At 43.0% G+C, this 117,506-nt stretch overlaps 5 protein-coding genes and 1 long non-coding RNA gene across 15 annotated transcripts in view; all 6 read right to left on the bottom strand.

Moving 5' to 3' along the window:
• Positions 1–13,563: 13,563 nt before the first annotated feature.
• Positions 13,564–29,555, bottom strand: LOC118365703 (jupiter microtubule associated homolog 1-like). 9 transcript variants are annotated; one of them, XM_052490372.1, is made up of 6 exons: positions 29,343–29,554; positions 25,578–25,720; positions 19,785–19,885; positions 19,549–19,593; positions 19,214–19,256; positions 13,564–13,708 (listed from the first exon to the last, which is right to left on the bottom strand). In XM_052490372.1, exons 1-6 carry the CDS (start codon positions 29,396–29,398, stop codon positions 13,662–13,664), a joined length of 435 nt encoding a protein of 144 aa, XP_052346332.1. In that variant the 5' UTR covers positions 29,399–29,554; the 3' UTR covers positions 13,564–13,661. The 9 variants fall into 9 exon arrangements, with proteins under 9 accessions (XP_052346332.1, XP_052346328.1, XP_052346326.1 ...); XM_052490368.1 differs by having other exon boundaries at positions 19,566–19,593; positions 29,343–29,553; XM_052490371.1 differs by lacking the exon at positions 13,564–13,708 and adding an exon at positions 17,789–19,171.
• A 2,278-nt stretch (positions 29,556–31,833) lies between these two features.
• Positions 31,834–34,365, bottom strand: LOC118364830 (small ubiquitin-related modifier 2). Its single transcript, XM_035746571.2, has 4 exons — positions 34,205–34,365; positions 33,464–33,595; positions 33,032–33,103; positions 31,834–32,534 (listed from the first exon to the last, which is right to left on the bottom strand). Exons 1-4 carry the CDS (start codon positions 34,223–34,225, stop codon positions 32,469–32,471), a joined length of 291 nt encoding a protein of 96 aa, XP_035602464.1. The 5' UTR covers positions 34,226–34,365; the 3' UTR covers positions 31,834–32,468.
• A 209-nt stretch (positions 34,366–34,574) lies between these two features.
• LOC118364829 (ADP-ribosylation factor-binding protein GGA3-like) lies at positions 34,575–45,932 on the bottom strand. Of its 2 annotated transcripts, none has more exons than XM_052490363.1 (17): positions 45,854–45,932; positions 44,231–44,315; positions 43,905–43,980; positions 43,712–43,810; positions 43,481–43,604; positions 43,274–43,377; positions 42,812–42,892; positions 42,486–42,623; positions 42,176–42,257; positions 41,947–42,066; positions 41,469–41,705; positions 41,182–41,243; positions 40,769–41,031; positions 39,184–39,473; positions 38,873–39,042; positions 36,525–36,635; positions 34,575–36,179 (listed from the first exon to the last, which is right to left on the bottom strand). In XM_052490363.1, exons 1-17 carry the CDS (start codon positions 45,855–45,857, stop codon positions 36,069–36,071), a joined length of 2,157 nt encoding a protein of 718 aa, XP_052346323.1. In that variant the 5' UTR covers positions 45,858–45,932; the 3' UTR covers positions 34,575–36,068. The 2 variants fall into 2 exon arrangements, with proteins under 2 accessions (XP_052346323.1, XP_035602462.1); XM_035746569.2 differs by lacking the exon at positions 45,854–45,932 and adding an exon at positions 44,968–45,716.
• A 10,025-nt stretch (positions 45,933–55,957) lies between these two features.
• On the bottom strand, positions 55,958–88,731 carry LOC118365702 (growth factor receptor-bound protein 2-like). The gene is made up of 5 exons (XM_052490362.1): positions 88,275–88,731; positions 66,298–66,395; positions 62,275–62,397; positions 61,058–61,226; positions 55,958–59,437 (listed from the first exon to the last, which is right to left on the bottom strand). The coding sequence occupies exons 1-5, from the start codon at positions 88,350–88,352 to the stop codon at positions 59,252–59,254; spliced, it is 654 nt and encodes a 217-aa protein (XP_052346322.1). The 5' UTR covers positions 88,353–88,731; the 3' UTR covers positions 55,958–59,251.
• A 19,754-nt stretch (positions 88,732–108,485) lies between these two features.
• LOC127914433 (uncharacterized) lies at positions 108,486–110,135 on the bottom strand. Its single transcript, XR_008088367.1, has 2 exons — positions 110,042–110,135; positions 108,486–109,978 (listed from the first exon to the last, which is right to left on the bottom strand). It is a non-coding gene; the product is annotated as an uncharacterized LOC127914433 (long non-coding RNA).
• A 2,263-nt stretch (positions 110,136–112,398) lies between these two features.
• Positions 112,399–117,506, bottom strand: part of LOC118389431 (ubiquitin carboxyl-terminal hydrolase 43-like) — a 139,684-nt gene continuing 134,576 nt past the window's right edge. Inside the window, exon 16 of the mRNA XM_052490361.1 lies at positions 112,399–114,797. Coding sequence (XP_052346321.1) covers positions 113,581–114,797 — 1,217 coding nt within the window. The 3' untranslated portion in view covers positions 112,399–113,580. The remainder of the gene's footprint in view (positions 114,798–117,506) is intronic.

Raw genomic sequence — 117,506 nt, 5'->3', positions numbered from 1 at the left:
TGTTACAATTTGTTATAGATGTAGATCATCAGTTGGCTCGCTTTTCTGATCATCACTTGATTTCCCTGAATTTACAAGCTACTAAAAAATCAAAAGGTTCTCGAGGATATTGGAAATGAAACAACACACTATTTAAAGATACTGATCTCATTGAGAACATCAAATCATTAGTTAAATGTATTTTTGCAAGAAAATACATGGGTCATGGAAGTAGATGGGAATTTTTCAAATATAAAGTCAGAGTGGTAGCCATTAAACGCTCCAAAGAGCTGATGCGATTAAAGACCCTTAGAGAAAAGGAGACGATGAGCAATCTTGACAGTTTTCTAAAGAACGATAATCTGTTTGAAGAAGAGGAGTCTGTGTTCAGGTCTTTACAACTAGAATTAGAACAGATTTACACGGATCTGGTAAAGGGCGCCTTTGTAAGGTCAAGAGCAAAATGGATTGAAGAGGGGGAAAGAAACACTAGTTACTTTTTATCACTTGAAAAGAGAAACTACAAAAGAAAATATATAACTGCACTCCAAATTAACGAGGTTTTATGCAAAGATCCCACAGACAATATCATCATTAGTCAATTCATTTTATGAAAACCTTGACAGTGTCACGTTCTGTCCATCGTTCGTATGTGTTTTCCTTGATTTAGTGTTGGTCAGGACGTGAGCTGGGTGGGCATTCTATGTTGTGTGTTTGGTTTGTCTATTTCTATGTTTGGCCTGATATGGTTCTCAATCAGAGGCAGGTGTTAGTCATTGTCTCTGATTGGGAACCATATTTAGGTAGCCTGTTTTGTGTTGGGTTTTGTGCGTGATTGTTTCTGTCTCTGTGTTTGCACCAGATAGGACTGTTTAGATTTTTCACTTTTCTTGTTTTGTATAGTCTGTTCATGTATAGTCGTCTTTATTAAAAACATGAATAACCACCATGCTGCATTTTGGTCCGCCTCTCTTTCACCAGAAGAAAACCCTTACAGACAGCTCTCAATTTCAGGAAGATGGTTGTGAAAGCTACATTTGCCACATTCAGAATTATGTCCCTGTAATTGAGGATGATTTCCACTCAGTTTGCGATTCACCTGTGTCAATTGAAGAAATTAGAGAGGCTCTGAATTCAATGAAAAAAAGGGAAATCACCTAGCCCTGATGGCCTGACAGATGAAATCACCTAGCCCTGATGGCCTGACAGATGAAATCACCTAGCCCTGATGGCCTGACAGATGAAATCACCTAGCCCTGATGGCCTGACAGATGAAATCACCTAGCCCTGATGGCCTGACAGATGAAATCACCTAGCCCTGATGGCCTGACAGATGAAATCACCTAGCCCTGATGGCCTGACAGATGAAATCACCTAGCCCTGATGGCCTGACAGATGAAATCACCTAGCCCTGATGGCCTGACAGATGAAATCACCTAGCCCTGATGGCCTGTCAGTTGAATTCGATAGACAGTTTTGGGAGTTACTAGAAGACCCGATTTTCAATATGTTTCAAGATTGCATTGAAAATGGGGAAATGGTCTCCACTATGAAACAGGGCCTTATTTCATTGATTCCGAAGCCTGATAAAGACCCTTCACTCATTGACAATTGGAGACCAATTACTTTATTAAATGTTGATTACAAATTGATTGCTCTGGTTTATGCCAAAATATTAAAGAAAGGAATAGATACCATTATAAATGAGACTCAAACAGGATTTATGAAGGGCTGTCACATAAGCTCTAACATTCGTTTAGTCTTGGACCTTATAGATTATTCAGATGCAATTGACTCAGATGTGGTTGTCCTATTTTTGGACTTCTGTAAAGCCTTTGACACAATTGAACATTAATTTCTGTTTAGGTATCTTAAACTTTTTGGATTTGGTGAACATTTTATTAAAGTAATTTGCATATTTTACAAAGATATAAATAGTTATGTGTTTCTAAACCTTAATACTTCCAAAATATTCAGTATCAACAGAAGTGTACGACAGGGATTCCCAATTCTGCCATTTTTATTCATTTTGATTGTGGAACTTCTATCTATTCTATTTAGATATTCTGAATAATGCACATGTGTATGGCTTAACCACTTTTAACAAAGAAATCAAAATCTGTCAACTGGCTGATGATACTACTCTTTTCTTAAGAGACAAAGACCAGGTCGCCCCATGCCCTTATTGCTAGAACTGCATTTTTGATTGCATCAGGATTAGGCAGCGTAGCCTAGCGGTTAGAGCGTTGGACTAGTAACCGGAAGGTTGTGAGTTCAAACCCCCGAGCTGACAAAGTACAAATCTGTCTTTCTGCCCCTGAACAGGCAGTTAACCCACTGTTCCCAGGCCGTCATTGAAAATAAGAATGTGTTCTTAACTGACTTGCCTGGTTAAATAAAGGTTAAATAAAATAAAAATAGGATTAATGCTGAATGTTTCTAAATGTGAAATCTTATGTTTATTTGACTCTGATGATAAAGAAATAGAAAATAGTCCCCTAAAGGACTGTGTTAAATATTGAGGAATACATCTGTCAAAAAACCACTTAGTCAGACAACATTTGAATTTCTCTCCTAAAATTAAGAGAACTAAAAATAGATTTAATAATTGGCTACAAAGAGATCTTTCTATACTTGGGAGAGTACTTCTGTCCAGGGCAGAGGGACTGTCGTTTTGTGTACCCCTCATTATCTTTATGTGTAAATCCAGCTACTTGTAAAGAGATCAATAAGACCTTTCTTGACTTCATCTGGAAAATAAGTCTCACAAACTAAAAAAATATGTCCTTTCTAACAAAAGAGCTGAAGGCGGTCTAGAAGTGTTGGATTTTGTTGACATAAATAACCCTTTCAAGATAAACTGGTTGAGAAAATGTTTGATCAATACTGATTCAATATGGTATTTCATTCCAAATAATCTGTTTAATAAATTGGGAGGTCTTCAATTTTTACTGAAATGTAATTATATTCCTGAAAGATTACCTGCTAAATTGGCTAGGTTTCACCAACAAGCTTTAATGGCCTGGAAAATATGTTTCCTGCACAATTTTCCCCCACATAAAGCTCTTTTTGTGGAATAATTCAGACATAACTGTAAGGAATAAGTCATTGTTCTACCCCAGCTGGCATGAGAGGAATATTGACTTTGTGTTTGATATTTTGCTCTGCCCAAAGTTTTGAATAACCCCCATTCATCTGCGAGGCACATATTGGAGCTTTTGCCAATGACACCAGATGGAGTGAGGGACAACTTAAACCTCATGCCCTTTACCCAGCAGGCCTGTGACTACAGCACTACAGATGCCAGGGGCTTGGATCACGTACATAAAGTGGTTCTGTCAAAGAACTCTTACAAATCTTAAAGAGAGTGTATGAAAACAATGGACTCAGGGAGGGAGGAAGAGGAGGACAGGATGAATGGGGGTTATTCAAAACTTTGATGCACAGCCTGACAGAAATTGGAAAGGAATGTTACAACCAAATGTCATGGCTTTCACTTGGCCACAGCCAGGGCATTTTGCAGTTAATATGTACAGTAATATTATTGAACTGAATCTAAATGTATTTAGGTAATTGAGTGACTACACAGCCAACTGCCCTATTCCCATCAGAAATAATGATATAGCAGTGAATGGTCAAAAGTGACTTTCATGTTAATTTTATTTTCCTTTGTGCTAATATTAATTGAGACTTTTACAGCGATAAACCTGCATGAATTTGGATGAACAAGTAACGTGGTGATGTAGCCCAACTTGACCCTTCAACATCTACAGAGCAGCACTTGAAAATGCGAATTCACTAAAGCCATGTGTGCAATTTCATTCAAATGATATTTGAACAAAATTGACCTGTGGGTGTAAATACCTACCTTTACATTGATTGAACCACAGGTTTTAATGTACAAGGCAGACAGTAAAATAGGCATCAGACCTGTAAGCGAGACCATGACAGAAGTTTGAACTAGAACTCTGGATACTTTGCTTAACGTACCAAATTGTTGGCTCCAACATCGAGAATTAAAAGATTATAGGCAAAAAGAGAACTAGGCAGAGCTGTCTTAAGGTCACTTGTCATTCTATCAGATTTAGACCACACACAAACAGGCATACTTTAACCTGTTGCTGAAAAAGTTTCCCTTTGAAAGAGCACCCAGCACTCATAACTGCCATTAAAGTTATAACTTTGACATGTAAAAAGTACAGATACTATTATTATTTTTAAAAAATCAGATTCTCCATTTCATGACATTAGTATGCCCATTCTCCAGTGTTGTAGTCTCGGTCTCGAGACCACACTGAGTGTCTCGGTCTTGTCTCAAGGTGTCAGATACATTTGTACTCTGTCTTGTCTCGGACAGTGAGGACTCCTACCAACTGACTGAGTAAAAAAAACGAAATGAGCAGTTTCACATGAATACCTGCAGTCTTTATATCTATTCTAGACATGTTTGCACAGTGGTGAACCTATTGGACCCAGGCCTTCAATGTGTGGCAGGTCCGTACTGCTAAAAGGACAGTAATTGTAATACCAATGCACCAGTCGAGGCTGCTGAGGGGAGGACCATTCATAATAATGGCTGGAACGGAGAGCATGGGAATGACATCAAACCGTGTGTTTGATACCATTCCACTGATTCCGCTCCAGCCATTACCCTGAGCCTGTCCTCCCCCAATTAAGGTGCCACCAACCTCCTGTGCAGTGCACTCATGTAGGAGAGTGCACTTTTTGTAAAAACACAAAGGGCCAGTGGTGTAGTGGAGGCAACAGTCTATGCAGGTATACACACTTTTTCCCCCCCAATGGGCATTGCCTATACTCACTTCTTTACAGTGATGTGCATGAAAGTAGTGTAGTGGAGGTATACGACTTGTCAAGTATGTAGTACAATAGAGAAATAATGCACAAAACAGCCTACACAATCCCAAAGCATGTGAGATATATTCACATGCGCGCCGCATACACAGCCTAGTTTCAGCTGAATATCATCTGCAGGCAGTAAGAGTGTTCAGCTCTCAACTGGTTTTGTCATGGAGCAGCTCATAGAAGAATGACATCGGTAGCGGGTAGGGTAGGTAGGAAAGACTGGTTCAACTTATGATTATCTACCGGTAAGTAGACTAAGGCAACAATGGGTATGCAAACGAGGTATTGAACAAGGTTGGTCCAAATTCTTGGTTAGTAGGCTATATGTGAATTGCAATTCGGTTATCATGTGCTGTTTGCATAAGGGGTGTAGGCATGAGTGGGCTTGGGTGGACACAGGCCAACCCACTGGGGTGCCAGGCTCTGCCCAATCAGTTTGAGCAAAAATGAAAAAATGAAAGATTATTATTACAAAAATACTACTCAGACCTCCAAAATGGTCTCCTGATGTGGTTTAAGCATTGTTGTCGTTTATCTATTCTTAAAAAAGTGATTTTGAGAGTGAAAATGGGAAATAATATATAGAAAAACTCATCAAAAAACATTGGAAAACATAGGATTTGTCACACATGGTGCTTTTCCTTTGCTGGGTGGGCCTTTTTTGGAATTATGTTTTCTTTTTTTTTGTTCCTGCTCAATCTGATTGGGCAGAGCCTGGCTCCCAGTTGGCCTGTGTCCAAGCCCACTCATGCCTACACCCCTGATTGGCAGAATTAGAGTATACCCACGTCTCCAGGTACCACTACACCACTGCACATGGCTGATGGACAGCAGCATGATATCAAAGGATAAGCAGTTCTTTCACTTGAACATAATAAGCCAGTAGTTCCCAATCCGAAGACAACAAGAACACAACTATTAGTCTAAGCATTTCCCAATCGAAATTTCCCAAATCTAAACTATTACTTCCCATTGCAAAACACATTTCACATTAACCACAACAGTGACCAAAAATTTGCCTGATTTAAACATCTGGAAAATACACATTTTCAACGTCTGGAAAATCTGTATTTTCAACAACAGGAATATACAGTGGGCAAAAAAGTATTTCGTCAGCCACCAATTGTGCAAGTTCTCCCACTTAAAAAGATGAGAGAGGCCTGTAGTTATCATAGGTACACTTCAACTATGACAGACAAAATTAGAAGAAAATAAATCCAGAAAATCACATTGTAGGATTTTTAATGAATTTATTTGCAAATTATTGTGGAAAATAAGTATTTGGTCAATAACAAACGTTTCTCAATACTTTGTTGTATACCCTTTGTTGGCAATGACAGAGGTCAAACATTTTCTGTCAGTCTTCACAAGGTTTTCACACACTGTTGCTGGTATTTTGGCCCATTCCTCCATGCAGATCTCCTCTAGAGCAGTGATGTTTTGGGGCTGTTGCTGGGCAACACGGACTTTCAACTCCCTCCAAAGATTTTCTATGGGGTTGAGATCTGGAGACTGGCTAAGCCACTCCAGGACCTTGACATGCTTCTTACAAAGCCACTCCTTTGTTGCCCGGGCGGTGTGTTTGGGATCATTGTCATGCTGAAAGTCCCAGCCACGTTTCATCTTCAATGCCCTTGTTGATGGAAGGAGATTTTCACTCATGATACATGGCCCCATTCATTCTTTCCTTTACACGGATCAGTCATCCTGGTCCCTTTGCAGAAAAACAGCCCCAAAGCATGATGTTTCCACCCCCATGCTTCACAGTAGGTATGGTGTTCTTTGGATGCAACTCAGCATTCTTTGTCCTCCAAACATGACGATTTCAGTTTTTACCAAAAAGTTATATTTTGGTTTCATCTGACCATATGACATTCTCCCAGTCTTCTTCTGGATCATCCAAATGCTCTCTAGCAAACTTCAGACGGGCCTGGACATGTACTGGCTTAAGCAGGGGGGCACGTCTGGCACTGCAGGATTTGAGTCCCTGGCGGCGTAGTGTGTTACTGATGGTAGGCTTTGTTACTTTGGTCCCAGCTCTCTGCAGGTCATTCACTAGGTCCCCCCGTGTGGTTCTGATATTTTTGCTCACAGTTCTTGTGATCATTTTGACCGCACGGGGTGAGATCTTGCGTGGAGCCCTAGATCGAGGGAGATTATCAGTGGTCTTGTATGTCTTCCATTTCCTAATAATTGCTCCCACAGTTGATTTCTTCAAACCAAGCTTCTTACCTATTGCAGATTCAGTCTTCCCAGCCTGATGCAGGTCTAAAATTTTGTTTCTGGTGTCCTTTGACAGCTCTTTGGTCTTGGCCATAGTGGAGTTTGGAGTGTGACTGTTTGAGGTTGTGGACAGGTGTTTTTTATACTGATAAGTTCAAACAGGTGCCATTAATACAGGTAACAAGTGGAGGACAGAGGAGCCTCTTAAAGAAGAAGTTACAGGTCTGTGAGAGCCAGAAATCTTGCTTGTGTGACCAAATACTTATTTTCCACCATAATTTGCAAATAAATTCATTAAAAATCCTACAATGTGATTTGATTTTTCTTTCTCATTTTGTCTGTCATAGTTGAAGTGTACCATATGCTGAAAATTACAGGCCTCTCATCTTTAAGTTGGAGAACTTGCACAATTGGTGGCTGACTAAATACTTTTTTGCCCCACTGTAAGTATGTTCAACTTTAATTCAGACCCAAAAATAAACCTGATTTAAACACCTGTTGGCCTTCTGGAAGGCAGAAGTATCCATACGTTTTTTTTGTAAAACCGGTCCCACCCATTTCAAATCCAAATCTGTTTGGTTGATTCACTCAATTGTTTCACCCCAAAATCTTTCTCTATCTAGGTTCTGATGGCCTAGCTAGCTATATTTATCTCCCCAGAGACCACCAAAGAAAAATCCTGATTGGATATTTTTTTAATCTTCAGTGTTAACCCTTTCCTTTCCAACAAAACTGAAGATATTAAATCAGAACAAAGTTGAAAAGAATAATATAACTAGAATTATTATTATTTTATAAATCCTTAGCTCTTGTTTGATTGTTCCCTACTGTGTTTGGGTTAGTAACAAGTTGTAGAGTGGCTCTATTTGCCCTTAGCAAGCAGAGGAAGAGGAGGACGGGATGGAGTCTGGAGAAAGAGAGAGGTAGGGAAGGAAGGAGAGGGAACTCAACCCAGTTGGATTTATTGTATCATATGTCATCGTATTACATTTACATTTAAGTCATTTAGCAGACGCTCTTATCCAGAGCGACTTACAAATTGGTGCATACACCTTATGACATCCAGTGGAACAGCCACTTGCATCTAAATCTTTATTACTTATCATACGCGATCAATATCAACGGAAACAAAGAGGAGACAAGTGGGACGAAATTCCTGGACTCAAATGAACTGTTTGTGAATAGGATGGCAGAGTTCGGAGAAAGAGAGCGATAGGAAAGGAAGGAGACCTCAACCCAGGATGAGGCTGGACATGCCCTCTGGGGAGTTCCTGTGGCCTGATAGCATCCCTGCGGCATCCCTGCGGCAGCTGGAGCATATCGTCCCTCTGATCTGGAGCAGGAATGGCCTCTGAACCTACATCATTATCTAAACATGGGAAAGGAGACAGGATATCATACCAGAGACTCTTAAGCATTTAAGCATGTGGTAATAGCATAGACAGAAACAAGCCTATATGCACTAAATATTCAACATTTCAACATAGCTGCGGGAAGTAAGGGTGGTGCTGCAGCACTCCATGATAAATAAATACATATTTTTTGTAGAAAATGACTGTACTAGGCCTTCATTACTCCTGTATGACAGGAGAAAAATACTAATCAGCAAGAGCACAAGAAAAACATATTAAACTGTCCTCACCAGCATTCCCCATGTCAAGAGGAGATTTTTGAATTTAAAATTTAATTTAACCTTTATTTAACTAGCCAATCTCAGTTAAAGAACAAATTCTTATTTACAATGACGGGCCTACCCCGGCCAAAGCCGGACGACACCAGGCTAATTGTGCGCAGCCCTATGGGACTCCCAATCACTGCCTGATGTGATACAGAGATGAATGGAAAAATGGTAAGTGATTAGAAAACATAACAGAAAGGAGTAGGGAAACTACATGAACACAAAGTGAAAGAGAAAATCCTCAACAAGGAACGCCCATTGTTTAACTTTGAGGAAATGGCAACATGGGAAATTCTAGATTGATATCGCACCCACACACGAACACAGTGTTAAGACGTTATCTCTCCCCGGCGTTGGAGTTTCGTGGCTGTTGGAGGAGGACTGGGCAGCTCCTCAGTGGGGCAAAGGGCTCTCCACCAGTTTGATTAGCATTTATTGCCAGCGAATTGTCTGACTAATCAGCCAAGTAATAGAGAGCTACATTCTAATCTACAGACGTCTATTGTCAAAAGTGATAACGTTTTAGATGCTTGATAGCGTTATAAGCGGCCGAACACCTCATCTAATGAAGTAGAATGAAACTAAAACTGCTTAGCTTGGCCATTTCATGGATTGACCCTCACAAGGGGTTGCGAGTTATGATGTAGAAATGAAAGTTTGGAGGAAGTGTGAGAGTTCAATTGGAAAAACTCCCATTCAACATCCTGCCTGCGGGGCAAGCCAAAAAAAACAAACACTCAAGTCTCCCCACATGATCTTTCAGACAGCATGCGGAACTCCCCTACTCAACAGCTGCTAATCAGATAAGTCAGTTGGATTTATTGCATCATACATCCTCGTACAATTTACAAAGCATGAGATCAATATCACTATCAATGTAAACAAAGGAGACAAGCAGCGTCAATAGGTTTCTGACAAAGATGTCTATTAGAGCAGTCAGTGTAATGTAATGAACTGACTTAATGACCCCACCACAATGAGATCCTCTTGAAAGCTCTGTTTTTGAGGACTCAAAGCACCGACTAGGTTAGTCCAGGGGCTTTGACTGCTTTCATTCCACATTTGGCAAACAGAGACAATGTTAAGGCACAAGCAAAAACCTTGACACCGTGACATATAGGCCAGAGACAATAAGTGGCAGAATAAACTCAAACACACCTTTGTTTCGTCACAAAACCGAGAGAGCAAGACCTGTCCGGTAAAGTCCAGTTAGGAGGGCCGAGTGTCTGCGGGTTTTCGCTCCTTCCTTGTACTTGATTGATGAATTAAGGTCACTAATTAGTAAAGAACTCCCTTCACCTTGTTGTCTAGATCTTAACTGAAAGGAAAAACCCAAAACCTGCAGACACCAGGCCCTCCATGGAATGAGTTTGACACAACTGATTTACAGCATCAGACTACTGAACAACCATTGGTTTAGAACCACAGAGAGTTACTGCAAGTTGAAATGAAAAGAAGGACTGGCTCCACTATTCCAGTACCATTTCAACTTAAACTTTTCTATATAATGTGTGTAAGTGAGTGAGTGAGTGAGAATGCGTGCAAGTAGGAAAAACATGCCTACTCACCCGATTTGTAGAGCAGGGGTCTCAAACGGATTCCATGGAGGGCCTAGTGTCCACAGGTCATGTTTTTGTACTTTTAATTAACACTTAGACAACCAGGTGAGGGGAGTTCTTTCCTATTTAGCTAGGACAATGAGAAGACAAACAATGTATACGAAATGCTTCAGTCTGGTTTTAGACCCCATCATAGCACTGAGACGGCACTTGTGAAGGTGGTAAATTACATTTTAATGGCATCGGACCGAGGCTCTCTATCTGTCCTCGTGCTCCTAGACCTTAGTGCTGCTTTTGATACCGTCGATCACCACATTCTTTTGGAGAGATTGGAAACCCAAATTGGTCTACACGGACAAGTTCTGGCCTGGTTTAGATCTTATCTGTCGGAAAGATATCAGTTTGTCTCTGTGAATGGTTTGTCCTCTGACAAATCAACTGTACATTTCGGTGTTCCTCAAGGTTCCGTTTTAGGACCACTTGTTTTCACTATATATTTTACCTCTTGGGGATGTTATTCGAAAACATAATGTTAACTTTCACTGCTATTCGGATGACACACAGCTGTACATTTCAATGAAACATGGTGAAGCCCCAAAATTGCCCTTGCAAGAAGCATGTGTTTCAGACATAAGGAAGTGGATGGCTGTAAACTTTCTACTTTTAAACTTGGACAAAACAGAGATGCTTGTTCTAGGTCCCAAGAAACAAAGAGATCTTCTGTTGAATCTGACAATTAATCTTAATGGTTGTACAGTCGTCTCAAATAAAACTGTGAAGGACCTCGGCGTAACTCTGGATCCTGATCTCTCTTTTGACGAACATATCAAGACCATTTCAAGGACAGCTTTTTTCCATCTACGTAACATTGCAAAAATCAGAAACTTTCTGTCCAAAAATGATGCAGAAAAATTCATCCATGCTTTTGTCACTTCTAGGTTAGACTACTGCAATGCTCTACTTTCCGGCTACCCGGATAAAGCACGAAATAAACTTCAGTTAGTGCTAAATACGGCTGCTAGAATCCTGACTAGAACCAAAAGATTTGATCATATTACTCCAGTGCTAGCCTCTCTACACTGGCTTCCTGTCAAAGCAAAGGCTGATTTCAAGGTTTTACTGCTAACCTACAAAGCATTACATGGGCTTGCTAGGTAGGAACCTATCTCTCTGATTTGGTCCTGCCGTACATACCTACACTTACGCTACGGTCGCAAGACGTAGGCCTCCTAATTGTCCCTAGAATATCTAAGCAAACAGCTGGAGGCAGGGCTTTCTCTTATAGAGCTCCATTTTTATGGAACGGTCTGCCTACCCATGTCAGAGACGCAAACTCGGTCTGAACCTTTAAGTTTTTACTGAAGACTCATCTCTTCAGTGGGTCATATGATTGAGTGTAGTCTGGCCCAGGAGTGGGAAGGTGAACGGAAAGGCTCTGGCGCAGCGAACTGCCCTTGCTGTCTCTGCCTGGCCTCTTTCCACTGGGATTCTCTGCCTCTAACCCTATTACAGGGGCTGAGTCACTGGCTTACTGGGGCTCTCTCATGCCGTCCCTGGAGGGGGTGCGTCACCTGAGTGGGTTGATTCACTGATGTGGTCGTCCTGTCTGAGTAGGCGCCGCCCCTTGGGTTGTGCCATGGCGGAGATCTTTGTGGGCTATACTCAGCCTTGTCTCAGGATGGTAAGTTGGTGGTTGAAGATATCCCTCTAGTGGTGTGGGGGCTGTGCTTTGGCAAAGTGGGTGGGGTTATATCCTTTCTGTTTGGCCCTGTCCGGGGGTGTCCTCGGATGGGGCCACAGTGTCTCCTGACCCCTCCTGTCTCAGCCTCCAGGATTTATGCTGCAGTAGTTTATGTGTCGGGGGGCTAGGGTCAGTTTGTTATATCTGGAGTACTTCTCCTGTCCTATTCGGTGTCCTGTGTGAATCTAAGTGTGCGTTCTCTAATTCTCTCCTTCTCTCTCTCTTTCTCTCTCTCGGAGGACCTGAGCCCTAGGACCATGCCCCAGGACTACCTGACATGATGACTCCTTGCTGTCCCCAGTCCACCTGGCCGTGCTGCTGCTCCAGTGTCAACTGTTCTGCCTTATTATTATTATTCAACCATGCTGGTCATTTATGAACATTTGAACAACTTGACCATGTTCTGTTATAATCTCCACCTGGCACAGCCAGAAGAGGACTGGCCACCCCACATAGCCTGGTTCCTCTCTAGGTTTCTTCCTAGGTTTTGGCCTTTCTAGGGAGTTTTTCCTAGCCACCGTGCTTCTACGCCTGCATTGCTTGCTGTTTGGGGTTTTAGGCTGGGTTTCTGTACAGCACTTTGAGATATCAGCTGATGTACGAAGGGCTATATAAATACATTTGATTTGATGCAAAAATGTGTTTGTTTTCTGCAAATGACGTTCTGCTTTTGATGTGTTGGGAGTGGTGTGAAGCCAAATCGAAACTGGCTTCCCTTGACACTTTTTTAGGTGCGCCAGGACAATTCACAGCTGAGCTCACTCAGTTTAGCGCAACACTGATTGGCTACTATTATTATAATTATTTGTTTAATCAAGGGAGGCCATATGCTCGTTGGCTTCCCTTGCATTCAATGCAACAATGTCAATCTTTTTGACCGGACAGCATCAGATAGATGGCCTACACATACTAAGGAAGAGGGGCAATGTTTTACCTGCAAATCATGTCCAATCAATTTAATTTACCACAGGCTTCTCAATCAAGTTGTAGAAACATCAAAGATGCTCAATGGAAACAGGATGCACCGGCTGACAGTGACACAGGGGAAGAATGGCGGCCTGACAAAGGAGGATACACTGGGGACAATGCAGAGATCCTCATCAATATTCCAGCATGGCTCAGACTCAGTCCTGCTGGAATTCAATGTCGGAAGGAACTGTGTCAATAACAGAAGTGCACACAGCCACTGCATTGTTGGTTAAGGGTTTGAAAGTAGGCATTTCACGGTAAGGTCTACACCGGTTGTATAAGGCGCATGTGAAAAATTTACTTTTGACATGACTGTCAGGTAAAGACTTACTCAAAAGGACTGACCGTTACTCCTTATTAGACCATAGAATATAATTCCTCATTCCTTTAGGTGCCATTTGGCAAACTCCAAGCAGGCAGTCACGTGCCTTTTACTGAGGAGTGGCATCCAACAAAGAAAACGTACCAAAAAAAACAATAAACTCGGGGAGGGAGAAGAGGACGGGACGCAATTCCTGGACTCAGATGAACAGGTGGAGATTCTTCTTTAAAAAAAAAGAGAAAAGGACGGCGGAGTTCTGAGAAAGAGAAGGACCTCAACCCAGGATGAGGCTGGACTTGCCCCCTGGGGGGTTCCTGCGGCCTGACGTCATCCCTGCGGCGGGCTGGGGAGCCCCTGCGGCGGGCTGGGGAGCCCCTGCGGCGGGCTGGGGAGCCTCATCCCTCTGCTCTGGGGTGGGAACGACTTCAACAGCGTTATCTAAACATGGGAAAGCAGCCAGGTGAACATGCTTGAGACTCAAGCATTTAAAACGTAATACTGCTGCTTGAAGCTTTTAAACATCTGGTAATAGCAAAGTCAAGTCAATATACACAAACACTATAAATGGTAAACATTAAACACTACAAATCATGTTGCCCCCCCCAAATCTCTTAGCTATAATTGAACTAGCATTATTGTGGGTAAAATTAACCTAAGACGTTTACAAAACATGAATATGTAGTCTTAAATCTGGACAACTTGTTAATTAACAGTGGAAGTTAGCAAGCAATACATTAAAATGGTCCTCACCAGCATTTCCCATGTCATTGTCTCCATTCTAAGAGGAGATGAAGGGGAAAAGGGTACATTATTAGAACAGAAATGAGTAGGCCAACTACATGAAAGCAAAGTGAAAGTCCTCAACAAGGAATGCCTATTGTTTAACTTTGAGGAAACGTCAACATGGGAAATTCTAGATTGTGTGTGTGTGTGTGTGTGTGTGTGTGTGTGTGTGTGTGTGTGTGTGTGTGTGTGTGTGTGTGTGTGTGTGTGTGTGTGTGTGTGTGTGTGTGTGATCAGCGTTGAGCCATCTCACCCCGGCGTTGGAGTCTTCATGGTTGTTGGAGGACGACTGGGCAGCACATCTCCTCAGTGGGGCCGAGGGTTCTCCACACAGCACTCCAGTGGGCTTCCCACCTGTAGATACACAGAAATGACACTTAACATGGTTTGACTCATTCCCTGGCTAAATCACCAAGCGATCGAGGGCTTACATTGAAATTTACAGACATCTCATGCCAGTGATAACATTTTAAATGCTTGATAAGAGTTCTAAGTAGCCAAACACCTCATCAAATCCAAATAATGAAACAAAACGGCTTAGCTCTGCCATTTCATGAATTGAGCCTACTGATCATGGTATATATAAACCAGTCAGTATCTGGTGTGACCACCATTTGCCTCAAGGCAACATGACGTCCCATAGCATTGATCAGGCTGTTGATTGTGGCTTGTCAATTGTTGTCCCGACCAAACACGGTGACCGCTTTTATTATAATATCTGTGAAGCGAACATGAATCACATTATCATACATGAACATGATCTGCCCTCTTGTGGAGGAAGTTGCAACTTGCATCCCACATACAGAGTAACTCCAGAGTCGATGAAGTTCAATTTAAGACTTAATACCATTTGTGAAGTCTGCGCACACCTGCTGATATCCCCTTCCAGAAATGAGCCTGTTGGCAAAAAGTAGTATATTGAGGGCTGGCTCTTAAAGTGGAACTGACAGTGTCAACCAATTTGCAAATGTGAAACAGACAACCATAATATCAGTAATATAAGAATTCCCAGTTTATGCTGCAAAAATAAACTTGGATTTAAAAATAGGTTGTTTTACACCCCCCCTCCCCCCAAAAATAAAAAAAAATAATAATCCATAATGCAAAGTAAGGCATCGTTGACAGAATAGATGGATTCAGTTGAATGCATGGGTAATAATTCACCAATACATTTCTTGGTAGTCCAACATTACCATCAGGTTGTAAATAGCAGCTGGCCTGATACCTTGCTTGTTTCAGTGACTCAATATTTTGGACAAAAAGTATCCAATACTGGGAATGTTAATACAAGGCAAACTAGCAAGGGCAATGATCAAGTCAGTCATAACCATCAAATGTATTTATAAAGCCCTTTTTACATCAGTCGATGACAAAGTGCTATACAGAAACCCAGCCGAAAACCCCAAACAGCAAGCAATGCAGATGTAGAAGCACAGTGGCTAAGAAAAACTCAAGGCAAGAACCGAGGATGAAACCAGGCTGAGGGGTGTCCAGTCCTCTTCTGGCTGTACAGGGTGGAGATTATAACTCTTCAAATGTTCATAGATGCCCAGCAGGGTCAAATAATAAGTCACAGTGGTTGTGGAGGGTGCAACAGGTGGCTAACATGCTGACCAGACAGCACACGTTTAGTCCGTGAGTGTTGCAAAATAAAAATGTTATTCAAACATTTCAAATAAAAAACGGCTCACGTGAATTCAGACTTTATAGCCAGGCGATACAATAGAACTTGGTTCCATTTTAGCCATTTGACACACTGCATGTCCCACCTCTTCAAGCTACTCATTGGTCATTACGAGCCTTTACCCACGTGGGTTATTGAAAGATGGGAGGTCCACACTCCAGTCCGTGACGGTAATGCACCTTAAAGTTAAACCACCATCAGAATTCTATAAAGAGCCACAAAATATATATAAAAGCATTTCAGGTAAAAACCCATGTTTATCTCCAAGGACCAATTAGCTAGCAAGTCCAGGGATGCAAACTGGTGAGGGCCCAAAAATAACTTTTTTTTTTGCACTGATTTTTTAAAATGTTATCCCTGCTAGGGGGAAATAGAGGTGTTAACTAATTTAAAAAAAATATGATCTACATGATCAGTCTAAAATTAAAGTTGTTAATGTTGTGACGGCCCTGAATTTTTCTGAACCGTCTCAGTGCTTCCCCTTCCAATAAGGCGCTTTCCCTTCAATTCCCAATTAAATAGCCAGCATCATCTGCTCAAAAGTGGGGTTGTGATGGAGACGTGAATGAGGATGTGTTCAACCCTCAGTTCCGAAGCTTCTCTATTCCGTTTGTTTTGTTGCTGTCAAAAGTATGATTTGTAGCCTAATAGAGTTTACCCAGGATCGGATCCACTCTTTGCGTCGGTAGACTACACCTCTCCGTTCTTCGTGGCCTTTCTCAGCTGGAGATCTGTTGGCGGATTGGATTGTCTGACTGACCGACTGACTACAACCTTTTTTGTATACGGTATTTCATTTGTTTTCATGTGAGGTATACTGTGGTGATTTATGTAGTTAGTTGTAGTTGGACTTAGAGTTGATACGCTTTAAAGTTGTGGTAAAATAGTTGTAATATTGATTGTATGATTAATACTGGGTTTACGCTACACTTGAGTGAACGGACAAACATTGCGTGACTAAGGTCACGGGAGTTCCCTGAACTCCTTTACCGGGCTGGACTCTTAAGGCCAGAGGTACAGGATATTTCTAGAAGTTCTTTCCAATGTTAAGGGTTTATGAAAAGTTTATTTCCATCCTGACTTTTACACAAGTCCTTTTGTATTGGTGTAGACTTGACGGACCAGATGGGACTCATTCCCTCCCAAACCAAAAGGAGAAACCAATGTTTTCTCTGGTAGGCACAACCTACCTGGCACCCCTGTAAATAATAACCTCAAGTCAAAACCGTTACAATGTGAACCTAACCAGCGACTCCTGTGGCGGGCCGGGCGCGCAAACCAAGGTTGCCAGGTGTTTCCTCCGACCCATTGGCGCGGCTGGCTTCTGGCTTGGATGCGCACTGTGTTAAGAAGCAGTGCGGCTAGGTTGGGTTATATCCGAGGACGCATGACTTTCAACCTTCGTCTCTGCCGAGCCCGTACGGGAGTTGTAGCGATGAGACAAGATAGTAGCTACAACAACAATTTGACACCATGAATTTGGGGAGAAAGGGGTAAAAAAAATAGTTGTAGAAACATCAAGGATGCTCAATGGTAACAGGATGCACCAGAACTAAATTTCAAGTCTCCTAGTAAAGTGTCTGAATACTTACGTAAATAAAGTATGTCAAGATTAATACATTTAAAGAAATGTATTAAACCCGTTTTTAACTTGTCATAGAGTGCTGAGGATTTGTATTTATCCATTTTAGAAAAAGGCTGTAACAAACCATTTTGGAAAATGTCAAAGGGTCTGAATACTTTCCAAAGGCACTGTACAAACGCCGAGGTACCTTATTGCCATTACTGTATAAACTGGTTAAATGTAATTAGAGCAGTAAATAAAAAAAGCATGTTTTGTTATATCCATGGAATAGGGTCTGATATACCATGGCTGTCAGCCAATCAGCATTCAGGGCTCAAACCACCCAGTACATAAATGTATTTAGGTCATTGAAAAACTACAACCAACTGCACCATTGCCATCAGAAATAAAGACACAGCCATGTATGGTCAAAAACGACTTTTAATTTGTGCCAATACTCATTGCGACTTTTACAGTGATAAACAAACCTGCATGAATTTGGATGAACAAGTAACGGTCATGTAGCCCAGCTGACCATTCAACATCTTCAGAAAAACACTTCAACATGAATTCACTAAAGCCATGTGTGCAATTTCATTCAAATTACGTTTGAGCAAAATTGAACCGTGTGTGGGTAAATACAGACATTGAACCACAGGTTTTCCTGTGCAAGGCAGACAGTAAAATAGGCATCAGACCTGTAAGAGACAGTGACAGAAGTTTGAACAAGAACTCTGGACAATAATCTTAACGTACCAAATTGTGTCCAACATCGAGAATTTAAAAAATAATAAATATGCAAAACGAGAACTAGGCAGAGCTGTCATAAGGTCACTTGTCATTCTATCAGATGGAGTACCACACACAAACAGGCATACTTTAACCTGTTGAAAGTTTCCCCCCTTTAAAAAAAGATCATAAAAACCACTCAAACCTGGCACTGAAGTTAAAACTGACATGTAAGGACCACAAACACAATACAAAAATTCTCTTATTTTTCCATTTCATGACATAAGCCCATTTTCTGGACATATTCACTGAATTTAGTCTTCAGAAATAACACCAGGGTTTGATTTGACAGCTTGGATCCCGTGTGGATTTTAGTTTCCATAGAAATGTTTAGGTCCCGAACTTCATGCAACACTAGATCATGTACCCCTCCAATTAATTAATAATGACTCAATTTAGTCCAGCATAACCTTAAAATAAAAACATTCACAGTATAACTTACCTCCCCCTCCCTTTTTTTATTTATTATTATTCTTTTTTTTAACAAAGGCTTCACCAAAATGTTTTGGATGAGTCGGACTTGGAACAAACCAGGCGTGCATGCAGTTTGCCATTCAATAAACACGGTGCAAAAGCAACAACTTCATATGTATCCATTTGTGTTTTTCGAAACCTTATTGATTGCGCATCAGAACTTTTGCCAATGACACCAGATTGAGTGAGGGACAACTTAAACCTCATGCCCTTTACCCAGCAGGCCTGTGACTACAGCACTACAGATGCCAGGGGCTTGGATCAGGTACATAAAGTGCTTCTGTCAACAAAAAACGTACCGAAAAAAAAAAAACGTATCAAAACAATAGACTCGGGGAGGGAGAAGAGGACGGGACGCAATTCCTGGACTCAGATGAACAGGTGGAGATTCTTCTTTTAAAAAAAGAGAAAAGGACGGCGGAGTTCTGAGAAAGAGAAGGACCTCAACCCAGGATGAGGCTGGACTTGCCCCCTGGGGGGTTCCTGCGGCCTGACGTCATCCCTGCGGCGGGCTGGGGAGCCCCTGCGGCGGGCTGGGGAGCCCCTGCGGCGGGCTGGGGAGCCTCTGCGGCGGGTTGGGGAGCCTCATCCCTCTGCTCTGGGGTGGGAACGACTTCAACAGCGTTATCTAAACATGGGAAAGCAGCCAGGTGAACATGCTTGAGACTCAAGCATTTAAAACGTAATACTGCTGCTTGAAGCTTTTAAACATCTGGTAATAGCAAAGTCAAGTCAATATACACAAACACTATAAATGGTAAACATTAAACACTACAAATCATGTTGCCCCCCCAAATCTCTTAGCTATAATTTAACTAGCATTATTGTGAGTAAAATTAACCTAAGAAGTTTACAAAACATTAATATGTAGTCTTAAATCTGGACAACTTGTTTATTAAGTGGAAGTTAGCAAGCAATACATTAAAATGGTCCTCACCAGCATTTCCCATGTCATTGTCTCCATTCTAAGAGGAGATGAAGGGGAAAAAGGGTACATTATTAGAACAGAAATGAGTAGGCCAACTACATGAAAGCAAAGTGAAAGTCCTCAACAAGGAATGCCTATTGTTTAACTTTGAGGAAACGTCAACATGGGAAATTCTAGATTGTGTGTGTGTGTGTGTGTGTGTGTGTGATCAGCGTTGAGCCATCTCACCCCGGCGTTGGAGTCTTCGTGGTTGTTGGAGGACGACTGGGCAGCACATCTCCTCAGTGGGGCCGAGGGTTCTCCACACAGCACTCCAGTGGGCTTCCCACCTGTAGATACACAGAAATGACACTTAACATGGTTTGACTCATTCCCTGGCTAAATCACCAAGCAATCGAGGGCTTACATTGAAATTTACAGACATCTCATGCCAGTGATAACATTTGAAATGCTTGATAAGAGTTCTAAGTAGCCAAACACCTCATCAAAACCAAATAATGAAACAAACGGCTTAGCTCTGCCATTTCATGAATTGAGCCTACTGATCATGGTATATATAAACCAGTCAGTATCTGGTGTGACCACCATTTGCCTCAAGGCAACATGACGTCCCATAGCATTGATCAGGCTGTTGATTGTGGCTTGTCAATTGTTGTCCCGACCAAACAAGGTGACAGCTTTTCTTATAATATCTGTGAAGCGAACATGAATCACATTATCATAAATGAACATGATCTGCCCTCTTGTGGAAGAAGTTGCAACTTGCATCCCACATACAGAGTAACTCCAGGGTCGATGAAGTTCAATTTAAGACTTAATACCATTTGTGAAGTCTGCGCACACCTGCTGATATCCCCTTCCAGAAATGAGCCTGTTGGCAAAAAGTAGTATATTGAGGGCTGGCTCTTAAAGTGGAACTGACAGTGTCAACCAATTTGCAAATGTGAAACAGACAATCATAATATCAGTAATATAAAAATTCCCAGTTTATGCTGCAAAACTAAACTTGGTTTTAAAAATAGGTTATTTTACACCCCCCACCAACAACAAAAGAATCATGCAAAGTAAGGCATCGTTGACAGAATAGATGGATTCAGTTGAATGCATGGGTAATAATTCACCAATACATTTCTTGGTAGTCCAACAACATTACCATCAGGTTGTAAATAGCAGCTGGCCTGATACCTTGCTTGTTTCAGTGACTCAATATTTTGGACAAAAAGTGTCCAATACTGGGAATGTTAATACAAGGCAAACTAGCAAGGGCAATGATCAAGTCAGTCATAACCATCAAATGTATTTATAAAGCCCTTTTTACATCAGTCGATGACAAAGTGCTGTACAGAAACCCAGCCGAAAACCCCAAACAGCAAGCAATGCAGATGTAGAAGCACAGTGGCTAAGAAAAACTCAAGGCAAGAACCGAGGATGAAACCAGGCTGAGGGGTGTCCAGTCCTCTTCTGGCTGTACAGGGTGGAGATTATAACTCTTCAAATGTTCATAGATGCCCAGCAGGGTCAAATAATAAGTCACAGTGGTTGTAGAGGGTGCAACAGGTGGCTAACATGCTGACCAGACAGCACACGTTTAGTCCGTGAGTGTTGCAAAATAAAAATGTAAATGTTATTCAAACATTTCAAATAAAAAACGGCTCACGTGAATTCAGACTTTATAGCCAGGCGATACAATAGAACTTGGTTCCATTTTAGCCATTTGACACACTGCATGTCCCACCTCTTCAAGCTACTCATTGGTCATTACGAGCCTTTACCCACGTGGGTTATTGAAAGATGGGAGGTCCACACTCCAGTCCGTGACGGTAATGCACCTTAAAGTTAAACCACCATCAGAATTCTATAAAGAGCCACAAAATATATATAAAAGCATTTCAGGTAAAAACCCATGTTTACCTCCCAGGACCAATTAGCTAGCAAGTCCAGGGATGCAAACTGGTGAGGGCCCAAAAATAATACTTTTTTTTTTGCACTGATTTTTTTAAATGTTATCCCTGCTAGGGGGAAATAGGTGTTAACTAATTTAAAAAAGAATGATCTACATGATCAGTCTAAAATTAAAGTTGTTAATGTGAACCTAACTCACAGCTAAAAAAACAAAGAAAGCAATCCAAATGTTATTTGTTGGCTAGACTTTACTTCAAATGACACTCAAGTTTTGAGAGAAAACCCCATCTTAAGTTGAAATAGAATGAAACAGGCTTTCTATTTTTGCTCTATTATAGTGGGAACTATAGTAGACATTGATCAAGTACACAAGGCTACATGTGTGCAAAAGTAACATTCACTGAGTGTATTATGTTTTTACATTTTTTAAGTGTAATAATCACTCAAGTCTTACTGTCAAGTTCAACAAAAGCATTATTTTAGGGCTACACATTACATTGTACACCTTCTGCCTTAGGCCATCTGTTCTATACTGTACCAGCAGAGCAGGATATCGATTATGGCAACAAAGGGTCTCTTTCAGGCAGAGTACACCTGGCATACCCCTTTTTATTTCCTGTATTGAATGATGGAAGGAACACCATACTTTCCTACCTCTATACAGTGGTGACATCCATCTTAAAGCCAGGCACAGCTCCACTTGTTTAACAAGCAATGCCTCATTTTCACCAAATTCTCTCAATCTGAAAATTAACCACATACTGTAGAGGGAAAACAATGAACAATTCAGATTGCCAGGGTCCGGTAAGCAACTAACACGTTATAACTTGAGGAATGGCAAGGAGTCGTATAACAGTTAATACTATAGTGAATGGTTAGGTTACTAACGTTCATCTGATGTTGTAGCCGTCTGACCTTACTAGCCAGATCATTTTTCACACCATAAACTCAATTTCATCAGTTAAGTTGGCAAATGTTGCCCAACATTTCTCTGGCTGGCTAACAGAGAATTAAATCCAGCTGGCAAGATACTTTATGCTAACAATACTTGTACCATACTTTCACCCCCACCTCAAGCTTTCCAAATGCCAGTGGTTTTAAGTACGCGTCACCACCTTCTCACCTACCTCTTCGTTGTTCAGGGGACGTGCTGCTGTAAATTAACTGGTCAACTGCCTTTCCAGAGCGCGTGCTGATGATGTAACTAGCAAATTGGTTGTTCCTCTTCAATCGCGTGCTGCATTCCGTTATGTGAACGATTGGATTAATACTGGCTGTATCCAAAGCTCAGCCAAACATGCATCACTTGTTCACAGCCAGTAGTCATCCAAAGCCCCCTGCCTAAACTTCTCATATCTACACAAATCACCCATTTTGGATTCAAACTGCAAAAGGTGCCAAGTTTGCGTCCCTGAGCAACAGCTAGCCATCTTAATGCTACAGCAGACAATGACATTCCAGACAATTCTGTGCTGCCAAATTTGTGGCAACAGTTTGGGGAAATCCCTTTACTGTTTCAGCATGACAATGCCCCCTTGCACAAAGCAAGGTCCATACAGAACGAGATCGACGTGGAAGAACTTGACTGGCTTGAACAGAGCCCTGACCTCAACCCTATCGAACACTTTTGGAATAAATTGGAACGCCGACTGTGAGATAGTCCTAATCGGCCAACTTCAGTGATCGACCTCTAATGCTTGTGGCTGAATGGAAGCAAGTCCCCGAAGCAATGTTCCAAACATCTAGTGGAAAGCCTTCCCAGCAGAAAAAAAGGGGGCAACAAAGAACTTCTGAAACTTGTCAGTCTATTCTTGTTCGGAGAAATGAAGGCTATTCCATGCAAGAAATTGTCAAGAACCTGAAGATCTCGTACAACGCTGTGTATTACTCCCTTCACAGAACAGCCCAAACTGGCCCTAACCAGAATAGTGGGAGGACCCGGTGCACAACTGAGCAAGAGGACAAGTACATTAGTGTCTAGTTTGAGAAACAGACGCATAGAAGTCCTCAACTGGCAGCTTCATTAAATAGTACCCGCATAACACCGTCTCAACATCAACAGTGAAGAGGTGACTCCAGGATGCTGGCCTTCTAGGCAGAGTTGCAAAGAAAAAGCCATCTCAGACTGGCCAATAAAAGAAAAGATGGGCAAAAGAACAGACACTGGACAGAGGAACTCTGCTAATTTCTCACATGGAATAGTTGCTGATAATGGGCCTCTGTATACCCATGTAGATATTCCATCAAAAAAATACAAATAAAGCCATTTCCAGCTACAATAGTTTTACATCTACACTATTTCTGATCAATTGCATGTTATTTTAATGGACAATTTTTTTTTTTACATTTCTAAGTAACCCCAAACTTTCGAATGGTAGTGTATGCGTTATGGCTTTTCAACCTCTGCCATATTGTGATTGAGTTCTATTAGATGGCCCAGTGTTTTCTTTAATGGAAGCTTCTCTAAAATGTCAAACAAGTAAAGTGCGGTGTACTGCAGGGCAGCTCTTTAGGCCCGCTTTTCGATTTTTTTCCAATGACCTGTTTTTTTTTTAACCTTTATTTAACCAGGCAAGTCAGTTAAGAACATATTCTTATTTTCAATGACGGCCTGGGAACAGTGGGTTAACTGTCTGTTCAGGGGCAGAACGACAGATTTGTACCTTGTCAGCTCGGGGGTTTGAACTCGCAACCTTCCGGTTACTAGTCCAACGCTCTAACCACTAGGTTACGCTGCCGCTGGGTATAAAACAAAGGATGCGTGTCCATGTATGCTGATGATTCAACCATATACGTGTCAGAAACCACAGCGAATGAAATACTGAAACCCCTTAAGAGATGTAACAGTTTTGGAATGGGCGGCCAGTAATAAACTGGTCCAGAACATAAAAACTAAGAGCACTGTATTTGGTACAAATCATTCCCTAAGTTCTAGACCTCAGCTGAATCTGGTAATGAATGGTGTGGCTGTTGAACAAGTTGAGGAGACTAAATTACTTGGTGTTACCTTTCATTGTAAACTGTCATGGTCAAAACATAGATTCAAATGGTTGTAAAGATGGGGAGAGGTTGGTCCATAATAATGGAGATGCTCTGCTTTTTTGAAAGCGGACTCCAAAAAGCAAGTCCTGCAGGCTCGTTTTGTCTTATCGTGATTATTGTCCAGTCGAGTGATGCAAGGAAAGACCTAGTTAGGCGGCACGTCTTGCTCTTCATTGTAGTCAAAGGGCTAATTCTTATAAGAAACATTGTTAAATCCCAAATTGTTTGCAGTCAATTTACACATAGCTCTGACACACTTACCCCATCAGACATTCCACCAGGGGTATTTTCACAGTCCCCAAAACCAGAACAAATGCAAGAAAGTGTACAGTATTATATATAGCTATTAGTGCATGAACTCCGTTCCATCTCATATCACGCAAATGAACAGCAAACCTGGTTTTACATAACAAATAAAGCAACACCTCAAGACACATCGCCTCGTCCCTATTTTACCTATATAGTTTGTGTGAAGGTATTGATATGTAGGCTGTGTGCCTTTATTTTTTTATTAATAAAGTTCGGTCCATGAGCTGTTCTTGTCTATTAATGTTCTGTATGTCATGTTTCATGTGGGCCCAACAGCTAATGTGGATCCTAATAAAAAAAATTAAAAGTATTTTTAAATGTATAGGCAACCATTCGCTCTCCTCTGACAACGGCCCGACTCACATGACGTGCACACATATGGTTGCATAGTGCTAACATTTTGAAGTGTGCCTCTAGTATTATTTGAAGTTAAAATTAGTAATAATTGTCGCAATGGCAACAATTGAGTAGCGGCACTATTACGGAAACACTGTAGTCATCTCAGTTGCATTTTTTAAGACCTTTGAAAACTGAATAAGACATTAAACTGTGAAATTAATTTAAGATTTAAAGACTAAGGACACGCACAGAGAAGTATTGATAAATTACATAGGCTACATACAGCTATAGGCTACATACAGCTATAGGCGACATACAGCTATAGGCGACATACAGCTATAGGTATTATACAGCTATAGGTATTATACAGCTATAGGTATTATACAGCTATAGGTATTATACAAGAGGCTGTGGAGGGTGATGGGTTACCAGGTGGGTTGTTCCTCCGATGAGCGTGTGGGTCATCTGGTTCAGCAAAGATGTTGGAGGCCATCTTGTTTTTGCGATTGGGGGGCTTTTCCTCATCATTGCCAAAAGAGATGTTGGAGGCTCCTCCAGGTGGGCGCAGGACCCTAAGCGACAAAGCAATTAGAAAAGTATTAACTAAAATAAATTAGCCTAACTTGTATCTTTCTTACTGGTATAGCCTTAAACTAGGATTTGTACCCTCTAAGAGTTCCTGCTCAAGAACCAATAAAAAAATATTTTAAAAAGTGCACACACCTGTCTGAAATTTTGCACAGGACAAAGGGAATCATCACCAGGCTATTTGGGGATGAAGTCAGTGTCTGGTGCGCAACACTACATTAAGACCAATTCCTTTCAAAGCCTTTCTGATAACTGTCATTATGGTGGCCTGGGCAGAGGGCAGTCAGGTCTGGAGTGAACCAAGGGCTATATCTGTTCTTAGTTCTGCATTATTTTGAACGGAGCGTGCTTATCTAAAATGGTGAGGAAGTTACTTTTAAAGAATGACCAGGCATCCTCAACTGACGGGATGAGGTCAATGTCCTTCCAGGATACCCGGGCCAGGTCAATTAGAAAGGCCTGCTCACAGAAGTGTTTTAGGGAGCGTTTGACAGTGATGAGGGGTGGTCGCTTCACTACGGCGCCGTAGCGGATACAGGCAATGAGGCAGTGATCTCTGAGATCCTGGTTGAAGACAGCGGAGGTGTATTTGGAGGGCCAGTTGGTCAGGATGACGTCTATGAGGGTGCCCTTGTTTACAGATTTAGGATTGTACCTGGTGGGTTCCTTGATGATTTGTGTGAGATTGAGGGCATATAGCTTAGATTGTAGGACTGCCGGGGTGTTAAGCATATCCCAGTTTAGGTCACCTAACAGAACAAACTCTGAAGCTTGATGGGGGGGCGATCAATTCACAAATGGTGTCCAGGGCACAGCTGGGAGCTGAGGGGGGTCGGTAGCAGGCGGCAACAGTGAGAGACTTATTTCTGGAGAGAGTAATTTTCAAAATTAGTAGTTCGAACTGTTTGGGTATGGACCTGGAAAGTATGACATTACTTTGCAGGCTAACTCCTCCCCCTTTGGCGGTTCTATCTTGAAGGAATTTTTTTTATAGTTGAGTATGGAAATCTCAGAATTTTTGGTGGCCTTCCTGAGCCAGGATTCAGACACAGCAAGGACATCAGGGTTAGCAGAGTGTGCTAAAGCAGTGAGTAAAACAAACTTAGGGAGGAGGCTTCTGATGTTGACATGTATGAAACCAAGGCTTTTTCGATCACAGAAGTCAACAAATGAGGGTGCCTGGGGACATGCAGGGCCTGGGTTTACCTCCACATCACCCGCGGAACAGAGGAGGAGTAGTATGAGGGATTAGTTATCTAGTGTGTCCTGTGTTGCATATAATCGATGCAGTGCGTATTTGCAAAAAAAGGACTGTCCTTGTTCCAATGTGTACCTAACCATAAACATCAATGCCTTTCTTAAAATCAATACACAGAAGTATATATTTTTATACCTGCATATTTAGCTAAAAGAAATCCAGGTTAGCAGGCAATATTAACCAGGTGAAATTGCACGCAGAGTCAGTGTATATACAACAGTTTGGGCCACCTAATTTGCCAGAATTTTACGTAATTATGACATAACCTTGAAGGTTGAGCAATGTAACAGGAATATTTAGACTTATGGATGCCACCCGTTAGAAAAAAAACAGAATGGTTCCGTATTTCACTGAAAGAATAAACAGCTTGTTTTCGAGATGATAGTTTCCGGATTTGACCATATTAATGACCGAAGGCTCGTATTTGTGTGTTATGTTATAACTAAGTCTATGATCTGATAGAGCAGTCTGACTGAGCGGTGGTAGTCACCAGCAGGCTCGTACGCATTCATTTGAACAGCACTTGTGCGTTTTTCCAGCAGCTCTTTGTTGCGCTTCAAGCATTGCGCTGTTTGACTTCAAGCCTATCAAGTCCCTAGAGTAGGCTGGTGTAACCGATGTGAAATGGCTAGCTAGTTAGCAGGGTGCACGCTAACAGTGTTTCAAACGTCACTCGCTCTGAGACTTGAGAGTGGTTGTTCCCCTTGCTCTGCATGGGTAACGCTGCTTCGAGGGTGGCTGTTGTCGATCTGTTCCTGGTTCGAGCCCAGGTAGGAGCGAGGAAAGGGACAGAAGCTATACTGTTACACTAAAGTACCTATAAGAACATCCAATAGTCAAAGGTTAATGAAATACAAATGGTAGAGAGAGAAATAGTCCTATAATTCCTACAACCTAAAACTATTTACCTGGGAATATTGAAGACTCATGTTAAAAGGAACCACCAGCTCTCATATGTTCTGAGCAAGGAACTTAAACGTTAGCTTTCTTACATGGCACATATTGCACTTTTACTTTCTTCTCCAACACTTTGTTTTTGCATTATTTAAACCAAATTGAACATGTTTGATTATTTATTTGAGGCTAAATTGATTTTATTGATGAATTATATTATGTTAAAATAAGTGTTCATTCAGTATTGTTGTAATTGTCATTATTACAAATAAATAAAATAAATCGTCATCTGCTTTTTTTGGTCATCCAATAATCGGTATCGGTGTTGAAAAATCAGTCGGTTGACCTCTAATGCAGACACACTAAATGCTTTAAATTCATGTTAGAGACGGGCTCCTGCTGGCTCCACTCTCTTCCTGCAGTGAGTGAACCCACCTTTACGCTGAGGTCTTAGAAGAGGATGAAAAACGGGTGTGACATAAACCCATGGAGACCAAACTTGAGGATTTTTAAAGCATGAAATATTCTTTGAAATGGCAGCTTCTCTGCATTCAGAGATGATAGAAAGCAATACCTTCTGCTAAGATTATCAATTAAAACTATATATTTTTTATTTACATGCCTTGCGTTTGCATAAATGTAAACCAGGTGCAAGCCCACTTGATCGATTTTCACCATAAAATACATTTTAGGTTCCCCCAGCCCACACTACAACCAGTGGGTCATAAAATATCCAGATGTCATTGTATGTGGGGCTGCTGCTTCGGCCTGATATTAACCTTAATCAAGCCACAAACCAGATGTAAAATAATTGGTGTCTGAATAGCATAGTTGGTTTTGCAAGTCAGTAACTAGCCAAATATATGTTTAGTGATTAATTTGAGCAAATCTAGTTATGGATGAGGGCTGCATGGTCGTGGTTGGCAACGTGGATACTAGTAACGTTAGTCGGCTAGAAAAAGCATCTTCCACATGGGGCCCCACCCAACCATAAAATGAACTAATTGATTTGTTAGCCAACGACAAGTTTCATGTTAGCAGTCTGTCTCTAGTGTCATACACCCTGCATTGGATAAAAGAACAAGCAAATATTGATTCCTTTGAAGGCAATCAGTTAGAACCATTAGCTTGATTTTACACACCTACGAGCACGTCGTTAGCTAACGACATTCATTAGCTAAATGCTAGCAAGCTAACGTTAGCCTGGTCCAGATACAAAAGAGGCAAATATCAACGGTGGTTGTGGCCACAGTTGCATTTATCGTAAAATACATCCTCTCACAAATCAAGTACAATGTCATTAATACGAATATGTTAAGAAAAGTGTATTGTTTGACAGTTAGCTATTGTTCACCAGATAGTTAAAGGTTAGCTAACTTAGCTGTCTAGATGAGGGGTGCATCATTTGACATTTGGCTGAAAATGCAAGGCTCTTGACATGTCATGATGCTTACCTGGAGCTGCTTTTTGCTCCGGCTTCCATGCCTGAATATATAGTTGTCGTCGTCATTTTGTGAGAGACTGGTAAGAATTGATAAGCTATCGCAAATAACACGACGATTTTGGCGTTTTTAGACCAATATTTCACCACCTCAGACTCGTTTTACTCCACCCGGTACAAGCAAAATGATCAATCGGCCTTTAAAACGAAAACGTGAAGAGGGCGTTTCCATGGTTGAACTACCACCCACAAAATGACGATTCGTTCTTTTGATTGGTTCCTGACTCATTAATCATGCATTTGATTGGAGAATTGGTGTACGACCTGCGCGCCCAAGGAAAAGCGCACTGTCCTCAGCAACCAAAAAATGATCCATATGTTGTCTGAATCTAGAGATGTTATAACCCTCCTTTCTGTACAATCAAACAATTTGAGATAAATCCTTTCCTGACAAATACTTCTGTTTTTCCACCCCATACAGAACCAATCCGTTGATACAATAGAGAACAATCATGAAAAATCAGACTATATGAATCAGACAGAAGTTCACCTGGACTGCATTTACACAGGCAGCCCAATTCTGATCTTTAATTCCACTAATTGCACTTTTGACCAATCATATCAGATCTTATTCATCAAACATCCCCCTTTTCTTTTTATGTCTGATGGTCCAGCACCATCCTCAAGACAATTGCTTTAATTTTTTGGAAAAGGCTTCAAATCCAAGTTAACTGACATTATTAACCAAAACACAGGGCCCTAATTACCTTTTACAGTTTGTGTGAGATTGGCACACAGGCATATCAATAAAATGGCACTTTTCCTAACAAAATGTATTGAGACATCAGATGCCCATCATCAAGAGTACATGGCAGGATAAATTCAATAAGCCTAGTGTACATACATCTTTGAATGTCAGGATTGCTGTAAATGATGGCATCATCAATCTCCTCTCTACCATCTGAACATGCAGAGGTCTACAGTGCCTTCGGAAAGTTATTCAGACCCCTTGACTTTTTCCACATTTTGTTACGTTACAGCCTTATTCTAAAATGTATTAAATAAAACAATTTCCTCACAATACCCCATAATGACAAACAAAATCAGGTAAAGACATTTTTGCACATTTATTAAAAATAAAAAACAGAAAATCCTTATTTACATAAGTATTCAGACCCTTAAGTATGAGACTCGAAATTGAGCTCAGGTGCATCCTGTTTCCATTGATCCTCCTTGAGCTGTTTCTACAACTTGATTGGAGTCCACCTGTGGTAAATTCAATGTATTGTTTGAGTTGGGAAAGCACACACCTGTCGATATATGGTCCCACAGTTGACAGTGTATGTCAGACCAAAAGCCAAGCCATGAGGTCAAAGGAATTGTCTGTAGTGCTCCGAGACAGAATTTCATCGAGGCACAGATCTGGGGAAGGGTACCAAAATATTTCTGCAGCATTGGATGTCCACAAGAACACTGTGGCTTTCATCATTATTAAATGGAAAGATTGGAACCACCAAGACTCTTCCTAGAGCTGGTTGCCCGGCCAAACTGAGCAATAGGTGAAGGGCCTTGGTCAGGGAGGTGACCAAGAACCTAATGGTCACTCTGACAGAGCTCTAGAGTACCTCTGTGGAGATGGGAGAACATTCCAGAACAACCTTCTCTGCAGCACTCCACCAATCAGGCCTTTATGGTAGAGTGGCCAGACGGAAGCCACTCCTCAGTAAAAGGCACATGACAGCCCGCTTGGAGTTTGCCAAAAGGCACCTGAAGACTCTTGACCATGAGAAAAATGACTATCTGGTCAGATGAAACAAAGATTGAACTCTTTAGCCTAAATGCATGCGTCATGCCTGGAGGAAACCTGGCACTATCCCTACAGGGAAGCATGGTGGTGGCAGCATCATGCTGTGGTGATGGTTTTTCAGAGGCAGGGACTGGGAGACTAGTCAGGATTGAGGCAAAGATGAACGGAGCAAAGTGCAGAGAGAGAACCTGCTCAGGACCGCAGACTGGGGCAAAGGTTCACCTTCCAACAGGAAAACCCTAAGTACAGAGCCAAGACAACGCAGAAGTGGCTTCAGGAAAAGTCTCTGAATGTCCTTGAGTGGCTCAGCCAAAGCCCGGACTTGAACATCTCTGGAGACGTGAAAATAGCTGTGCAGCAACGCTCCCCATCCTACCTGACAGAGCTTAGGAGGATCTACAGCTAATGGGAGAAACTCCCCAAATAGCATCATACCCAAGAAGACTCGAGGCTGTAATTGCTGCCGAAGGTTCTTCAACAAAGTACAGAGTAAAGGGTCTGAATACTTATGTAAATAATCTGTAAAAAAAAAAAATTGTTTTGCAAAAACATTAAACTTTTTTTCTTTGTCATTATGGGTTATTGTGTGTAGATTTTATACCTTTTTAGAAATAAGGCTGTAACCAAACAATGTGGAAAAAGTTTAGGGGTCTGAACTTTCCGAAGGCACTGTATATATCTATGACCGAGACAAATATAAAAAAAGATGACATTTATTTCAACAATAACAGATGAGTCAATGTAAATGCTTATTGGAGAACATCAATACAAGTTGCATCACAAACAACTTCTACAACATAAGTATATAAAAAAAAAGAAGAATCCATCTCTGAAAACAAAACAGAAAACTCTGACCAGCAATCGTCAAAACAGATGATATAGATGTAAAGAACTTACACACACCTTCCAAAAGACATTGTCCAGAATTGTAGGATTTGATTGCTGGATTAGTTCAGCACATGAAACAGGATCTGACAATAGGTATCCTCACTCAGTTGTTTATGTACAGAATAAATGCAAGGATGATATAATATACAACAGTATGTTATGTGCATTTTGTGAATATCAGAGTGAATGGTATTGACACTTGTAGAACTAGGTATGCTGAATCCCAAATTGACAAAACTTCTACTCCCGTAGAACTGAAAGGAATTGAAGTATCCAACATGGCGATAAACACAGAAAGTCAGATATTACCATATTGGTCCAATCTTTTCAGATCTGCATGAAGTGCCAGGGATAGGAGTTAGAGGTCAATTTGAAATTCAGAAGCGGAGTTTCAGAAAATACATTATTAGGGGAGGTAGGGGTGTTGGTGGGGAACATTGGACCCTAGTGAAGAAAACCTCCCGTTTGCTGCTGGAACACATCGATTGTGTCTTCATCTTCCATTTCCAACTGAAAAAACAAAAGTCATAGTCAAGATCAGTTATAGCAATTTATAAGCATTTTTCTACCAGAGTAAACCAGCTTCAATGGTCAGGATAAAACATGTTTAAATATTTTTGGGTGGTATTTTGAAGTTTTATTGACAGGTTCAGATCAGAATGTTAAAGATCGACTGTATGTTTTGTTTATTCCATGTGTAACTCTGTGTTGTTGTATGTGTCGAATTGCTATGCTTTATCTTGGCCAGGTCGCAGTTGCAAATGAGAACTTGTTCTCAACTAGCCTACCTGGTTAAATAAAGGTGAAATAAATATAAAGATGAGAGGATTACAGGAGAGGATTACAGGAGAGAAAGTAAGTGGAGGAACAGGGATTGAACCTCTGCCTCCAGGGAACTATGTTGTCCTTGAGGCAGCCCCCGGCAAAGGATAAAAACGTTTGCCAATGAACAGTCAACTCAACCATATGATATGAGGAACAATAACAAACCTTATCCACCAACTTACTTGTGCTGGTGTGTCTGTCTCGTTGATTGGTTGCCCATCGAACCGGAACCGTATTTGCCTAATCGTCAGGCCCTGTGGAAAGGCATCACAAGACACTTAAATATTAACTTAAAATAATATATAATGCACAATATTTCAATCAAGGGAACTTGTGCATTGTAATAAAGCGCTCAGTCTGGGCGCATGTCATGTTGCATGCTTAGTGAGTACAACTTCCCCCGATTAGGCTCATACCTTGCATGAACAGAGGTCCCCTCTGCCTTGTAGCACACGTGACCGCCCACCTGAAGTGTCTTACCAGTCACTACCACGCGAAAAGCTAGCTATTCGCTAGCGCAAGTGGGAACACTTCAGGCTGAGGAGTAAGTTTCACACATCCCCATGTGCTACACATGCATGTTTGTCAGTCAATGGATGTTGATGTTGCCTTACCTGTCTTTCGCAATATGCCTTCATGAGTTTGCTGAGGGGTGTGTGCCTTTTGATCTTGAACTGCACCACTGAGCCGTCTTGTCCTGCCACCTTCAAGTTGATGTGGTCATTGTTCTCAGTCTTTACTCCTTCCTAAAAACAAATAAAACAGATTCCATGATTAGAGAAGGGAGTGGATATTTGGAACATTCTCTAGTAACTAAACTATCATTCACATCAAAACTAACTTTCAAATCACGGATGATATTGGATAGAGACATTATTGCGAAGTGCAATGGTCTGCAAGGAATACTCCAATTCCTAACAATGCAATGTTTACAACAAGCTAATTGATCATGTTAGCATGCTAACTACTGTATGTAGCTAGCTAGCTGCCATACTGTTATTCGGGCACGGGCCCTCGATGTTAGCTAGCTAGTCATCTAGGTTGCATCATGACAAGAAAACACATGAACAATATGAATATTACATTTCAATTAGAAAATTAAACTGCTTATGTTGACTGACACAGTGACTAAATCCCATAAGGCACATTACTACTGACATTATTCGCTAGCTATCTACACGCTAGCAGTTAGCCTAGCTGTCCAGACCGATTCTGAAATATTTTCTAGTAAATCAACCGGTTTAGTAAATTAGCTGCCCTAAACCTCAAACTTTTTCAGAATATCAGACAGACCAACATAACGAGAATACAACTTCACTGTAAATATTGCGAATAAAATACGTATCATTGCTCACCTTGGGTTTTTCGTCTGCCATGGCTGCTACACTTCAGCGACTGTGCGCCTTCTCCACGACGCTTCGGCAGGAGCGCCACTTCCATCCGCGCCAGTTTGGAGGAGCAGTCTGTGCTGCGCTTTTTCCATGACGATACATTTCTGAGCACTCAGTGTGTGTCCAGTGTTACATTTCTGTGCATCTACAGTGTGTGCGCCCAGTGTTGCTTGTTGGTGTGAAACTAAACTTAAAAATACAAAGTAAAATGACATTTTCTAAGAGTGTTGATTAGTTAAAGGTGTTTCATCGCAGGTAATCAGACTGTATGGGCGCAAGTAGGTTAGGGCAGCCATGGCAGGCATATGAACATACCACATACATAATGTGGCAATTCTTTAAAATTAAGACTTTAATTTTTCATGCGATGAAACAGCTGTTTGAAAATACATTTACAGTACATACTTCTGTTCAATCTTAAAGAACCACACATTAATGCACATTAATTAATTTGCCAGTCTCTGAAATGGACGATAAATACAGCAACAATTTATATTGAAGTTTGGAAGAGTCCTCCCATTGTAACATTGGTACTGATAACAGAAAATGGCTTCAGAACGCAGACAGACTGAATACAGACATAGATAGTCAGACACTCTTGTTACATACTAGTACATTGCAAGGGACACACATAAACCCTATTTTGAGTGACTGATTCATGTCATATTGTACCACTGCAGGCAAAGCACCTTCACCCATGGGCTGTTTGAATGGGGATACAAGGTCTACAACGTCGCAGATAGAAATGTAATGTCTGACAAACTTCCCTATTCAAACTCCTTCGTTCTACTCAATACAGGTCTATCTGAAAGTGCTGTGGTATTTCACCCTCCTGGATAAGCCCCAGGTTTCTACAAACTAATATTAAATTGCTACCAAGCCATTCAAAGTCAAGTATGCAGGGAAGAGTTCAGTATGCAAGGAAGAATTCAGCAGTAAACTGATCTCAAAACAATAGACAGAGCTTGCTTCGCTAACATCTCTGGAAACCAATAATTTCATGACAAGCACCTAAAAATAAATAAATACTTAAGGATTCACAGTCACACACCTTGGCAGGCCACCACCTCCCATAACTGAAACATGTCAAAATAGCACTAATAGAAATATATAGGTAGAAATAGAAAAATCCCACCTGACCAGATAAATAGCGCTCTGCTCCCAAAAATACAAATAATTCAATTGAATATATTCACAAAGTTCTTCTCAACAACAGTATGCAAGTGTTCAGCATTTAGCTATCTGTACTGTCATTTATCTGCACCATCATTTTCTACTGAGGTATTGTATTGGAATAAAGTGAAAGGGGGCAGGTGGAAAAGAGATACACGTATGCTACTAGTCTAGGGCTTCTTTCCCATTAACTGTGACAAATCGGGAGCTTGTCCCTGTCCAATTACTGGTAGTTCATTGTAACAGTCTTGTGTAACTGCCCAATATATATCATGTGATAACTTCCACTCTTATCACATGCTAGGCTGGCTCTTATTGACCGTTCAAAGTTACATTTCCAAGTGTATATGACTGCTCTAAAACCAAACATTGTAAGTCTGTACGGCATTTCTAAAGTGCAGCAATTCTGTAACAATTCCATTCAGAGAAGATTGGGCTTGAAGTCAAATTTTGTTTTAAAATGACACCTAACAGAAGAACAATGTAACAAATGGCACAATGATAATAGCGCTTAATAACTTACTAGTATATGAAACATTCACAAATACATTGATTCTCCCCCAAATAGTCTTTGTAGTGTCAACTGACTCAAGCTCAAGCTGTCCCCACCATGTGTTACTGTATTGTCCTTGGCACCATTTTGCGGTTAGGGGGGCTATAGAGCCCCCCATATCTCCGCTGGGGGGAACTGGTCCACCTCCCCAGTCTCTGTGCACTGCTGCTCTCCCAGTGTGAACGTCAGCTTGTATCTCATCCGGACCTTCTCCTGCGAGAGAGACACACACACACACACACACAGAGTTAGCATGACAGCTTAGCCTGCAGGTTAGCATTGTAGCATCCTTTCTATTTCAAACTAGAGCACACAAATGATCCAGGCGATATGAGACATGGGTAGGTTATGTCAGGAATCATAAAGACCAAGTAACAAGTAAAGGATGGATTAATGGATCCTGAATCTTAGCAGGGATCACACAGACAAAATGTATGCACTCACTGTACCATAACATCTACTAAGTGGAATATATTATTACATTATAATAACCACATTTTCAACTCATGCAAATATCAGATGAATAACTCTCATTGACTACACTAGGAGGACTCTCACCATCAGTGGGTTGGCCAGAAGCATGACTTGAGTGATGGCGGCGGGGGGAAAGATGGGGTTAAAGGGCGCCAGGTCAGTTCCCGAGGGCGGTTGTAGTCTCACCTTCATCGACTGGCAAGGGGGAAGGAATAAACAGGGAGGTGGTGTTGGGGGGGGTTATCAGTGGCAGTTTGAAGACAGGCTTTGATTTATATATATATTTATTTATTTACTCACAAATATTATAGTTTGAGAAAACTTCACTGCCTGTCTAAAGCAGTACCTCACTGAACATCTGACTTGTCAGGAGAGCGAGGATTCAAGTATGCTAAAATAATGATGCTCATGAGTTCTTTTCCCCAACTACAGCAGGGTTCTCCAACTGGCAGCGTTGGTTTTAATTGGCCCCCCAGGCTCTGAGCAAACTTTTTTCTCTCCATTGTTGGACATAAAATAATGTCAAAACACCAGGAAATCAGCTCCAAGTGATTTTAATGTTGGGGATCTGTTGCTAAGTATTCCCACACATACAGTGCCTTGCGAAAGTATTCGGCCCCCTTGAACTTTGCGACCTTTTGCCACATTTCAGGCTTCAAACATAAAGATATAAAACTGTATTTTTTTGTGAAGAATCAACAACAAGTGGGACACACTCATGAAGTGGAACGACATTTATTGCATATTTCAAACTTTTTGAACAAATCAAAAACTGAAAAATTGGGCGTGCAAAATTATTCAGCCCCCTTAAGTTAATACTTTGTAGCGCCACCTTTTGCTACGATTACAGCTGTAAGTCGCTTGGGGTATGTCTATCAGTTTTGCACATCGAGAGACTGACATTTTTTCCCATTCCTCCTTGCAAAACAGCTCGAGCTCAGTGAGGTTGGATGGAGAGCATTTGTGAACAGCAGTTTTCAGTTCTTTCCACAGATTCTCGATTGGATTCAGGTCTGGACTTTGACTTGGCCATTCTAGCACCTGGATATGTTTATTTTTGAACCATTCCATTGTAGATTTTGCATCATTGTCTTGTTGGAAGACAAATCTCCGTCCCAGTCTCAGGTCTTTTGCAGACTCCATCAGGTTTTCTTCCAGAATGGTCCTGTATTTGGCTCCATCCATCTTCCCATCAATTTTAACCATCTTCCCTGTCCCTGCTGAAGAAAAGCAGGCCCAAACCATGATGCTGCCACCACCATGTTTGACAGTGGGGATGGTGTGTTCAGGGTGATGAGCTGTGTTGCTTTTACGCCAAACATAACGTTTTGCATTGTTGCCAAAAAGTTCAATTTTGGTTTCATCTGACCAGAGCACCTTCTTCCACATGTTTGGTGTGTCTCCCAGGTGGCTTGTGGCAAACTTTAAACAATACTTTTTATGGATATCTTTAAGAAATGGCTTTCTTCTTGCCACTCTTCCATAAAGGCCAGATTTGTGCAATATACGACTGATTGTTGTCCTATGGACAGAGTCTCCCACCTCAGCTGTAGATCTCTGCAGTTCATCCAGAGTGATCATGGGCCTCTTGGCTGCATCTCTGATCAGTCTTCTCCTTGTATGAGCTGAAAGTTTAGAGGGACGGCCAGGTCTTGGTAGATTTGCAGTGGTCTGATACTCCTTCCATTTCAATATTAGCGCTTGCACAGTGCTCTTTGGGATGTTTAAAGCTTGGGAAATCTTTTTGTATCCAAATCCGGCTTTAAACTTCTTCACAACAGTATCTCGGACCTGCCTGGTGTGTTCCTTGTTCTTCATGATGCTCTCTGCGCTTTTAACGGACCTCTGAGACTATCACAGTGCAGGTGCATTTATACGGAGACTTGATTACACACAGGTGGATTGTATTTATCATCATTAGTCATTTAGGTCAACATTGGATCATTCAGAGATCCTCACTGAACTTCTGGAGAGTTTGCTGCACTGAAAGTAAAGGGGCTGAATAATTTTGCATGCCCAATCTTTCAGTTTTTGATTTGTTAAAAAAGTTTGAAATATCCAATAAATGTTGTTCCACTTCATGATTGTGTCCCACTTGTTGTTGATTCTTCACAAAAAAATACAGTTTTATATCTTTATGTTTGAAGCATGAAATGTGGCAAAAGGTCGCAAAGTTCAAGGGAGCCGAATACTTTCGCACGGCACTGTATGTGGTCATATAAAAATGTAAGCAAGGTTTTAAATTCTGATAACTTCTTGCAGTCTACAATTGATCTGTAATTATGTTCTGGCTCCAACCATCCACTCAAGAAAAATAATTAGCCCACGGCTGAATCTAGTTGATTATCCCTGTACTACAGTGTAAGTACAGACCACAGTGTAATTGAATAGGTTGTAACAGTGCGAGTGTCCACTGTCCAAGCCAGCCTTACTTTGGGTACAGCAGCCTGTAGAACTATGTTCCTGACGGGAAGAGGTGCCGTGTTCAGCATGGACACCACCATCACCAGAACGTCCGGCCGGCCCGGCGGACAGTCGGTGGCAAAGTGCAGGAGAACGCGGACCCCGTCTTTATCATAGGCCGTCACAGGACACAGCTTGCCTTAAACATCACAGAATGACAGAGAGAGGAAGAAAATACTCAGTATCTGCACTTCCAGCCACTGTACTGAGCCATCTATGTTGACCAAACTACAATACCCAGAAACCCCTGAAGGCAGGCTAAGGTCTTCCTGGGACTCACTTGGCTTGATGACTTCCAGGGGCACGTGGACATTACTTAGGGAGATCTCAGGGAACTTGGCTGGGCTGGCCTGCCCCAGCGGGAGAATCAGGATGGGGGACAGGGAGCGGAGAAGGGGGCTGTCATCAGCCTGGGTCTTAGGGGACAAGGTAGGGGCTGCAGCAGCAGGTAGGATACCCAGAGGAAGAGGGCTGGATCTGGAGGCGGGGATCCCAATTCTCGGGGAGGCATTGGCACCCATAGCCTCACCCATACCAAACAGGTCGCCGGTGTTGATCACACCAGACATGCTATAGTAGATGATGACAGATGGATGTACATTAAAACTGTACTCTCTACCGCCCATCCCTACTGCATACACTCAAAATAATAGATCAAGCAATAACACCAATTGGTTATAATACACGGCTCAAAAAAATAAAGGGAACACTTAAAGACAATGTAACTCCAAGTCAATCACACTTTTGTGAAATCAAACTGTCCACTTAGGAAGTAACACTGATTGACAATACATTTCACATGCTGTTGTGCAAATGGAATAGACAACAGGTGGAAATTATAGGCAATTAGCAAGACACCCCTAATAAAGGAGTGGTTCTGCTGGTGGTGACCACAGACCACTTCTCAGTCCCTATGCTTCCTGGCTGATGTTTTGGTCACTTTTGAATGCTGGCGGTGCTTTCACTCTAGTGGTAGCATGAGACGGAGTCTACAAACCACACAAGTGGCTCAGGTAGTGCAGCACATCCAGGATGGAACATCAATGCGAGCTGTGGCAAGAAGGTTTGCTGTGTCTGTCAGCGTAGTGTCCAGAGCATGGAGGCGCTACCAGGAGACAGGCCAGTACATCAGGAGACGTGGAGGAGGCCATAGGAGGGCAACAACCCAGCAGCAGGACCGCTACCTCCGCCTTTGTGCAAGGAGGAGCAGGAGGAGCACTTCCAGAGCCCTGCAAAATGACCTCCAGCAGGCCACAAATGTGCATGTGACGCCGTGGAGAACGTTCTGCTTCCTGCAACATCCTCCAGCATGACAGATTTGGCTGTGGGTCAGTCATGGTGTGGGGTGGCATTTCTTTGGGGGGGCCACACAGCCCTCCATGTGCTCGCCAGAGATCACCCGCCACTTCATCAGGAGCATGCCCAGGCGTTGTAGGGAGGTCATACAGGCACGTGGAGGCCACACACACTACTGAGCCTCATTTTGACTTGTTTTAATTAAGGACATTACATCAAAGTTGGATCAGCCTATAGTGTGGTTTTCCACTTCAATTTTGAGTGTGACTCCAAATCCAGACCTCCATGGGTTGATAAATTTGATTTCCATTGATAATTTTGTGTGGTTTTGTTGTCAGCACATTCAACTATGTAAAGAAAAAAGTATTTAATAAGAATATTTCATTCATTCAGATCTAGGATGTGTTATTTTAGTGTTCCCTTTATTTTTTTGAGCAGTGTAGTTGGTGGCATTTAAATGTTACTTCAGTATCCACTTTCAAGCCTCACAATTACATGGTGTGCTACATGCTATCTAGCATCTAGCCTTCACAGGAACATAAAGTATGATTGGTAGTGGAGATAAGCACCTCTTGGGGCTGCCCAGATCCAACATGGCCAGGTCCTGCAGACTGTGGTTCAGGGAGGCGGAGACTGCCTGGGCAGCAGCACTTGGGTAGGGTAAGGAGGCCGCCACTGAGGATTGTGGGTAACTGACAGGGGCAACTGTCTTAGAAACAGGCTCTGTTGTAGAAGTTCCTAACTGGTCCAAACTGGCGGCTGTCGTAGAAGCTGCAGAGAATACAGGAGCTGGGAGGGCGCTGCCAAACAGGTCCAAAACTGGGTTGGGAGCCTGGAAGAGAAAGGGTTTAACATCACATTAAACATTGTGTGTCATGCTAATATTGTTGAGATCAATATTTCAAGGAAGGATAAATATTTCTACCAGATAAATGCTTCTGAAAGTATTGACTGGTTAGGACACTTGAAAATGGCCATTTACCTGCAAAAATGTCATCCACAGATTATTCAAGTCATCTTTTGCATGAACTGGGTCATTAAGTCCTGAAACAAACAAACAGTCCATATATCAGTCAATTTATTCTCCTGTTCTATCAAGAAAACCCACATTTCCCAGAAGAAGGAGAGACTTTGGCAATATATGTGGGGATTAGGTGAGTCTACTATGTGAATTCAATGTCAAAAACATGAATCACAAAGACACACAGAAGACTAATGCTTTCTTAACAGATCCAAGACATAAAGGTGCTGATACAGGATGTGCTGTACCTAGAGAGAGGAGCTCTTCGTCCAGTAGAGACAGTGCAGCAGAGGGTTTGCTGGGGCTGGAGTCCTCCATGACAGGGCAGGCCTGAAGATCCTGGAGGGGTGCAGACCCGTACAGTAGGTCGGCTGGGATGAGGTCTGGGTGCTGGGCTATAGGAGGATGCTCAGGTTGGGAGGGGCTCTGGAGGTCCAGACCAGCCAAGTCTATCAGGATCTCAGACTGGTTGCTGTCTTTGGTACCTGGCCAGGGAAGGAAAGAGATTGATTGAATTTCACTTATTTGTTGCTGCTACCATGATTTGTGAAGTTCACAAGATGAGGGTTAAACAGTCCAAGATGGTAAATACAATACGACACCAATGTGTTCTCAGATGAAGGGGTGCTTATACTTTTGTAAAGAATCCCCAGACCTGGGCCTCAGAAAGGAAAAGGTGGACAATCCCTGGTAGAAAATAAGATCTGTGAACCCTCATGTTCTTACATTGTGTAGTAGTTGATGGTCCAAGTGTCTCCACCTCTCCATTGACAGTCTGTCCCTCCACAATCCTCTTATAGGAGTTGATGACGCGGGACAGGTCATCGCTGGCCTGCAATATGTCACCTGGGGGTCACGAGAGATCAAAGGTCACAATGAAGTCTCATCCAACCAATCAATATGACCAATGGGAGGGATTTGACTATTTCGGCCAATAAGATGGCAGGTTGGTTACCTAAGCTGCTATCATTGTCCTCCGTCTCTGTGGCCAGCTTGAACACAGTCCCCCTCAACTTGTCACAGTCACCGTAAAGCTCCTGAAATGAAAAAGCAACACCAATAATAATATTATGTGATGACATCACATTTCATATATGCTTCCAAAGTGTACTAACAACAAAAGACAGATTTTTCAGGCAAACTTTCATTGTCTTGGAAGCGATTTAATTTTATTTTCCACAAAGTTAATCTATAAAAAGTGTCCATCAATTTTTTGGAGGGGGAAGAGTCTACAATAGTGATAGGGAAGTAAGATGTGGACCAACTTTGATAAGCTCCTTGTCGCCATCTGTTGATTGGTCCCTGCTGAAGTGGCTGAGCATCTCGTTGAGCAGTTTAACACTGTTGTTGACCTCCTCCAGAGTGCCGCTGCGCTTCGATGCTCTCTGCAGCCTCACCTCATCCTGAAACACAGCACACACCTGCCTTAAACCCACTGGGAGACAGTGACTGACAGAGGGCCGGATTCAATCACTTGTCGTCATTATGGTCGTCGTCAACGTCATTATGATGCTTGTGTAGCAACTCTGTTTACACAACTACTGCCTCGATCACTGGATGCATGTCTGTATGATGATGCATGTAGGCTAACCTCTTTGACCATGTTTTTGATGAGGCGGTTGGCCTCCTGTAGATCCTCAGGCTTTTTGCTCTTCAGAAGCTCAGCCAGACGCTACAGAGAGAGAGGATAATAATAAGTCAGAGTCTCTAGTACTCTAGTCTGTTTCCCACAGTAGGGTCCAGTCACAGCAGCCAAGATCCCAGGGCTTGAAAAAACATATTTTGATCATAGACCAACGTGAAGCTCTGAAAAGCAAACACGCCAGGACCAATGAGAAAGAGGATGAGACAGTCAGGAGGGTATTCATAGTGTAATTGTTATTGTCATGACATAGCCATAATCTATCTAGCCTATGCTATTTGCATTCCAAAGACAGAATTCAAACATATATTTTTGAAAGATAACACAATTAAAACGTTCTTCACAAAGTAAAATCATAGCGTCCGTATACAAAGATCTTCCATCAAACATCATAAGAAGGAAACAGCTCACCTTGCTCTTCTCCTCGTTCTCAAACACAGGATTCTTGGGCCAGGAGGGGGGCGACAGCATCAGTGTCTTATCCAGAGGAACCTCGGGGTCAACTGTGACAATACCTGAAAAAATGCAACAGTTAAAAGTGCCATGGCGACTTTACAGTATAGGCTAAATACCAATGAAAACCTGAAATAGGGTAATTTTGAAATGTTGAAATACTACCTTGTTTCTTCAGCATTTGATAAGCTTCACTGATCTTAGCCTCATCGGGTAGAGAGAGCGTCCAGCTGAAGAGCATATCTACCACTCTCTTCTTCACCACCTCCGACACTCTGTCACCGAGATACTGGAACAGGAACAGGGTTCAGCTGGATGGATTCCATTTTAACAAAGCAACAAATGACATACAGAACTATGGGATTAAGGACCAATACAAAACAGTTATCTACTTACTTTAGGTGACACCACTTTGATGAGTTCATTTAGAAACCTAAATTTCCCAACTTCGTTGTGAAACCTTTTCCCGCAGTTCTTCATGCAAGCCTCTAAAACCTGCAGATTTAAGTAGTCCATGTTAGAGCTCCAATAATTATATGCCTAGTGATAAATTACAAATACTCAATGTAAGAGTGGGATGTTTACGCACCATCAAAGCCTGTATCGCCTCCCATTCTTGTGGGGACTGGATTTTATGGGCTAACAATCTCACAGCAATCTGTGGGCTGAAATTAAAATCATATAATATCAGAACAAATCTCAAACGATTCAAAGATTCAAAAGTTCCAAATTAGACTAATTTGAGATGTTGCAGTTGACAACAATAAAAAGTTAAAACCATTACATCTTCAGAAAAACCTAAGGATTACAATGAGATTACTACCGTAACACTGCCGAAATGAGTTCAGCTTCTGAAATATGATCCAGGGGAACTGCAGTAACGTTACTTGAAGAGCACAGAAAAAGCATCCATACCCTTCCAATTCCTTATTGATTTGGTCACAGAATCCTATCATATACTCCCAGTCTTCCTGCCTGTTGGATGGGTTGGTGGCCTTGTCTGCAAGGGGGAATGATCACATGAATATATATCCCTGACTGCGTTTTCATAGGCTCCTTTATAAAATAAACTGCTCATGGCTGACACCTGAATGTGATAAAAGCCAAACATGTCATGCATTACTGCACATTCGTCTTGACGCAAGCACTGCAAGATCTAGTCGAATGCCGGCAGCCCTAGCAGGAAATTAGGTAGGTAGGTAGGTAGGTAGCTAGGTAGGCAGGCAGTTAGCTAGTCAGTTAGCTAGTCACAGAGTCGTGTAGCCAGCTGGAGGTTCATTTGTAAACAACTACAGTAGTTACAGTAGTTGCTAAGCTATCTAGCTAGCAAACGAACTCCTAAAATCTTGACAACTAGCAAAAAATAGAAGCTTAGTTAGCTAGCTACCTAACAAGAGTCAATAAAGGGTCGTGAACATGAACTGTTGTTGCCAAAATAGCTAGCTAACGTTAGCTCATTGCAAGAAACCTCTCATGCCCCAAACATTGACTCAAAAACACGATAAATAAATGAAAATAGGCATTTTTGACATTTGTATAAAATGTGCATTCTAGCTGGCACTGGTGATGTGGTTGTGAATGGCCAAATTGTTGAACATTAAAACGATTCATAAAGAATTACATATAATTTAATTTCCAAGCATGTAACTCACTGAGCCACGACTCCAGCGAATCCCCTTCCGCATCCGCCATATTCACTGCAGATACACCAATGGGCGTATTCGATTATGCTGAACCACGGGGCACCGGTCGTGAACGGGAAAACGCGGCGAGGGAGGAGCGCAATCTCAAATCGAACAGTAATCTGCTGCGATCGATCATGTTGTCTACATCACGATGCATACATCTCTTTTCCCTACAATATGTTTGAATTTTCAAAGAGTTTTCATTGGTAAGGCAGATAAAACGTTTTTATCGAAAGCAATGACTTTTGCATGTGAAAACAAAATCCTGCTCATTACTCCACGTGCTTAATAATGTCACTTTTGTTTGGGACCCATTTAGCTGGCGTTTTGAAAGGAGCACCTGGCTCAAACCCAGGAGGCAGCCAATGTTATGATCATTTGTCGGTACAGATGGTTTGTTTAGCCTACATAGCAGGTTCGGATAATTATCGTAGCGTGTTAGGAAAATGTACATCGCAGTTTCGGCGAATTAATGCAGCAGGTTAATAGAACTAAAGTAGCGGATTAGGATAATGAATGTACAGTTTAGGAGAACTAACGAAGCAGGTTATGTGAATTAACCTAGTAGATTAGGAGAATAAAATGGTATTTGTCACATGCGCTGAATACAAACAGCTTCTACCCCCAAGCCATAAGACTCATGAACATCTAGTCAAATGGCTACCCAGACTATTTGCATTGCCCCCCCTGTTGTCATCTATGCATAGTCACTAATAACTCTACCTACATGTACATACTATCTCAACTAACTGGTGCCCCTGCACATTGACTCTGTACCAGCAACCCCCTGTATATATTGTTATTTTTCACTGCTGCTCTTTAATTACTTGTTACTTTTATCTCTTATTCTTACCCATATTTTTTGGGAAATGCACTGTTGGTTAGGAGCTCGTAAGTAAGCAATTCACTGCAAGGTCTACCTACACCTGTTGTATTCGGCGCATGTGACCAATGAAATTTGATTTGAAGACCTTACCGTGAAATGCTTACTTTTGAGCCCGTAGCCCTTAACCAACAATGCAGTTTTAAAAAACAAGTAGGAAAATGCAACTTGTCAGGATGCTCTCGATGGTGCAGCTGTAGAACCTTTATACACTGCTCAAAAAAATAAAGGGGACACTAAAATAACACATCCTAGATCTGAATGAATTAAATATTCTTATTAAATACTTTTTTCTTTACATAGTTGAATGTGCTGACAACAAAATCACACAAATTATCAATGGAAATCAAATTTATCAACCCATGGAGGTCTGGATTTGGAGTCACACTCAAAATTAAAGTGGAAAACCATACTACAGGCTGATCCAACTTTGATGTAATGTCCTTAAAACAACTCAAAAATGAGGCTCAGTAGTATGTGTGGCCTCCACGTGCCTGAATGACCTCCCTACAACGACTGGGCATGCTCTTGATGAGGTAGTGAATGGTCTCCTGAGGGATCTCCTCCCAGACCTGGACTAAAGCATCCGCCAACTCATGTACAGTCTGTGGTGCACCGTGGCGTTGGTGGATGGAGCGAGACATGATGTCCCAGATTTGCTCAATTGGATTCAGGTCTGGGGAACGGGCGGGCCAGTCCATAGCATCAATGCCTTCCTCTTGCAGGAACTGCTGACACACTCCAGCCACATGAGGTCTAGCATTGTCTTGCATTAGGAGGAACCCAGGGCCAACCGCACCAGCATATGGTCTCACAAGGGGTCTGAGGATCTCATCTCGGTACCTAATGGCAGTCAGGCTACCTCTGGCGAGCACATAGAGGGCTGTGCGGCCCCCCAAAGAAATGCCACCCCACACCATGACTGACCCACCGCCAAACCGGTCATGCCGGAGGATGTTGCAGGCAGCAGAACGTTCTCCATGGTGTCTCCAGACTCTCTGTCACATGTGCTCAGTGTGAACCTGCTTTCATCTGTGAAGAGCACAGGGCGCCAGTGGCGAATTTGCCAATCTTGGTGTTCTCTGGCAAATGCCAAACGTCCTGCACGGTGTTGGGCTGTAAGCACAACCCCCACCTGTGGACGTCGGGCCCTCATACCACCCTCATGGAGTCTGTTTCTGACCGTTTGAGCAGACATGCACATTTGTTGCCTGCAGGAGGTCATTTTGCAGGGCTCTGGCAGTGCTCCTCCGGCTCCTCCTTGCACAAAGGCGGAGGTAGCGGTCCTGCTGCTGGGTTGTTGCCCTCCTATGGCCTCCTCCACGTTTCCTGATGTACTGGCCTGTCTCCTGGTAGCGCCTCCATGCTCTGGACACTACGCTGACAGACAGCAAACCTTCTTGCAACAGCTCGCATTGATGTTCCATCCTGGATGAGCTGCTCTACCTGAGCCACTTGTGTGGTTTGTAGACTCCGTCTCATGCTACCACTAGAGTTAAAGCACCGCCAGCATTCAAAAGTGACCAAAACATCAGCCAGGAAGCATAGGAACTGAGAAGTAGTCTGTGGTCAGCACCTGCAGAACCACTCCTTTATTAGGGGTGTCTTGCTAATTGCCTATAATTTCCACCTGTTGTCTATTCCATTTGCACAACAGCATGTGAAATGTATTGTCAATCAGTGTTGCTTCCTAAGTGGACAGTTTGATTTCACAGAAGTGTGATTGACTTGGAGTTACATTGTGTTGTTTAAGTGTTCCCTTTATTTTTTTGAGCAGTGTAGTATCTGAGGTCCCATGCCAAATCTTTTCAGCCTCCTGAGGGGGAATAAGCATTGTCATGCCCTCTTCACAACTGTCTTGGTGTGTTTGAACCATGATAGGTCCTTAGCGATGTGGAGACTAAGGAACTTGAAGCTCTCGATCCACTCCCCTACAGCCTCGTCGATGTGAATGGGGGTTTGCTCAGCCCTCCTTTTCTTGTAGTCCACGATCAGCTCCTTTTGTCTTGCTTACGTTGAGAGAGAGGTTGTTGTCCTGGCACAACACTGCCAGGTCTCTGACCTCCCTATAGGCTGTCTCGTCGTCTGTGATCAGGCCTACCTACCAGTAATGTAGTGCTTATCAAGGCAGAGGTATTGTCATCAATGAAAACAAGAGAAGCGCCTCGTGTTGCCCGGGTGGCTCTCCCCTTGCTGCAATGCGCAGTGTAGAGGGGCACTGCAACCAGAACCTGTCACACAAGAACATCCCTCCTGAGGACACGGGTACAGACAGACTTCAGTCATGGCACAGGCCAACTAAATTGTCCAAGGAAGCAACAAAGCTGAGTGACATTGTATGATGACCATGATGTGGCACTAGGAGCGGATGGAACAGATAACAGCTTCAAACTTCTTCTCTGTGATCAGGAGGAAAACGAAGCACACAAAGTAAGCTGACAACCTAACAAACCCAATCCTGTTCACAACCATACACACAGAGTTTGGTAAAGAGCATGAGCAGGATGCATTCAAAGCCCTTAGCCCACATTACAAGGTGAAGAACTCCAGCCTAGTGGTGCACACACCATCTCCCGTCCTGGCTGCTTCCCCAGATGGGGTCGTGGTGGAAGGAGGTGAAGATGCACCTGTGGGACATGAGATGCAGCTCAAGATTCAGGAATATCCACCTAAAAGAAGCAGCAAGACTTGACAAGAGTTTCGTCAGCTGTAGTAGATTCAGATGACCAGCTCGGATTGAGTTCGAAACATCCGTACTACTATTGAGTAATGGGGCAAGTGGCCATTATGGGAACACATTGATGCGACGTGGTGTTCTAGACAGAGAGGAATGGAGTTGTGTCGAGTTCTGTTTGGTGATCGTCTATGGCAGGACTCCGTGTTCCCTTTTGGAGAGGTTCTGTTTCTTACATACGGTATGTTGCCTATGCTCACCAAGAAACCATGAATGAGGAGTCACATAAAAGTCATACTTTTACCCAGGAATATCTAAGTCTTTTTTTTTTTTTGCCTGCACCTTGACTCAAATTTGTTGATGAGCACTTCCTCACTCTTCCTGCTTGTGACGTGTAATTCATACATTAGCCGGATATCATCTCATGATGTGAGGGAGGCAAAAAAGAAACAAAAAAAATGTGGTCGTTTTACTAACTGACACTTTGTGCGCTTCGATGGTTAAAGGAAGCAGTCTCTTCAGCTTTCTATGTTTCTTCTGCATGTTGTATACGGTACGTGTACCCACAGGGTTGTTCTGGTTTCTTCAGCTTTCAATCGAAATACTACTTTTGTCCAAGGCCTAATAAAGCTATTCTATCTCGTTTCATGAGTGACTGACTTGTGTGAATTAATAGCAGTCCAGCTGCCGTGGATGTAGCTTGATTGTGTCAACAATGGGATATGTTCGACGCTTCTGCCACCTGTGAATGTGAATGAGCAACAGACATGTCTGAGGCTCAACAGCGGCTGGCTTTATTCACAGTCTTATGTTCCGCTTCAGAATGGGAGTGACATGCAGATGAGTACCCCCTTTACACTAGGACCCAAATAATCAAACTCACGTCATATACAGTGTTAGTGTTTATGATCACTATGGTTGATGTACAGTTACAAGGTGACATGGCTTCCTACCCCGAGTTGCTCGAAAACAGAATGAGCCGAAGGAGTCTATTGTGAGGGAAATTGGCAGCAGAACACAAATCTGAATGCACGCATGACTCCTTTTTAATGCGCACCAAAATTACGACCTGTTTCTATGAATTACCCGGTGGAAGCCTAACATTGTAAGATCGAATTTCATAACTTAACTCGTCATGTTGGCAATAGAACAGACTTTCAAATGATGCCCATCTGACCCAGATTGCGATTTATAATGGTATGTTTTTTGGATTGCTTAAACAACAGCAATTGTGTGATGGCGGGGATGCAGGGCTGTGTTCCAAACACAACAACTACAAGTGGGCTTGTTCTAGTTCCTCAACGGCACAGGTAGGAGAGCTCAAAAAGCACCTTATAGTTGAAGACTTCTTTGAGTTATAAAAGTGTATTGAAATTACTTAGGAACTGTGAAAACTTTGGAGAGGGGTGGGGCCACTTGGAAGAGGTGAAAAAAGTATTGTTGTCTATCAACAATGACAAGCCACCAGGGTCTGACAATCTAGATGGAAAATTACTGAGGATAATAGCAGACGATATTGCCACTCCTATTTGCCACATCTTCAATTTAAGCCTACTAGAGAGCGTGTGCCCTCAGGCCTGGAGGGAAGCTAAAGTCAAAACAGATTAAAACAAAAACACCTTATGGAACAGCGGGGACTGTGAAGCAACACAAACATTGGCACAGACACATGCACACACTCACACACACACACGATAACATGCACACTATACATACATGGATTTGGTACAGTAGATATGTGGTATTGGTGGAGTAGGGGCCTGAGGACACACAGAGTGTTGTGAAATCTGTGATAGTATTGTGATGTTTTAAAATGGTATAAACTGCCTTAATTTTGCTGGACCCCAGGAAGAGTAGTGGGGATTCATAATAAATACAAATATGTGACAATGCACATAAAAGCAACAGTGTAATGTTTGGAGTCAGTCCTGTGTCAGGTGAACTGTTGTGTCTTCCAACTTTGGTCTAATAGTTTTCCCATGACCTCTAAACTTCCCTTTCAATTGCTTCCGTGCTTCTCATATGTCTTCGGTAAGAAACATTTCGATTTAGCCCTATCCATACAGGCCAACTCCCGTGATTGTGAAAAGGGTTAACGGTTCCAAGACATTTGAAGTGACATGTGCATTAATAGCATATAATCAAAGAGGAAAATGTGAATGACCACTACTATGCTTTAAATGTCCATAAACACTAAGATAGTTAGAACATTTAACATACAAAAAAATACTTGCTTGCCCAGAAATCTTGCTCCCCAAAAAATGTGAGCTGTACCTAAATGATATACACTTACATTGTCTTCCATGTTGATGGTGAGTATATGTTCAACTACACACTTATAACAGATACCTTTTTCTATTCGAAATGTAATGAAATGTATGCAAACAGTGCGAGAGAGAGAGACCGGAAAGCCAGGAGGCGTGTCCGTGCCATAAAGACAGCGGCCCGACTTGAACGCTACAGCACAAACACATGGGACCCCAGGGCCAGCGACCCAGAACACCACACCACCAAACAGTTGGTCAGATGACAACATATGTGCCAGATCTCATTCAGTTCTGAGCACATGCTGATGGGAACTTGCTGCTGGAGAATCCTGAAGTTTTTCACCCGTTCAACGGCAGGTTCAACATGTAGGTGAGCAATGCGACGGGTGTCACACATCTCTGGAGCAGTGAACTGAGACGTCCCCCTCACAAATGGTGCCACAGAGACACGGACTCCTTTGGAAACAATTAAGTCCTGGATGTCAAAACTCCGATCCGCCCGTACCCGTCCCCTGCTTCCAGCATGTCCAGTAATCCACCAGTAATCCCCAAAGACCTGTCTGTCAGAGGTTGGCCCCCCATACAGATCAAACATGTACATAACGGAGTCATGAGGTGCAATGCACACTAAGGCCTTGGTCATGTTATGGTTCTTGTAGTTGAACCAGGTGCACGACTGTGCGGCAAGCCTGGGTGGCTTTCAATGAAAACCTCTGTGCAGTCTACTATGACTCAACAGTTCGGGTATGTTGTCTTGACTGCGACAGGCATACGCTTCTGTGCGAACTGCAGACTGGGCAGCTGCTTGAAACGATGATACATGATATTACACCGAAACGCCAAAGCAGTCAGCAGCGGTCCCTCCTTAAAAGTCCGACACAGAGAAGAATGAGGACCAGGAACAGTTCATCCATGGGACCAAGCTTTCTGTGTCTCCCCAACTCTTGGCCATCTTTTGCCGGCTTCCCTTTGAAAACAGAGCCCCAGTAGTGCAGCTGGACACTTTTCTTTGGTCGGAGGAAGTCGTAAAAGGTCAGAAAGGTCATGTAGTCCGGTGTAAAACCATATATCACCAGCACTTCCCTGGAATCTCTCCATGGAGAAGGTTTTCCTGTGCAGCTGCCTCTGGAGGTCTTTGATTTTGGCTTCAGCCTTCTCCAGCTCGGCATTATCTATACAGTTGCCCCCCTCATTCTTCTCACCGACTTCCCTCATTGACGCAACCATCTCTGCTATCTGACAAATAACTAGAATTTGCAATTAATCACCCGTATGTACTTTATTGTTTATGTATTAGGGTATGTATTACTGATAGAGCTGGAGGCAGATACCTAAACATAATTGGCTTCACCTGGAATGCTTTTCCAACAGTCTTGATGGAGTTCCCACATATGCTGAGCACTTGTTGGTTGCTTTTCCTTCACTCTGGGGTCCAACTCATTCCAAACCATCTCAATTGGGTTGAGGTTGGGTGATTGTGGAGGCCATGTTACTCCATCACTCTCCTTCTTGGTCAAATTGCCCTAACACAGCCTGGAGGTGTGTTAGGACATTGTCCTGTTGAAAAACAAATGATAGTCCCACTAAGCGCAAACCAGATGGGATGGCATATCGCTGCAGAATGCTGTGGTAGCCATGCTGGTTAAGTGTGCCTTGAATTCGAAATAAATCAGTGTCACCAGCAAAGCACCCCCACACCATCACACCTCCTCCTCCATGCTTCATGGTGGGAATCACACATGCAGAGATAATCCGTTCACCTACTCTGCCTCTCACAAAGACACAGCGGTTGGAACCAAAAATCAAACATTTGTACTCATCATACCAAAGGACAGATTTCCACCGGTCTAATGTCCATTGCACGTGTTTCTTGGTCCAAGCAAGTCTCTGCTTATTATTGGTGTCCTTTAGTAGTGGTTTATTTGCAGAATTTCAACCATGAAGGCCTGATTTATTTAGGCTGCATTTTCTGAGGCTAGTAACTTCAATTAATGAACTTATCCTCTGCAACAGAGGTAACTCTGTGTCTTCCTTTTCTGTGGCGGTCCTCATGAGAGCCAGTTTCATCATAGCACTTGAAGAAACTTTCAAAGTTCTTGAAATCTTCCAGATTAAGACATGAAGGTCAGTCAAAGTAACGATGGACTGTCATTTCTCTTTGCTTATTTGCGCTATTCTTGCCATAATAATATATGCCATTTAGCAGACGCTTTTATCCAAAGCGACTTACAGTCATGTGTGCATACATTCTACGTATGGGTGGTCCCGGGAATCGAACCCACTACCCTGGCGTTACAAGCGCCATGCTCTACCAACTGAGCTACAGAAGGACCCATAATATGGACTTGGTCTTTTACCAAATAGGGATATTTTCTGAAGTTTTAATAAGGCACACCTGTTAATTGAAATGCATTCCAGGTGACTACCTCATGAAGCTGTTTGAGATAATGCCATGAGTGTGAAAAGCTGTCATCAAGGCAAAGGGTGGCTTCTTTGAAGAATCTCAAACAAAACATGTTTTTGTGTAAAACTTATTTGGTTACTACATGATTCAATAGGTGTTATTTCATAGTTTTGATGTCTTCACTATTATTCTACAATGTAGAAAATAGTCCAAATATAGAAAAACCCTGGAATGAGTAGATGTATCCCAAACTTTTGACTGGTACTGTATGTGTTTTATTCAGATTTTTCAGGGGGTGCTGCTGCACCCTCAGCACCCCTTCTTCCTGAGGATTGATGCTGGTGAGCATTGCACATGCGGTGTGTCCTCTTGCGAGATAGGGTGTAGTGTTTTTTTTTGGGGGTGCACAAAAACACAAGATTCATAATGTATTATCTTTTTACAGTTTTTAGAAAAGGTTTCACTTAATTAGTTACCAGTTAAATCGTTTCTGTTGTTGCAGTGGTTGGTGTTTGGTGTTTTTGTACTGTAATTGTTGTATTGCCAGCAGATGGCGCTAATAACACAGTATATAATCTATGACCACCTGCCGGCCTTGCTAGAAAGAGCCAGAGTACCAAAGCCTCACAAGAGCAAAACGCTAGATAGGGCCATTGGGTCATTCATTATGCAAGTATGGTATGGGTACCATGATGCAAATGCATGTACATCATAGATAGACAGCATGTCACATTTACACTATAGTTGACTACTAGAGCACTGGGTTAGTTAGACCAGTTAACCTCTTCTTTAACATTCACTTCTCTCCTGTCTAGGTGAGTAACTTCCCACGGATCCTCCTCCATGTGAACACACTGAGCGGGGGTGTGCCAATGTGTGAAAGAACAGCAGTCTGACAGACACAGATCAAAACCTCAGATTAGATTAGAGCAGACAAAGAAACCAGTGTGAGGCAACGGAAGGGGTTTTGCATGTGTTTCAGACAGGAAGTTCATGTCAGGGAGAAGTGGCTCCTCCACCCGAAACACTGACTTTGATCTGGAGATGGGTCATACGTATGACTGACAGCAGGATGGGTGAGACAACCCCTCCCAAACCAGAGAGAGACAATCTCTATTACATACATACACTCGAGGTAGAGGCAGGGGCGTGTATTCATGGATGCCAAGGGAAGCCAGGCTTTCCGCCAAAAATGCGGCAAGAATAAAAACATACAAAACAATGTAACTTTCGTCTCCCCGTGTTTCATCAATTTCCTTCAATTTGCAAGAGGCTGAATGTATCTCACTGGAGAAAGCATCCAACCGTATCTATAGGATGCTGTCTGGTCAAAAAGAGTGACATTGTTCCCGCCAGTAGCATTGAATGCAAGGGAAGCCAACGACCATTTGGCCTCCCTTGATAATTGTTTTTTTTTTAAAGAATAGTTTAGCTCAACACTGATTTGGCTGAGTGAGCTCAACTGTGATTGGTCCTGGTGCACCAAAAGAAAGTGTCAAGGGAAGCCAGTGTCTGGTGCACCAAAAGAAAGTGTCAAGGGAAGCCAGTGTCATAGACTGTTGAGGCAACAATTAAGAAGATGGCGGAAGTAGGGTGAGTCAACATGTTTCTTCTACTTGCACGCACACACATACAAATCACTTCCATGGACAGCCACATATTTAGCTTACGTTGATTGGACTAAAACGTTTTGGGTATCTTGTTGTCACTCGATTAGACTAAGCAGAGGAGATTAGGTGATGTTGAAATGGTTCTGGAATAGTGAAGGCAGCTCCTGTTTTCCTTGCGAATTGCGGTAACTGTGGTTCTAAATCAATAGTTGTTTAGTAGTCTGAAATCGTTGGAAACATTACCTTGCTGTAAGTCATGTAACGGTTTGTTACATGTAAAATGGTTTGTGGACTTCACAGGTGTGGTTGAATGTCTTCTGCCATTATGTCTTCTTACGGTCTCAGCCTTAGTTCATATGCCTTGACATTGATCTGTAGGCCTAACAGGTTATAGAACAAACAACGCGATTATCACAGAACCATTTTTTATTTTTTTTAACTGGCTTGGCTTCCCCGGTGATTTTATCCACGCAACGCTACTGGGTAGAGGGAGCCTATGGGCCCGTATTTATAAAGCTTCTCAGTGTTGGAGTGCTGATCTAGGATCAGCCCCCCCACCCCCCAACCACTGTCCATTTGATCACATCTAAAAGTCTTTACTGACCCTATATCAGACTGTCTGGGCTGTGAACACATATCTAGGATAAGACAACTTAGACTAGTTCTAATAGTAACCATTAGTAGGTACAGGTCAAACTGATCTTAGATCAGGACTTGGGCATATTTTGACTACTTATGTCACCCAGTTAATCAGCATCTTTCTCTTTTGAAACATTGTCAGTTTTTGGTGTTGAGTGTAACCAAACATGACCCATGATAAGAGCCCACATCCAATATGCTACATTGCTCCTCCATGCTCTCTGTAAGAACTGTTGTGCTCAAGTGGTGAAATAGTGGAGTAACCATAGAGATACAGGGCCAGTTTCCCCAGATGAGGTCTAGTCCTGAATTTAAAAGCATTCTCAAATGGAGAATCTACATTGAAAAAAAGAGTTTTGAATGGCCCATAATGCTCTCATTTCTATGCGTAAAACTTCCTCATAAGAAAATGTGGATTGTTCTAATCTGAAACATACAGTACGCACGACAGCAAGAAGTAACCAACGTCACAACAGTAGCTTCTTCATAGTGATTGTTTTATTATTCTGTCGTCGTCTATCTACGTTCAAAGGAAATCAAATGCTGTGACAGACATCAGGGGACATCACATCATCCTCCAGTTTGAAAACGGAAATGTAAAAAATAATAATAATAATGTTTTTAATACGTGCACATCATGAAATGACATAAAAGCAACCATGTCAGACATACGTAAAGACTTTCCAGCATAATGTAAACAATCACATCGTCTTAGCTGTCTACCACTGTATGATACCACTCTGGAATAACGCGAGTCAGACGGCTGCAATTGAGTGAACGAGGAAATAAACCATAGAAGGATACTGGTAGCAGACTGGAGACTATTGTCACCGAAGTGAAACAATAGTGAGTGCAGCGTTGTCTTATTTAACTCGGCTTAATGAATGGTACACTTGCCAGCGGCCTTCACACTGTCATGAATGGCTGACGAGTGTGTAAATATTGACCACAGGAGAGTGCAAGGCTGTCCAGGAACCTATAGACAGCGTAATTAGACTTCAACGTTTTGGACTAATTATCAGGCCCCTTGAGAGCAGCGAAATCCACCATCTGGTAGTGTCAACTAGCCTGGTAGAACAGACTGAATGCTGAACGCAGCGGTCAATCTGGTTCAACCAGGCTAAGAGGCAACCAATAGGGTACCAGTCTCAACTCTAAAACCTGCAGAAATATTGACCCTTGCAATCGCATAAGGTCTACGTCCAGGAATTTCCCCTGAACACGTGACATGACTTGGAAATACTACAGATCAGATGGTCAGGAAAACTTTAGGGTCATACATGTCACATGATTGGCTGAGAATACAGACACCTGAAGAAGTAAATACACACACGCGTCACACTGTTTTTTTTAAAGTGTTTTTTTTTTTTTAACATAATGTGACATACTGAACTTTGAATGGGGGAGGCTTGCAACAACAGCAAGGTGACACACAGCCAGGCTACAGTTCATAGACAAACCACGTAAGCAAGGTTTCTTGCGCCCTTGCATTTTCAAATACCTGCAAGTCAATCGTAGTATCAGTTCATTGAAATGGCTCATTGCAGTTCATTGCAGGCTAGAAATACCATTAAAAACAACTTGCATGGTCCACTCCCTGCATATTCCCTTCAGACCTGCCTCTGTGTATTTCAGCCATTTTACTTCAACAAACCATAAAGCATATTCGAGTAGTTTTTCAAATCAATGAGTGTAGATAGGGAATAACAAGCAGAGTGGAGGAGAGATAATATGAAATTCCTTGCATTTGAGGTCCTCCTCAAGATTCTCAAAAAGGTCCAAAGTAGAGAGTTGTGGACACAAAGCTCAATAGAGGTCATTGACCCACCCGTTGTGCTTGTCGTCCTGATCTACAGTCAGTTTGTCAGCATCATTGGTCCTTTAATCTTTTTATCAAGATGGAGGATTCCATTCTGCCTCCGTCACAAGCAGACACTGACTGAAGGATAGATACTGAAGATGTTGCCCAGATCAAGCACTTTATGTCCCCTCTTTCAGGAAATGCTAAACTACCTTTTCTGTGACTTCTTTTCGCCCGCTGTCAAAAATGTCCCCCTTTAGACGCAACCAAACCGACAGATCATGTGTTCGCATCTAAACATCGCATAGAATTCCAAAAGCCATTTTGATATGTCCCATAATCAGACAAAACAAGACTTTGTCATATTCATGTCCTTCTGTTAAACATAGATCCACACTGCACATTTACATCAAACCATTTAGTCATTTCTCAGGGGAAACACTACATAACACCCTCTGGCACAAAACATGTTTCTCTTTCATCGAATTTTCATACTTGAAAGAGAGACAGAAGAGACTGCAGAGCTGAGATGGGTTTAGAGATTCAGACTGGGGTTTCCATAAGGTATCCCCTAACCAATGGCCGGCATATTATTATGTGTGGAGAATGGAGACATTGTATTGGTCACCGTATCTCTGATCTGCTGCTTTAAAAAAACGCTCATTGGTCAACCTGGAGAGACAAAAAAAACACCAGAGATGGAAAAGGCACTACCCAAATTCCACAAACGCAGGGTGAAATCAGTGAGTGTAGCGCGCTCACCTGTACACTATTCAACACCTTCTTTCATAGAACTAATGATAAGGATACTGCCGTTTCAACCCAGTCAACCACTAGCAATCTCCATAAAGAACCCGTTCAACCCAATTTAGCTACATTTAGGTCATATTGAATCAGCCCCATCATCAGTTAAGTCTATTGATTGCGGATGGACATAAGACTATACCATTGTCTCTGATTTTATTGAGAAAGATGGCTACATTTAAGAATGCAGAAAGCGCCTACATGTCTAAACGGGTCAAAAAGGACACCATTTGTTCCAGCTGATAGCCGCGCTTCCGCTTTCATACCAGAACTAAGTAGAAATCCTTTTCCAAATTAGATTTCCACCTTAAATATTCTTCCTGTATTGAATAACTCCCGATCACATAAAAACCATTTAGCTTCTTGTCTCAGAGACTCTGTGCATGATCTGGGTCATATTAATTAGTGCACACAGTTTCAAAACGTAACAAAACGTTTTGCTACGAAAAACTCAAATTAGTGTTTCTTATTCCGTTCAGGTAGTTCCCTCTCTGTTTGGATCGGTTTCCTTCCATTTGGTACCAAATGAATATGATCCTAGAAAACGACAATATGTAGGCCTACAAATAGGGAAGAAATCAAGTAAATTAATGGAAAAACCCCCACACTAAAACAACTCAAACTACAAATATTTATAGATATACATACACATCGATAACAATAGAATTTCTCTCCAGTCCATGGTCCTTCTCTGAGAGCCCAAAGCTGGGTTGATATGAATAACACACGAGACAAGAGTCTTTGGTCTCTGACATCTTCTTCATTGTCTTTGTCTAAGACTGAAACATAGAATGGTGATGTCATGCGTAAAGAAAGAAAACAAAGGTATAGGAGGAAGGGAGGCCGTTGCCGGAGTCGAGCTGTAGCCGGATCCCTTGTGTTTGTTTTTTCACTCCAACTTAGGTTCCTTTGCAATGCTTCTCTGTTCCGCGTGTCTCCCTCATTGCATCAAAGAATCCACAGTCAACTGTAGAGTCTGAGTAATGAAATCTGCCTCTCGCTCGGTCTTTGCAGGGTTTTTGCTCCACTTCCCATTCTTCCATTCCTCATTTAGGTCTGTGTTTCTGAAGTGTCCCTCAAAGTCCTGAGGGGGTGTAAATGGGCCAATGGGGGACCATGTCATTATTCATTTAGCCAGTCAAATGTTTTGGTTGACGGGCGTGACATGATCACATGTTTTGGTTGACTGGCGTGACGTAGTTGCGCGGGAACATGCCCGTCTGGCCGTGGCAAGCCCCTTTCCACCAGTTGGGGTCGGAGTTGTCCAGGACCTGGATGAAGTCGCCGCGTCGGAAGCCCAGCTCGCCGTCCTCCTGAGGGTCAAAGTCAAACAGCGCCTGCACGTACGTTGAATGCTAGAGAGACGAGAGGAGAAACACATGGGTTAGAATACGTGATGAGGGTAGTCGGGCAGGTTAGCCAAGACATAGTCATGGATCATGTTCATTAGGGCACGCAACAGATAATGTTTTAAAACGCTTTGCAACAGAATAGGAAATTAAGTGTTTAGTTTTGGTCTGTGTAGTAGACCCTCTGTTAAAGTCAGTTTTCTTCTGTTTGGTGCCTAATGAACATGAACCTTTTTTCCAACTACCTATTGTACTTCTACTTGTACTATTGTCAAATAACCAACATGGAGACCATAGTGAATTAAGCTATTTGCCTGAAATTGCTTGGTGAACTGTAGTTCACTGGTAATCGGCTAAGCTGTGTTTTGCATGATTGCTTAGATGAGATTACATGATGAAATCTCATTAAATGATTGTCAGAGATGAGGATTTCCCTGGTATTCCGTATGATGTGCAGCGCTGTGTATACATACATTACCATCAGAAAGTATTCACACCCCTCGACTTTCTCCACATTTTGTTGTGTTACAGCCTCAATTTAAAATAGATTCAATTGAGATGTTTTTTTTTTGTCCACACAATACCCCATAATGTTAAAAGTGGAATTGTGTTTATGGAAATTTTTACAAATTAATACAAAAAAAATGAAAAGCTAAAATGTCTTGAGTCAATAAGTATTCAACCCCTTTGTTACGGCAAGCCTATATAGGTTCAGGAGTAAACATTTGCTTAACAAGTCACATGTACTCACTCTGAGTGCAATAATAGTGTTTTGTTTAATGACTAGGTCCCTCAGTCAAGTAGTGAATTTCAAACACAGATTCAACCACAAAGACCGGGCGGTCACCTTGTTTTCCTATGAATAGATTTTCCCATGCCCTGCAAAGGGTATCTATTGGAAGATTGGCCAAGTTACAGTATTCACTTAAATCTACATAAATCTATGACAAAACCTGAAAATGGTTGTCTAGCAATGACCAACCACCACCAAGATCTTGAAGAATTTTGAAAACAATAATTGGCAAATGTTGCACAATCCAGGTGTGAGAAGCTCTTCAGAGACTTACCCAAAAACACTTCCAGCTGTCATCACTGTCAAAAGTGCTTCTACAAAGTATTGACTCAGGGGTGTCAATACCTATGTAAACGAGACATTTCTGTACTTCATTTTGAACACATTTGCAAACATTTCTAAAAACATGTTTTCGCTTTGTCAAGATGGGGTATTGTGTGTAGATGAGTGAGGAAAAAAATAAATGTAATACACTTTTAAATTCAGGCTCTAACAACAAAATGTGGAATAAGTCAAGGGGTGTGAGTACTTTGAAGGCACTGTACATGTGTGTGTGTGTGTGTGTGTGTGTGTGTGTGTGTGTGTGTGTGTACATGTATTTGTGTGTGTGTATTGGGGGGAGGATGACAAGGATGAGAAGAAGTAGAAGAGGAAAAAGATGAAGAAGCAGAAGAGGGAGATAAGGAAAGAATAAACAGAACATTTGTGATTACTGATAAGATAAAAGGAGGAGTGGTTTCGGAGAAAAGTGGCTTTTCGAAAGTAATGAAAAAGGGAAAACGGATATGATCGATGAGGGTCCCCTGTGTGTGTGTGTGTGTGTGTCCGCTCACCTGCGGGACCTGCTCGATGTCCCTGAGGAAGATGGGCTGGTTGCGGGACACAGAGGTGGAACGGTGGTAGTCCACCAGGGAGTTGAGAGAGTTGAACTTGACCACCCACAGGAAGTACTTCCCAGCTCCGTCACGCAGGACCTTGAAGTGCTGTACGTCATTACCAAACCTGGGGAGAGGTAGCATAGATCTAGAAGTGACTGGTTAAGTTTAAACAAGGTGACCGCCCTACTACTTCCATCAGTCCAACAGTTTCAGATCTGTGATGACCAAACCTGTGGTGGAGGAGGAAGAGGAGGAGAAGAGGGAGATAAGTATAGAATAAAACAGAAAGTGACTGTTGACATTTACCGTGGTAACCAACTGAGAACAGCAGTCAAAACACTGTTAAGTCTACATCACGTGGGCAATCGTTTCATAACCATCTGTGTCAACGCTTTCATGAATGATTTAAGCCCAGATGGCCCAGTTTCCTTCTCCCCGCGTGATACCATGAGTTTGGGATTTTGACACAGAAGATATACTTCATTAGATTGCATTATACAGGGACAGTTGTTTGGTACACAGCTGTGATACTAGGACAGTGCAACTGTAGCAGTAGCAACAAGAATAATATACTATCACCTACTGTAAGTGCTGAACTGGAGTCTGTGTCCACAATGGCACCCTATTCTCTATAGAGTGTACAACTTTTGGCCTGGACAAAGGGAATAAGGTTCCATTTCTCACACACACACTTACTTACTGCAGACACAGCCTGGGACTAGGGAAAGTGCCAGCTTGCAAAGCTTTGATAACAGGCAGCAGCGCCCACACCGGAGCTATCTGACAGAGACCAAAGTGCTTTAGTAGCAGATAACTGTTGGTTAGCCCCAGGTGAGTCAGAGATGACACAGCCAATTAACTTGATATGGATCTGTAGATCTGCACAGCGACTTTACATAAAGACTAGAGCGGGAACAGGGTGGTCAGTCACTGACTTAGAACAGTCAGCACTTGTCAGGTCAAGCTGGCTAGACGCCACCCTCGCAAACCAAGGTGGGAGCTGTGCTTAAAGAAAGAAAGCACTTTGGCACAGAGTTAAAAGGACTGATATGGGAGAAAAGTGAATATTTGAAAGGAATAAAAAAGGGGAAAGGGATATGATCGGTTGATGAGTTATACAATGACTGAACTGAAATAAAGGTTCAATAAAACAGTGTGTGTGTGTGACATACTTGACAGAGAGGGAGAAGTCTCCCGGTGCGCTCTCCGACTCTCGGATGAGGAAGGCCCCATCATGCCTTTGTTTGTTCAGCATCTCCTCTGCCTTCGCCCGGGGGATCTTACCATAGAACCACCTGGGACACAACAAATCAGAACAAAAAAAATACTTAACTCATTAAAAATGATATAAAAACAAGTTGTAAGTAACAGTGACAAGTGCTGTTTTACTGCAAATTAAGAAGGAGAAAAAGTGCTGGCAAAACTGGTTGAAATGACATTGTTTCAACCTGCCCTACCAAGCTGGGTGGTTTTTCCTTCATTTGTAGGAAAAGCGGCACTTACCAGAATTTGATTGTTGTGTTTGTGACGGGTAGCTAGTTAACGTTGACCTTTTGAGTAACATCAAAGCGTAGGGTCATTGGTGTGACTCAATGGGTTGGAAACATGGCCTTAAGCAGAGCTTGACCTCAAACCTGACCACTGTTATTGACAGTTGTAGTGGTTGTTGTGTCTGTGGGGGAGGAGTGAGTGAAGTGCATAGCGACCATTAACACTACTAAACAATGATGTCAAAATCAGAATATCACATCTATTTTGCATATCAAATAGAATGAAATCAAGTGAGCACAGATGGGCCATTTAATTTTGTATTTTTGCATTTGTCCTAGTAGGTTGTAATTACAGGGAGGTTCCTGGTCTGATAAAAGAGCTGGTGGAGCCTTGGGCCGAGACAATGACAACTGTGTGCTGCCATGCCAACCGCACCTGCTACCTACTCCTCTGGCTCTGACTGTCTGGCTCTTACTGGTGCCCAACACCAGCGGTCAGTCATCAACACCCATGGATACGCCATACACAGTGTGTGTCACTGTGTGTGTCACTGTGTGTGTGTGTTTGCGCATGGGTGTAGTGTGAGATGGTGTGTGGGACCTCCCTTTCCTTCTGTGACTCGTCAGGTGTGGAATTTTACTGTCTGATAAAGGTGTTGTCACAATGTGCCAACAAAGGTGTTGCAACACACAATGTTTGCCTCTATCTCCAGTGAAAGCATACACACCCTGAGATTTATCTATATAGCTTAATTTAGCCATATAGCTTAGCCTTACCATATACTGTAGCTTATCTTAGCGATAGCATACCCTTGACTTAGCCAATGGCCACAGCCTCTGCAGTAGATCATGTCAGTACAGGTGAGTGCTAGCGCTAAGCCGCTTAGCTTGTTCGTTTGTGAGCTCAGACAACATGACAAAGCCAGAGGACCTGATCAACTCCAGCTGTTCCTCATGAGGGAATGATAATCCAGCCAGGTTTCACATACAGTATCATCATCAGGGCAGAGTCCTCAAACAGTGTCACAAGTCGATAGCCACATACCCACCGGCTAATTTTGCCTGCTGGGTAAAGATAACTTCCGCTACTCGTAGCTGTCATCAGCCCATTACATGTGTACACACACATTGACCTCTGGGCCATTGGTTTCAACCCACAAGTCTTTAGCATTTAGCAATGCTATTCTTTGTGCCTGGTGTTCACACTCAAACAAGCTTAAGGGATGACAGAACTCCAACCCCCTCATCCACAGTGCTCTGATCTCCCTGAGGTAACACCCTGAGGTAACAGTAACACTGTGTGTAGAGAGATAATGTGGATATCCTCCTATTATCCCGGTCCTTCCTGCTTTGTGGTGGAGTGCTGCTCTTTGATGTGGTCGCACTGACATCCACGGCTACCAGGCTTCCATAAGGGAGTCAAAGCCCTTTACACACCATCGAGCTGAACCAAACTGTTGTGACTTGGCCATCTTCTCCTCACATGATCCTTTCCAGCATGGTAACAGCAACCATGGTGGATGTAACCAGGCCAAGGCCAGCCCAATAGTGAAGGGAGTACTGTTTTTTTCTTCATATCCAGCCCCACCATCTGCCTGCCTGCTATCCTGGACCCTCCTCCACCAGCTGCTCTTCTATAGAGCAGGTGATTCCTCCCTCTTGTATTTAGGCCCAGCTGACCAATCAGTCACAGGATCCTTAAAGCTAATGGACAGTCTCTTCCTGACTGCTATAATAGGGCTCTCTGTATCTGATTGGTTGCGGTGTGAGCCCTCACAGCCCTGAGAGCAGGTGGCGGTGGTGGGGAAAGCGTTCTCACACAGCTGACAACTATACAGGACAGAGCCCCTCTTTGCTACTGTGTGCATCTGTAGAATATAAAGTACAATCCATCTCTATTTAGTGGCTACCTCAGAATAGGATCCATTTAGTGACCTTTAAGTTTATGTAGAAAGGGCATCTGTAGGACAGTTACAGTACAATCCATCTCCTATCTGACAGTTACACAAAAGCCCTGTTGCTCAGCTGAAGTCATATTCTTCACAAAATATAGCATGTTAGAAACGGTGCCCCATATTGAAACAATGGGGCCTACAGTGCATACAGAACGTATTCAGACTTCACCTTGTTACATTACAGCCTTATTCTAAAATTCATTAAATTATATTTTTTCCTCATCAACACATTACCCCATAATGACAAACTGAAAACAGTAAAGATTTGTTTTTGCAAATGTATTAAAATTGTAAAAAACAGAAAAACCTTATTTACATAAGTATTCAGACCCTTTGCTGTGAGACTCAAAATTGAGCTCAGGTGCATCCTGTTTCCATTAATCATCCTTGAGATGTTTCTACAACTTGATTGGAGTCCGCCTGTGGTAAATTCAATTGATTGGACACGATTTTGAAAAGGCACACCTGAAAAGGCAGACCGTATTGTGTCGAGGCACAGATCTTGGGAAGGATACCAAAAAATGTCTGCAGCATTGAAGATCCCCAACAACGCAGTGGCCTCCATCATTCTTAAATGGAAGAAGTTTGGAACCACCAAGACTCTTCATAGAGCTGGCCGCCCGGCCAAACTGAAGAATCAGGGGAGAAGGGCCTTGGTCAGGGAGGTGACCAAGACTCTGATGGTTACTCTGACAGAGCTCTAGAATTCCTCTGTGGCGATGGGAGAACCTTCCAGAAGGACAACCATCTCTGCAGCACTCCATCAATCAGGTGTGCAGCAACGCTCCCCATCCAACCTAACCGAGCTTGAGGATCTGCAGAGAAGAATGGAAGAAACTCCCCAAATACAGGTGTACCAAGCTTGTAGCGTCATACCCAAGAAAACTCGAGGCTGTAATCGCTGCCAAAAGGTGATTCAGCAAAGTACTGAGTAAAAGGTCTGAATACTTATATTTTTTCCCATCTCTATACATTTGCCAAAATTTCAAAAAAAAAAGTTTGCTTTTTCATTATGGGGTATTGTGTGTAGACTGAGTGAGAAAAAAACAACGATTTAATCAATTTTAGAATACGGCTGTAATGTAACAAAATGTGGAAAAAGTAAAAGGAGTCTGAATACTTTCCTAATGCACTGTATGTAGAAAGATCCACATAGGCTATATTGGGCCAGAGGGCGATATGTGGGGGAAAACCTAATAGGTCTGACGCAGCAGAAACAGACTCTGGAATCAGGACTGACGACGCCACATGATGAGTGATTCTGAGTTGCCAAACCGACAACCCTGCGACCACATGGATCTCAGAGGCCTGTAACCCATAAATCAGATCTAGAAAGCAGGGTCGCTTCCAGGCTAGCTTCCAGACCACAGCGGCAACATGAGGAGACCTTTATCCCCCTTATCTTCAGACCAGAGAAGCATTTATCCTCGCCACAGGAGTTTGCTAGAATCTGGTTCCAGTGTCTTCTGAATGGTTCTAACCATGGGAACTAGAGAAGTAAAACTGTCTATGAAGTTACTTTTCTTCCAATATGTAACACAAATAAATGCCCTCTGGAAAAAAGACATTTGACAAACTAGTACTGGAACCAACATTAGAACCTCACATTTGATACCCCCATTTTGAGCTCCAGGTTAAACATGAAGTCATTTGGGGGAGGTGAACGCTGCCATTTTGGCTCTCCAGTTTCATGTGGACTTGTGGCAGGCTCAGATAGGGCAACTGGTATCGAAGGTTGGCTCATACTTACGGGTGTCCCTTCATTTCTATGTAGTTCTTGGGGATGAAGCCTTCCTTCCCATTCAGCTCTGCCTTGTACCAGTTCTGGTCGCATTCTTCATTCAAAACCTGAAGACACAAAACAGAGGGAAGAGAGTTGGGTTAAAGAGTCACAAATGGTTATAAGCATGGTCGTGACAAACATTAAGACCACACTATAAAAACCCACTGACAGAGTGGGTACATGAAAACCAACATAATGGTGTGGAAACCATTGGATGAGCCAACAACAAATATTTTTTAAGGAAATACCATGCAGATCCTCTATATTCATGTATTGCCATGTACATACGCTGAGTGAACAAAACATTAGGAACTGCTCTATCCATGATAGCTTTCAGCTAGATTCACCTAGTCAGTCTATGACCCCTGATTGATGTCACTTGTTAAATCCATTTCAAAATCAGTGTAAATGAAGGGGAGGAGACAGGTTAAAGAAGGATTTTTAAGCCTTAAGACATGAATTGTGTAAGACCATTGAACAAGGTATGGTAGTAGGTGCCAGGCGCACCGGATTGAGCGTGTCAAGAACTGCAATGCTACTGGGTTTATCACACTCAACAGTTTCCCATGTGTATCAAGAATGGTCCACCACCCAAAGGACATCCAGCCAACTTGACACAACTGTAGGAAGCATGGGTCTACATGGGCCAGCATCACTTTAGAACGCTTTCGACACCTTGTAGAGTCCACGCCCCGACAAATTGAAGCTGTTCCGAGGGCAAAAGGGGGTGCAACTCAATATTGGGAAGGCGTTCCTAATGTTTTGTACACAGTGCATTTCCCCCATATGCTCCCAGACGCAGACAAAAAGCAGAACATTGCAATGTAGGAGAATACACCTTTCATCCCATAACTGCCATATACTGTACATATTTCCCCCCAAACCTCTCATACGTCCATTCACAAGCCTAGCCAGGTAAAATGACATTCCAGACAGACTGCCCCCATCCCTGCACCCAGGTGTCCTAGTCCAGGTCAGTCAACATGACCGTGATCATCTGGAGGCTCGACAGTGGGACCTGACCAGACTGCCACCACACCCCCTCCTGTCCCTACAGAGACACCATCTGTCACAACCACTCCTGTCCCTACAGAGACACCATCTGTCACAACCACTCCGGCCACAGATCCATCAGCGTCGATGGCTGACACAAACACTCTGTAACCGGGCCAGAGAGCTCTGAGACAACAACCAAACACTCTGTAACCAGGCCAGAGTGCTCTGAGACAACAACCAAACACTCTGTAACCAGGCCAGAGTGCTCTGAGACAACAACCAAACGCTCTGTAACCAGGCCAGAGTGCTCTGAGACAACAACCAAACACTCTGTAACCAGGCCAGAGAGCTCTGAGACAACAACCAAACGCTCTGTAACCGGGCCAGAGTGCTCTGAGACAACAACCAAACACTCTGTAACCGGGCCAGAGAGCTCTGAGACAACAACCAAACACTCTGTAACTGGGCCAGAGAGCTCTGAGACAACAACCAAACACTCTGTAACCGGGCCAGAGAGCTCTGAGACAACAACCAAACACTCTGTAACCGGGCCAGAGAGCTCTGAGACAACAACCAAACACTCTGTAACCAGGCCAGATAGGTCTCTGAGAGACAATGACCAAAACACTCTGGAGTTAGATGGGTTTTTAGGGTTGGATGGAAGAGGATTCCGGTTGATAGAACATGAATTGGATTTTAGGTGTGAAAAGGAGTAGTATGAGTCTTGGTGGAATTGATCTTTCTGGATGAGTTTGTTTGAGTGAAAAATTGCTTGTTGGTCTATAAAGGCAACTTCTACCCAGACAGATTATTTCAAACATAAGGCCTTACACCTCCACTCTCTATTACCCTGTCCCTGTCTGATGTCAAACCAACTCAGTTTCAGCATGGGACTGCATTGTCTCCCACAAGCAAGACCATCATACAGAACACTGATGTGACGGGGGAGTGGGGCCTGCATCGTCTCCCACAGTGTCTCCACACTCTACGGTGGATGACCCAGTCATCTTAGTGGAGAGAAATGGCCAGGCTCAGTCTCTTAGCCTTTGCTGGTCTCAGTAAACACACATTAATCTTAACTTTCTCTCGCTGTCTCTCTCGGTCTCTGCCATGGGGCGATGGCGCCACTCTTACCGGCCACAAGTGAAATGGACTGCCACTGTAAACACAGAGGACAGGAAACAATGTGCACCAAGCAGGAAACAAAAAAGACATGGGTTATATTTTAGGCTTCCTAATGTAAATAATAGTGGGTTAGAAAATGTATAGGCAGTTGTGATGTCACATACAGGCCAATTTTAACCGTGCTAGTGATTCCTAAAATGCTTTCTGTTATACCATGATCTTCCCCAACTCTACTACTGAGCAATTTGTCGATAACAGAATGAGGCTGAGAGTCAGATGTTTCACTTTAAAATGCAGTTCAAACTAAAAACAATGATTACAAAGTTAAACCATACAACTCCACGCACAAGGACAACTTCTAACAATTTCAACTGAAAATGTTACAAAAACACATTTACATGGCCTGTGCAGATGCACAGCTTGGTAATAGAATTATGGTTTGTGCCATCATTCTGTCACCAAACCTTGAATCTGCACTGTTCTTTAAGTATATTGTTTTTTTGTAAAATGTTCTGTGGAAATTGTTTAATGTCATCCTTGTGCAAAAAGTTGACTGCTTTTGTTTAACATGCATTTTAAAGTGAAAAATTGGGAGCCCCACTGTTTACCATAGATATTTGTTCCAAAAATAACTATAACAAGGAACCAGTGATGTACTAGCTGACCTCCTTTTCCTGTGGAGAGAAATCTGAATATATGCAAAATCTGCCCCAATTTCTGTTCTATTGAATTCAAATCCCCCATTGGCAGAGATGAGGGGTTTAAGACTGATAAGCAAGCACACACACACACACAGAAAGTGACAGATGAGGGGGTGGATACCCTTCTTTGTTCTGAGGGATGCTGGTGTGGGTCTACTGCTGGCCTCTGACTGCTTCCCAACCTGCCACTCACACACAGTCAGCACCTCCCATAGCACGACCAGCGCAGTGTGTGTTTGGCCCATGCCGCTTTCTAACACTGGCCGGCTGTCCCTCTAAACTCTGCATGACCTCACACTCCAAAACACGGTAATAAATACTCACACAGGTTGAGAACGCAGGAGATTAACATACAGAGCGAGGGAGAGGGGAGGGGAGAGAGAAAGACACAGTGTGACACACAGTTACACACCACCCCCCACCCCCCACCAAGCACACACACCCAGCTGCTCAGTACTGGTGACTCACCCAGTCTGTACCCTGGGGGCTGTGTTGGCCTGAGCAGGATTCTAAAGTGATAGCTACTGCTAGTGATGAAGAGAGGAGCGGTGCTGTAACCTTGTGAAGAGTCAGAGCCAATCCAGTCCTGACAAGACACATGTAGGGCCTCTAGTATGACTGAATACTGCTCATACATGAATCTCTGAGGGAGAGGATGAGGTAATGTCTCTGTGCCAGTGTGTGCGTGTGTGTGAGTACATCCATGTGTGTGTGCCTGCGCAATCCCATGTCTGTGTGGAAATGTGCAACAGTGTGTCTGTGTGTGTGTGCGTGTGCACTGGAGGGAAGGAAATGAGGGATATAATGACAGTCCTCTCCCTCCCATGAGCGAGGCAGGAGCTCCGGCTGCTGATAAAACTAATTACACCAATGCTAGGAAACAAGGAGCTAGTGCTCTGACGGAGAGAGAGAGAGAGAACGTAGAGGGAGAAGAAGTACACAGAAGTAGAGGCTGCGTTCTGTATGTGAGTGTGTGTGGTATGGGGGTCATAACAGGTGGAACAACAGAAGGGTACTGGACTCTATACTGGAAGCAATGTGGACACTCTCCACCTTGCTTGCTGACTAGTAAGAGGCACCCCCTTCACATTAACCCTTTCTAACACAATCACAAGAGTAAGACGTAAGAGAGAGTTTCTCTTAAAACACGTCTAATCCATGGTTTGGAAGGATATAACTTTGTTATCCCATTGTTTTTAATTCCTATAAAGACTTTGAGATGTTCTAAAAAAAGAAAAAGGCAATTGGCACAATAGCAAAGTGAATTTTAGCCAGGGATTTGTTAAAGCCAAATAAAGACAAGCGCACTTCAAAGAATGAGAAACAAAACAGACTAGTAAAACCCATCCGACACGGCAATGAAGACCGTTTCAGTCAACGGCTTTTTTTCTGGCTAACATTTGCAAGTAGATTTTGTTGTACAGTACATCGTTTCATCAGTGGCTGTCTAATTCAGTTTGGACTTCCCATAACAGAGACCGGTAATGGGTTTAAAAGCTGGAAAAACATACATCTGTCTGTCGACTTCATGAAATGAGACCACACCTCTCAGTGCTATAATACCATCTGCTAGTTTGATCGAATCAGGCCCAGGGACAGAAACAGAGGTAGCCTAGCTGTCACATTTGGCTGACTGGCTGGGGCAATGACATGCACACACACACCTGTCTCTCCTAGCTCTTTCTTCCTGTCGCACACAGTGATGCATTCTTTCTCTCTCGCCGCCTCCATTTTCTTGATACCTCTGTGTCCTGCTTCATCGCAATCCCCCCCCCCATTCTGTCTCCACTTCTCTGTATTTGCTATACCGAAGCACAATGACACTATGATAAGTATAGGCTGTCATCAGCAACCACCGTGCTAACGGAGGGTGAAGCTATAAGCGCCTGCTTCCCATTCAGCAGGCAGAACCATAGACAGTGGCTGTAGTGAATGATGTATCTCAGTATGGCAAATCTTCTCACAGAGTGTTACTGGTCGTGGCTGAGGCACAGTCCCCTGGACAGATCTCGTTGCCTTGTTATAAACCTCTAAGGGCGTTGATGCGGTTACATTTACAAGGTCCCGGAGTAATCTCATTCACAGCTGCCACACACACCATCCTGATCATCCCAAATCCTCATCCTGTCATCTCCTAAACCAGACGTGATAAGTCTTGTGATGGCCCCATTACTGCTGCAGCCGCTGTGCCCCGAGGAACCAAGTGTTACAGTTTGTGTGTGAAGAACCACTGTGGTTTTTCAGGAGGAACAGACACCAGATAGGGCTGTACGTGACATGAGATAGTGACCTGGGAGGAAGGTCCCGGTTAACATGCTTCCCCATGGGAGTGGAACGCGCCTGTCAATAGCAGTGGGTGGCTAAACCACATGCATGGACGCACACACACACACACACACACACACACACACACACATACACACCTTGCATGCCTATCCACATCTAAATATAGGACGCCAACGCTACTGCACCATGTTCTCTCATACTTAAATAAAATAAGGTCTCAGAAAAAGAGCATGATGGACGAGGAGTAAAATGAAGAGAAGGATGGAAGAGAGGTGGAAGAGGGGTATTTTGCCACTGCAGAGTGTAGTCCAGAGAGGATTGGGAAGGAATCAAACTACAGGATAATAACCAGGGATGTGAATTCAAAATCGGGGCAACAACTCAGACACCATGCTCTTAAATCTAGAACATATCCACAGGGGGTTCCTCTCCTCCGACAAGAGAGACTTCTGTGTGGTGTTTGAGTGGGGGGAATGTGTGTGTATGTATTTATGTGTTTCAGTGTATGTATGTGTGTGAGCCTGTTCTGTATCCACAACCAGCCAGGGAACAAGGCATTCAGGGCGAATACTGTTTTCTGGTGCGTCATGAATATACATGAGATGGTAGACGAGAAGGAAGGAGAGAAAAATTGAGCATAATGAAAGAGAGAGCGAGACAGGGACACAGAAATTCAGAGAGCAAGAAAGACAGCGAGAGGAATTCAGAGAGAAATAGAGAAACACACACACACACTTACACACAGGAGGCAAGCTTATCTTTCTCCCAGAGAAACAGCCACGGTGTCTGTGGAGGCGTGTGGAGAAACAGACGGGCGATACCTGACAGAAAACTTAATGAACTATGTGATGGGAATCAGAGCAGACAAGAAAATGGATCAACTGCAGAGGGGAACATGCAAAAGAAAAATGTATATCTACACTGAACAAAAATATAAAACGCATCATGCAACAATTTCAAAGATTTTACTGAGTTACAGCTCATAAGGAAATCAGTCAATTTAAATAAATTCATTAGGCCCTAATCTATGGATTTCACATGACTGGGAATACAGATATGCATCGGTTGGTCACAGATAGACACCTTAAAAATAAAAAAAAGTAGGGGCGTGGATCCGAAAGCCAGTATCTAGTGACCACCATTTGCCTCATGCAGCACGACATCTCCAACGCATAGAGTTGTCCAGGCTGTCGATTGTGGCCTGTGGAATGGTGTCCTAGTCTTCTTCAATGGCTTGTAAAGTTGCTGGATATTGGCAGGAACTGGAACCCGCTGTCGTACAGGTCGATCCAGAGCATCCCAAACATGCTCAATGGGTGACATGTCTGGTGAGTATGTAAGCTATGGAAGAACTGGGATATTCGCTTCCAGGAATTGTGTACAGATCCTTGCGACATGGGGCTGTGCATTATAATGCTGAAACATTAGGTGATGGCGGTATCTCTATGCATTCAAATTGCCATTGATAAAATACAATTGTGTTTGTTGTCCGTAGCCCTTGCCTGCCTATATCACAACCCCCACTGCCACCATGGGGTACTCTGTTCACAACGTTGACATCCGCAAACCAAGATTAATCCGTGAAGAGCACACTTCTCCAGCGTGCCAGTGGCCGTCGAAGGTGAACATTTGCCTATTGAAGTCTGTTACTATGGCGAACTGCAGTCAGATCAAGACCCTGGTGAGGAGGACACACGCAGATGAGCTTCCGTGAGAAGGTTTCTGCCAGTTTCTGCAGAAATTCTTTGGTTGTGCAAACCCCCAGTTTTATCAGCTGTCTGGGTGGCTGGTCTCAGACGATCCCCCAGGTGAAGAAGCCAGATGTGGAGGTCCTGGGCTGGCGTAACTACACGTGGTTTGCAGTTGAGGCCAGTTGGACGTAGTGCCAAATTCTCTAAAACAACGGAGGCAGCTTATGGTAGAGCAATGAACTTTCAATTCTGTGGCAACAGCTCTGGTGGACATTCCTGCAGTCAGCATGCCACTTGCACGCTCCCTCAAAACTTGAGACAACTTGGCATTGTGTTGGGTGACAATACTGCACATGTTAGAGTGGCCTTTTAAGGTGACCCATCATGCCGTTTAATCAGCTTATTGATATGCCACACCTGTCAGATGGATTGATTCTCTTGGCATAGGAGAAATGCTCACTAACAAGGACGTAAACACATTTCTGCATTTTAGAGAAATAATATTTTTGTGCATATGGAACATTTCTGGGATCTTTTATTTTAGCTCATGAAACATGGGCTCGACACTTTACATGTTGCATTTACATGTTTGGTCAGTATATTTATTTCCACGAAGAGGCTCTACATAAACTCACAAGAATCTGCTTTGTCTCCACAAAAACGTACAAATAGTGCTTTAAGCAGCGATTTACAGAAGCATACTGTGGGAATTGGTACAGTGAACGAGGTGCATTTCCATGTACAGCACAGTGATTTGCATCCGTTTAGATCTCTGAAAACAAACAACTATGAGATGTCTAACATTTTCCAACCCACTGCTTTATGAAAATAGCAACATTAAGCATTGATGCATACTTTGCATAGTAACATGGTACCTAGCGTGTCTACAACATCATCCAAACTACTGCTTTATGTAAATAGCAACACGAAAACATTGATGCATCACACAATCCTCTAGTTGGAATTAATCTTATATTGCCAGTTGCCACACATGTAAGCCTTCACTTGGATAAAATCAGTGGTAATTGAGGTTCATTACGCAACCTTCTAGTTTTCGGCAGGGTAGCCTAGTGGTTAGAGCGTTGGACTAGTAACCGGAAGGTTGCGAGTTCAAACCCCCGAGCTGACAAGGTACAAATCTGTCTTTCTGCCCCTGAACAGGCAGTTAACCCACTGTTCCCAGGCCGTCATTGAAAATAAGAATATGTTCTTAACTGACTTGCCTGGTTAAATAAAGGTAAAATAAAAAATAAAAAATGTAATTCCCGGATTTTGGATGGTTCCAAGAGCCGAGCCTGTAGCAGCTGGAGCCTTGCTTTCCTGGAGAGCTGTGTGATGTTGTGTCCCTCTCTACCCCCTGTCCTGGTTCTGCCCGGTTGGCCCCGGTCCCAGACTCTGTTTTGGGGCTAATCCATGAGGTCTATTTATCTTGTGTCGGAGGAGGGGATAAAGGGCGAGGAGCGACAGCTAAACCGCTAATCCAGCTACAGCACTGGGACACTTTTAACGAGATCCCAGATTGGGGCTGTCTGGATTAGAAAGAGACAGAACGACAGAGGGAGAAAGAACGACAGAGATAGAAAGAGCAACAGTGTGAAAGAGCAGGCCTATTAGGTTTAGACAGACAGTCACAACATAGCCCACTCAGACTAGAGAGAGGTTCAGTGTAGGGGACAGGCCGCTGAGGATCTAGTCTGCCCAGATGGCCCTCGCAGACACTCTCTCCCCCTGGGAGGGCCTTCTATCGATGTTTACAAACTGTCAACAACAGTAGAGTTTCAGGGTCATCACAGAGACAGAGAGCAAGAGAGATACCTTTTGTTTATTATCTATTTCACTTGCTTTGGCAATGTAAACATATGTTCCCCATGCCTTAAATTTAATTGAGAGAGAAAGCAGAATCGACATGAGCTTTTAATGCAGGAGAAGAAAGCATACACACACATAAACACAAGCTAACCCCTCTACCCTGCTCCACTGACAGGTGTAGTGAGTGGTATGACATCTACCACTTGTGAAGGAGCGCAGGAGTTACTTAGGGGAGGAATGAGTCACTCTGATACTCTGGCTGGGAAGATGAAGAGAAGATAAGTGTCCCTGGTGTATCTCTAATGCGAACTATGTCTCTCGCCTCACAGGAGACACAGCAGGCAGCCGGGCCTGGGCACGTTAGCACTAGCATAAACAAGTTAGCGTGGTAATGCTAACTGACTCACCCCAGGTGACAGACAAGCAGATGCTACAGAGGCAACTGCAACTGATCCTATTTTGAGGAGAACTATTGAAAGAGGTTATGCTTTACAAAGTGAGTGATGACAGGGAACACCGCTGGTTTGACAGTCTGCTGTCTGTCCCGTCTCTCGGTACTTGGGTGTGCGTGTGTTGTGTGGTCTGTGGTTGCAGTCAAATTTCTTTACACGGAAGGATGGAGCATGAATTTGCATGTCCTATATAAAGTGCTAACGATGAGTGAATTACAAAAGTAAACATACTAGCAATATGCTGGCTACTGTTGATAGTCTGCAAAAAGAAAGCTACAAAAGACACAGAATTAGTCTTGGCTAGCCTACTGTAGCCATGTCCTTTGGACTCTTAAAGTGGCAGCGTCCTATTTTCAAATCTTCTCAAAATGACATACTACTTTAGAAACAAAAATGTATGCAATTAATACAATTCTAAAGAACAGCGTAATGACTTACATTGCCAAATTATATTACACAGCTTTTTAATACATATAATAACCAAATGTAGCCTCTTAATGGCTGAATATAGAAAGAAAGCATGCCAACCTATAGGCCCTGCATGACCCCAGTGCATTTAAAGGGATACTTCCGGGTTTTGGCAGAGTCGGAGTTAGTTTTCGCAAGCTAATGCTAGGTACCTACTAGCATGCTAGCAGTTACCATAGACCTCCAGCCATTGTGTTAATGCTAGTTAGCAATTGCGCTAATGCTAGTTAGCAACTTCATTCATTCATTGCAAAATACTGAATTATCCCTTTAAGAACTACACGGGCCAGTAGATTTCTGCCAGGTTCCAATGTTAACTGGATGATTTTTACCAGTGAGAAAAAAAGCTAACGTTGGACCCTGGAGTGTTTCATAAACAGCACGGAGTTGAGCCGCATAGGCTCTTTACTGTGCTTTGATTGACGAACAGCAAACTCGACTTGTTTATAAAAGGTGTGGAACTTACTGTAGGAAGTCAATCTCATATCCTTGCAATTCATAAAATCATACAACGTAGTTACTGTATATGTCCATGGTGTCGCATCGGGACAAGTAAAGATCTTGTTTGTATTTTCGATATTGAAGTCCGTTAGTACTCGCCAGACAATGATGTTATAGTGAGTGACTTGTCAGTAGTCTAGAGAGTCGCATCATTAAGATAACAGTTCATTTGGCTCTCTAATTTGCATACTGGTAGGCTTTGAATTGTTTGAAAAGCCAATTATACTTATTTTCAAAAGATGGATATACTGTCGGTCTACTGATTTAATGAACATTTTGACAATGCTGCTTCCTGTGTGGCAAAGCCCATGTTTAACACCTGCTTCATTCTTCAATCATACCTGAAGCATGTGGAAGTCAGACTCTCACAGGATGCATTAAAGGCCCAGTGCAGTCAAAATGAAGTTGTTCCTGTGTTTTATATCATATTGCACAACAGCTGATGAAACTAACAATGTAAAAGTGTGAAAATATTTGATCCGTGTTATATCCCGATTGTATTTTCAGCCAGAAACTATCTAGTATTAGAATGTACCCGACCCTGGCTGGCTACTCCATGTGCTTGTGGAAAACACTGTATGCTGCTGTTGTTTAGTGTGAAGGAGCGCAGGGGTAACTTAGAGGAATGAGTCAGTCTGATCAGGAAGACCAGCAGAAAACGAGTCCTGTATGTCGGGGTGCCTGCCTAGCATGTTAGCACTCTAATGCCAACTGACTCACCCACGGTGATGAGACCAGCTGGGGATGAGTCAGCTTGAGGCAACAGAGGGTCTACATAGTCCATTATATTTTTGTCCCAACTAGGCAACAAACCTAACCAACTGAACTAATTGATCAGTTCAGTGATTGAATTTAACACAGCTGGTCTTCCAGGTCAGTTCAATCAAAAACATGGCACTCAAGGACTTATGGTTGAGAGTCCTGTACTGTATGTTGGTACTCAAGAACTAGGGTTGAGAGTCCTGTATGTTGGTACTCAAGAACTAGGGTTGAGAGTCCTGTAGGTTGGTACTCAAGGACTAGGGTTGAGAGTCCTGTACTGTATGTTGGTACTCAATGACTAGGGTTGAGTCCTGTACTGTATGTTGGTACTCAAGGAAGGCAGGGTAGCCTAGTGGTTAGGGCGTTGGACTAGTAACCGGAAGGTTGCAAGTTCAAACCCCCGAGCTGACGAGGTACAAATCTGTCATTCTGCCCCTGAACAGGGAGTTAACCCACTGTTCCTAGGCTGTCATTGAAAATCTGATTTTCTTCAACTGACTTGCCTGGTTAAATAAAGGTAAACAAATTATTTATTTTTAAAAAAAAGAGAGTCCTGTTCTGTATGTTGGTACTCAAGGACTAGGTTAAACCAGAGAGGAAGGCTTATTCCAAATACCTCCCCTTAGCCCTCCCCTCATTTTAGAGGGTCGCTTGGTGGAGGAGTGGTACTCAAATGGAGCAACTAGCTAAATTAGGCCTATCAAAAACGGTCAACGGATACCACTCAATTCCTTGACGACGAGCCTTGTTTTTCACAATGCCTGTACTGGTGGCAGTAATAACTTTCCTTATATTTCTTGTACAACAAATACGTACTTACCATATGAGCAACAAATGAGAACAGCCAAACAATATGCCCGTAACATACCCATCCTCTGGTTGTGGTTCAAAGTGGAGGAGTACTGAAGCTGGACCTTCATTCCATAGCAGTTTGACATGTAACCATCGCATTTCCTTCACTCGGTCACTACCAGTGGAAGTACTGTTCTGAAGTCATCAAACCGGCACTAGGCTACAGTCATAGATAGAGGCTCCGTGTGGCAGATATCTAGGCTAATCAATGGAAGATGGAATTAAAATGACAGAGCTAAAAGTTAAATGAGAAGGACAAGCTACAACACCCGAGAGCCCACAGGTAGGCTGCTACTTAATAATCTGAATCTGAAATAAATGTACACATGTTAATCAATCATTGCACCCACACTGTCCGCGTGCGCCAACGAGCATCTGCGTTGCTAAAAGTGCTAAAATAGAAGTCAGTTCTATTTGTGATGCTGAATGCGGTGCATTCATCTCCTCATTGGTTTATAGAAGCATATACCCACCCACGTGCCATCGCCTCATTGGTTATACCCACGTCTACACCTTCTGAAAGTTAGTTGCCAATCGCCATATAATGTCCAAAGAAAAAGCCTGGAAGGAGGAGAGATGACTTGAAACAATTCAGTTGACCGTTTTGTGTGGATTAATTGTCGGAATAAAGGACCTTGTGCATTTCAGGTAAAATAACACCAATGTTTATATCTCAGGCCAGATTAGCTAGAAACAACAAGCTAACTAGCTAATTTTTTTGCTAATCTATTTGCTATAGAAAGGAATGGATACCGCACAGTTAAAGTTATGTAGTCTTAATTAGCCTAGCTAGGCTAATTTCTCTCAGTTTGATGCAGTCAAAACAGATACTACGTAATCAGATGAGATGAATAACGAGCAATAAGTCTACCACTGCGAGTCAACATGGTTACCATCTCTCTCCCTGCTCCCTTGGTTACTCTCAGACGCACACCACAAGGCTTCTGGAATGGCAAAATATGGTTATTTTGCTCGAATGGGTACAGAAACGGTTGTAACAGGATGGTTACATCGTAACTATGACTTCTCAGAGGCAGTGGTGTCAAACTCATCAGAAACTCTGGGTATAGACTAGAGTTTGGGTATAACCAGAGGTACTGGATATAATAATGACGGGATAAGTATCAATTCCTAACAATGGGATTCGTTGTCCACAGAGCGGAATGGCAGGCTGTCGAGCTCCTGTCTACTCCTCTCTGGTGATTGGTGTATAGATCGCGTTGTTTAATAGTTTTGTAACAAATATTAAATGAGGGGTGTTGACGTCAACCGCCTGTTTTCAATGTAGAGTGAGATGCTATGCTAACCCCATGAATATGCATAGATTGTCACGAGCGCCAACAGGGACAACACTGATAGTGTTTTTTCTCAAAGTTGCCAGGTTATCACTCGTGTCACACTTACGTCGGTACACTCGTAACATGCTAAGCATTACGAAATGTCTATTAGATCAAAAAGCCTCAATACCACAATAGCAATACATTTTTATCTTTACTAAACTCTCATTGCCCCCCATACAAAAACACTTCTCTTGTTTAATAATGAATAATCTTCTAAATGTGGACAGATTTTGGGAGGAGTAAACCCTCTCGCTCCGCCTCGTCGGGCTCAATCCCAGTTATCCCCAACCTTAGCCCTCCCCCTCAGTGTTGTGCCATCCCGCGAGTCACATCGAGCCGGAGTGGTGTTCAAAGTTCAACTTTGAGCGAGGGGTAGAACCTTTGAGCCCTGTAGTTGTCCCTCCAAACGATGCGAATCGACATGCTGACTTCCCATCAGAACTCCCATGAAGCACTGTGACCCAAGTCTCTAAAGTTGCCTCAGGAAGATGCCTGGCAAAAATACTACGACGGAAGCAAACGTAAGTAATTACTATGTCATAACAAATCATGCAAAAAAATGTACAGTTAAGAGGTATATATTAATGCAGGAAAGGATTCTGCATATGTTTTAGTCATACATTAATTTACGAAAATGGCTGTTTAACAAGGTGACTAGCTAACATTAGCCAACTAACCATATATTTAGCTTGCTGATGGACGTGACATTTGTATGACTTGTAATGTGTTTTTGAATGTTTTAGACTCCTGAGCAAACCAGACTGTCATCTTGTGAAACCCAGTGCAGTGGATGTAAAGAATCTAGCTGAGCTAGCTAAATTCTACAATTTTGATTCTACAAATTTGTAAGCTTGTTTTGCTGTTCATGAACAAATATTTCACTTCTTTATTGTAGTAACTTAACTAGGGCTGTGAAATTTGGATTGTTGACGTTAAGAAAATCCCTAACCGAAAAGCATTTTTTTCCCTCCTTACTAAATTTAAATCACAGCGCAGTTATCACAAAGCTACCACCAACAGGTCCTGATCAGCATCATAAAGGGATTAATTTTTTTATTTTGCAAATACCTAACGCAACAATGCTGTAACATTTAGTAGGAGAAAAAAAACTCATTTTTATCTACTTCATTAACCGGAGCTGTACGAGGGAGAGCGAAGCAGAGCAGCAGCCAGCCAGGCTCTTGAGCGGGGGAGGGGCCATGCCTTATATATACACTGCTCAAAAAAATAAAGGGAACACTTAAACAACACAATGTAACGCCAAGTCAATCACACTTATGTGAAATCAAACTGTCCACTTAGGAAGCAACACTGATTGACAATACATTTCACATGCTGTTGTGCAAATGGAATAGACAACAGGTGGAAATTATAGGCAATTAGCAAGACACCCCCAATAAAGGAATGGTTCTGCAGGTGGTGACCACAGACCACTTCAGTTCCTATAATTCCTGGCTGATGTTTTGGTCACTTTTGAATGCTGGCGGTGCTTTCACTCTAGTGGTAGCATGAGACGGAGTCTACAACCCACACAAGTGGCTCAGGTAGTGCAGCTCATCCAGGATGGCACATCAATGAGAGCTGTGGCAAGAAGGTTTACTGTGTCTGTCAGCATAGTGTCCAGAGCATGGAGGCGCTACCAGGAGACAGGCCAGTACATCAGGAGACGTGGAGGCCAACAACCCAGCAGCAGGACCGCTCCTTTGTGCAAGGAGGAGCAGGAGGAGCACTGCCAAAGCCCTGCAAAATGACCTCCAGCAGGCCACAAATGTGCATGTGTCTGCTCAAACGGTCAGAAACAGACTCCATGAGGGTGGTATGAGGGCCCGACGTCCACAAGTAGGGGTTGTGCTTACAGCCCACCACCGTGCAGGACGTTTGGCATTTGCCAGAGCACATCAAGATTGGCAAATTCGCCACTGGCGCCCTGTGCTCTTCACAGATGAAAGCAGGTTCACACTGAGCACATGTGACAGAGTCTGGAGACGCCGTGGAGAACGTTCTGCTGCCTGCAACATCCTCCAGCATGACCGGTTTGGCGGTGGGTCCATCATGGTGCGGGGTGGCATTTCTTTGGGGGGGGGCCGCACAGCCCTCCATGTGCTCGCCAGAGGTAGCCTGACTGCCATTAGGTACCGAGATGAGATCCTCAGACCCCTTGTGAGACCATATGCTGGTGCGGTTGGCCCTGGGTTCCTCCTAATGCAAGACAATGCTAGACCTCATGTGGCTGGAGTGTGTAAGCAGTTCCTGCAAGAGGAAGGCATTGATGCTATGGACTGGCCCACCCATTCCCCAGACCTGAATCCAATTGAGCACATCATGTCTCGCTCCATCCACCAGACTGTCCAGGAGTTGGCGGATGCTTTAGTCCAGGTCTGGGAGGAGATCCCTCAGGAGACCATCCGCCACCATCGGGAGCATGCCCAGGCGTTGTAGGGAGGTCATACAGGCACGTGGAGGCCACACACACTACTGAGCCTCATGTTGACTTGTTTTGAGGACATTACATCAAAGTTGGATCAGCCTGTAGTGTGGTTTTCCACTTTAATTTTGAGTGTGACTCCAAATCCAGACCTCCATGGGTTGATAAATTTGATTTCCACTGATAATTTGTGTGATTTTGCTGTCAGCACATTCAGCTATGTAAAGAAAAAAGTATTTAATAAGAATATTTCATTCATTCATTCAGATCTAGAGTGTTATTTAGTGTTCCCTTTATTTTTTTGAGCAGTATACTGGTTTATTTCACACACACACACACACACACACACACACACACACACACACACACACACACACACACACACACACAACACACACACACACACACACACACACACACACACACACAAATGCCACTTTGGGACCCACATAAGCAAAAGTTATGGGTGTTTTCATGCACATTATGTTGATGGAATTGTGTTCCATCACGACGGCTAAATTACAGGATGGGAAAGAAGAAATTGCTTAATTTATCTCACACACGGTTCCTGAAACAATTACGATTTCCTGGAATGGAAGCAAACCAGTAAATAATCTTGCAGTGAGCATTTAGCCTGTTCCCTCCAGTTCCCTGAAGTATACAAATAGAGTGAGAACGATCAATATCAGGAAGTGGCTCTATTGACATCACAGTAAAGACAAATGAGGTGTGAGAAGGCAACTTGTGCATCCAAAATGGAACCCTATTTTCATATATAATGCACGACTTTTGATTGGGCCCATAAGACTGGTCAAAAGTAGTGTACTATATAGGGAATAGGGAGCCATTTCAGGGTGTTGTGATAAAAAAAAATAAAAAAAAGCTCAGGGGAGGGAGGGAAAACAAAGCTTCTAGTTAGAAAGCCATCCGTATATAGCTAACAGGCCACGGTATTGTACTGTATGGTTGGTCCACATGGGAGAAGGCCGGTTTAGGTTTAATCAATGGTTAAATAATTTGACTGGGCTTAGAGATAGATCTTTGAAAGAGCACTGTAGAGAGGGGGAGAGGCTGTGTGTGGTGAGAGAGCGGTGTGGGAGAGGAGAGGGTTGTTTCCAAGGTATTAGACAGAGCGGTGTTGGGGATCGCAGCTTTGAGGAAAAACATCATGTTGAAGAGCTCACACTAGTCCCACTGCGGATTAGTTTAGTGTGTTTGTGTGCGCATGCGTGTGTTTTCTAGGGTGGGCTTGACACAGTTGTGTGTGTGTGTGTGTGTGTATGCGTGTGTATGCATCTGCTTGCATGCGTTTTATGAGGCTGAGAGTCAAGAGAAGCATTAGCTGTGACAGGAAAACATGTCTTGCTTTTCACACTGTCGGGCCCATGATCACACTCCTAGCTAAAGAGCAGTAGGGAGTGTGTTGTGGTGAGCCTCAACTACTGTAGCCCTGGAGAGAATTAAGACTGGGTGAAGTCAACCCATGCTAAATGAAACTCTGGCAAGTTGTGAGGTCTGGAAATTTCTGAGCACACCTGAAAAGATAGTCACTCCTTTCTCCTGAAATTTTAAAATCCCCTGTTCTTTTGATGTTGTCAAATCTCAGGACATTCCCAACAGAAATGGAGCGAACTCAGCATCTACCCATCCCAAACCACACAGGAGGACAAGCAGGAAAACAAGGAAGCAAGGCTCCAGGATGGCTTCAAAGCGAAGGTCCCTGAACACAGGGGTAATAAGAGCAGCCTTTGGCATTACGAATGGGTCAGACAGTAGCAGTAAACGTATATCTCTCTCTGTGCATGTGTGCACTACCAGCCCTCCAGTCAGACGATCTCATACTGTAATTAGGTCAGATTCACTTCCAAGGGTAATAAGCATCATCTATGCTGCAGTTGCAAAGCTCTTTTGAACACCCTGCCATTGTAGAGGGGAGTGCACGATTTGTTAGAACATCCTAACTTAACCTAGGGGGAGTGCACGATTTGTCAACACCCGGACATTAGTTCAAACCTAACCTGATACATGGCTTTATGCTTAAAAATACCCTTGTTCTATCAATTTAGTTTTTTGGTTTTTAAAGTTGTGTCCATCGTGTAGTAAGGCAACACGATACGTCTTGGGATTCGGAGCCACTAATGTCATCAAGAAGGTTCCTCAACACTAGTCTACCTCTCCGTCTGCCATCCCACCCTCTCTTTCTTCATCATGCTTTGTTTCTCTGCACTGTAATTGAAAACTTTATATACTGTAACTCCGTACACACAGTGATGTGAGGTGACGAGAGAGCGCCTGGCACAGGAATGTGGGTTTACTTTAGGCCTGTTCTCCCTCTGTCTTCTTTAGCACCTCTAGCAGGTCACATGCTCTGACATGGGACCTGCTAGTTTGTTTAGGTCTTTCACTCACTCTCTTTCTGCCAGGGGAAATAAATAAACAGGGCCTCGTTCTCTCTATCAACAGTGCTTCAGTCTGCAGGATGAAGAGAACGAGGGATGAAGGGAGCAGAGGAGAGAAATGGAGAGCTGGAGGAGGAGTGCAGCCAGCCGCATCGCTCACCTTCATTTCCTCCTTCTGGAGGACAAAGATAAGGACAAGAGCTGTGACAGAGAAGGGCAGATGGATTAATGATTGTTCTGTTCTTCTCTCAATGGGGACAGTCAATGTGTGTCTATTATTGTCTTTCCTTGCATCGCCCTTGTCTTGACACTCATCTGGATAGAGTGGTGATTCCACCTTGTAATGGGAGCGTTGATATATTGTACATTCGCCCTGTCAAAGGAGTCAGTGTCACCCACACGCAGGTGCACACGCACCCATACGCACTCATAAGTATACACATAGCATTTCTATGGTCAAATGGCAGAAGAACCTACTATGCACGACATAAGTGACCCATAGGACGCAGCTTCTGGTGTATACGGCCCTAAGAAACCTAGCCAGGATAACATCCGCCATGGGAATGAGTTCAGTTCACTAGATCGTGTTGACAGACGCTGCCTGTACTTTACTGTACATTGACAGTACATCCCGTTTTAGCTCCCGCTGCCTCTGGCATTATGGGAGAGTGGTGTGGAGTGCTTTTTTTTTTTTCTTTCTCTCCCTCTCTTTATCCTTCTGTGCCTGACTGCCAACTCAGAAAACAGACTGCTGACGTCCCTGGGTTCACACCAAAAAGCCAAAGACCCAAAGTGAGACCATGAGGTCTGAGATCTGTGCTGTATAGCCTTAGCCAAATGGCACTGACAATGGCCATAGGATTTGGCTAAGCAGCAAAAACTAATCTGGGACCAGGCTAAGGTGCTGCTAATTCCCTAAAAACTATTTAGCCAGACACAATCAGATGACTTGAGACCAAAGCTGTTTGTAGTTTCCTTCTCCTTTGTTTGACCAGAAGTGATGCTCCATTCTCTTTGGTCTTCTCTGTCACACACACAGACCTTGACCAGGTTCCTGTCTCAGATGGTTCTTCTTTCCACTCCTTGCTTGCAGGCTAAATTTAGACCTGATGCTGCCCGGCTTTTGTGCTGCGGCCTCAGTTGACAGAAAAAATAAAGGGAGAGAGAGAAACAGAGAGACGTTGCATGCCCCAGAGCCATTGAATGTCTGTCCTGCATCAAAAAAACTCTAAACAAAAACCGAGGTCTCCTCTCGTGCTCTTCTAAATGCATGAGAAAAACCGAGATGTTTGTGTTACTCAAGACAAGACTTCTGGCAGTAAGCGTAATTTATTTCTGTCATTCTCTTCCTGACAACTCAATTCCAGAGAATAAACTCCTCCACCCTTTGTACAGTGGGGGATGGGGGAGTTACCCTACATATTAGGAGGAAATAATATCTCATCTTCACAGATCTTTAAAAATATCCATGAGAAATTAATGTTCCCTGTATTGTAAGGGGATCTCAAGAACGGTGCTAAATCGATCATGGACATGGCACGTCACGCATTGGCTGTATTCTAATTCTTAGCAATTCACCAACACAGTAGGCTTATTCCATAAGATCTCAATTCATCAAGAGAGTAGACCTACTTCATAAGAGCCACTTGACTGAACATCATGCAACACTTGTGTTACAGTACATGCTGGAACAGAACTGAGGTATTGACACAGTGCCAGGCCAGAAGCTTTGAAGTGTGTGGTTAAGAAGAGGACACCTATGGGTGCCGAGAATTGTGTCAAAGAGCCCCCGTTCTCCAGCCATCCCCCCGCCACGGTCAGAATTCAATTTGGAAAAGAGGCATAAGATCACTGCCGACGTTCCTAAATCCACTCCAGATTCTCCCTCTATGAACTCAGAAAAGCCAAGACTGCGACAGCAGAGCGATCCCGGGAAGTTGCAAAAACGGAATTCGACAAGAACCCTTTCGCAACTCCGGGCGGAGTTTGTGCATGCATGCTGCGCTACGCAGGAAGAACCGGGCAGGGAGAGAGAGAGAAAAAAAAGAAAGAGAATAGCCTCGGGTGTAGTAGCATTTTTACCGGCAAGTTGTTGCCACACACCACACCACACTCTTGGACGATTAATATTTATGTGGCGCCCGCCGAGCGAGCGAAGCCTAAAGCCCAGGGGATGGAGCAAGCTGCCTGGCATACTCCCCATCAACTTCTACAGTGCTGAGATAAAGAATGTTCGCTCTCCATTGAGCTTCATTTCTGTGAACACATCAGGTAACACAAGAAATAAATCTACTGATTTGGCTTTTAGAATATAGCCCGCTCCCAGATTTGTTTGTGCCGTCTTGCCAAATGCTATGGTCATTGTCACGCCGGCTAAAAGTTTGGCTAATACAGGAGGGATATTGGTTTGGGGGACAGAATGTACTATATGGATAGTAAAGGTTACTTAGACTAGTGTACACTGTATGCAATATAGCCTGCACTCACATGCCTCCTATCACCGATCAGCAATCGCATCAATTGTCCTTCAGATGCTCCTCTTGGGCAACCACAGACTTGTTAAGTCGGTAGATGCAGCCAGAAACGGTGTGACGAACACTGCTTCTCTTTGAAGTATGAAAGCCGCTGCATGATGAACTGAGGTTGACTCAGGCAACAAATTGACTGATAACTTTGTTCACTGTTTTCACAGCTCGCGGCCATATTCCTTTTAAGGCCTCATGATCAGATTTGTTCCTGTTTCTAGTGTGAACATCTTCAACTGATGTTTCTCTTGAGGAGATATGAATGTGTATTCCTGTCCTAGTTCGCCGGATCCGTTTCTGCCTCTGACCATGGCGTTGCCGGGGTACATTGCCAGAGTAGAGGAGAACAGAGCACAGGGCCAGACTGTTCTCAAAACACCAGCTGAAAGAGGGAACTGGAAAGAAGACAAGACTGCACACAACCAGACGTTTACCTCGGACACACACTTCACTCAATCTTCTCTTTACTGCATATTGTTTTTATTTCTATTTTTTTTGCATATGGTTTTAACCTGAACTGACACCAGTATTATGATTGCAGTGCAGGCAGTCAGCATGCAGTTATGCCACAAAAAGCTCAGCTATAATATAGCTTTTATAACCATTATAACATGTCTTGAAGCAGAGCTGTTATAGTACTGTTCGAACACTGAAATGAAGGAGCTGTCATAATCCCAGCAAGGGAAGGGGTGTGGTTGTAAACATACTGCCAGCTCATCCTCTCTCTTCAGCTCTCCTTCCTTCTCCATTTCTGACTGAGTGAGGGAAAATGTATAGAAGCCAAGGATGATACTGGAGACTTCCTGTTTCAGCATTATCACAGTCTACTTAACCACAGAAGAAGTACAATATTGCTGAACTACTGAGGATAATGAAAGGATTCAATGGAAGAGCTTATTAAGTGTAGTTAACAAACTAGGGGGAGGGTTACTTACTTATTCGGTCTCCTCTTGTAGAATTTCTTTGACTAAAAATTGTCATATAGGCTACAAAGACTAATTTTGGGGTTGCTCATTCTGGTTCTCCACACAAAATGACGACTGCATGTAAAATACGGTACAGTATAGGATGCTTGTTATAGGATGCGAGAAAGACAGAATTGTGTCCTGCCAAAGACTACCAGTGCTATCCTTTTCCATATCTGTACGGAAACAATCGCTGAACTTTTCCTTGAAAACATGACACCGATTACCATATGACTTGCCATTGACAAAGACATTAGCTGCCCCTCATTCAAATGTGTTGGAACCAAAGGATAATACAACTGCAACATGTTTTTCTGTATATTCTATTATATCCCCTCTCATTCTGTAGGCCTACCATAATAAATAGACCTCTGAAAAGACAAGATAAAATCTCTTACAAAATACTTGATCGAATATCGACCAATTCAAGTGAATTAAGGGACTTACTGGTTACAAGTTTTTAGATAATGTCCTTAAAACCAGTTACCAGTTACAGGAGTGTCTAAAATTAAGACACAAAATGACCAACAACAAAAAAATGTAACAGGCTATTGTAAATAGTGTAATAACTAAATATAATAATAACCACAAAGGAAAAATATCTGACACATTTAAGAATATAAATAGTGAAGCAATGGGCTGCTTACCTTCAACGTTTCTCCACGTTTAAAACTCAACTCATCATCTGCAGTGGCTTTGAAATCGTATTTGGCAATGGCCTCCATGGTGAGGATTGTTGGAACACCTGTATGCTGTGTTGATGAATACACAAGTACCCTTCTGAAGTCTTTCAATTGAGTTTATTCCTCAATGGAATTATGAAAATGATGAACAATGTCAGAAGAAAAAAAAACAGAACAGCTCCGGTCCCGTTTTCCCCCTGGTCTGACCAGTCACTCCGAGTAGCACAAATACCCTCACTGCACGCCGCTACAAACCTGTGAACAAGAACGCAGATAGAGAACCAGAGACTATGTAGCAGCAAATTAACATTAACAAACAACGAAAAACAATGGACTAATATGATAGTTTGTGATGTGATGCCGCGCCCATAGGCAATACTAGCATTCTGACGCTCGCGCAATCAGGAGAGGAAATATATAATCTGATTGACGTCTCCTCAGGCCAACTAAAGCACATCATCTCCACAATTGACCAATCGGATGTGAGAATACTGTCATATCCAATAGGTGTTCTGTAGCTGTGCAAAACCAATGGGATTGCTAATTTACACGCTTTGTAGAGGATTTTTTGACAGGCAGATGTGGTTGATGACTCAGACCTCGAGCTCAATGTAGAATGTCTAGTTTGGACTCAAAATCGTTTTATGTCGCGGGTCGCGTACAATATTTTCTGCCCTCTTTCCTTGCCATTAGCCAAGTCCTCATTTTGTATACCTTTCCAGCTAATTTGAGTGAAACATTGTGGAGTAAAAACAAAGCTGTGATATTTATTGGATTGTTACAATTTATTGTTTCCAAATTTGACAAGCAACAGTTTGTTACAAAGTTAAAAGTAACCTAATTGTCACAATTGCTAAAACTACGAAATGAGACTTGTAGGCCTACTTTAGCTCCAACAGAAGAAAGATTACGAAGATACGACTATTAGGCTATTGTTGTGCTAGTCCTACAATGTAGGTTAATTAAACAAGAATATAGGCTAAATCATTTTTTTTAAAGTGATCGATGGCCCACCAGGTCTTGCTTGAAGTGAAACTGTTTAGGTCTCCGAAGTAGCCTTGTCCACCTACACTCATTTAATGTTACCTTGTTTTCTACTTGCTATCCCTTGGAATTATACAAAAAAAACGTATTATTAGTAGGCTATCCACTTCCTAGAACGTGAGCTCTGTATATAGGAAGCTTCCTATCGCGACATTTTGGGATTACTTAAATCTGCACAGAAATTTTCCCACTCCCCTGTTCCACTGCTCCGCCCTCTCTCTCTCTCTCTCTTTGCAATTCAAAGGGCTTTATTGGCAGGGGTAACATGTTTAGATTGCCAATGGAAGTGGAATAGAAAATAAACAAAAGTGAAATAAACAATCATAAATTAACAGTAAACAAACTCTCAAAAGTTTCTTAAAGAATAGAGACATTTTAAATGTTATACTTCTGGCTATGCCCAGTGTTGTAACAATGTGAAAAGTACAAAAGTGAAAATAATTAGACAGATGAATATAGTTTGTTTTTTAAATGGATTTTTATCTTCACTGGTTGTCCTTTTGTGGCAACAGGTCACAAATCTTGCTGCTGTGATGGCACACTGTGGTATTTAACCCAATCGATAAGGGAGTTCATCAAAATTGGATTTGTTTTCAAATTCTTTGTGGGTCAGTGTAATCTGAGGGAAATATGTGTCTCTAATTGGCATTGGCAATGCTCCTTATATGGACACATCACTGCACTCTATACTCCTGGTAATCTCTGTGTACCCGTCGCAAGACCCACTGGTTGATGCTTATTTATAAAACCCTCTTAGGCCTCCCTCCACCCTATCTGAGATATCTACTGCATCCCTCATCCTCCACATAAAACACCCGTCTGCCAGTCACATTCTGTTAAAGGTCCACCAAGCACACACATCCCTGGCTCACTCGTCTTTTAATTCGCTGCAGCTCGAGACTGGAACGAGCGGCAAAGCACACTCAAACTGGACCATTTTATCTCAATCTCTTCATTCAAAGACTCAATTATGGACACTCGTACTGATAGTTGAGGCTGCTTTGCGTGATGTACTGTTGTCTCTACCTTCTTGCCCTTTTGTGCTGTTGTCTGTGCCCAATAATGTTTGCACCCTGTTTTGTGCTGCTACCATGTTGTGCTGCTGCCATGTTGTCATGTTGTGTTGCTGCCATGCTATGTTGTCTTAGCAATCTCTTTATGTAGTGTTGTGTTGTCTCTCTTGTTGTGATATGTATTTTGTCCTATATTTTTATTTAATTTATTTGTATTTTAAATTCCAGCCCCCGTCCCTGCCTTTTGGTTGGCCGTCATTGTAATTACAAATGTGTTCTTAACTGAATTGCCTAGTTAAATAAAGGATACATTTTTTTTAAATCAGTTATACATTTGGCAGGAGGTTAGAAAGTGCATCTCAGTTTCCACCTGTTTTTTTTTGGTTAGTTCTTTCCAATGTGACAAGTAATTATATGTTTGTTTTCTAATGATCGCTCTCTCTCACACACACAAACACACACTTTTGCATGAATATACATGTGTGAAGAGTAGAAGACAACATTTAGTTTGGCTCTAGACCTCACCTGTTGTAGACTTGTCATAAGGTGTAAGGTACATGGAGGCCTAATAGGTGTGCAATTCCAACCATTGACTCCATAGCAGGGATTACTTGGCCATCTAGTGGTACAAAATTTGAATAAATTATAAAATGATACAGGAGAAAGAATATGCATATAATTGGATAGGCTACATACAGGTAATTGCCCCCAAAAATGGATTTAACACTTTAATAAATTAGGGATACAAAATATATTGAATGCAGGTGCTTCCGCACAGGTGTGGTTCCCGAGTGAATTAAGCAATTAACATCCCATCATGCTTACTGCCCTGCAACACTATAGACATCGAGCGTCCAGCATTGCCATCAGCAATCAGATCAACTTCCAAATATTGTTTTACAAAGTGAAATGAGAGCGCAAGAGACAGAAAGGCTTTTTCCATGAGCTCATATGCCATCACCAGCAAGACTCATTGGGTGAGTCAGTGGAACGAGAAAGCATTTTTAGGACTATAATTTTGAGTTGGATGACCGTTAAACTAATATTCCCAGTCGGAAACTTGTTTTCCCCCCGATTTCTCAGTTGTCTTGAACACACTGAAGTCGGAGACTTTCCCAACTCCAATTACCAGTTTTTTGAAACGCAGAATTAAAAACGATTATGCCAAAGTCTCCAGTCGTCTAAAATGACGTAGAATTGCATGAAATGCGTTTATAAAAGGCCCAACATTTCCCGGACACTAGGCCACAACATTTCCCGGACACTAGGCCACAACATTTCCCGGACACTAGGCTCAACATTTCCCGGAAACTAGGCCACAACATTTCCCGGACACTAGGACCAACATTTCCCAGACACTAGGACCAACATTTCCCGGACACTAGGACCAACATTTCCCGGACACTAGGCACAACATTTCCCGGACACTAGGCACAACATTTCCCGGACACTAGGCCACAACATTTCCCGGACACTAGGCCACAACATTTCCCGGACACTAGGCCACAACATTTCCCGGACACTAGGCACAACATTTCCCGGACACTAGGCCACAACATTTCCCGGACACTAGGCCACAACATTTCGCGGACACTAGGCCACTGTCACGCCTTGGTCATTGTATTTTGTGTTTTTGTTATATGTTTGGGTTGGCCAGGGTGTGACATGGGTTTATATGTTGTTTTCGTATTGGGGTTTTATTAGCATTGGGATTGTGTATGATTAGGGGTGTGTCTAGTTAGGTTTGGCTGCCTGAGGCGGTTCTCAATTGGAGTCAGGTGATTCTCGTTGTCTCGGATTGGGAACCGTATTTAGGTAGCCTGAGTTCGCTTTGTATTTTGTGGGTGTTTGTTCCTGTCTCTGTGTTGTAGTCACCAGATAGGCTGTAATTAGTTTCACGTTCCGTTCTGTTGTTTTTGTATTTAGTATTCAGTTATTTCATGTACCGCGATTCAGTTCATTAAAGTCATGAGTAACACGCTGCGTTTCGGTCCGACTCTCTTCATTCAATAGACGAACGCCGTTACAGCCACAACATTTCCCGGACACTAGGCCACAACATTTCCCGGACACTAGGCCACAACATTTCCCGGACACTAGGCCACAACATTTCCCGGACACTAGGCCACAACATTTCCCGGACACTAGGCCACAACATTTCCCGGACACTAGGCCACAACATTTCCCGGACACTAGGCCACAACATTTCCCGGACACTAGGCCACAACATTTCCCGGACACTAGGCCACAACATTTTCTTCCCACGTGTGTAACTTCTGTAAGTGCCTCTACTCTACACCACTACTCAAATGTGATGATATGCATGACTTGCTTTATTATAAAGATTATTTTCTATTGCATTCTGGTACCTCACCACACCCTCATATGCCATGTCTTGAAATATGCATATAGACGGACAAAAAGTACATTTATACTGTAAAACTTCTGACAGCCAACTTTCTAACTCCATCCACAACTTTTGGACATTATGGAACTGCAGAAAGCAGTTGAGTCACTGTTAGTTTTAGTTTGTGAGTCACTGTTAGTTTAGTTTATTAGAGGTTAAACCTCTAATAAATACACGGGACATTACCCTGAATAGCAATACACGGGACGAGACCCGTAATAACAAGTGCACAACAATACACGGGACGAGACCCGTAATAACAAGTGCACAACAATACACGGGACGAGACCCGTAATAACAAGTGCACAACAATACACGGGACGAGACCCGTAATAACAAGTGCACAACAATACACGGGACGAGACCCGTAATAACAAGTGCACAACAATACACGGGACGAGACCCGTAATAACAAGTACACAACAATACACGGGACGAGACCCGTAATAACAAGTGCACAACAATACACAGGACGAGACCCGTAGTAACGAGTACACAATACACAAAGCACAAAAGCCGAAACCACAAAGCACAGGTACTCACAAGCCCAACGGACATGGGAACAATACCACAAAAGGTTGGTTACAATAGTCTTGGTTCTAATAGTTAATATTGTTTTCTGTAAGGTTTTGTATATCTTTGTATATCTTACCTATCATATGGGTATACTTTTCTGACTTAAATAGCAATCCCTCAAGTTGTTATAGTGTTCTTAACTGTGAAGTTGTTCATGTTCTTAGCTCCATCCTTTGAAAACAGACATGTGAAAAGATTCTGGGATAAACATGCACATCATCAATATGTGCCCATTGTTTCTCTTTCGTGCATTTAACAACATGTCGCAAGTAAAAGCCTTGGACTCCTCCATATAGGCCTGATTGGTGGAGTGCTGCAGAGATGATTGTCCTTCTGGAAGCTTCTCCCATCTCCACAGAGGAATTCTAGAGCCCTGTCAGAGTGACCATGGTGTTCATGGTCACCTCCCTGACCAAGGCCCTTCTCCCCCAATTGCGCAGTTTGGCCGGGTGGCCAGCTCTAGGAAGAGTCTTGGTGGTTCCAAACTTCTTCCATTTAAGAATGATGGAGGCCACTGTGTTCTTGGGGACCTTCAATGCTGCAGAATTGTTGTTGGTGGTACCCTTCCCCAGATCTGTGCCTCAACACAATCCTGTCTCGGAGCTCTACGGACAATTCCTTCGACCTCATGGCTTGTTTTTTTTCTCTGACGTGCGCTTTCAACTGTGGAACCTTATATTGACAGGTGTGTGCCTTTCCAAATCATGTCCAATCAATTGAATTTACCACAGGCGGACTCCAATCAAGTTGTAGAAACATCTCAAGGGTGATCAATGGAAACAGGATGCACCTGAGCTCAATTTCAAGTCTCAGCAAAAGGTCTGAATACTTATGTTGTCATGTATTGTCATGTATTGTCATGTATTGTCATGTCTTGTCCCTGTGCTTTCTCTTCTCTTCGTTTCCCCCTGCTGGTCGTATTAATACTCTATTCTCCTAACGACCTCGTTTACTCTCTCACACCTGTCCCCTCTTTTGCCCTCTGATTAAGTCTCTAAGTTTGTATTTCCTCTTCATCAGATTTTTGTCTCTATTTTTATACATTTGCTAAAACTACTAGAAGGGGGACTAAAAAAGAGGATTTATGTTTTCTTGTTTTTGCTTTGTTTCGTTAAATCGCTTTTGGGTCCTCATTGTATATGTACTTATTTAATTTGCTAAAATTCTAAAAACGTGTTTTTGCTTTGTCGTTATTTTAGAATAAGTTTTAGTAATGTAACAAATGAGTGTTATTATTTTATTTTTGGATTTTATTACATTTATGGATCTGTAATCTGCAAGGGGAGGGGAGTTACCTTCTCCCAGAATGTCAAATAAAATGATATATTCTCCAAACAAATGTTTTTACCGTGTCTAATATTTATGGTCAGGTGATTTCTATGTTGCATCCTAAGATGCTGGGTTCTTCTACTGAAGACTCCGAAGCGTACTTATAATAAACGGAACAGATATACACTGCTCAAAAAAATAAAGGGAACACTAAAATAACACATCCTAGGTCTGAATGAATTAAATATTCTTATTGAATACTTTTTTCTTTACATAGTTGAATGTGCTGACAACAAAATCACACAAAAATGATCAATGGAAATCAAATTTATCAACCCATGGAGCTCTGGATTTGGAGTCACACTCAAAATTAAAGTGGAAAACCATACTACAGGCTGATCCAACTTTGATGTAATGTCCTTAAAACAACTCAAAATGATGCTCAGTAGTGTGTGTGGCCTCCACGTGCCTGTATGACCTCCCTACAACGACTGGGCATGCTCCTGATGAGGTGGTGGATGGTCTCCTGAGGGATCTCCTCCCAGACCTGGACTAAAGCATCCGCCAACTCCTAGACAGTCTGTGGTGCAACGTGGCGTTGTTGGATGGACCGAGACATGATGTCCCAGATGTGCTCAATTGGATTCAGGTCTGGGGAACGGGCAGGCCAGTCCATAGCATCAATACCTTCCTCTTACAGGAGCTGACATGAATGTGGTATAGCAACACAGTGCCTTCAGAAAGTATTCAAAACACTTGACTCTGTTATGTAAAAGTGGAAGAAAAACAGAAGTATTCAACCCCCTGAGTCAATACATATTAGAATCACCCTTGGCAGCAATTACAGCTGTGAGTCTTTCTGGGTAAGTCTCTAAGAGCCTTCCACACCTGGATTGTGTAAGATTTGCTCATTATTCTTTTCAAAATTCTTCAAGCTCTGTCTGGTTGTTGATCATTGCTAGACAACCATTTTCAGGTCTTGCCATAGATTTTCAAGCAGATTTAAGTCAAAACTGTAACTCGGCCCCTCATGAACATTTACTGTGTTCTTCTTGGTAGCAACTCCAGTGTAGATTTGGCTTTGTGTTTTAGGTTATTGTCCTGCTGAAAGGTGGGTTCATCTCCCAGTGTCTGGTGGAAAGCAGACTGAACCAGGTTTTCCTCTAGGATTTTGCCTGTTCTTAGCAATTACTTTTTTTTTATCCTGAAAAACTCCCCATCCCTTAACGATTACAAGCATACCCATAACATGATGCAGCCACCACTATGCTAGGAAATATGGAGAGCGGTACTCAGTAATCTGTAGTATTATAATTGCCCCAAACATAACACTTTGTATTCAAGACAAGCCACATTGTTTTTGAAGTATTACTTTAGTGTCTTGTTGCAAACAGGATGCATGTTTTGGAATATTTTTTTATTCTGTACAGGCTTCTTTGTTTTCACTCTGTCAATTAGGATAGTATTGTGGAGTAACTACAATGTTGATCCAGTTTTCTCCTATCCCAGCCAATAAACTCTCTAACTGTTTTAAAGTCACCAATGGCCTCATGGTGAAATCCCTGAGCTGTTTTCTTCCTCCGAGTTAGGAAGGACACCTGTATCTTTGTAGTGACCATCCAAAGTGTATTTAATAACTTCACCATGCTCAAAGGGATATCCAATAGCTGCCATTCTTTGCGAGGCATTGGAAAACCTCCCTGTGGTGTCACAGTTTTCATATGGTGAAGGAGAGTCGGACCAAACTGCAGCATGTCGATTGCATCCATGTTTATTTAAACAACGTAAACACGAATAAACAAGCCTATACTTGTGTCACCTAACACAGCACACAGACATCAAGACACTCAGGACAATCACCCATGACAAACTCAAAGAATATGGCTGCCTAAATATGGTTCCCAATCAGAGACAACGATAAGCACCTGCCTCTGATTGAGAACCACTCCAGACAGCCATAGACTTTGCTAGATAACCCCACTAGCTTCAATCCCAAATACATACACACCAAAACCCCAAGACAAAACACACCACAATACAAAAACTCCATGAGCATGAGGACAATCTATGGACCAATGTATAGGAAGAACTATGTATTTCATTACTGAATTTGAACAGTGTACAGGCAGGAACAGTGTATTGAATCAATGTACGGACCCCTGTACAGGATAGGGTTGCAAACATCCAGTAACTTTCCCCAAATCCCCTGGTTTTCCAGAAAATCCGGTTGAAAGATTCCCTGAATCAGGAAGTAATAAGTAAGAAATCCAAAATCCTCCAACTAGGATTTCTATAAAACCTTGGACTTTTGGGAAAGTTGCCAGATTTCTGCATCCCTAGTTTATGCAACCCTCGTACAGTCTGTGACATTGTGTTGGATCACTGTATGGGATCAATGATGTATGTCTACAGTTAATGAATCGATCAGAATAGAAGAAGAATCAATATGTGTGGCATCAGTGAGTAGGATCAGGCTGAGCCTGAGAGGAGATGTTTAACATATTCAGGATGAGATTATTGAGTACCCGGCCAACACATGGTACTCAGTACAGTAAACATAGGTACTGAAACATAAGGATATATATTTGTAAATGATTTGCTAATAATATTCAGTGGATAATGTAAAAGTGTGAGAGTCAAGAGGGTTCATAGCTCAATGTACAGATCAATGAATAAATACATACACAGACATAAATTACCAGCATGATTATGACTAGTTTTATATTGTGTCAGGCATTGTATTCCAATTCTTCAGGGAAGGCAAGTTTTAGCACAATCCCTTACTGTAGTTTTGGTTTGTCAATCTAACTAATGTGTGTTAAATTTCATTTCAATGTACAATGTTCACACACCACTTATATTGTACAGTATGTTCAGTACTTAGTACCTATACTGCAATTGCATCATAAATGCATGTTTCACCTTCACTTAATGTTGCGTTTTACTTTTTATCATACTGTACATTTGTACATTGTCTAAGAAGTCATCATGTATGACCAATCGGTGTGGATGTGTTGTAAATATATGTCACGACTTCTGCTGAAGTCGATGCCTCTCCTTGTTCAGGCGGTGCTCGACGTCAACAGTCTTCTAGCCATCATTGATCCATTTTTCATTTTCCATTGGTTTTGTCTTGTCTTCCTACACACCTGGTTTCAATCCCATTCATTACATGTTGTGTATTTAACCCTCTGTTTCCCCTCATGTCCTTGTCAGAGATTGTTTATTTTTTGGTATGATTGTGTATTATGTATTGGTTTTGGAGTTTTGTTAAAAGCTATTAAACTACTTCATTTATACCAAGTTCGATTCTCCTGCCCCTGACTTCCCTGCCACCTACACACACGACATTACAGAATCTCTGACCATAATATGGAGTCAGCAGGAGAAGGTACCCCGGCCATGGAGGTGGAGGAGCGCATCCAGGAGCATGCGGAAATGCTTTACCATCTGGGCGCTGCCATGGATCGCGTTGTCCAGACAATGGACAGCTGGGAGAGACAGGGAGTTCTTCCAGCGCCTCCACCAGCACAACCGAAGTCTATCCTGAGCGACCCTTTCCCACCTGAACCCAGTGGGATCCGTCTCTTCATGCCACAGTGGTACGATGGGAGTGCTGCCAACTGCCAGGGTTTCCTTCTCCAACTAAACCTCTATTTGGCCACGGTCCACCCAGCTCCATTGGACCATGAGAAGGTGTCCGCCCTCGTCTCGTGCCTCACCGGGAAAGCCCTGGAGTGGGCCAACGCCGTGTGGAGAGGGGGAGATGCGGCGTTGGACCATTTTGAGGAGTTGAGCGCCTCTACCATCTACCAGGAGACGAGGAGCGCCCATGAGTTTGTCCTGGAGTTTAGGGCCCAGGGCCCTGCCGTTGCGCGATGGAACAACAGGGCCCTGATCGACCATTACCGCTGCAGTCTGTGCGAGGACGTCCATCAGGAGCTGGCCTGCAGAGACACCACCCTCACTTTCAACCAGCTGGTGGACCTGTCCATCCGGCTGGACAACCTGCTGGCTACTTGCGGACGTCCAGATCGGGGTCTGGTGGTTCCATCCTCCCGCACCCCATCTCCAATACCCATGGAGCTAGGAGGGGCGGTGCGCAGGGAGACCGGAGGGGGTTCCAGATCGTGCACCATCTGTGGCCGCAGAGATCACACTGCCGGTCGGTGCCGGGTTGGTTCCTCTGGGAATCGGTCAGCAGGCAGGGAGCTCTGGCGTCACCCCAGGTGAGCCGGCACAATTCTCACCTTAGATAGTCGACCATTAGGGTCAGGGTTAACCAGGGAGGACACCGCTCCTTTGGGCATGATGACGCAGCGGGGTCACATGGAAAAAAAATATTATTATCCTTATTGACTCTCCTGCGTTTCCCGTGGTGCTGGTTAGCTTGTCATAACCCCACTGTTTCTTGGCCACAGAGGGCTCTCACGGGCTGGTCGCGAGAGTGCTCAGGTAGGTGTTTAGGGGTTTCCGTTGGTGATACTACGGTGGAGAGTCCAGACCAGGTCTCCACATGCTCATTCCCCCAGAATATGCCGATTTGGCTCTCGCCTTCTGTAAAAAGAAGGCGACTCAATTACCACCCCATCGACGGGGGGATTGTGAAATAGATCTCCTGGTAGACGCTGCACTTCCCAGGAGTCACGTGTAGCCCCTGTCGCAGGCGGAGACGGTGGCTATGAAGACAAATGTCTCCGAATCCCTGCTTCAGGGGTACATTCAGCCCTCCATTTCACCCATCTCCTCGAGTTTCTTTTTGTGAAGAAGAAGGATGGAGGTCTGCGCCCATGCATTGATTATCGAGGTCTCAATCAAATCACGGTGAGGTACAGTTACCCGCTACCTCTTATCGCCACGGCGATTGAATTAATGCACGGTGTGCGCTTCTCCACTAAACTGGATCTCAGGTCTGTGTACAACTTGGTGCGTATCCGGGAGGGAGACGATTGGAAGACTGCATTTAGTACCACCTCAGGGCATTATGAGTACCTCGTCATGCCGTACGGGTTGATGAATGCTCCATCAGTCTTCCAATCCTTTGTAGACGAGATTTTCAGGGACCTGCACGGGCAGGGTGTAGTGGTGTATATCGATGACATTCTGATATACTCCGCTACACGTGCCGAGCATGTGTCCCTGGTGCGCAGAGTGCTTGGTCGCCTGTTGGAGCATGACCTGTGCGTCAAGGCTGAGAAATGCCTGTTCATCCAACAGTCCGTCTCCTTCCTAGGGTATCGCATTTCCACGTCAGAGGTGGAGATAGAGAGTGACCGCAATACAGCCGTGTGTAATTGGCCGACTCCCACCACGGAAAAGGAGGTGCAGCGATTCTTAGGGTTTGCCAACTACTACCAGAGGATTATCCTGGGGTTTTGGTCAGGTAGCTGCTCCCATTACCTCACAGCTGAAGGGGGGCCCGGTGCTCTGTTTACCTCGGCTCCCGTACTGGCCCATCCGGATCCCTCTTTGGCGTTCATAGTGGAAGTGGACGCGTCCGAGGCTGGGATAAGAGCTGTGCTCTCTCTGCGCTCCGGTACGCCACCGAAGCTCTACACCTGCCTTCTCGAAGAAGCTCAGCCCGGCAGAGCGAAACTATGATGTGGGGGACCGGGAGCTGTTGGCTGTCGTCAAAGCCTTGAAGGCGTGGAGACATTGGCTTGAGGGGGCTAAACACCCCTTTCTCATCTGGACTGACAACCTAAATCTGGAGTACATCCGGGCGGCGAGGAGACTGAATCCTTGCCAGGCAGGGTGGGTCATGTTTTTCACCCGTTTTGTGTTTACCCTCTCTTACAGACCAGGCTCCCAGGACGTTAAGGCAGACGCACTGTCCCGGCTGTATGACACAGTGGAGCGGCCCATTGATCCCACTCCCATACTCCCGGCCCCTTGTTTGGTTTTCGCCGGTAGTGTGGGAGCTGGATGCAGACATTGAGCAGGCGTCACGTTCAGAGCCCGCTCCCCCTCAGTGTCCAGCTGGGCATCTGTACGTTCTGTCTGCTGTCCGCGACTGGCTGATCTATTGGGCCCACACATCACCCTCCTCTGGTCATCCTGGGATCGGTCGGATGGTGCACTGTTTTAGCGGGAAGTACTGGTGGCACACTTTAGCTAAGGACATGAGGGTTTAAGTTTTATCCTGCTCTGTGTGCACCCAGTGCAAGGCTCCTAGACACCTGCCCAGAGGTAAGTTGCAACCCTTACCTGTTCCACAACGGCCGTGGTCGCACCTGTCGGTGAATTTCCTAACCGATCTTCCACCTTCACAGGGTAACACCACAATCCTGGTCATCGTGGATCGTTCTTCTAAGTCCTGTCGTCTCCTCCCTTTGCCCGGTCTCCCTACGGCCCTACAAACTGCGGAGGCCCTGTTTACACACGTCTTCCGTCATTACGGGGTGCCTGAGGATATAGTGTCTGATCGGGGTTCCCAGTTCAAGTCAAAGGTCTGGAAGGCGTTCATGGAGCGTCTGTGGGTCTTGGTCAGCCTTACCTCAGGTTTTCACCCCGAGAATAACGGGCAGGTGGAGAGAGTTAACCAGGATGTGGGTAGGTTTCTGAGGTCTTATTGCCAGGACCGGCCGGGGGAGTGGGCAGCGTTCGTGCCTCGGGCAGAGATGGCCCAGAACTCGCTCCGCCACTCCTCCACTAACCTTTCTCCCTTTCAGTGTGTATTGGGGTATCAGCCGGTTCTGGCTCCTTGGCATTAGAGTCAGACCGAGGCTCTTGTGGTGGACGACTGGTTCCGGCACGCAGAGGAAACATGGGACACCACCCACGTCCACCTGCGACAGAAAGTTGACGCAGACCGTCCCGCAGTGAGGCCCCTGTGTTCGCACCGGGGGACAGGGTCTGGCTCTTGACCCGAGACCTGCTCTCGACCCGAGACTTGCCCCTCTTCTGCCCAGCCGGAAGCTGGGTCCGCAGTTTGTGGGGCCGTTTAAAGTCCGGAGGAGAGTGAACAAGGAATGTTATAGGTTACAGCTTCCCCCAGATTACCGCATTAACCCCTCGTTCCATGTGTCCCTCCTCAGGCCGGTGGTGGATGGCCCGCTCCAGGAAGCTTAGGTGCGGAGGTTCCTCCACGAGTACTCCGTTTGATCCATCCTGGATTTGAGACGTCGGGCGAGGTGCCTTCAGGACCTCGTGGACTGGGAGGGGTATGGTCCAGAGGAGAGATGCTGGGTTCCGGTGGAGGACGTGTTAGATCCTTCCCTGCTGCGAGAGTTCCACGTTCTCCATCCGGATTTCCCTGGGCCTCGTCCTCCGGGTCGTCCCCGAGGCCAGTGTCGACGTGCAGCTGGAGCCGCGTGTCAAGGGGGGGAGGATACTGTCACGACTTCCGCCGAAGTCGATGCCTCTCCTTGTTCAGGCGGTGCTCGGTGGTCGACGTCACCGGTCTTCTAGCCATCAATGATCCATTTTTAATTTTCCATTGGGAGTTGAAAGTCCGTGTTGCTCAGCAACAGCCCCAAAACATCACTGCTCTAGAGGAGATCTACATGGAGGAATGGGACAAAATACCAGCAACAGTGTATGAAAACCTTGTGAAGACTTACAGAAAATTGTTTGACCTCTGTCATTGCCAACAAAGGGTATATAACAAAGTATTGAGATAAACTTTTGTTATTGACCAAATACTTATTTTCCAACATAATTTGCAAATAAATTCATTAAAAATCCTACAATGTGATTTTCTGGATTTTGTTTTCTTATTTTGTCTGTCATAGTTGAAGTGTACCTATGATGAAAATTGCAGGCCTCTCTCATCTTTTTAAGTGGGAGAATTTGCACACTTCACGTTCGTGTTGTAATTTTGTTTAGTGTTCTTCGTTTAATAAAGAAGAATGTATTCATATCACGCTGTTCCATGATCTCATCAATACGACAGAATAACCCAACAAACCAGGACCAAGCAGCGTGAAAAGGAGGAACAGCGCTTAATGGGCATATTGACCTGGGAGGGGATATTAGATGGAGCAGGACCCTGGACACAGCTGGGGGAGTATCGCCATTCTAAGAAGGAGTTAGATGCAGCGAAAGTGGAGCGCTCTATTCCAGCTCCTCGCATTTGCCGGGCTAGAATGGTCATCCAGCCTGGACGTATTGAGCCAGCTCTATGTTCTGGATTTTCTCTTTATTAAAAAATGACGGCGACAAAACGAAGAACAGAAACCAAACCGTGAAGCTTTGGGCTATGTGCCCTGAACAAAGCCAAAGTTAACTTCCCACAAAACAGGTGGGGGAAAAGGGTACCTAAGTATGGTTCTCAATCAGAGACAATGATAGACAGCCGCCTCTGATTGAGAACCACACCCGGCCAAACACATAGAAATAGAAAATCATAGAACATAGAACATAGACTGCCCACCCAAATCACACCCTGACCAAACCAAAATAGAGACATAAAACGCTCTCTACGGTCAGGGCGTGACACACATGCAATTTTTCCCAAGCATAATGTTTGTTTCTGGTTATAATTAGGGAGTATATATTCTGGGTTGCATTGACAAATGCTGTGTACTTATGTTTCTAGACAAAATAAAACAGACGGTGAATTCATACTGGAAATATGTTTATGAATATATAACATTTAGTCGGGTCTTCAAGGAATTCATTTCCTTAAAAAATACTCAGAAATCAAACAAAGTTATATTTTTACCTTAGTGGGCTGAAATGAAAATGTGCTTGGCATTTGGAGAAAAGGAGCCTTCAGAAGCTGACCCAGAGCAGACACACTACAGGAAAGAACACACACATGACCTCTCTCTGGAGGGCATCATCTTTTTTATAGTGTAGATTCTGAGAATGGCAGGTCAGTCAGTTTAATACTGCATGGGTGGGAGGTGTGTGTGTGTGTGTGTGATGAGCTTACCTCACAGTCACACAGACCTGATGTCCTGATTCAGCTGCAACATCAATTGCGGTACTTGATGTCTCAGCTTGCCCCAGGAACGATTCAGTATTAAATGACTCTGTGTGTGATTAACTGAAAATACAACGAATAGTACTGATTCTATTAAGAGCCATAGCTTTAACTTATAGGGCCTAATGACTGTCAGCATGTGAATTTTTATTACGATTTCTTTAAATGACGTCATCACGTGAAGCCTGGAGGCGCTCGCTGAGAGTTGGATTAAGAGAAAAGCTCCATAGTCCTTTAAAGCTCCATAGTCATTAAAGCTCCGTAGTCACCATAGTCATTAAAGCTCCATAGTCACCATAGTCATTAAAGCTCCATAGTCACCATAGTCATTAAAGCTCCATAGTCACCATAGTCATTAAAGCTCCGTAGTCACCATAGTCATTAAAGCTCCATAGTCACCATAGTCATTAAAGCTCCATAGTCACCATAGTCATTAAAGCTCCATAGTCATTAAAGCTCCGTAGTAGTCATTAAAGCTCCATAGTCATTAAAGCTCCATAGTCATTAAAGCTCCATAGCTCCATTCAATAGTCATCCCATAGTCACCATAGTCAAAAGCTCCATAGTCACCATAGTCATTAAAGCTCCATAGTCACCATTAAAGTCCATTCAAAAGCTCCATAGTCATTAAAGCTCATAGTCATTAAAGCTCCATAGTCACCATAGTCATTAAAGCTCCATAGTCACTCCATAGTCATTAAAGCTCCGTCAGTCATAGTCATTAAAGCTCCATAGTCACCATAGTCAAAGCTCCATAGTCACCATCAGTCATTAAAGCTCCATAGTCATTAAAAAGCTCCATAGTCATTAAAGCTCCATAGTCATAGTCACCATAGTCATTAAAGCTCCATAGTCATTAAAGCTCCATAGTCACCATAGTCATTAAAGCTCCATAGTCACCATAGTCATTAAAGCTCCATAGTCACCATAGTCATTAAAGCTCCGTAGTCACCATAGTCATTAAAGCTCCATAGTCACCATAGTCATTAAAGCTCCATAGTCATTAAAGCTCCATAGTCATTAAAGCTCCATAGTCACCATAGTCATTAAAGCTCCATAGTCATTAAAGCTCCGTAGTCATTAAAGCTCCGTAGTCACCATAGTCATTAAATAGTCATCCCATAGTCACCATAGTCATTAAAGCTCCATAGTCATTAAAGCTCCATAGTCATTAAAGCTCCATAGTCATTAAAGCTAGTCATTAAAGCGTAGTCACCATAGTCATTAAAGCTCCATAGTCATTAAAGCTCCATAGTCACCATAGTCATTAAAGCTCCATAGTCATTAAAGCTCCATAGTCATTAAAGCTCCATAGTCACCATAGTCATTAAAGCTCCATAGTCACCATAGTCATTAAAGCTCCATAGTCATTAAAGCTCCATAGTCATTAAAGCTCCATAGTCATTAAAGCTCCATAGTCACCATAGTCATTAAAGCTCCATAGTCACCATAGTCATTAAAGCTCCATAGTCACCATAGTCATTAAAGCTCCATAGTCATTAAAGCTCCATAGTCATTAAAGCTCCATAGTCACCATAGTCATTAAAGCTCCATAGTCATTAAAGCTCCATAGTCACCATAGTCATTAAAGCTCCATAGTCATTAAAGCTCCATAGTCACCATAGTCATTAAAGCTCCATAGTCATTAAAGCTCCATAGTCATTAAAGCTCCATAGTCATTAAAGCTCCATAGTCATTAAAGCTCCATAGTCATTAAAGCTCCATAGTCATTAAAGCTCCATAGTCACCATAGTCATTAAAGCTCCATAGTCATTAAAGCTCCATAGTCATTAAAGCTCCATAGTCATTAAAGCTCCATAGTCATTAAAGCTCCATAGTCATTAAAGCTCCATAGTCATTAAAGCTCCATAGTCATTAAAGCTCCATAGTCATTAAAGCTCCATAGTCATTAAAGCTCCATAGTCATTAAAGCTCCATAGTCATTAAAGCTCCATAGTCATTAAAGCTCCATAGTCATTAAAGCTCCATAGTCATTAAAGCTCCATAGTCATTAAAGCTCCATAGTCATTAAAGCTCCATAGTCATTAAAGCTCCATAGTCATTAAAGCTCCATAGTCACCATAGTCATTAAAGCTCCATAGTCATAGTCATTAAAGCTCCATAGTCATTAAAGCTCCATAGTCATTAAAGCTCCATAGTCATTAAAAGCTCATTAAAGCATCAGTCATTAAAGCACCATAGTCATTAAAGCTCCATAGTCATTAAAGCTCCATAGTCATTAAAGCTCCATAGTCATTAAAGCTCCATAGTCATTAAAGCTCCATAGTCATTAAAGCTCCATAGTCATTAAAGCTCCATAGTCATTAAAGCTCCATAGTCATTAAAGCTCCATAGTCATTAAAGCTCCATAGTCATTAAAGCTCCATAGTCATTGAAGCTCCATAGCCATTAAAGCTCCATAGTCATTAAAGCTCCATAGTCATTAAAGCTCCATAGTCATTAAAGCTCCATAGTGGGCTGATTTTCTTTCCACTTAGATTTTTAATTGAGCAAACAAGAGTGGCTATTAAAGGGCATCAGAAGTAATTATATTATTACATTAGTCACCTAGGGACTGAAGTTGAGCCTTCTTCATTTAAAAATCTGAAAGGTTACCAAGAACTCAAGAACTTTAAGTAAACCCTTAGAATGAGGGTAATATGGAAAGTATAGCACTGCGAGTTAATGACAAAGTCAACTCAAACAAACCCAATGTCCCTTCACCTTATTGGCGAAGCTTAGGATGCTGTTCTTTCTCGTTTCAAAGAACAGGGTAATGTTCTATCCATTGTGTCTGTTATCTTTGTTCTGTATAGTGGTCATTATCTAATTTAATCCCATTCATTCTACTGAGTCTGACAGTCCACTCTCCAGACCAGAACGCAGCCATAAATCAAGCCAACATGATCACATATAAGAACAAACTGGGTGCATCCCAAATTACACCCTATTCCCTTTATAGTGCACTACGTTTAACCAGAATTACACCATATTCCCTTTATAGTGCACTACATTTAACCAGAATTACACCCTATTCCCTTTATAGTGCACTACATTTAACCAGAATTACACCCTATTCCCTTTTTATAGTGCACTACATTTAACCAGAATTACACCCTATTCCCTTTATAGTGCACTACATTTAACCAGAATTACACCATATTCCCTTTATAGTGCACTACATTTAACCAGAATTACACCCTATTCCCTTTATAGTGCACTACATTTAACCAGAATTACACCCTATTCCCTTTATAGTGCACTACATTTAACCAGAATTACACCATATTCCCTTTATAGTGCACTACATTGGGAATAGGATGCCATTTGGGACGTCTCCTCACATTGGTCAAAAATCACTGCCACAGAAAACAGATAGAACTTGTAGTCATTCAAATGAAATGCATCAGATGTATCAATGAGACTACAATAGAGAGAGCCTGTTAGTTTAAGTCTAAATGGGTGCCATCTTTGTGAAGACCGCCACAGGATACCTTTACCCTATTCATTCATCCCTTCTCCTTTAGTTCACACACTGTGGATCTCTGTCTCAGTGTGACTAAAGATAACAAGTCACATCTATACATGTCTGTAAATGGCTCCGAGCCAGACTGGTCTGTTTCTCCATAGGAACTAAGGAGCTAATTGTATCGGCATCTCTACTGACCCTCAGGTGTCAAGGCAAAGGAGTGTTGAGTGTTCTACCTGACGGCTCACCATGTATCCCATGATTCACTGGTATGAAATCAAATGGAAGGTTAATATACACAATTTCATTTAGACACAAATTACATTTATCAAGATGTACATTAAGCATAAATTACATTAAGACAAACTAATATGAATTTGTCTGGTCTCATTGCCTTCAATCTATGACTCAGGGCAGGTTTCCTTTTCCAAACAGAATTAGAATGTGATGAACGTTGGAACTAAACCCGATATGATCAAACGATATAATTTGCACTCAACCACAAGACACAACCATACCAACTGCAATAGTGCCATCTACTGAGCAATTATTGCCAACCATGTGAAACTGACTTGTCTGACTTACCTAAATACTGGCATTAGGGTGAGGAATGTATGATGCATCATAGTGATCAAGTGAATTGACAGAATGTCCCATAAAAGCCCCACTCTCTATGTGCATCCTAAACAACACTCTGTTAGGCTCTAGTCAGAGTATTGCACTGTATAGGGATAATGAGCACATCCCTTCAAGAAAAAACAGGAAGGGAAATATCTTTGATTAACAGGCTGATCTTATTACCAATAAGATTAAAAGCCTCTTGCTCCAACACTGTTGGCGTATATTGACCAATTCGAATTGAAGGCAGTCAATACAGAAAGTAAACTTCATTTAAAAAAAAATTGCATCTATTTTCAATGACTTCTCAATAAACCGAGTAGTAGAAGCTATTTATTTCAAAAGTGTTTCCATTTCATATATTTTTTAAATCACAACCTGAATTGAATGCCTTCAATTCGAATTGAACCCAGCCCTGAAGTGCAACAATGTAAACCTTTCAAAGAAATACTGGCATGGTAGGTGGGAGAGATGATGTTTATAGGTGTGTTTTATGTAGAGTATGAAGAGTATGAAGACTGCTCCAACAATGGAACCAGCACCATACTATACCCATGTATACTATACTATACTATACTATACTATACTATACACTGAGTGTACAAAACATTAAGAACATTAAGCAATAAGGCCTAAGGGGGTGATGTTTATGGCCATTATTGCCATTATAAACTGGTTGCCAACGTAATTAGACCAGTAAAAAGTCATGTTTTGTCATACCCGTGGTATACGGTGTGATATACCACGGCTGTCAGCCAATCAACATTCGGGGCTCGAACCACTCCGTTTATAATATACAATACACATGCAGCCAAGTGAGTGAATACATAATAACTGCACACAAGCCCAATTGTGATAAACAATGTGATTTATTTGCAGTATAAAAAAAATGTAATTGGATATCATTACAGAGAGATATTAGGCAGATACAAACCCTTGTTGTAGTTTTACAGTAATAGTTTTACAGTAATAGCATATACCTTGTCGTACTCTTGTGCATAGAAGAACAGTACACACCACAGTTGTAGCCTATACTTGTGCATCAGCCTTAACCTCATAGTCCCGCGATTTATACAAGGCTATACTACATCATGTCTCCCTTTACATACATTATATAGAGCAATGTGTATTCATTCATTTACAAAACCTTTATAAAATGTAGAAAAGTTGCATATAAAACATCTTTATCCCACATTTCACAAAAGAATTGGAAAAAAAAAATCCTTCATTTAGTCTTCATTTTAAATACAAGTGCTCGTTTTGGTGACAGAGTATAACTACAATGGCTAATATGGCACTATTTCGACACATTTGAATGAGACCATGTTGTCTATAGATAAGACATGCTATCTATCACCAAGCATAGCTCTGTCACAGAAAAGACCTACGGGCAACAGTGACGTTTTCAGACGGTTGACTGGGAAGTACTGTAGCAACTCAAACTCAACACCCCTCTGTCCCCCAGGAATTCAAGCTGCAAAGACAAATAACAAACGTCACAATTCAGGATTGTTATAGTATCATTTATTTGTGAACTATTTATTTAACATAAAACTGATGTGATCCTCCATCTTCCCAACAGAGTCAATAGTGTCTGGTGAGTTTGATATTGTAAAAAATTGCTCCAGGATAATACCAATGCTTTGGCTTGGTCCACTAATTATTGTGAGTGAAAACTGACTATACTAACAAAGGAAAAATTTGTTAAAGACATCAGCTGAAAACTGCCTATTAGGATTTGGTACCTTATTGTTATCCCTGCTTGGCGTACCAATGACAAGCTGTTGAATTGCTGCCTACAATGCTTCCTTCAACTTACATTTCAGCAGTATATTCTATGTGCAAAACATGGACACGACGTGACCAGACATTCATTCAATCTTTATTGCTTAGAACTGTGCCCGAGTGGCACAGACAGGCGCTAAGTGTGATGAGTTAATTAGTGTCATGGACTAACTAGTGTGGTGTGTTGAAGTGTTTTTCTCACCCCTACGATAAAGTGTGGCACTGCTAGGTCCATTAAAAGTATAAACTGAAAGCTACATATACTGTAGCTGTACATATACTGTAGCTGTACATATACTGTAGCTGTACATATACTGCAGCTGTACATATACTGCAACTGTACATATACTGCAGCTGTACATATACTGTAGCTGTACATATACTGTAGCTGTACATATACTGCAGCTGTACATATACTGTAGCTGTACATATACTGTAGCTGTACATATACTGTAGCTGTACATATACTGTAGCTGTACATATACTGTAGCTGTACATATACTGCAGCTGTACATATACTGTAGCTGTACATATACTGTAGCTGTACATATACTGTAGCTGTACATATACTGTAGCTGTACATATACTGTAGCTGTACATATACTGTAGCTGTACATATACATGTACATATACTGTAGCTGTACATATACTGCAGCTGTACATATACTGTAGCTGTACATATACTGCAGCTGTACATATACTGCAGCTGTACATATACTGCTGTACATATACTGCAGCTGTACATATACTGTAGCTGTACATATACTGTAGCTGTACATATACTGCAGCTGTACATATACTGTAGCTGTACATATACTGCAGCTGTACATATACATATACTGTAGCTGTACATATACTGCAGCTGTACATATACTGTAGCTGTACATATGCAGCTGTAGCTGTAGCTGTACATATACTGTAGCTGTACATATACTGCAGCTGTACATATACTGTAGCTGTACATATACTGCAGCTGTACATATACTGCAGCTGTACATATACTGTAGCTATACTGCAGCTGTACATATACTGCAGCTGTACATACTGCAGCTGTACATATACTGCAGCTGTACATATACTGTAGCTGTACATATACTGCAGCTGTACATATACTGCAGCTGTACATATACTGCAGCTGTACATATACTGTAGCTGTACATATACTGCAGCTGTCCATATACTGTAGCTGTACATATACTGTAGCTGTACATATACTGCAGCTGTACATATACTGCAGCTGTACATATACTGTAGCTGTACATATACTGTAGCTTTCAGGAAGGAAAATAGATGACTAACAGCTTAAAAAATGAAAAAGCTTCTCAGAGACTCAGACATTACGTGACTGCCAGTATCTACAGCCTCTTCCCACGGTGTACCTTAACGACACTTAAGAAGGGAAATTGTACCGTAGAGACTCGACCCAATTACACCGTTAATTTTAACCCACAGTGAGAGCGAGGGGTGTTTCAATCAAACGCCCTACGCCGTCGTTAACGCCAGGCGAGAGCTCTGCAGATTGGAGCAGAGGTGACCTTTAGTCAGTGGCCAAAGAGACTTGATGAGAGACACGATGGATGACAGAGAATGAACAAACAGAAAAAGATAAGACGGATCGAAGAGAGAGAGGATGAGAAGTAAGACTGGATAAGGGGGGGGGCAAAGAGCTCATCACAGTTGATAAATAACATGTATGTGACATTCAGGGGTGGTCGGACCAGTGCATCTACTGTCTACTGTAGTGGACAGTCTGATGATTCAAATGATTCAAATAAATGACCTTACTGTTAGACCTTACTGTTACAGTGACCTTACTGTTAGACCTTACTGTTACAGTGACCTTACTATTAGATCTTACTGTTACAGTGACCTTACTGTTAGACCTTACTGTTAGACCTTACTGTTAGATCTTACTGTTACAGTGACCTTACTGTTAGACCTTACTGTTAGATCTTACTGTTAGACCTTACTGTTAGATCTTACTGTTACAGTGACCTTACTGTTAGACCTTACTGTTAGATCTTACTGTTAGACCTTACTGTTAGACCTTACTGTTACAGTGACCTTACTGTTAGACCTTACTGTTAGACCTTACTGTTACAGTGACCTTACTGTTAGACCTTACTGTTACACTGTTACTGACCTTACTGTTAGACCTTACTGTTAGACCTTACTGTTACAGTAGACCTTACTGTTACAGTGACCTTACTGTTAGACTTACTGTTACAGTGACCTTACTGTTAGACCTTACTGTTAGACCTTACTGTTACTGACCTTACTGTTAGACCTTACTGTTACAGTGACCTTACTGTTAGACCTTACTGTTAGATCTTACTGTTAGACCTTACTGTTAGACCTTACTGTTACAGTGACCTTACTGGTAGATCTTACTGTTAGACCTTACTGTTAGATCTTACTGTTACAGTGACCTTACTGTTAGACCTTACTGTTAGACCTTTACTGTTACAGTGACCTTACTGTTAGACCTTACTGTTAGATCTTACTGTTACAGTGACCTTACTGTTAGACCTTACTGTTAGATCTTACTGTTAGACCTTACTGTTAGACCTTACTGTTAGATCTTAGTTAGACCTTACTGGTTACAGTGACCTTAGATCTTACTGGTAGACCTTACTGTTAGATCTTACTGTTACAGTGACCTTACTGTTAGACCTTACTGTTAGACCTTACTGTTACAGTGACCTTACTGTTAGACCTTACTGTTAGACCTTACTGTTACAGTGACCTTACTGTTAGACCTTACTGTTAGATCTTACTGTTACAGTGACCTTACTGTTAGACCTTACTGTTAGACCTTACTGTTACAGTGCATAATCCTTCATTGAGAACTGCATAATAATGCAATCCATCGACACCGCTTGCCTCTCTAATACAGTACCACATAGACCTACATACCAGACGGTCAATGTATCAGCATCAGTAAGTTCAATTACCTACCGGTAGCAAGAATAGATCAATCTGAGGTCATTTTTTATTCATTTAAAACACAGTCATTTCATTAGAATCATAAAACCAGACTTTAGTACTAAAAATGTCAAATTTAAAAAAAATGTACTTGAAATTGATAATAATGGATTGTGTGGTCAAACTGCATATTTTCACAAGTTTAAGAATAAAGGGGGACGTGTTGCGTAGGCCAAGTTATATTGTCGGGAGGGAATCTTTCTTACTGCATGAAAGGGAGAGTTCGGTACCATTGGCATTGTAGAAAGTGCAATATCATAACCTTCATTTGCAATGTGCGAATCTATATAGCAGCCAGTTTGCAGTGCAAGCAGCACATACAACCAGTTAAATCATTCATAGTTCAATCTAGGAGGAAATCACCTATTAAAGCTCTGATGTAGACTTCCAATGAATCCATGTTTTGGTCCAAATCATCTAGAGCGTACAGACATAACAACAAAACGTATTGTCATGACACTGTCATAACATTCCTTTAGGTGCCACTATTGGACAAACCGACTGAGGAAGATAAAGTGATGAATGCCACTCATTTACGATGATTTTAAGACACGAGTGTAGATAATGTGTGCGTGTGCATGCCTGTGTGTGTGTGTGTGTGTGTGTGTGTGCGTGTATGTGAGTGTGAATACGACATGTGCTTCCGGTGATGACCAGGTGTCCACAAACACATTGGTTTAAATCTGCATATCAGTTACTGAGGCACTTGTTAAGTCACAATCATTTTTTACAAATAAAAATAAATAAAAACAAAACTGGAATAAGAAAATATTCATTCTGATATGACATTTTGTTTATGTTAGCAGGCGTACTTCATGTGTCACCTTTCCTAAGTGTTCTCCTTGGCCCTGTGACTGGCTCTTTCACTGACGCTATACCCCTCCACAACACCGGAGGGAGCCACCTTGTGTTATATACACATGCCTGTGCTTCTGTGTGTACCTACAGGTGTATCCTTCCAGCTGAGCTCCATTGCTTTGATCAGGGTCAGATTGATTAGTGCACAAAGTCACCATAGCAAAATCGAGTAAACATTTTACAATGGAAAACAAAAACAAACATTTCTTACTGGACAAATGAAGCTAGTCCCTCCCTGTTTCAGTCCATTTTCTTCTGTTTGGTGCCTAGTGAAAACGACCCTGGTGTGTGTGTGTCAGGGGGTGTGTGCGTGTCAGCTAAAAGCTGGACTCGGGGACCGTCCTCTTGCGTCCCAGTGAGTTGGTACTATAGCGAGTCTTCTGCAGGGTACCGTAGGAGGGCTTCTCGGCTGAGAGGCTGCGAGGGGGCGGAGCCACGTCATGGGACAGCCCTTTACGGTGTAAAGAGGCGGTCCTTCGCAAGCTAGACTCCTCCTTGCTGGGGATGTTGGATGAGCTCTGAGAGCGTTTGATATCGGCGGCAGCGGCGCGTCTGGCTTTACTGTTGGGCAGCTCGTCTCCGAGACGATTGGCACCCCCGTTGCGGGGGGCTCCATTGGATTTCCCCTCCCCCATCTTCGTGGCCCCTCCTGGGGCTCCACTGGACAGGGACAGCCGAGAGGTGCTGGACCTGCTGACGTCGCCAACTTTTCCAGAGTCGGACTTGCGAGAAGATGACAACTCCTTGTCCTTCTTCTTGAAGTTGCTCTTGAAGAAAGACAGCAGCCCCTCGTGGCTCTTGGAGTCCTCCTCTACCTTCTCACCTTTCCTGGTCTTTTCTCCCTCGGGTGGTATCAGATGATCCCGTGGTGGTGGGCCCTGGAGGCCCTTGGCCCCTCTCCTCAGGGTGCCTTCCCAGTCTCTGTCCTTGAGGCTGTGGGTGCTGGAGCTGGACTGGACGCCTGCACTAGACCCCCTCCTAGATGGGGCCTCTTGGGGCTTTCCCTGGTCCTTCTCCTTACTCTTCTTGGTATTCCTCCTGGTCAGAGTGTTAGTACTACTACTACTGCCCATCCTACCCTCGTCCCTCTGGTCTCTCTGGTCCCCCTGGTCTCTCTGCTGCTGATGGGACCCTTTGCTACTTCGTCTCAGACTCCCTGTCTTGTCTGTGACTGGTCTTCTCTGGCCCTCTGGCATCTGCGGAGACTCTGGTTGTCCCATGCAGTTCAGGCTGCTTCCCACACTGGGGGAGCTGATGGCAGGACCCTTCCGGCTCTCAGAGCTCGTCATTAAATTGACAATAGACTCCTTGGTGCAGCGAGGTCTTCTTCCAGACTCTAGGTACTCCACCAGTTCCACAGGGGCGGGGATGGGAGCAGGGGCGGCCTCGGCTGCAGTTTTTCGGCGGTCCTTGGAGCCGAACGACCAGCGTAGGGGGAGGACCTTGTTCAGTGTCTCTTTGTTCTTAGTGGGGGTCCTCATGCTGACGCTACGACCCTGGATTCCCCGTACAAACGGCCTGGTCTCAAAACCACCTAGGGGTGAAAGAGAGAGAGAGAGAGAAAAGAACACTTTACCATAGTGTCACTGACATTTAAAGCTAGACCAACTTTAATTTTCAAACCCCTTTTTATTAAATTGCAAATAACAAGCACAGTGATGAATATTAGCTTTTCTCCCGGAAACATTATACAGTTGAAGTCGGAAGTTTACAGCGAGAGAAAAAAAGTATTGATCCCCTGCTGATTTTGTATATTTGCCCACTGACAACGATAAATTATCAGTCTATAATTAATGTTAGGTGTATTTGAACAGTGAGCGACAGAATAACAACAAAAAAATCCAGAAAAACGCATGTCAAAAATGTTATAAATTGATTTGCATTTTAATGGAGGGAAAAAAGATTTCTGGCTCCCAGGTGTCTTTTATACAGGTAACGAGCTGAGAATAGGAGCCCACTCTTAAAGAGAGTGCTCCTAATCTCAGTTGCCTGTATAAAATACCCCTATCCACAGAAGCAATCAATCAATCAGATTCCAAACTCTCCACCATGGCCAAGACCAAAGAGCTCTCCAAGGATGTCAGGGACAAGATTGTAGACCTACACAAGGCTGGAATGTGCTACAAGACCATCGCCAAGCAGTTTGGTGAGAAGGTGACAACAGTTGGTGCGATTATTCGCAAATGGAAGAAACACAAAATAACTTTCAATCTCCCTCGGCCTGGGGCTCCATGCAAGATCTCACCTGATCCTTAGAACGGTGAGGAATCAGCCCAGAACTACATGGGAGGATCTTGTCAATGATCTCAAGGCAGCTGGGACCATAGTCACCAAGAAAACAATTGGTAACACACTACGCCATGAAGGACTGAAATCCTGCAACGCCTGCAAGGTCCCCCTGCTCAAGAAAGCACATATACATGCCCGACTGAAATTTGCCAATGAACATCTGAATGATTCAGAGGACAACTTGTTGAAAGTGTTGTTGTCAGATGAGACCAAAATGGAGCTCTTTGGCATCAACTCAACCCGCCGTGTTTGGGGGAGGAGGAATGCTGCCTATGACCCCAAGAACACCATCCCCACCCTCAAACATGGAGGTGGAAACATTATGCTTTGGGGGTGTTTTTCTGCTAAGGGGACAGGACAACTTCACCGTATCAAAGGGACGATGGACGGGGTCATGTACCATCAAATCTTGGGTGAGAACCTCCTTCCCTCAGCCAGGGCATTGAAAATGGGTCATGGATGGGTATTTCAGCATGACAATGACCCAAAATACATGGCCAAAGCAACAAAGGAGTGGCTCAAGAAGAAGCACATTAAGGTCCTGGAGTGGTCTAGCCAGTCACCAGACCTTAAGAGGAGTGGGACAAAATCCCTCCTGAGACGGTCTACGGTCCGGAACCTCCTGAGACGGTCTGCGGTCCAAAACCTCCTGAGACGGTCTGCAGTCCGGAACCTCCTGAGACGGTCTGCGGTCCGGAGCCTCCAGCAACGGTCTGCGATCCGGAGCCTCTAGCGAGGGTCTGCGGTCCAGAGCCTCCAGCGACGGTCTGCGGTCCAGAGCCTCCAGCGACGGTCCAGAGCCTCCAGTGACAGTCGGCAATCCAGAGCATCCAGCGACGGTCGGCAGTCCAGAGCCTTCAGCAGGGGTTCTCAGTCCAGAGCCTCCAGCAACGGTCCACAGTCCGGTGCCTCCAGCGACGACCCACGGTCTGGAGCTTCCGGCGACGATCCCCGCACCAGAGTCGCCAAGTACCTACTCCGTATCTGTGAGCGGAGTAGGTACTTCGCCCCGCACCGGAGCCGCCCCGACGCCCTGTGTCATCCTCCCCTATTGAGTCAGGTTTTGCGGTTGGAGTCCGCACCTTTGTGGGGGGTGGGGTACTGTCACGCCCTGACCATAGAGAGCTGTTTATTCTCTATGTTGGTTGGGGCGTGATAGTGACTAGGGTGGGTCATCTAGGTTATTAATGATTTATGTTGGCCTGGTATGGTTCCCAATCAGAGACAGCTGTTTATTCGTTGTCTCTGATTGGGATCATATTTAGGAAGCCATTTCCTCATTGTGCTTTGTGGGATCTTGACTATGTATAGTTGCCTAGTAGCACTGTTAGCTTCACGTTTCGTTTGTGCTTTATTGTTTTGTTTGGTGAGTTTCGATTTATTAAAATATGTGGAACTCTACGTACGCTGCTCCTTGGTCCAATCATTATAACGATTGTGACATTAAGAATGTGAAATGTCAGAATAATAGTAGAGAATAATTTATTTCAGGATTTATTTATTTCATCACATTTCCAGTGGGTGAGAAGTTTACATACACTCAATTAGTATTTGGTAGCATTGCCTTTAAATTGTTTAACTTGGGTCAAACGTTTCGAGTAGCCTTCCACAAGCTTCCCACAATAAGTTGGGTGCATTTTGCCCCATTTCGCCTGATAGAGCTGGTGTAACTGAGGCAGGTTTGTAGGCCTCCTTGCTCACACATGCCTTTTCTGTTCTGCCCACAAATGTTCTATAGGTTTGAGATCAGGGCTTTGTGATGGCCACTCTAATACCCTGACTTTGTTGTCCTTAAGCCATTTTGCCACAACTTTGGAAGTATGCTTGACCTCAATCATTGTCCATTTGGAAGACCCATTTGCGACCAAGCTTTAACTTCCTGACTGATGTCTTGAGATGTTGCTTTAATATATCGACAATATTTTCCCCCCTTCATGATGCCATCTATTTTGTG

Source organism: Oncorhynchus keta, chromosome 32, assembly GCF_023373465.1.
Source record: "Oncorhynchus keta strain PuntledgeMale-10-30-2019 chromosome 32, Oket_V2, whole genome shotgun sequence".
In the NCBI taxonomy this organism is placed as follows: Eukaryota; Metazoa; Chordata; class Actinopteri; order Salmoniformes; family Salmonidae; genus Oncorhynchus; species Oncorhynchus keta.
The sequence above is the reverse complement of the archived record's forward strand: the minus strand, read 5'-3'. Positions and strand labels throughout refer to the sequence as shown.

What these genes read in the sequence shown, in the direction of transcription:
- LOC118365703 (XM_052490364.1), bottom strand. Translation starts at nt 29,398, where the DNA reads ATGACGACGACAACTATATATTCAGGCATGGAAGCCGGAGCAAAAAGC. An exon ending in GGAGCAAAAAGCAGCTCCAG is followed by an intron (nt 25,721 to 29,342) that starts GTAAGCATCATG and finishes TTTGTCGCTTAG; the next exon opens with GGTCCTGCGCCCACCTGGAG. An exon ending in ACGAAGACTCCAACGCCGGG is followed by an intron (nt 19,594 to 19,784) that starts GTGAGATGGCTC and finishes ATCTCCTCTTAG; the next exon opens with AATGGAGACAATGACATGGG.
- LOC118364830 (XM_035746571.2), bottom strand. Translation starts at nt 34,225, where the DNA reads ATGGCAGACGAAAAACCCAAG. An exon ending in AGGCATATTGCGAAAGACAG is followed by an intron (nt 33,104 to 33,463) that starts GTAAGGCAACAT and finishes GCCTTTCCACAG; the next exon opens with GGCCTGACGATTAGGCAAAT. An exon ending in AGACAGACACACCAGCACAA is followed by an intron (nt 32,535 to 33,031) that starts GTAAGTTGGTGG and finishes TTGTTTTTTCAG; the next exon opens with TTGGAAATGGAAGATGAAGA.
- LOC118364829 (XM_035746569.2), bottom strand. Translation starts at nt 45,007, where the DNA reads ATGGCGGATGCGGAAGGGGATTCGCTGGAGTCGTGGCTCA. An exon ending in GCGACAAGGAGCTTATCAAA is followed by an intron (nt 42,258 to 42,485) that starts GTTGGTCCACAT and finishes TTTTCATTTCAG; the next exon opens with GAGCTTTACGGTGACTGTGA. An exon ending in TACAGGCTGCTGTACCCAAA is followed by an intron (nt 36,636 to 38,872) that starts GTAAGGCTGGCT and finishes CCCCCTTGCCAG; the next exon opens with TCGATGAAGGTGAGACTACA.
- LOC118365702 (XM_052490362.1), bottom strand. Translation starts at nt 88,352, where the DNA reads ATGGAGGCCATTGCCAAATACGATTTCAAAGCCACTGCAGATGATGAG. An exon ending in AACGTGGAGAAACGTTGAAG is followed by an intron (nt 66,396 to 88,274) that starts GTAAGCAGCCCA and finishes TTGTGTCTTCAG; the next exon opens with GTTTTGAATGAAGAATGCGA. An exon ending in ATAGAAATGAAGGGACACCC is followed by an intron (nt 62,398 to 66,297) that starts GTAAGTATGAGC and finishes GTTGTGTCCCAG; the next exon opens with GTGGTTCTATGGTAAGATCC.